This window comes from Crinia signifera, chromosome 2, assembly GCF_055691185.1.
Source record: "Crinia signifera chromosome 2, ASM5569118v1, whole genome shotgun sequence".
Taxonomy (NCBI): Eukaryota; Metazoa; Chordata; class Amphibia; order Anura; family Myobatrachidae; genus Crinia; species Crinia signifera.
Window position 1 is genome coordinate 325,286,655 of NC_139218.1, and position 144,179 is coordinate 325,430,833.

General features: G+C 44.3%; 1 protein-coding gene across 1 annotated transcript; it reads right to left on the reverse strand.

Annotated features, from left to right (window-relative positions):
• Positions 1-9,288: 9,288 nt before the first annotated feature.
• Positions 9,289-64,935, reverse strand: TAC3 (tachykinin precursor 3). Its single transcript, XM_083169338.1, has 7 exons — positions 64,786-64,935; positions 49,541-49,677; positions 21,946-22,048; positions 19,992-20,024; positions 16,749-16,802; positions 14,958-15,024; positions 9,289-9,893 (listed from the first exon to the last, which is right to left on the reverse strand). The coding sequence occupies exons 2-7, from the start codon at positions 49,649-49,651 to the stop codon at positions 9,875-9,877; spliced, it is 387 nt and encodes a 128-aa protein (XP_083025464.1). The 5' UTR covers positions 49,652-49,677; positions 64,786-64,935; the 3' UTR covers positions 9,289-9,874.
• Positions 64,936-144,179: the final 79,244 nt, after the last annotated feature.

Sequence of the window (144,179 nt, forward strand, 5' to 3'; positions counted from 1 at the left end):
GGACCCGATTTGGCCATAGAAATCAATGTTAAATGGGCCACAGAGCCCATTAACCCTTAAATGTCCCCCCCAATTTTTAACGCCACCCCACGATCCACGCGAACCCGAAGCGTGGCGAGCGCAGCGAGCCCGCGAGGGGCGGCGGTACGCGTCCTCCGACCTTTTCATGCCCTACTATCCACTAGGGCGTGGAGTGAGAATATAATAGTGTGGCGAGCGCAGCGAGCCACCGAGCCCGAAGCGTGGCGAGCGCAGCGAGCCCCGCGAGGGGACGCGGATACCTTCACAGTTATACGCGTCCCCTCGCGGGCTTCACAGGTGTCCGTGGCGAAGCCGACACCTGTGAAGCCCGCGAGGGGACGCGTCTACCTGTGAAGGTATCCGCGTCCCCTTGCGGGGCTCGCTGCGCTCGCCACGCTTCGGGCTCGGTGGCTCGCTGCGCTCGCCACACTATTATATTCTCACTCCACGCCCTAGTGGATAGTAGGGCATGAAAAGGTCGGAGGACGCGTACCGCCGCCCCTCGCGGGCTCGCTGCGCTCGCCACGCTTCGGGTTCGCGTGGATCGTGGGGTGGCGTTAAAAATTGGGGGGGACATTTAAGGGTTAATTGTGCTTATTTGGGCTCTGTGGCCCATTTAACATTAATTCCTAGGGCCAAATCGGGTCCATTGAGGCATTTAACAGTCAAATCGCGGTCAATCAGCCTTTTTAACATTGTTCCCTATGGGAAAATCGCGGGCATCGCGGCCATCCCGATTTACCCGCGATGCCCGCGATGACCGCGATGACCGCGATTTTTACCCCCGACGACCGCGATTTCAATCGCTGGCGCCCTTCTAGGTAAAGAGTACCCAATTCTTTAGTCCAACAAAGCAACTAGTTGGATGGATGGATGAAAGTTGGTCTAGTGTATGGCCAGCATTAGAGACTGCCATGGGGAACAATTCTCACTCCTGGGTACTTTTTCACAAATAGTAAATACTGGCTGCTTTTTACACTGCAATTTAGATTTCTGTTTAAACACCCCCCACCCAAATCTCTGCACATGTTAGATTTGCCTCAACTGCAGTGCACATGGTTTTATCCATTAGAGATAGATTTTGCAATCCATGGTGAATCAGGCCCTTTGTTAGGATTATTTTAGAAGATTTTAACTCTGCATTCAGTAGTGTTATTCCCATGTTACTGATATACTGTACAGCGCTGCATACCACTTGTGGCGCCTTATAAATAAAAATGTAATAATAATAATAATACAGGGCCATCTTAATACATGGGCTCACTGGGCAGCTGCCCTAGGGGCCTTTTAACAGGGGTTTGCTTGTGCCTCCAGAGTTTCTTGTGAGGCTACTGTAGGTAAGATTGCTCCCTGGCTGCTTTGGTTTTGAACTACACAAAATCAGAGCTGCTAGAGAACATTCTGTACTGTCATGCAGCCTCACAGTTACTGGCTTTAAGCATGCTAATTGCTGGGTGGCAGATAGTAGGTGGAGAGACACCGCAGGAAGTTGTGATTTTTTTAACTTAAGTTGGGGCCCCGGGGCATTGCTTTGCCTAGGGCCCACACGGAGTTCTCCACCACAGGCAGACTTCCTTCTTAATAAACTATACAGAAGTTCATGGACAACAGCAGTGAAAGCTCTTTTAGCTGCAAAAGGGGACCTACCCAATATTAAAGTAAAGGGCCGGTGCTAGGGTATTCGTGGCCCCCTTTAGTAAATTATAAATTTGCACCCTCCCACCCATGCTGTACAACAGGGGTGAGGTCTTACAAAGAAAGGGTATGGCCTTACAACAGTACCCCCATTTCACAATCTTATTTCATACCTCCCAACTTGTAGGGAGACGGAGGAGGGACACTGAGAAGCGCTCCGGAGGCGCGCCGTAAATTTCTGGGGGGGGTGGCCTAATACAAGAGGGCGTGGTCTATACATGCAGCTCTCCCATGAGGCCACGCCCCATTTTGACGTTATGGGGGCATGACCCAGAGGCTCTGTGAGCCTCTAGCTATGCCCCCAGCCCCCTGCTCAGCAGCCGACAGGGGGACTCCCAACAGCCCCCTCCCCGCCACGGGACACTGCCAGCCGCGGGAGGGACGTGGGAATGTACCCGAAAACCAGGACGTTCCCGTAATCTTTACTGTTGGGAGGTATGTTATTTACATCACACTGCATTCAACCCCCAATTTTTATTACACCATATGGTAGTGCTACTGATTTATGTTAATCAACACACAAATACTCAACAGAGGTGCATCATTTACACATTACATCACACAGCAGTACCCCTTTATACATGTTATGCCACAGTTGTGTTGTGATTTTTTTTTCAAACTTAACTAGGGGCCCCAGTGCATTGCTTTGCCTAGGGCCCACAATGCCCCTAAGACTGCTGTTATCCAGTGGGAGATGTGGGGGGAAATATACTAAGATGTGTGTTCTACTTCACATGTGATGTTGCTATGGGCAACCAATCAGATCCTGTCTACTATCTTCTAGAGGTGCTTAATAAATAAGAAGTAGATTCTGATTGGTTGCCCATAGCAACATCACTTGCATACCCTCCAACATGACCCATTCCATTAGGTACAAAATGCTCTGTTCCTGGACTTCCCTGCCAGTGGCAGTTACAGAGGTTGGACTCCAGCACAGTCCAATATTCAAAGAGGGGGGGGGGGGTCACATCAACTGTCTGATTCCAGGTCAGTGATGTTTGGGGTGGCATTATATGTCGCTTCCCTTTTTGAATATTGGACTGTGCTGCAGCCCCCCCCCCCCCCCCCCCTCTGCAACTGCCACTGGTAAGGAAGTCCAGAAACAGAACATTTTGTACCTAATGGAATGGGTCATGTTGGAGGGTATGCACTTGTGAAGTAGAACACACATCTTAGTAAATCTCCCCCATAATAGGGTGCAATTTTTTAGCTGTCTATATATGCAACTGTAATAAGAAGTAATAATGTCCATCATATTTCTGTACATCACTCCAAGTACATGCAATAAATGTACAATAATTTGCCTACTAGGTGACTGAATGCACCTAATTTAACTTTAGATCATGAATGACAAGAAATCTAAATTCTAGATGAATATGCTTGAAGAAAAAAATGTATGGGGGGAAATTTATTAAGATGGGAGTTTTATTTCACATGGGATGTTGCTATTGGCAACCAATCAGAATCTACTGTTCTTGATATTTATAGCACCTTCTAGAATATAATAGATAGATTGGTTGCCTATAGCAACATCCCATGTGAAATACAACTTCCATCTTAGTAAATGTCCCCCGTACTGTAGTATTCAATAACATGGGTAAATATAGAATGGTAATAAAGAGTTTGTGATAATATTGTTTCTAAGGATTGAATCAACTTCATGTTATGGTAAGTAGATCAATTCCCTGCGAGTGCGCACAGACGTCAGTTTAATATACAGTGTAGGAGTTTGGAAGTGTGGAGATAATTGTCTCGCTCAGTGTGCTTTTTATTCAATGCTAGTTTGTGGAAATTGCTAAGCAGTTCAACCCATTAGTTCAGAAAGTGAAGAATGAAACTACCTCAATTTTGTTTGTGGCTGAAGAATGTGAGGTAAATTGGTTCATTGTCTTTCTTATGTTGTATAACAATATTGTTTTCACGGCTTGTGCGCATCATGATTGAGAGGAATTCTGATTTTAGCCTTTGAGTCAGACATCATTTTCTCTGGATGAACCTATTTTCTAAATATAGTTGAATGGTAGTGTATGCTAAAAATGGAATACAAGCTTAAATAGAAGTAGCAAGTATCATGTGTAAAATCATTTATTTTAGATATACATAATAATTAACTTCAGTTTGAGACTGACCCAGCAGGCTAACATGTCTGAAAGAACTGCCCTGTACCTAAGTGCACTGGGCAAGGACTGGTCACCATGGCTGTATTATATACCCCTCAACTGTCCCGCTTCCCACGCAAACATCCCAGTTTTTGGGGAGGTTCCTGCGTTCCGCCCGGTACCAGCATTGTCCCGCGGTGGGGGGGACAGGGAGGCGGGGGGTATAATCGGGAGTCCCTCCCTCTCATCTTGTGAATAGATGCTGCACACAGCGTCTATTCCCGCAGCAGAGAGGCTGGTGATAAAGTACTGTACCAGGCACGTTATCACTTCTCCGCCCTTATCACTGCTTCATACATCTACCCCACAAGGTGTGTCTTGTTCACTGGTTTTGACATGGCATGCAAAGCAACTCCCTGCCTCTTAAATTCCTTATGTCATGCTTAAGGGAGGTGAGTTTCTCTGTCCGCCGCATACAGTGCAACCGTATCTCGAGGAACGCAACATTTTATTTATTTTTCAATTGTGGTCACTTGTTTCTCCCTACTTTTTAGAGTCTCACCGATTTCGGTACTTGTTTCCTAGCACAGCGCCCATCGCATCATATACCATTACACTAAATAAGGTATATGATGGTATGCGATGCAATATTGTACAACAAAATATCGCATCGCATCGTATGCCATACGTATACGATTTTTGATTGTACAAGCACCCCGATGGGTCCTTACAATGTTAAATGGCCCCCCCATAGTCAACGCCACCCCCAGGATCAATGCGAACCCGAAGCGTGGCGAGCGGCGGCGGTACACGTCCTCTGACCTTTTCATACCCCCACTATCCACGTCGGTGTGGAGATAATCTTAGAAAGTGTGGCTAGCGCAGCGTGGCGAGCTCAGTGATCCCCGCGAGGGGACGCGGAATACGAGCCTGAAGCGTGCCGAGCGAAGCGAGCCCCGCGAGGGGACGCGCAATACATGTAAGTAATCCGTGTCCCCTTGCAGGAATCACTGCGCTAGCCACGATTCGGGCTCGGTGGCTCGCTGCTCTCGCCACACTCTCTAAAATCATCTCCACGCCGACGTGGATAGTGGGGGCCACACTATCTAAAATCATCTCCACGCCGACGTGGATAGTAGGGGGAGGACGCGTACTGCCGCCCCTCACGGGCTCGCTGCGCTCACCACGTTTCGGGTTGGCATTGATAGTGGGGGTGGCGTTGGCAATGGGGGTGCATTTAACATTAAAAGCACCCATCAGGGTGCTTGTACAATTAAAAATCAGATCGGATTACATTGCATTGCATGCACCGCATGCTGCTATATTGCATGTGATGCGATTGTATAAGATGTAATACAATCAAAATCGGGGGCGCCATGCTAGGAAACAAGTACCCTGATTTTTAAGGGCTGTCCCAATCGCCTGTCCCAATCCAGGCTTCATGGATTGGTAGTCTACTTGAGTGGCAGGTTTATGTGATATATAATTAGATGTATATGGAATAGTAGAAGGACAACTTTATTACTGTAAGTCACATACAGTATTTCTAGGATGCTGTTGTCTAAGCAGGGCACATCATTATGCTAAATTAATTATTTATTGTTATTGGTTTCTTCATTTCAGGGTTAAGGTGCCCATACACGTTACAATTATTGTATACAATATTGTATACAATATCGCATCTCATTGCATATAGGTTTTGCGATGAGATCAGACGAGATGAGATCTAGTACAAAAAGTATGTGCTGCACATACTTTTTGTACTAGATCTCATCTTATCGCAAAACCGAGATTCGATGAGATGCGATATTGTATACAATATTGTATACAATAATTGTAACGTGTATGGGCACCTTTAGGTCGCAAAACGTCCACCTGCCATTTGCAATGTATAACCATTGTACTCTGGAAAATGTGGCTGTTGGTAACTTACCCTGTGTACCTGGTATAGCTCACAGACAATGCCCAGGTCGACAGTCATTAGGTTGACCCCAAAAGGTCAACATGCCCAAAGTCAACACTTGAAGAAGGTGAACACAAACAAAAGATCAACACAGAAAAGTTTGACACGTGAAAAGGTCAACATGAGTTTTGTACATTATTTTTGTGTCAATGTCAAAACCTGAGCATGTGGACCATTAGTGTACGCATCCTCTCTCATGGTTCCTTCAATCATCATGCTTTGGACTAGGTGCCTCACTCCACTACCTCTGCACTCGGCACATTTTATCATTCCAATTGGGTGTCCACGTAGATGATAATGTATGGGAAAATATGAAAACAATCATAAAAAACTTCAACCTTTTCATGTGTCAACCATTGCTACTTTGACCATGTCGATCATATGGTGTCAACTTATTGGGGGAAATATACTAAGATGTTCTATTTCAGAGAGATGTTGCAATGAGCAACCAATCAGATACTATCTATTATCTTCTAGAAGGTGCTACATAAATAAGAAGTAGATTCTGATTGGTTGCCCATAGCAATATCCCATTTGAAATAGAACTCCAATCTTCATTGACTGTTGACCTAGACATTGACTGTCTGCCATCGGGATACTGGGCCTTATTCTGGTTGGAGCGGCCAAACGTGCGTACGTTCGCTATTAACGTACGCTAGCCGCACGCGGCCGTTGGGGTTAAGTCCACCCACAACTCAGCCGCATACGTACGGGCAGAAATAACGTAGAAGGGGAGTGGCGTACAAATGAGCGTACGCCAACGTACACGGACGGGCCAGCCCTTACACTCCGTCAACTGGCGTACAACTGAGCGTACGCCGCCGTTTACGGACGTCTCTCATCCGTCTTCCCACCGCCTTCTTGCGGAGATCTGAGCGTACGCCAGCTTGCACGGACGGGTCCCTATTGTTTTCAATAGAAAAGTCAGCTTATGTCACCGCTTGTGAGAGTGAGCGTACGTCCGTGTACGCTGACATACCCTTCATATATATGGACCTGCAAATCTTGCCTTTCAACTATAATTATGAAAATTAATTAATTGATTGAATTAATTAATGTGCAAAATAGTGGTCATGGGCTTAAAACATTGCTGAAACATCCTTTGTAGGTGTTAGATGTGGTTTATGTTATTGTATCCTAAATACAAAACCTATGTTTGTATTAGAGTGAACACGTTGACACATGTCGACTTGTGTAGATTGAGTGTGCTACTGTGTAAAGTCTATGAAAGCACGTAGTGAATGTGTCTAACTGTTTAGCAAATAGCTACCTTAGCATATATAAGCAGGTCTTCAAAAGATTCTTACCTTAAATTAAACAAACCTTTAAATGTCGAGAAGTATAGAAAGATAAGCTTCCAATGTGTTTGAGTGCTGTGTGTGGCTTGCAGGTAGTGAAATCATGGTTTGGACTTAATAGACTGCAGCATTGCTTATTACATTCAGGTGTATGTGTTTGAGTAGGAATCAGCGTTAATTAGCAAACCCAGGCGCACGCTGGCATGCGGTATCTGTAGGGGTGGTTTGAGATGGCGGTTGGCAGCCGCCTGTTTTGTGTCCGAAATGAACGGTGCCTTAGTCGATCGTGCGGTAGTAGCACCGCTCATTTTTGGTGCACACCCCCGTGTACGCCCATATTTACGCCCATTTTCCCTCATTATTTCGGCCGCTCCCCTCTTCACGCCCCTATGCCGCCCCCGATACCCGTACACTCGCGTACAGGTTTTTTCGCACGTAGAGACCTGTCCGTAAGCGTTGGTGAGTGGTCGCGCCTGCGCATTAGCGAATGTACGCATGCGCAGATTGTAAAAAAACCCGGGACGTACGCGTACGGCCCGGCCGCTCCAACCAGAATAAGGCCCACTGTGTACCTGCTTGGTGGCTTGGAAACTGTGACAGCTATACCCTTTTACACCAAAACTGCTGGGTCCCACCCGGGTTTTTGGACCCGGATGCAACCCGGCAGTTGTTCCCTTTTACACCGGCGTCCTCTGGCATTATGCCAAGTAGGGGACGCCGGTGAAGTCGGGCCCTGACCCAGCACTTGGAGATGACATCGTCTCCAAGTGCCGGGAAACCCGCCGACCGACACCCCCTGCAATGCCGACCGACACCAGGTAAGCTGCTGGGCTGCCCCTAGCCTCTGTCCAAGAGGTGAACGGATGCCGCACACAGGCATCCATTCACCTCTGCTGCTGTCTGCATCGTACCGCAGACAGCAGCGGAGGCTGTAGACAGCCCCTGCCCAACCTCCGTACTGACCTCAGGGCACTGCGGTCCAGAGATTGGGGCTCCCTGATTGGTATAAATGGGTCCTGTGTCTGACCCTGAACATTTGACGGGTCAGACACCTGGGTTATTTTATTTTTTTACACCAAGCCCTGGCACGGACTGGAGCGGCAATAACCTGGGTCGCGGCTCTGGTGTAAAAGGGGTATTATTTGCAGCCACCCACTAATCAATTCATTTTTGAAAATTAACTCCTAAGGGGGTGAAAAGGGGTCAAATGTTCTGTCCAGAGCTATATTAGTTTTATCTAACCAAGCACTAAGAATACTGTTAGATATTTTGGGATGGCATCAGGTGCCCTGGTAGGGTCATGTAGTACACTCATTTGGGGTGTGCAGTACACTTATTGAAGGTCCATATGCTCCAATGACACAAAAAGTCAAAAACACATGTCAACCTTGTCATGTGCTGACCATTTCCATGTCAACCTTTTGCTTGTGTCTACCTTTTCCCCATATCAACCTTGTGCACGTCGACTTTTTGTTGTCAACTTGTCGACCTGTTTACTGTTGACCCTATGATCCACACTTGTAGCAACAAGATGGCATCTTTAAAAGGAAATACACACGATTAAGGCTAGTGACACACCGTCACTTTCAGCATTTCTGTATACCTGCCCTTGGAAACTTTTCACCTACACAGCAATGGCACAATGGCAGCCATTATTACATCAGCATTTTCTGTACATACTTCTCAACTATGTAAGTGTGAGGATTAGTACAGGGAGTGTGCGTGGACACCATTGCATTGCTCAGACGTCCAGTGATGCCGGCGATATCTTCTTGATGTATGCGCCACTGCGGATTAGTGATAAAAGTCACGGCTACTAATGCGAAGCAACCACCTCGGATTCATGCCCTCAAAGATTATCAGCCACAAGTCAGCAGATCAGTCTGATTTTTACACAGATTTTTGTCTGGCTTGGCAATACAAATGAATGTAGGAATGGCTTATCATGGATTGTCAGTGTGTTCTCATTTTGCCAACAGTTGTAATTAAAATTTGATAAGTAGATTAGAATAAAAAATAACCTTAATAAATCTAAATAAATCTAAATAATGATGAAATTTTATGGTGAAGAACACCAAAGAATTTCCTACTCATGAGCAAATGTATATCACAAAACAGTTAATCCACTTTAATTGTGCTTTTATGCTTTACTATTACCGTGTATTACAAATAGTACATTATGCTAGCAGAAAAAGACTCAAAACACAGGATATCATATGTAAAAATATTATTATTATTGAATGTGATCATTTAATCTTTACGCTACATTGTATCTGTAAGCATGGCTGGTAATGTGATAGGCACAGCATTATGAGTGGTGGCATAGAACACAAGAGACTTTCCCTCATACATGTCAAAACAAAATCCGAGCCTTTCCTCTTCTGTACCGTTTGTATCTCCCACCTGCAAGCCGCCCATCTTCACGCATGGTTGAATTCCGTCAATACAGCCGACAAGCCAACAAATGAAAGTACACAAGTACTGAAACATGTTTGTCTCTCATTGTTCACTAAAAATGATCGGTCAATATTCAAATGCTATTTACAAAAATTAGGAAAAAAAATCAAACCTCATGACACAAAGTAACAGCAGAGAAACAGACAAATATGACAGCATATGGGATTTGATATATGATGGTGTACTGAATCAGCATGATGGAGACACAACCGAACACAAAGGAGGATGAAGATATATTGAAACAGATGTGGGGCTTATCATCTGTGGTACAAAAGAAATCCAGTGTGTTTGGCATTGGACCGAGAATGTATATGTTCCAGAGACCATCTGTACTGTACATTTTAAACTGAACGTCTGAACCTGTAGATAAAGAAAATACAGGTCACTTGAATGCACATGGCTTATACAACTATTACATGAGATTAATAGTATTACTTTGCCTGGGTTTGAACAAAGCCTAGGAACCAGTGACCCAAAGGCCTAAATATGAGGCGGCAGCTCAAAGAGCAAGAACTGTAATCCCGTGTAGACACTAAGCGATATGTGTATCCGTCGACAGAGCCCGCAGTGGAAACCCTGCAGGGTGTCAGCATCGGCAAGTGCCGATGCTGGCAAGTTGCCAATGTCAACAAGTGGGATATTTGGCAGTGGGGGCAGCTGTAGCATGACCCTCGTCAGCAAGTTCCTTCCTCCTCTGTATTGAACAGATGGTGGAGGGGGTCGTTAACGTAATGCACACACTAGACAAGAAAGTAATAGATATAGTTTAGGCCCTTCTTAATAGTATATTTTACTTTTTGTCTAGTGTCTATAGGGCTTAAGTGTGTATCTTATTAAAACCATGTTGCACAGCAAGTGGGACAGATCCAGGGCCAGATGATAAACCACAACCAATCAGCTCCTATCTGTCATTTTTCAAACACAGTCTGTGACATGGCAGTTGGAAGGTGATTGGCTGGCACTTTATCACTCTCCATTTTATCACTTTTCAAGCTTAGTGCATCTGGCCCTGAATATGTGCAGAGATTTAGATTTGAGAGGGATGTGTCCAAACACAAGTGTCAGTGTACAAATAAAGCTTTTGAGCATTTCTGGGCTGCCGTACATGCAAAAGCAGATTTAAATGCAGGCTCGAAGTCGACCAGCCACAGAACTTTCATGTTTGTCCCGGTATGGTAAGCCTATTTAATAATGGTTCATACCTTTTCGGGGTTATCTGTACTGATGTATAGAAAACCGAGGGCTGTTTTAAGTAGTCGGTGTCATAAACCACCGAAGGTACCTGAGCTGCTGGCACTTTAAGTACCAAGTTGTTAGGATCTGACTTTGTAGGGATTAGCCAATCAGGGAGTAGGGTGGAGCTGTCTATGCTTAAGGCAGAAGGAAGTTAGGGTGAACTTCCTTTATGATCCAGCTTTCCCCTCCCATCCCTATTTTTTTCTTAACAGGCGGCGGTAAAGAACGTATACAAGATTGGGTGTGAGTCCGCAATTAATCAGAGGGTACTTACAGATGGAGCTGGCCTTATTATTGCTGGCGGAGCGCCAGGACCGTGTCCCTGGCGATCCGCCAGCAATCTGGCGCTCTGGCTGAATGAGACGCTCGTGCGTCTCCCACGCACGAGCGTCTCAATAGCCGGGCGGCGAGGCGGCGCGGCGGGTGCAGTCCTGCCCGTCTCCAGCTTCAGGGAGACGGGCAGGGCTGCGGGGGGCTGCGGGGTGGCGGTGTGGACCGGCGGGGACCCGGGGAAGCCGGCGGGGACCCGGGGAAAGGCACCGTCGGAACGGGACGCGCGTGCACCTCGTGCACGCGCGTCCCCTTCCGACATACAGATGGCGAGGGGCGGGGGATGGCGGGTGGCGAGTCCTCCGCCATCCCCAGCAACGACAAGCCCGGCGCTATCTGTATGTAGTATCTGGGCTGCCGATTTTTTGATTGTATGCCTTAAGTTAAGGCATACAATCAGATGCGATGCGATGCGATATCGCATCGCATACGATGCGATGCGATGCGATGCGATGACCCGATTTTTCCATAGGATTCAATGTTAAAATGGACTGAGTCCATTTTAACATGGAATTCAATGGGAAAAAGGGGTCCTTTTCATACCCCTACTATCCAAGTGGGCATGGAGTTGGATATAAACCTGTGGCGAGCGTAGCGAGCCACCGAGCCCGAAGCGTGGCGAGCGAAGCGAGCCCCGCGAGGGGACGGTATTCTGTGTCCCCTCGCGGGGCTCGCTACGCTCGCCACGCTTCGGGCTCGGTGGCTCGCTACGCTCGCCACAGGTTTATATCCAACTCCATGCCCACTTGGATAGTAGGGGTATGAAAAGGACCCCTTTTTCCCATTGAATTCCATGTTAAAATGGACTCAGTCCATTTTAACATTGAATCCTATGGAAAAATCGGGTCCATCGCATCGCATCGCATCGCATGCGATTTGGTCGGGTGCGATGCGATGCGATGGACCCGATTTCAAAATCGGCAGCCCAGTTACTACATAAGTACCAATCAGAGGAATTGGTCTCAGATCATTTCATATAAATCAACATAACATTCATTAGGGACATAAATGGTGTCAATCGCAGGGTTGGTGGTGCTCCCAGAATAAGTTCAGGAAAACTCTATTTTGGGGGGATTCCTGCACCTGGGTGCAGGGAAGAAAAAAAGACTGACTATGTCTTTTCTGAGGCACTCTTTATTGTTTAATTGTTGTTAATTGTTATTAGTTAAAAAGTAACTTTTATTAGTTACTGTATGCCTTAAAACGAGTTGTGCTTTTTTATATAGAAAAGTTCACCAATAAGTATGTGTTTAGTTATCCAAGAAATAATAAGTAAATACATATAAATAGCACGTTTGAAAAATAATAAGTAAACACATGTAAATAACAAGTTTGGATACTTTGATTATTGGTACACAATATTAGACAAAGGGTTTTGTACAATCTCCCCTTTGTGTTCCCAGATTGTTTATCCAGTTAGGGAAAATATTACTTGAAGGTAACAAATACTATTATAACCCCTATTCCAATACTTGGGGTAAATTTCTGGTTTCTAATCCCAACACGTCCTCCCTTCCTTTCTTATTTCTAAGATACAAAAAGAGGTCTAGTTCACATACAATTTCCAAGCAGAACCTGTAAGCTATTTGGAATTCTGTCACTATTGCTACTGTTTCTGCAAACATAAACGGTTTGCATCTCAATGTGCTATGTAATTAAGAAACAGTAGCAATAGTGACAGAATTCCACATACTGTAGCTTACAGGTTCTGCTTGGAAATTGTATGTGAACTAGACCTCTTTTTGTATCTTAGAAATAAGAAAGGAAGGGAGGACGTGTTGGGATTAGAAACCAGAAATTTACCCCAAGTATTGGAATAGGGGTTATAATAGTATTTGTTACCTTCAAGTAATATTTTCGCTAACTGGATAAACAATCTGGGAACACAAAGGGGAGATTGTACAAAACCCTTTGTCTAATATTGTGTACCAATAATCAAAGTATCCAAACTTGTTATTTACATGTGTTTACTTATTATTTTTCAAACGTGCTATTTATATGTATTTACTTATTATTTCTTGGATAACTAAACACATACTTATTGGTGCACTTTTCTATATAAAAAAGCACAACTCGTTTTAAGGGGATGCGGTCATTTGGTCTACTGCATTATGGTCGACAGTCATTAGGTCGAATCCATTAGGTCGACATGCTAAAAGGTCGACATGACTCTAGGTCGACATGGGAAAAGGTCGACATGATTCTAGTTCGAAAGGTCATTAGTTCGACAGGTCATTAGTTCGACAAGGTCATTAGTTCGACATTGTCTATGTCGACATTCACAAGGTCGACATGGAGTTTTTCACTGTTTTTTGAGCCAACATGTGCCGACAGGCGGTATTTCATGCCCTACCATCCGCTAGGGCGTGGTGGGAGAATAAAATAGTGTGCCGAGCGTAGCGAGGCACCGTGCCCGACGCATAGCGAGCGCAGCGAGCGATGCGAGGGGATGCAGTGCACTTTAAACTGTGTCCATGTCGACTGTGTTGACATTCAGGTAAAAAAACAGTGAAAACCCCCATGTCGACCTTGTGAATGTCGACATAGACAATGTCGAACTAATGACCTTTTCGAACTAATGACCTGTCGAACTAATGACCTTTCGACCTAGAATCATGTCGACCTTTTCCCATGTCGACCTAGAGTCATGTCGACCTTTTAGCATGTCGACCTAATGGATTCGACCTAATGACTTTCGACTATAATGCAATAGACCAAATGATCCCAACCATACCTAATAAAAGTTACTTTTTAACTAATAACAATTAACAACAATTAAACAATAAAGAGTGCCCCAGAAAAGACATAGTCAGTCTTTTTTTCTTCCCTGCACCCAGGTGCAGGAATCCCCCCAAAATGGCGGTAAAGAACGGTCTTGTATATTTGAAATCATCTGAGGATAGTGGGGTGCGCTCTCCCGGCATTTGATATGTCGTCAGCACATGCCCCTTGGACAGGGGATGGCTGCACCATCCGGACGGGTGGGTGTGTTTGGGAGAGTTTGAACACCAGCGATGTTTGAGAGGTGTGTGTGATCTTTACCCCCTCCTTTCTATGACCGTTCTTTAGGGCCGCCTACCACTTAATAGTCAGAGATATTTAAATGTCAATTAATAAATTTGACAATATATTTTAAACGCCAGCACTTGTGTCTGTCTCGTTAATTTTAGTGTTAAGTTTAGTTATAAGTTAAATAAGTTTTGTTAAAGTGTGCGGCAAAAAAGGTTGCCGATGGTGAGTTTAATGGATCTACTCCATACATGGCTCTTTCTTACTCCTACATTTAATGGCTCCTAAGCTCTGTATTATTTTGTACATTCCTGAGTTAGTTAGCATTCCAAGGAAAACCTTTCTGTTACTTGACAATTAACAAAAATCTCAACACTTTCCACTTGACATTTTAAATAATGAGAAGACATACAGTATATAAAGGAGCTCTCATCCTAAAACACCACTCAATGGTCCTTGCTCACTGTCTCTCTCCTCTGTGTCATTTCTGCCTGTCTCACTCTCTCACTTAGCAGAATATCGAAATTACAAATGTCGACTTTGACATAATGTTGACTTTGCAATAATGTTGTCTGTGAAAGTCGACATCTGGTGTGTAAACAATTGCGTAAGGGAATAAAAAAAACTCACAAAACAATAACAATAGTTTTAGATGCAGGTTAAGGATTTCTTTTTGATATTATTATTTAACTTAGATTCTTTTTTGCAAATAAAATTTATTTAAATGTATATTTGTGCCATTCTATATTTCTATATGTGCAGGTGATGACAGGTTTACACAGCATGCATGAAGTCATACAAATCTGGGTGAACGTAAGAGTGATTGCATGGAGTCCCAAATCAACTTACTTCATTCTGCATTTTGTTGAGTACCTGGAATTAGAATCGTCTTCTTTTTCTTCGTTGGCTGGATTCCCTAGAAGTAGGCAGCAGCTCAGTGGTTAGTATGCCAATAGTCATATGTCATATTGGATTTGCCATTTCTACATGGATTTTTTCTTTGGCCAGCAAATCATAATTGGGGGCATTTAACACTGGATGGAGCACGATCGTTCTGCACACATCTTGGGACATCCGCAATGCACCCAGCTATGCTGTGTGCTGAGCGACCATGTTGAGTGGGGCTTTGCTATTTTTAATAGGCAAAGCCCCGCAATCTAGCAGGAAAGCCAGAGCAACCACTGGCTTTCCCTGTGGGCGATAGTGATCTAGTCAGATCGCTTAGAAATGGGGCTGAAATCAACCCATGTGTATGCCCCTTAAGTCCCCGGGAGCAGCTTGGAGAGGACATGTAGGTAGGCTGAGATAGGGCTGGGAGCGGACATACCCTTCACGGTAATATGCCACAATTCCTTCAAATTTAAATAGAGGTGGGACTAAAATGATACAATTATCAAATTATTGTATCATTAAGTCCTGCCCCCTTCCCAGGGACTATAAATTCCAAATATTATTCTCATGATTCTGCACCTTTGCACTCTTTCAGGGGCGTAAGGGGCTACCTGATAAATTGTGTGTCTTCTGCAAGAAGCAGGAGAGTAGATAAGTATGATACTATGGATGTATGCATTTATTTTTCCAAGCACCTTTAGTATTGTTTTGTTTTGTTTTTATTAATTTTTATGTTATTGAAGGCTCAACTGCTATGTAACTCACTTGGGTTGGATGTAAGATAAGTCCTGGGGCCACTATTATAGTTTTGAGAAGATTAGAATTCCTATGATGATTACCAATAACAACATGAATGCATCAGCAGGTAAATATGAACTGATGCTGAGATATTGCATATAATCATTCAATTTCGACCACATCTGGCCGATAAGTCGAATTATTGTATGTATTTTTAAGGGGCCATTTGGCACTATGCGCGGGCATGCCATTGAATGCTAAGCAATCACATTTGGGTTTTAACCACATGCGATCGCTCGAATGCAAGCTGCGGGTGAAGGTGGGGTGTGGAGGGGACGCTTTTGGAGGAGTGGGTTTTGGGAGAGGGGGCCAGAGGGACCACAAGTGGCGTGGAGGAGGACACAGCGGGGGAGTGGGAGGACATATTCACATGTGCTTAGCCATCTCGGCCTCAGTCCCCGTCCAGGTCAGGTCCCGGATGCAGCCGCTACTTAAGTGAAGAGGGTGGGTGGTGGGGGTGAGCGGTGGCGGAAGAATTGTATGAAACACTGGGCTGTCCTCTGATCAGAGGGCAGCCCAGTGTTTCAAACAATTCTCCCACCACCACTGACCCCCACCTATACTCCGCCACTCCCTGCCCATCCTGATCGCATAAGTGTATGGGCACCATAAGATGTAGAATGTCTGGCCATATTACATACATAAGTCTCATAAACTCAACTATATCAAATGTTTTTGTTCACATATATATAATGCCAAAAGTAATACTGTGCAGGTTATTAGGGTAATTTGCTATCCAATTAGGGGAATTTACCATCCAATGGTTTAGATTATTATTATTTTTTAAAAATCTGTTCACATTTGTTAGTAGAGTTGAAAACCATAATGTTCTGGACTTCAGCAGAGAGATGGGGAATTGTTTTATATTTTCATTTTCTTTTGATTCATTCAAATTCAATTTACTCTGAAGAGATGTAGAAATGATTTATCAAAGCATTGGTAATGACATACCTGTCTGCAAATTCCTCTTCCCCATTAAGCCAACAAAGAAATCATGCATGTCTCCTGTCAGGCATCAATAAGAGAATATTATTTTAGAGAATAATGTACAAAATTCAAACCTTCTACAGATTTTCAATTAGGCCTGCCAAATTAAATTACAACAACCTGGCTCAACTTTCCTTTATTTCTTCCATCCAATATTTCAGATCTCTAATTCATCTATCATCAGGGAAATACAAACCTGATGACTGATTAAAAATCCGAAATGTTGGATATAGGGACTATGCATGATCTATGATCAAGTTGTGCACCAAGGCAACTAGACACTTTACTCCTACAGAAATATATATATATATATATATATATATATATATATATATATATGTGTGTGTGTATATATCTCCATATCTGGTGTCTGCAGAGAATATTTAATCTTGCCAAATGACTGTATTTTATATAATTTACTAGGTAGGCTAGTACCTTTTGCAGCAGAAATGATTTGATCACTAAGCTCATTCTTACTATATATCCAGGCACCAGGCAGCACCATTAGCATATGGGAATGCCCAGCATTTCATGGACGTTCCCATAAGAATGCTGGGCATCATATAGGTGTCTCTGAAATGCAAGCGCTGGAGAAATCATTCGATGGTCGCTGACCATCGAATGATTTCTCCCCGCCTGCGAATGGATGATTATGTAAATTATCCATTTGCAGGCGTGTGGGGGGGATGCGCTTGCGTGGGGGGCAGCTGGCACTGTGGGCGGCGGGCAGCGAGTGATGGACCCTGGGGGAGTGGGGACCCCCCCAATAAAGGGGCCCCCCCCTCCAGGACTTACCTGACCAGCCTGAAGCCTGGTGCTGTCCCTAGTGACCCTGTGCGGTGGTCACTGGGCTGATCTTTGTGTAAAAGAAGGAATAAACTATTGACTTATACTGTGGAACTATGAGTCCCAGCAAGCCTCCCCGCAAGCTGGGACTTGGAGAACCACAAATCCCAGCATGCGGGGCATTAAAGGGCCCACTGGCACTTGTAGTTCCACAGTATGAAAAATAGTCAAATAAACACACACACTGACACAAGAAAAATAAAACTTTAATACATCCAAAGCCCACACATACTTATACTTACCTATCTTGAGCCCTTCGGTAGGTCCCTGGGTCCGGGGCTCCAGGGTCCAGGGTCCGGTGCCTTGGTTCCTGGGTCCGGGGCTGCAGAGTCTGGGGTCCGGGCCTTGGTTCCGGGGCTGGTCCGGGGCTCCAGGGTCCGGTGCCTTGGTTCCTGGGTCCGGGGCTGCAGAGTCCGGGGTCCGGGCCTTGGTTCTGGGGCTGGTCTGGGGTCCGGGGCTCCAGGGCTGAAGAGTCCGAGGTCCAGGATCCGAAGAAATCCATATCGGGACCTGTGGAAGGAAATCCTACTCACCAGGTCCTCTGGCGAAGATCCCGTCTTCTTTTCTCCGCCGTAGTCCAAGTTGCGCATCACCCGGCCGGTACCCGCTTGGACTGAGGAGAGAAGCAGAGATGTTTCATCTTCCGCGCCTCTCCTGCGAATGATTCTATTGGCCGCCTAGCGGCCAATCAGGAGCTGACTTTCTCTATTTTTTCTATTTTTTTAACACTGAAGCCTGCACGGATCTGACTGATCCGTGCAGGCTAAAGCCAAATATGACTGGAAAATAAAGCGTATTTTCCTGCTGTATTTGGCCCGCCATTCGCGGGCGTTTTATACTATCTAGCGGCCGTATTTTGAAAACGGCCGCTTAGTAAATCAGGAACCACCATTCTTTTGAATGGTGATTTCTGTCGTATTCTATCGATGGTGTAATCATTCGTATTTGTAAATACAAATACGAAATGTCCCATCAATACGAATACGAAAATTCGTATTTTTGGCATAGTAAATGCCAAAAATACATATACGCCCCAAAAAATCATACTTTCGTATGAAAATACGTGTTTTTTTCCACAAATTTTTCTTAGTAAATTCCCCCCCTTATGTCTATCACATACACACACCCCTCACCCCACAACAATTACACCCATCTCATATGAGTTATGATCGCTATTAACCTACTTTTGGGCTGGAAGCTGTCCCTTCAGGATGTGAAGCTCTCGGCTGGCAGACAGAGACTCCTGCTCTCCTCTCTGTATGCTGAACCTTCTCTTATCCCTATGTGCAGGGGCAGGACGCTGAGCTAGCAATGACCCGGCAGATGAGCGAAAGCTACTGTTAGCCTTGGCCCAATAATCACAACATGTGAAGGGAGGAGGTGTGCTTCCTAACTGTGGAGAAGGGAAAGGAGCATGATGCTGCCCGGGCGGGTTCCATCTTTAGACCAAGATAGCAGTGCAGTGAGCACACTCCAGGCCTGGAGGAGAAGTGGTGGCATGAAGGAATACACTGCGCCTGAGATCTGTGCCGCCACAGCTGCACAGGAGCACAGTAAGTGCATGGGCGGGGTTTGGGCGGCCAATGGGTGCTGAACATTTTATGTGGGTGATTGGTCCGGGTGCGCCCATGGAATTAGCATCTATGCACACCACTGAAACCTGGGCCCCTTTGTCTGTCCGGGCCCGGGACTCCGGTCCCACAGCCCCTCCCCCCTGATGGCGGCCCTGACAAAGTATGTCTTTTTAGTAATGACATTGGAAGCAGACTGACACAAAGTCAGGGATTGAATGCGAGTCCATGCTGTGGGATTGGCAGACACCCTGAACAGAGGAGAAGACTCTAATGTGCTGGTGGTATTCACCAGGAAATCTAGCATGTAGATTTGGACATAGCCACACCATACACAATGGTCATAAACCTTCTGCCTTGAATCTCAGGCAAAGAGGGTGGCATGCACTGGAGCAGACCCTGGAACAGCATATTGTAGTGCATCCGATTGATAGGGACATGGATTGTTGCACAGGAAGGTATATACTAGAAACCGAACGAGGATTCAATGCTCTGTGATAGAGACAGAGCAAAGTTAACAACAGTAAGTTTGCCCGATAGTCTATTGGTTCATACATGTATGGTTTGACGTGATTTTCATTTGTATTTGAGCAACCTTTGCCTGATGTTTGTGTTTAGTACAGAGTTTTTGTAAAAAAACCTGCAATCCTGAATGGATGCAAAATGAACAGGAATAATATAAATTTTACCCCAAAGTCTCTTTTGAGACTGAAGGAAATGGCGCACTATAACATCAAAAACAGTTATTCTAATTTCTATTTAATTATCAATTTTGTGAATCTTCACTTACGTTTTAAGGGCAACGAGGGAAATTCCTTAGAGTCTAGAAAACAGAAAAGTAAGCCAGAGTTACAGATAATCATGGTGCTAATTGTTGGTCATTATTAGTCCAGTATGTCAGTGGAAAGTTTATCACCCTGTGTTTCGATCGCACCTGCTGCTCACATCTGCTTCCTGCCTGACTGCTCTTTATACAAGCTACATACTGCAATCTATTATGTATAAATGTTACTTGTACATCATTTCCATGCCCCAGTGCCCTGCTCTGCTATCTCCCCTGACATGCTATAAATAAAATATAAGGAATTATATTAATAACTGTATGCAGTTTATTTGCCAGGGCAGTCATTCTAACAGTGCGCCAGTGTACAGGTATGTGATTTTGATTAATAATACCTTTAGATCTGTTTCAGTGTTAAAATATAACAAAAATATAAGTGTCAAAAATATAACATTTGAAATAGCAGGTCTTATTTTCCTAAGTAAATTCCATACTCTGCCACTTGATGTATACTGTATGCAGGGGCATTTTACCAAAGGAGGGGGTCCATGTGTAGATTGAGGGTGTACCCCTCCTCTCCACGTTTCAATAGGCTCTGGCATTGTTCCAGAGTCTACCTTGCATGTGCAGGTCTCAGAAAACATGGTGGCCGCCTAGTTCCAGAGACTAATTTTAATACTGCGCATGAGTGGCAGACATTTTGGCTGAAATTTTTGCCACGGCTGCAGCACCCGCTGCGGGACTCTGGAAAGGCAATTTTAAAAAGAATATTGGTGCCATTGCACCTATAATAGAAAATCCTATGACTATAAATCGATTTTCTTCAAAGTTCTGGCTCATTAATACTAAACTGCTACTGGTGTACAAGGTATTTTACCACCCCAGCCACCAGCCGCTTCGGTTAATATTTTTTTATTTTTAGCTCTTTTTCCTTAATGGGCTGTGAGAGGAAGACATTGGCCCTTATTCTGATTGATGCGTACTTTTCCGAATACTTTCGGATAGCGTCTTTACGGCGTCTGCGCATGCGTGGGGAACGCAAGGCGCATGTGCCAAGCATTGACTCCGTACCTGTTCGTGCAAATCCCGTACAAAACGGTGCACCGCAATCAGTCTGGAAATATGGGCGTATTATGGGCGTCATGCGGAATGACACATGGGCGTAGTTTCAAAGTGGGCAAAACTGGGTGGAAACATGGGCGGACACGGGGGAGTACACTTATGTTGGGGGGCGTGCATTCGGATAGCACTCCGAATGCACGCAAACAAAACCGATAGAAATGTGCGGTGTCCATAAGGCAAGTATTGCTTTGCGGAAACCACTCGGTCCTGCGGTAGGCGAACGGAACGCCTAATGACTACAAGCATTAACAGCTGAACCCAATACAATCGACTCCTTTACTCATTACTCACTAATGGCACGCTTGTCAGTGCTTTAATTGAAACCATTGCTGCTTCAATTGATGTAAGGGTTAATGTGTGCAATGGATGTGTTAGGCATGGTTGTAAGGATATATTGCCATGTAATTGATTCCAATTACAAAAAGTTTTTTTATGAGGATAGGTAATTGAATAAGTGGGTCATGTGATGTATTGCAGAATAGACATAATAGTGGGTAGTTTTGCGTAAATACTCCGCTTCCGTGCGGACGCCCCGCTTGCCATCCATTCGGATGCGGTATCACCGTGCATACTCTGTAATACCGTGCAGAATCTGAGTGTGTCCACCGCACACGCATGGTTTGTATGTCGTCCGTAAACACGCCCTGTTCTTACAGAGTGATTCCGTCCGAATGCGGAGGACACGTGGGCGTTTCTACGGACGATGGCCGCACGCTGCCGCACAGCGTGGCGTGCGGACCGCACCGTAAGAATTCGGGAATATCCGCACCGATCAGAATAAGGGCCATAATTTTGATTTTAATTAATTTTAGCGATTTCTATTATTAAAGTTCAATATTACCTGAATTTCTCCTGCCCATAAGCCCAACAAAACCGTCATAGGAATCGTCATCATAGTATCTCTTCAGAAGGGTTGCTGGAAGTTTGTAGATATCTGAAGTTTTCTGTTTTGGAACACAAAAACACAAATCCATATTGACTTACATAGGTGAGCTAATCATTTATTTCTTGCCGAAGATCTTTGTTCTGTTGAGTACAGTAATTGTTATTTTACAAAGATATGTTTTTTCCATTTTAAATATGAATTTTATTTGTAAAATTTCCAATTCCTTAGGATGCCTTTTGTAGTTCACGTACACAGATGGCAAGTCTTTTGCACATGCTTCCTTAAGTTATGGATCTTTGCAATGTCATCTTATTCTGAATCAGATGCAATTTAGCCGGATCTATCTTTTGATGAAATGGGGTATTTCCGTACATTAAGTGGGTAGTGACAATATGATTGCGTGTATCAACCCTGGCTGGGAGTGTCATGGGTGTGTATCAATACCTTCATTCTTTTCTGAGTTGCACATATCTTTTGAACCTAGCAAAATTAAATGCTAATGATGACAGTTGCAGCGGCTGGCATAAAATCAATCGGTGGCACAAGAAACTCTGCATGATATGATTGGCTACTTTGATTAGCATGAGGTACAACGTGAGACTACAGAGTCTGCCCACCACTACAGCTACTTTGTATGCAGCTCAGAATAAGTCTCTTTGGGCAGATACAATTAAGTCCAGGGTTTACCATGCAGCTAATTGAATGCGTTGCCTGAATTATTTAGTTGCGGGAACCCACGAGCTAAGCCCCAGTGGAGGGATTTGTCCTAGGAAGCTCTGGAGCTGTAAGGAAACATCTGCAATGAAATTCATTCAGCATTTAACATGTGGGGAAACCCAAAGATTACATCTCCTCGACTCACAGTACATTGTTACTGTTTCTATGTAAATCCCCATCTCCTTATCTAAGATATATTTATGAAATGACAGCGTATTATAACTGATTATTTAGTCAATGATTATATACACGTTTAAGTCACAATAAAATCATTTTAAGTATATGTGGCATATGGTATCAGTTGCTTTAGTAATTGTTTCGGTTATGTATATGCACAGTATATGAAAAGTTACTTATAACTTAGCATGCAGGTTAAGATGTTACAATTTTATAAGTGAGAATTTACAAAACAATAAATATATGAAAATTAACATTTCAGTTCTTGTACAAATTATAATTTTGTGTGGACTTTTCCATTAACATATATCCTTGCAGAAAAGAAAAGTATTTATGTAAAGTGTTACAAAAGGCCCATACACACTAGGTGATTTACAGCTGAAAATTGCTCATTTTGGCCATTTTTAACAATTTACAGCTGAAAATCTTCTGTATCATCACTAGAGAGGTCCCCTATTGGCTGGTTATACCAGCACATCTAGCGATGATGGATGATTTTTCATACATCATAGTTGTGTGTGTGTACGGCAGCCCGGTGGACCACAACTCTCCCTCCCTCTGCTCCACACAATGTCCAGTCACACAGCCTGGCTGACTGCTCCCTCCCCGTGCTCTGCTTTGTCAGTCTGCATGGAGCAGGGGAGAAGAAACATCACGTCCCCTCCGCCTGCCCGCAACAGTAGCTCCACTAATAATAAAAAAATATAAAAACACAAAGTGAGTAGCCACTGCCAACACTGAAAGGACTTTGGCTGTCCACAATCTATACATTGCTAGCACAGGCCCCCAATGTTTACTAATAAAATATGAGGCAATAGCGTATGGCCAGCAATGTATACGCTACCACTGCCACTGCCCACCGGTGTATACTATGTTATGGCGGTAACATATACATTGCTGGCGCAGATGAATGGATTTCTTCCTACGTGCACGGCTGCAAATTATATTGTAGCTGTGCACATGGGCGGGATTTTGCCTGTGCGTGGCTTTGTTTACCTAATCTCTGGTCTCCGAATATACGCAGCCCTGCGATCAGTTCTGAATCAGGCCAGAAATGCACTGAAATAAAATGGCCCCTGCTCCCACCCTTGGGATTCAAATAGCCTTATGTAAAGTCTTTCGCCTCCTGAAAATCTCTTGCTCTTTTGGGAAAATAGCTCAGTGTGTATGCACCACTTTGGTGAAAGATATATCTTTTAGAGATTTTGAAATGAAAATCTCCTAGTGCAGTAGTACTCAAACTGTGGGTCCTGACCCCAAAGTGGGTCGCGACCATCTCTGCATAGGGTCGCTATTCCATGTTGCCGACCATCAGGCTGATTACTTCTCTAGTCTCTCAGCCAGTGATAAAAGGAGTTTGAAAAATCAGTTGAATTGTCTGTTACTTCAGACTCCTTGCATCACTTTGTGCCTCGACAATACTGCCATGCATGTGCGGTCTGCTGACTACACATGTGTGGTGACTGTTCCGGCTTCACTGCGTGCGCCCACCTGCTCCCGGATTCAGAATGCTTGACCAGCTCCACCGCCCACCCTCCAGACCGCACCGCACATGTAAGTAAATATGCGGGGCAGCCGGGGCGGGTTTTCTATTATTAGGGAAGCCAATCCCGGTAATCCCAGGATTGGATATTTTTCATTCCCAAATTCCGGGATTTAAAAAAAAACGGCCTGGGATTGGCATCCCTATTCAACGCACACCATTCACTGCTTCCGCGTACACACTGGGCGGCTTTCAAGCTGAAAGCCTTGAAACCACTTTTCTTACAGACCTTCACAACAGCATCTAATGTATTTTATTATAAAACTATACACTTACATAGCAGCATACTGTATGTCAAACAGTTATTTGTGTGAATTAGCAAATGAATCAATATAACATAGCAAGTCCCATTTACTGTAAATGTGGACTGTGTATACATATATTTTTATTCTCTTAAAAAGTATTACTTTGTATTTATCTACAGTGAATCTATTTTGCCTCTTACTATTTCTGTGTGCATCGTTTTACACGTGTTACAAGCAGTATCTTACTCTGTATACTATTATTATTTATAATAAAGGGCAACTGTCCATGATTCATCACTGTTACAGCTGCTGTGCATGAGGCGAAACTGAGTAATCTTGGGCACAATTACAAGAAAACATTCACTGAGTGCAATAAACAACATTATACTGTACGTGCATCTTATAGTGGCTAGACAGGGATGCTCCGCAATCTTGCAATCATTTAGTAACCACTGTACTAGAGACCCCAGGACAAGCATTGTCTTTTTGGCCATTGTGGTGACCGTCAAAACCTACTGTACATGTAATGCAATTATTTACTGAGAGCTCCCATCCTTGCCCCCCCCCCCCCCCATAGAAGAGGCACTCTGGCGTGCAGTGAGAAGCTGACCCCCGTGTTTGACCTCGTGTTTTAGGTGGCGGCAGTGACCCGGCGAAGGACGGTGACCCGATGGCTACCCGCCTGGAGATGGGTGGCCAGCAGGATCCCGGCCAGCAATCCAGCTCCAGCCCCACCTATATCTCGCAGTTTAATTCTATTTATCACGTATTTTGGGGTACTTATGTAATATCTGGGCTCCCGTTTTTTTAATGAGACCGCGTCCCCTCGCCACGCTTCGGGCACGGTGGCTCGCTGCGCTCGCCACACTATATAAAATCAGCACCATGCGTAGTTGGATAGTAGGGGTATGAAAAAATGGGGTGCATTTAACATGGGAGCCCAGATAATACATAAGTACCTTTTTTGGTGTTACACTATTCTGCTTATTATGTTCTTCTGAGACATTCCTGCTTTTACGATTATTCGTTGGAGCCTCTCTTAGATCTTAAATACCTTTAAGGCTACCAGTCCTACAAAGATTTCACAGGTACTGAGACTCTCACCCCTACTTATTCAATGCCAAACAGGCGAGCAATGCCTATTGCTCTCTGTCATAGCCCACCCTCAGTATTCAACCCAACTCTCTGCACTCACCGTTTCAGCGGGCTCACTGCATTGACGACGATCCTCGCCGGAACATAAAATAGGGCGAGCGGCCGGGGCGGGGGTTAAACGGCGAGAATGGCTCACCGAAAAAAAGCCATCCTCACAATAAAATCCCCTCGCCGGCCACATTAAATATACCCCATAATAATGCATCATCCGGGATAATATAACCTATAGCTTTTAATTCATTCCTCCTTGTCTTATGTGCATTAAAAACTCCCGTCTCTCACATCCAGCGGCTGCACATTATATTGCAATGGCGCATGAATCCACAACAGAGGAACTGTTTTTATGATACTTTTTCCTGCTTCATACAGTATATGACCCCCACAGAGTTCACATAATAGGCAGCATCCAGCCTGGGTGCATAACTAAGCCTGACTTTTAAAGTACTTTGGTTCAAAGCTAGTCTAAGAAAATTGTCAGGAAAATTTCTCCCCATTATATCTAAATAGCATAAACAGAAAATAAATTACTTCACAAGAACAATTTAAATATGTTTTAAGAAGACAGAGATAGGGAAACTGGGTGAATCATATCTCACTCTCTTGTTTTACCAGATACAGGGAAAATAATAAAAATAAGCCCAATAAATGTAGTGTGATGTATCAGTGCCGCTCAGGGGCGTAACTAGAACTCTGTGGGCCCCATAGCAAAATCTTGATTAGGGCCCCCCCACACACACACATAAGATGTCAAAGAGGGGGGCACGTAAGTGCAGGTCAGAGAGGGGGTGCAGGTAAGTGTAGGTCAGAGAGGGGTGCAGGTAAGTGCAGGCTGTCACTTGTGGGGAGGGGTCGGCAGGCATGTGCAGTTCAGGGGGGGGGGGGCAGGGTGACACCTGTGGGGGTGGGTTGGCAGAGATGTGCAGGTGGCAAAGAAGGGAGAAAGGGGGTTGGCAGGCACATGCTGGTGGTGAGGGCAATACATGTAATGCACAGGAATGGGTGGGGTATCACTGGTAAAAAATGTATAACGCAGTCGCCTACTGCGCCTCCTATCTATGAACCTACAGGAAGTTAGTTAAAGTGTCAGCACCCCGCCACACTTTTTTGGGGAGGTAAAACAAAATATTCAAAAGGGTGCAGAGTGGTCCCAAGTGGCTGGGCCCCATAGCAGTTTAATCCCCTGCACCCGCCACTGCTACCGCTGTTTCACAATTGACAAATCTAGAAGAAGTGAACTGTTTTAAGTTTTTAATCAAAGGAACTCTATGTTAACTTATACTTATTACTTTCCCAATGTATTCTTTCACTTATTGGTACCCTATGATAGATCATATATAAGAACATATTAATTCACTTATTGCAACTTTGAATAATTGTTATTGTGAAGTGTGGAGGCGACAGTTAGTGGCAGTACCACTTTTCTCTATATCTGACACGGAAGTGGCAGAACGGAGATGGTTTGTCTTATGGGCGTGTTATTGTACTCCATATTGTAGGTGTGACACTGTAAGTGGTTACTTACGGAGACACAACTGCTCCCATACCATAGGGCTAGTGCAAGAGAACTTGCCATAGAGTTAGTGTAAGTTTCAATGGTGCAATTGATGGTGCACGTAATGATGCACTAATCAATATTTCAGCATATAAGGACACTGACCACAGGCATCTCAGTCATTGCACATTTGTTCACATGTACATTATGTGCACCAGGAAAGAGCTTTTGCAGCATTTGCATATAATCCTATTTCTTATTTCTTCTCTTTGGCATTTCCGCATCAGGGAGCTATATGTATCCTGTATGTAGTAGTTATCGCAGCTCCTAATTCCAATTAAATAATGCAGGTTACTGTTGTCCCAGGTTTTGGGGAGAGTCCACTGCTACCAATGGTAAACTGACCTTATTGAGGAGGGCAATGGCAGAGACAAAGGTTTATGCAGGGCATAAAGAGGTCATGCAGAGGTGGGGGGACTCATTTCTCTATGCCACCTAATTACACCCACTCTTCTTCCCCCATTAGGCAGAGACAGGACAGTGGTAGGGTTTTTGGCATCTCCTTGCAAACTACAATGTTATTCTGGGAAAATGACTGTGCAGGGCCAATGTGGAGGTTAAAATGTTCCACCTCACCAATAGAGGTGGTGGAACTCAGTTCCTCCCCATTCCCCGTTACTTTAACCCCTGGGTTTATGTATGGCAAACTGAATATATGAGAACATTTGCAACACTGAGGGCGAAATGTAATAGGGTGCGATTTTTAGACATGTGCGATTTTTGGTCAAAAACGGCCGAAATCGCACATTTTCCGAAAATCGCACATTTAATAGGTTAAAAATCGCGGTAAAAAAATCACACTTTTTTACCGCGAAATCGCACTTTTAGAAGTGCGATTTTTAGTCACATTTCAAATCGCATCCAGATGTTTTCCCATTATAAAGTATACAACTCGCAAATGTAATAGGGTGAGATTTTTGGTAAATGTTACCAAAAATCGCAAAAAAAATAGACCAGGTTCTGACAGGCGAATTTGACAGAACCATGCACAGATCATTGAGATCTGTGCATGGTCCTGTTAATAAAAATGTGTAAAAGTGTTTTTATAAAAAAAAAACGGCGTGGGGTCCCCCCTCCTAAGCATAACCAGCCCCGGGCTCATTGAGCCGGACCTGGTTCCAAAAATACGGGGGACAAAAAGCATAGGGGTCCCCCGTATTTCTGAAACCAGCCCCAGACTCTTGGACCGGTCCTGGTTCCAAAAATACGGGGGACAAAAAATCTGGGGGTCCCCCGTATTTTGAAACCAGCACCGGGCTCCAACAGCCCGCGGTGTCATGCCACAGCCGGGGGACACTTTTTATACAAGGTCCCCCGGCCAAAACATGAGCACCGTGGCTGGTCAGCCTTGGACGGGGTACCTGGAGGAGTGGGGACCCCCCCAATAAAGGGGTCCCCCCCCCAGGCTTCACCCGTCCAGGGCTGAAGCCCGGGGCTGTCACCGGCGTCCGTGGCCAGTGGACGCCGGCCTGATAGGGTTAAATCGATCATGCGTTACATTGCTTTATACCGGAGAACTACAAGTGCCAGCAGACCTCCCCCGCATGCTGGGACTTGGAGAACCACAAGTCCCAGCATGCGGGGCATTAATGGGCCCACTGGGACTTGTAGTCCACCTGTAAAAAGAATGTTTATAAAAAACACACACACAGAGAAGTAAAAGTTTATTACACACACACACACCTCACTTTTACACCAGCGTTACTTACCATTCCTGGATCCAGCGCTGGTCTGGCTGCTTCACAGCCGGCTCCCCCCGAACTGACAGGCAGCGGGGAGAACCGGCTTTCCAGTTGCCTCTAACAGCTTCTGTAGCGCTGTTCCAGCGCTACAGAGGCTGAGAGCGCGATTGGCCGATACGTCTCCATGGAGACGCATAGCTCAGCCAATCAGGACTGAGCTATGCGTCTCCATGGAGACGTATCGGCCAATCGCGCTCTCAGCCCCTGTAGCGCTGGAACAGCGCTACAGAAGCTGTTAGAGGCAACGGAGAAAGCCGGTTCTCCCCGCTGCCTGTCAGTTCGGGGGGAGCCGGCTGTGAAGCAGCCAGACCAGCGCTGGATCCAGGAATGGTAAGTAACGCTGGTGTAAAAGTGAGGTGTGTGTGTGTAATAAACTTTTACTTCTCTGTGTGTGTGTTTTTTATAAACATTCTTTTTACAGGTGGACTACAAGTCCCAGTGGGCCCATTAATGCCCCGCATGCTGGGACTTGTGGTTCTCCAAGTCCCAGCACGCGGGGGAGGTCTGCTGGCACTTGTAGTTCTCCGGTATAAAGCAATGTAACGTATGATCGATTTAACCCTATCAGGCCGGCGTCCACTGGCCACGGACGCCGGTGACAGCCCCGGGCTTCAGCCCTGGACGGGTGAAGCCTGGGGGGGGGGGACCCCTTTATTGGGGGGGTCCCCACTCCTCCAGGTACCCCGTCCAAGGCTGACCAGCCACGGTGCTCATGTTTTGGCCGGGGGACCTTGTATAAAAAGTGTCCCCCGGCTGTGGCATGACACCGCGGGCTGTTGGAGCCCGGTGCTGGTTTCAAAATACGGGGGACCCCCAGATTTTTTGTCCCCCGTATTTTTGGAACCAGGACCGGCTCAATGAGCCCGGGGCTGGTTATGCTTAGGAGGGGGGACCCCACGCCGTTTTTTTTTAAACTTTTTTTTTTTTGCACAAAATCGCATTTATGAAAATGCGCACATTTTCATGACTGAAAATGCGCACATTTTCATGACTAAAAATCGCCCGAAATCGCGGCAAATTGCATTTTTTGCCGCTAATTCGCATCTCATTACATATGCGAATTCGCGGCAAAAAACGCGATTTTTAAAGGTGCGATTTCTGGCGAGTTTGGAACTCGTCCAAAAATCACACCCTATTACATTTCGCCCTGAGACACAGGGCAGAATCCATCACATGCATATACATGTCTATTTGTGAAAAATGGAGCTAAAAAAAGCACAAATATCAGGTTTGGCAGGTGGGGACTGATCATTTTCAGATGCATTCAAATTTATTTAACATTTTACAACTTTATATTTTGCACCTTTCGGATGTACTGCATTTTCACATGTAGGGGGAAATTTACTAAAGGAAATTTGTAAAAAATAGGTGTATTTGTATCCAGAAATACTTATTTTTGACATTTACTATCCCAAAAATACGGCAAATTCGTATTTTGGGATAGTAAATGCCAAAAATAAGTGTATTTCTGGATACAAATACTATTTTTTACAAATTTCCTTTAGTAAATTTCCCCCGTAATGTGCTTAATATAAACATGTATGTTTTATAGATGGAGCTTTCCTTAACTAACCTTCTCTGATGAGCCATGGCTCACCATGGTTTATTATACTCTATTGTTCTCAGCTGTAATACAATACATAGAACAATACATAAAGGGATTAGCAGAGGATTAAAGTCCGACAGCTCTTGCTCACTTAATCCTATTAAAGGGACAGATGAGGATGGCTCCATCTGTATACAGTATGTACTGGAAATGGCTGTGAATTCCATATTAAATGTGGTGACTTTATTACCTTTCCTCCTAATACCCCAATAATATGAATAGATGACATTAAAAACACTGTGGAAAACTTGGTGGGTGGCAAGAGCATCATTTTGAACTTCGCCACCCAAGTCGCTCCTATTCTGTCCTGGTAGATGAACTGGGGCTGAATCAGACCTGATCACTGCTGAGCGAATGTACAGCAGCGAACAAACACGTATATGCCGCAACGCTGTAGTGAAATCCCACCATGAGAATTATTGTGCACGCTGTGCGAATGGATGTGTACGGCTAGCGAAGAACTCGCAGCCCAGTGCAAATGTTCCAATCCCGTTGCAAGCCACTCATCATCTAATGATTTTTCCACTGGGCACCAGTCATTGCAAACTAGGAGTAGCCAGGGACTTACTCTGCAGCTGCAATAAATTCAGGCAGAGGCGGATTTTCCCCAAGTCAACCTAAGGGCCTTCCTAGGGCCCAGCAGGTCCAAAGGGGCCCCAAAAAGATATCCTGGCTATCAAAACCACTCCCAGAGGTTCATTGCGTGGCTACCACTTCATTTCATGACATCACATGGCCACACTCCCAAAGTCCTATTGATGTATTGAGGATAAAAATATTTGGACACACAAAACTTTAAATGTGACACAGGGTATTAAGCCTCCTTCCTAAAGACCTCTAGGGCCTTATTCTGGTTCACTCGCAGAGGCAACTTCCTTCTCAAAGAAGGAATTTGCCTCTGCGAATGAACTAGAATAAGGGCCCAAGAGCCTAATTCAGATTTGTACACAATGCTGATGTTTACGCACAGAAGCATTTATCGGTAGACTGCGCACGCGCCATGGTACTCTATTGATGCCATCTGCAATTAGCAGCAAAAATATAGTGCTATTTTCTTCCATACTGTACATAATTGATCTGCCCCTTAACCCCTTCCCGACATTTGACGTATATATACGTCATGGCCGGGATGTACTTCCCGACACATGACGTATATATACGTCATGACTTTAAACTGTCACCGCGTCTAGGGACGCGGTGACAGAGGGATGATGTCTGCTGTCCCTGACAGCAGACATGTCCCAGCATGCCCGGGGGGGGCAGCGATGCCTCCCCCCCGTCGGCGATCGCTGCGATTGGCTGTTCAATGTGAATAGCCAATCGCAGCGTTTTCCTGTGTTACCGGCGAATCAGACGCTCGGTAACACAGGAATCAATCACCGCCGGGTGTGAGGGGGCGTGAGGGGGTCACCGGTGATGACCACACCTCACCCCACCTCACCCCACCTGCCCCCAAGGCTGTGATTGGTCCGTCGGACCGACGGACCAATCACAGCCATGGCGCGTGATTTAAACTAACGGTGACTGCGCTGCAGATGCCATTCCGGTCTGGAATTGCGTGCAGAGCGGTCACCGTGCCAATCTGTCGTGATATACTGACCTGATCCTTGCCTGATACTTACCTGATCACCGCTGGTAGCGTGCTGCCAGCAGCTGGATGCTTCCTGGATCTTGTGACTTTCTGTGTGCTGCTGCTGCAGTGTCATAGAGTGACAGATAGTGAGAGATAGTGAGAGATAGTGACAGAGAGTGATAGAGAGTGCTATATTTTGTGTCTGCTGCCCCCCCTTTTGTGCTGATCAGTATATCTGTGCTGATCAGCAACTTTTTGGGGGTGCAGGGTTTTTTTTTTTTATATATATACCTGTCAGTTGCACCAAAGGTTGTGCTGCCTGTGCAACTGACTGCTGCCCCCACTGCTGCCCCCCCTCTTGTGCTGATCAGTATAAATTAACTGATCAGCAACTTTTTGGGGGTGCAGGTTTTTTTTTATATATATATATACCCTGTCAGGTTATTATTATTATAATTTTATTTATAAGGCGCCACAAGTGTTTCGCAGCACCCACAGTTGTGTGCCTGCTGCCCCTCACTGCTAATCAGTGTTGCATCACTGCATAACTGATCTGCAGTTTTTTTTTTTTGGAGAGTGCAGTGGGGTTTTGTTTTTACACCCACGTTGCTTTTGTGGGTGTCCTGTGGCCGCTGAGCGCTGATCAGTGACGTACATCACTGAACAGCATTTTTGGCACAGGGTTGATATAATTTTTTTTCTGCAGTTTTTTTAAATTGTTTTTTTTTTTTGGAGAGTGCTGTGGTTTATTTTTTTTAAATTGTTTTTACACCCACGTTGCTTTTGTGGGTGTCCTGTGGCCGCTGAGCGCTGATCAGTGACGTACATCACTGAACAGCATTTTTGGCACAGGGTTGATATAATTTTTTTTCTGCAGTTTTTTTAAATTGTTTTTTTTTTGGAGAGTGCTGTGGTTTATTTTTTTTAAATTGTTTTTACACCCACGTTGCTTTTGTGGGTGTCCTGTGGCCGCTGAGCGCTGATCAGTGACGTACATCACTGAACAGCATTTTTGGCACAGGGTTGATATCATTTTTTTTCTGCAGTTTTTTTAAATTGTTTTTTTTTGGAGAGTGCTGTGGTTTATTTTTTTTAAATTGTTTTTACACCCACGTTGCTTTTGTGGGTGTCCTGTGGCTGCTGAGCGCTGATCAGTGACGTACATCACTGATCAGCATTTTCGGCACAGGGTTGATCTATTTTTTTTTTTTTTATTGGGATCAAATTCCTGTATAAAGTATTTTTTTTTCTGCACTACATACACACTACACACTACATACCCCCCGTGTTGAAATAAAGTTTGTACCCCCCCTACACTATACACGTGTTGAAACATTACACTTACAGAAACACAAAAATAAAAATGGCATCCCAAATGTCATCCCAAATGTCATCCCAGTCATCCAGAAGAATGTATTCAGCGGAGGAGGCATTTGCCATGCTTGTCTCTGACTCTGACACAGCCAGTGATGCAAGCGGGGAATTTGAAGGATTCGTCTTAACCTCATCTTCCTCCTCTAGTGATGAGGGACCCCCTCAAAGACGCCCCCGTAGAGCAGCTGAGACCCCCCCCCAAATGATTGATCCCGTATGGACCCCACCACCAGACAATTTTGAGCCCCAGGTTCCTGAGTTTTTGGCCATCCCAGGAATCCAATTTGATTCAACAGGTCTCAGAGAAATTGACTTTTTCAAATTATTTTTCTCTGATGATTTTATAAATTTAATGGTGGACCAAAGTAATTTATATGCCCAGCAGTTTATTGCTCAAAACTCCACGTCATCATTTGCTAGGTGGACCCCTGTAGATGCAGTAGAGATGATGACGTTTTGGGGTCTGGTGTTACATATGGGCATAGTAAAAAAGCCAGAAATTAGGCAATATTGGAGTACAGATGTTCTGTACAGCACCCCACTTTACCGTATGGCCATGGCTCGGACTCGTTTTGAGACAATCCTTAAATTTTTACATTACAACGATAATGCACAGTGCCCACCCAGAGATGATCCCACCTTTGACCGGCTATTCAAAGTCAGGACGGTCATTGATCATTTCAGTGCCAAATTTGCAGAGATGTACATCCCTGAAAAATTTATTTGTATCGACGAGTCCCTTATACATTTTAAAGGAAGGGTTAAATTCCGCCAGTACCTTCCCAGTAAGAGGGCAAGGTATGGCATAAAAATGTATAAACTGTGTGAAAGCACCTCAGGGTACACCCACAGGTTTAGGGTATATGAAGGGAAGGATTCAAGAATTGAACTGCCAGAATGCCCCCCCTCCCTCGTAGGTGTTAGTGGAAAAATTGTCTGGGATTTAGTGCACCCCTTCCTGGATAAAGGTTATCACCTCTATGTGGATAACTTTTACACTAGCATCCCCCTGTTTAAGGCCCTTGGTTCAAGAGGTACAGCAGCTTGCGGTACTGTGCGCAAGAACCAAAGAGGCCTCCCAAAAACGTACATTGCCCAAGTACTGAGAAAGGGTGAAAGCAGGGGAATATGCACCGAAAATATGTTGTTGGTCAAATATAAAGACAAGAGGGATGTCCTTATACTGACAACAATTCACGGAGACAGTACCACCTCCGTCCCTGTACGAGGTACCATTACCCACACCTCAAAACCTATTTGTATCCTTGATTATAATAAGTACATGGGCGGAGTGGATCTTTCAGATCAGGTACTGAAGCCGTACAGTGCCCTGCGGAAAACAAAAATCTGGTACAAGAAGCTGGCCGTGTATATCATCCAGATGGCACTGTATAACGCTTACGTGCTATTCCGTTCTACCAGCCAGAGGGGGACATTTATGCACTTTCAAGAGGAAGTCATAAAGGGCCTAATATTTGGGAACCAGCAGACAGAGGGCCCCAGTACTTCTAGTACTGGCCCCCGTATTGTACCAGGGCAGCATTTTCCTAACGAAATCCCCTCCACTGCAAAAAAGGGCAGGACACAAAAAAGGTGCAAAGTTTGCTATAAAAAGGGAATAAGAAAGGATACTATTTTCCAGTGTGAAACTTGCCCCGACAAACCCGGCCTATGTATAAAGGAGTGTTTTAAAATATACCACACATCTATGGATTATTAGGTTCATCATTTCACCGTGCTTCGGGGGTCTTGCTAATGCCACATAGCACCCACCATTCATTCCACCAGAATCTGAGCTGCAAAATCCAAAAATCACTCCTTCCCTTCTGAGTCCTGCCATGCACCCAACTGGTATTTTTTGGTCACATATGAGGCATTGCCATACTCGGGAGAAATTGGGGCACAGATTTTGGGGTGCTTTTTCTCCTTCATACCTTATGAAAATGAAAAATTTTGAGCCAGAACTGCATTTTTGTGTAAAAAAATGTAATTTTTCATTTGCACAGCCCAGTTGTATCAAAATTGGTGAAACCCCTGGGGGTTTGAAATGTACACTATACCCCTAGATGAATTCCCTGAGGGGTGTAGTTTGCAAAATGGGGTCACTTGTGGGGGGCTTCCACTGTATTGGTGCTTTGGGGGTCTTGCTAATGCGACATAGCACCCACCAACATTCCACCAGAATCTGTGCTGCAAAATCCAAATATCACTCCTTCCCTTCTGAGTCCTGCCATTTTTTGGTCACACATGAGGCATTGCCGTACTCGGGAGAAATTGGGGCACAGATTTTGGGGTGCTTTGTCTCCTTCATCCCTTGTGAAAATGAAAAATTTTGAGCCAGAACTGCATTTTTGTGTAAAAAATTTAATTTTTCATTTTCACTGCCCAGTTGTACCACAATTGGTGAAACCCCTGGGGGTTTGAAATGTACACTATACCCCTAGTTGAATTCCCTGAGGGGTGTAGTTTGCAAAATGGGGTCACTTGTGGGGGGGGGTTCCACTGTATTGGTGCTTCGGGGGTCTTGCTAATGCGACATAGCACCCACCAACATTCCACCAGAATCTGTGCTGCAAAATCCAAATATCACTCCTTCCCTTCTGAGTCCTGCCATGCACCCAAATGGTATTTTTTGGTCACATGTGAGGCATTGCCGTACTCGGGAGAAATTGGGGCACAGATTTTGGGGTGCTTTTTCTCCTTCATTCCTTGTGAAAATGAAAAATTTTGAGCCAGAACTGCATTTTTGTGTAAAAAATTTAATTTTTTATTTTCACTGCCCAGTTGTACCACAATTGGTGAAACCCCTGGGGGTTTGAAATGTACACTATACCCCTAGTTGAATTCCCTGAGGGGTGTAGTTTGCAAAATGGGGTCACTTGTGGGGGGTTCCACTGTATTGGTGCTTCGGGGGTCTTGCTAATGCGACATAGCACCCACCAACATTCCACCAGAATCTGTGCTGCAAAATCCAAATATCACTCCTTCCCTTCTGAGTCCTGCCATGCACCCAAATGGTATTTTTTGGTCACATGTGAGGCATTGCCATACTCGGGAGAAATTGGGGCACAGATTTTGGGGGTGCTTTGTCTCCTTCATTCCTTGTGAAAATGAAAAATGTTGACCCAGAACTGCATTTTTGTGTAAAAAATTGAATTTTTCATTTTCACTGCCCAGTTGTACCACAATTGGTGAAACCCCTGGGGGTTTGAAATGTACACTATACCCCTAGTTGAATTCCCTGAGGGGTGTAGTTTGCAAAATGGGGTCACTTGTGGGGGGGTTCCACTGTATTGGTGCTTCGGGGGTCTTGCTAATGCGACATAGCACCCACCAACATTCCACCAGAATCTGTGCTGCAAAATCCAAATATCACTCCTTCCCTTCTGAGTCCTGCCATGCACCCAAATGGTATTTTTTGGTCACATGTGAGGCAGTGCCGTACTCGGGAGAAATTGGGGCACAGATTTTGGGGTGCTTTTTCTCCTTCATTCCTTGTGAAAATGAAAAATTTTGACCCAGAACTGCATTTTTGTGTAAAAAATTTAATTTTTCATTTTTACTGCCCAGTTGTACCACAATTGGTGAAACCCCTGGGGGTTTGAAATGTACACTATACCCCTAGTTGAATTCCCTGAGGGGTGTAGTTTGCAAAATGGGGTCACTTGTGGGGGGTTCCACTGTATTGGTGCTTCGGGGGTCTTGCTAATGCGACATAGCACCCACCAACATTCCACCAGAATCTGTGCTGCAAAATCTAAATATCACTCCTTCCCTTCTGAGTCCTGCCATGCACCCAAATGGTATTTTTTGGTCACATGTGAGGCATTGCCGTACTCGGGAGAAATTGGGGCACAGATTTTGGGGTGCTTTGTCTCCTTCATTCCTTGTGAAAATGAAAAATGTTGACCCAGAACTGCATTTTTGTGTAAAAAATTTAATTTTTCATTTTCACTGCCCAGTTGTACCACAATTGGTGAAACCCCTGGGGGTTTGAAATGTACACTATACCCCTAGTTGAATTCCCTGAGGGGTGTAGTTTGCAAAATGGGGTCACTTGTGGGGGGGTTCCACTGTATTGGTGCTTTGGGGGTCTTGCTAGAGCGACATAGCACCCACCAACATTCCACCAGAATCTGTGCTGCAAAATCCAAATATCACTCCTTCCCTTCTGAGTCCTGCCATGCACCCAAATGGTATTTTTTGGTCACATGTGAGGCATTGCCGTACTCGGGAGAAATTGGGACACAGATTTTGGGGTGCTTTGTCTCCTTCATTCCTTGTAAAAATGAAAAATTTTGAGCCAGAACTGCATTTTTGTGTAAAAAAATTATTTTTTCATTTTCACTGCCCAGTTGTACCACAATTGGTGAAACCCCTGGGGGTTTGAAATGTACACTATACCCCTAGATGAATTCCCTGAGGGGTGTAGTTTGCAAAATGGGGTCACTTGTGGGGGGGTTCCACTGTATTGGTGCTTCGGGGGTCTTGCTAATGCGACATAGCACCCACCAACATTCCACCAGAATCTGTGCTGCAAAATCCAAATATCACTCCTTCCCTTCTGAGTCCTGCCATGCACCCAAATGGTATTTTTTGGTCACATGTGAGGCATTGCCGTACTCGGGAGAAATTGGGGCACAGATTTTGGGGTGCTTTGTCTCCTTCATTCCTTGTGAAAATGAAAAATTTTGAGCCAGAACTGCATTTTTGTGTAAAAAATGTAATTTTTCATTTTCACAGCCCAGTTGTACCACAATTGGTGAAACCCCTGGGGGTTTGAAATGTACACTATACCCCTAGATGAATTCCCTGAGGGGTGTAGTTTGCAAAATGGGGTCACTTGTGGGGGGGTTCCTAACTTTTAGCATCTTATGGTGCCTAGAAACCTACATGGTGCCTAAAAAATAATCTCATAAAAAGGAGGCTCCAAAATCAAGTAGGTGCTCCTTCTATTATGAAGCCTGTGGTTTGGTCAACGTGCACACTAGGGCCACATATAGGATATTTATGAAAACAAAAGAATTGGGGGAATCAATTTTTAGTCACATTTCTCTAGTAAAATCTACTGTGTTCCTTAGAAAAATGTATTAAAATTGAAAATCTGCAAAAAAAATGAAATTTTGAAATTTCACCTACACTTTGTTTTAATTCCTGTGAAACACCTAAAGGGTTAACAAACTTCCAAAATGCTGTTTTGAATACTGTGAGGGGTGCAGTTTTTGAAATGGCATCATTTATGGGGGTGTCTCACATACAAGTCCCTCAAAGTCACATCAGAACTGAACTGGTCCCTAAAAAAATCAGTGTTTGAAATTTTCTTGAAAATTTGAGAATTTGCTATTCATATTTTAAGCCTCCTAGTGTCCAAAAAAATTAAAAGGAGGTTGAAATAATGATGGAAACATAAAGTATACATATGGTCTATGTTAGTTATTAACTATTTTGAGTGGTATGATTATTTGTCTCACAAGCAGAAAATTTAACATTTTGAAAATTGCTAAATTTTCAATTTTTTTACGACATTTTGGTATTTTTCACAAAAAAACACAGACTGTATCGACCCAAATTTACCACTAACTTGAAGTACAATGTGTCACGAGAAAACAATCTCAAAATCACTGGGATAAGTAAAAGCAAAAAAAAGTTATCCCCACTTAAGTGATACCTGTCAGATTTGAAAAAAAGGGCTCTGTCAGGAAGGCAAAAACAGGCTGCGGCGGGAAGGGGTTAATTCCCTTAGGTTGGTTCCATTGGTAATCTCAGTGGAGTATGATGCTAGTGGAGATACTTGAACATCTGCATGAGACTGAGCCTCTCTGTAAAAAAGAACTCCAATGCCAGCAGCTGTCGCTTTTACTCATGCCAAGCTTGAGGTGGCAAGAGGACATCCAAGGTGAAAAGGGAAAGATAGTCAGGAGCATGGGCCAACACATTTAGTGAAAGATCTGGAGAGGATATGTAAATTTGGGTATCTTCTAATTGGTTTTCCAGAATATTTGGTCTAAGGGCAGAGGAACTAGAACTGAGTCCTGCCACTGCTTGGAGAAGCCAGCTTGCAGGGAGCACAGCTTGCAGGGAGCTGGGATACCACAGATCGAATCTTTCTTACTGATCTGTTCTGCGCTCCAAGCTCCCCGCTGTCCAGACTGACAGGGCAGCAGGCACAATCAGAGTCCGGAAAGCTGCAGCAATTTATCCGTGACTGTCCACCCGCCCCAGCAGCGGCAGCGGCAGCACTGGAAGTGAAAAAGATGCCTCCCGGCTCGGCTGCTCAGTTGACGACTAGTCGAGTCTGACAGACAGTCTGTGAGAGCCGAGCCGAGGATGGTGACATGCAGCGCACTTTGTTGCCTGGGGATTTGAGAATCATCCTGTGGCTGCGCTGTGACTGTGAGCAGCACAGTAGAGTAAACTGCAGTGTAAATTCACAGTAGGTGCCCGGGTCAGCTCTTTCTGCCAGTTCTAGTGCACACCCATTACTGCTGCCCTAAATTGACACCCCCCCCCCCCTGGCTTCTACTGCCATGACAGGGCATGCTGAGATTGACACCACATAGGATTACCACCCTTCCTGGATTACTCCGGACAGTCCGGTAATTAAGCCCGTGTCCAGAGTCCGGGTGGTGTTCCCAGACTATACATTGTCCAGGAACAGAAACCCAGAGTTCCGCCGGGAGAGCTAGCATAACCGGTCCGAAGATGAAGCTCTGTGTCTATTTCAAATCTTGTGCAAGCTGCAGAGCTTACTGTCCAGCAGCCAATGAAGAGTGGCAGTGGTAGCTCCTGATTGGCTGCCGGACCACAATCTGTTGTGATATTTGAAATAGTGCAGGTCTGCTCTGATGGAGCCGGGCTGTGCAACGTCCTCGCCCAGCTACCTGCTGCTGTCACCATCATCGCTCTTAAACTCTCCCTTGGCAATGAGCATGGAAACCCTGGCAAAGCATGCAACCCCTGGCAAAAAGCATGCAAACCCTTGCAAAGAACATGCAACCTCTGGAATTGAGCATGAAACTCCTGGCATCGAGCATGAAACCCCTTGCATCAAGCAAGAAACCTGTACCAACGAACATGTAGGTAAGCATTACTTATGTGGCATATATGTGGCGTAATAAGTACAGATGGGTCTTTTCCCATCTTGGCAGGGGATGGCGCTGGCGTCGCCAGCCGCCATCCCCCGCCAGCGCCATGGCGATCGTGAGAAGGGGACGCGCGCGCACGAGAGGCGCGCGCGTCCCCTTCTGACGACGCTTCCATACGTTTCCCCGGGTCCCCGCCGGCTTGCCGGCGGTAACCCGGGGTCCCCGCCGACTGCCCGCACCCCCCCTAACCCCCCCCCTAACCCTGTCCGTCTCCCTGAGGCGGAGACGGACAGGGTTTCCGTCGCGCTAGCGACGGAGACTGAGACGCGCGTGCGTGTGAGACGCACGCGCGTCTCAGTCTCCTCGCTGGCGTGGCTGCTGGCGGGTCGCCAGCGCAGACGCCATGGCGACCCGCCAGCAAGGATGGGACAAGACCCATCTGTAATAGGCATTACGGTGTTTGGTATAATGTGTAATGGGCATAACGGCGTGTGATGTCATAGGTATTATGGTGTGTGGCATAATGTGAAATGGGCATTATGGCATGTGTTATAATATGTAAAGGGTGTGTGATGTGTAATAGGCATTACGGTGTAAATTTTTGTTGTGCGTCAAAGTAAATATTTTACACTTTCATCCTGGCTCCTAGATTAAAAAAACGGGCATCACGGTGTGTGGCGTATAGTGTAATGGCCATCACGTTGTGTGTGGGGGGGAGGGGGCTCCAGAGACTTTTTTTGTGCTGGGGGGTGCAAAATTTCAAGTTACGCCACTGCCTGTGGTACTCTCATTTTTAAAAGAAGAGAGCAAATGGATCCAGGGAAACAAACACTAAGGTCCTGAGTCGCACACAAATCACATGAACATTGCATAGTGCTCCTGTCTGGCATATTTAAACACAGTCTGTGACATGGCAGGTAGGAGCTGATTGGCTGGCTGTTTATCACTCTCCATTTTCTCACTTTTGAAGCTTAGTGCATCTAGCCCAGGGCCTGGTAAGTAGTATGATAATAACAAGGATAGAACAATGTTCGGTACTCTTTACCTAGAACGGCGCCCACGATTGAAATCGTGGTCATCGCGGGTAAAAATCGCGGTGATCGCGGTAATCGCGGGCATCGCGGGTAAAATTGGATGGTCGCGATGCCCGCGATGACCGCGATCACCGCGATTTTCCCATAGGGAACAATGTTAAAAAAGGCTGATTGACCGCGATTTCACTGTTAAATGGCTCAATTGACCCGATTTGGCCATATTAACCCTGAATTAGGCCCAATTAACCCTTAAATGTCCCCAACAATTTTTAACGCCACCCCACGATCCACGCCAACCCGAAGCGTGGCGAGGGGCGGCGGTACGCGTCCTCCGACCTTTTCATGCCCTACTATCCACGTCGGCGTGGTGTGGGAATATAATAGTGTGGCGAGCGCAGCGAGCCACCGAGCCCGAAGCGTGGCGAGCGCAGCGAGCCCCGCGAGGGGACGCGGATACCTTCACAGGTAGACGCGTCCCCTCGCGGGCTTCACAGGTGTCCGGGTCGCCACGGACACCTGTGAAGCCCGCGAGGGGACGCGTATAACTGTGAAGGTATCCGCGTCCCCTCGCGGGGCTCGCTGCGCTCGCCACGCTTCGGGCTCGGTGGCTCGCTGCGCTCGCCACACTATTATATTCTCACACCACGCCGACGTGGATAGTAGGGCATGAAAAGGTCGTAGGACGCGTACCGCCGCCCCTCGCGGGCTCGCTGCGCTCGCCACGCTTCGGGTTCGCGTGGATCGTGGGGTGGCGTTAAAAATTTTTGGGGACATTTAAGGGTTAATGGGCTCTGTGGCCCATTTAACATTGATTCCTATGGCAAAATCGGGTTGATTGAGCCATTTAACACTAAAATCGGGTCCATCGCGACTTTTAACATTGTTCCCTATGGGAAATCGTGAGCATCGCGTCGCGGGCATCGCGGGTACGTTTATGGCCGGCCGCGACGCGACCGACGCGATTTTTCAGGTTTAACATGGTTTTCAATGGGAAAATCGCGGGCATCGCGTCGGTCGCGTCGCGGGCAGGCATAAATGTACCCGCGATGCCCGCGACGGGCGCCGTTCTAGGTAAAGAGTACCCAATGTTCAAAAGGCTTGAAGAATGTAGAATTTGTTTGAGGAGTGAGCAATCCACAGTGTCAAATGCAGCAGAGATATCCAAGACTACAATTCAGCAATGGCCTTTTGAATTTGTAACGATCAAATCTTTGTTAAGGGCCATAGGCATTGCTATAATGGGTGCAATGTGTGCAGTGCTCATGGGCCCCTTGTCCCAGAGTGGCCACACTGCACCCATGTTTTGTTACACCTTCCTGGGAGTCTGCGATGAAGCTGCCATTGTGCCAAAAAAATCACAGAGAAAATAGACAGAATTTTGTGTTGGAACGCGGTGGGCACCATGTTTCTGGAGACCAGCTGCGCATGCACTGTAGGCTCTGGCATGATGCTACACATGGGCACCCTCCTCTGATAAAATGATAAAATGGTCAGGACAATTGAATGTTGGCAATGACAGCCTGATTGCAGAGAATCAATTAGGTTGTGTGTGGAAAAAAGCAAGTGTAGGCAACTCATTGAAGAAAATTGGACGGGTAAGGAAACAGATACAACAGTAAATGAGAGCGAATCATGGTCAAAATTTAGGGTACTTGTTTCCTAGCACGGCGCCCATCGCATTGCATACCATAATGCATACGATGGTATGCGATGCAATGCAATGCGGTGGCAGCCGATGTTATACAATTTTAAATTGTATACCATCGCATTGTATGCGATATACAATGGTATACGATTTAAAATTGTATAAGCACCCTAATGGGTGTTTTCAATGTTAAATGTGCCCTCTATAAGATATATAATTGTATAAGCACCGTAATGGGTGCTTACAATGTTAAAAGCACCCCCATGCCACCCCCACTATCAACGTCAACCCGAATCGTGGCGAGCGCAGCGACCCCGCGAGGGGCGGCGGTACGCGTCCTCCAACCTTTTCATACCCTCACTATCCACGTCGGCGTGGAGTTGATTTTATATAGTGTGGCGAGCGCAGCGAGCCACCGAGCCCGAAGCGTGGTGAGACCAGCGAGGGGACGCAGAATAAATGTAAAGTAATACGTGGCTGCTCGCCACGCTTCGGGCTCGGTGCCTCGCTGCGCTCCCCACAATATATAAAATCAACTCCACGCCGGCATGGATAGTGGGGGTATAAAACTGTTGAGGGACGCGTACCGCCATGCTCACCATGCTTCGGGTTGGCGTTGATAGGGGGGGTGGCATGGGGGTGCATTTAACATTTGTAAGCACCCATTAGGGTGCTTATACAATTAAACATCGTATAGGGGCTTATAAAATTTAAAATCGTATCGCATTGCATGCGGGCATATGGCATGCGATGCGATGTCATACAACTTAATATCGTGGGCGCCGTGCTAGGAAACAAGTACCAAATTTAGTTTTTGTCAGAATTGTATTAATCACTGTGTGATTGAAAAATGATGCTAAAATAGGGGTAAGGAGAGGAGATAGGGATCAGCAAATCTGTAAAAGGTCAAAAAGGTAGGTAGAAGAGTAGTAAATGATTAGAGAATATTACAAATAATTAATAATTTGTGAGATAAATGAAGAGAATGGACCTGATGGTTCAGGGAAGAAATAGAGAAGACATCTACCAAAGGGAGAAGATGCTTGTTTGATATTATCAATTTTGTCCAAAGGAGGCAGATGAGGCAGGGTCTGATTGGGTGAACCATGTTCCTGCTATTACCAGAAAATGAAGGCTGTTAGAGAGGATGAGGTCATGGATGGAGGTTAGTTTGTTGCACAGAAATCGTACATTCCATACGGCACATGTTAAGGTTTTACAGACTGATGGGAGATAGATAATGTCTTTGATGTCTGCTGGATTTTATGCTGTCGTGAATCATATGTGTATGTATTGACATATGTGAAAGGCCGCAATTTGGCGATATAACACCAGCTATTAGAAGCAGGAGGATATATATATATATATATATATATATATATATATATATATATATATATAAAGAAGATGGTATGATGTGAGAGCTTTTGCATACATGAAGCACATTGCAGATTCACGTGAGAGGCCAGTTTAGATTATTTTATTTATATGATTTATTTTTAAAAAATTTACTTAATATTTTGATTAAATATTTTTTTTTTGATGTGCTGAATCTGGGTGAGTACTTGCCTTATATTTTAAAAATAACTATGTAATATAGAACAGATCTTTGTGAAAAGTAACTTTGTATTATACATAGTGAACAATGCACTTGTTAATTACACTCACTCACCAGGGGCACCAATCTAGAGGTGGCCGCCGCGCATCAGTTTTAACAACTTGTAGTCTAGCAAAGGAAGGCTCCAAAGCAGGAATAGGGGGGTGGGTACAGTGGGCAAGTTAGCCTGGAATCCCACTGATCCTTTAAGCACAGCTGTAATCCAGAGTAGGACTTTACTGTAAACTGGAGAAGGAGGGGGAGGGGCTACTCATGAGACTGCACTGTAGTTAGTACCAGTGATGAGGGGAAAGGAAGAAATTAGATCTGACTATCCAGAAGCCAGCCTCTATGGTAATAGGTGGGTCACTCCCCCAGCCTAGCAGCTGGGGATCTGAGACTTGATATGAGGTGTGATGTGTGGTCATTAGGGTTACCACCTCATCCCAATTCTGGACACATATTAATTACACAGGTACTGTGGCTGGCTGACTTCAAGACTCCATTTCCCCTGGTTTTAATCAGCCACAGAACCTGGGTAATTAATATGTTTCCAGAATTAAAGGGGCGAGGTGGTAACCCTAGTGGTCATACCCCCTTTTCTTGTGCAGTGTTGCTGACTTTTTGGTTGCCAGCTCCAGGAAGTATGGGGTGAGGCCAGCAGATGTGCCACGACAGGTGGCAGAGCTGACCAAAGCAGCATGAGTGTGGGGCGTGGCCACAGGCATTGCACAGTGGGGGGTGGGACCACAATGATTTGATTCACATCATCTGGTCGCAAGTGTGGGGGGGGGTGGGAGGCTGGCACCATTGCGGAGGACTTGTCCACCTTTCTGGGGGGCAGGGAGATGGACCTGATTTTCGAAACCCTCTCAATGATTCCGGGAGGGTAGGCAAGTATGGCTTAAGGCTTGCACACAAGTACCTGATCCGAGTCCCGAATGTTGCTCCTAAACCCCCCAAAGGAGTAATTAAGCTCTGGAAGGCTCTCCCAAAATTATCCCAGCATTTTGGTTGGTTGAAGCTACTGGCTCTTTTCTCCATTACAAAGCCTCCCTAAGTTTGCGGTCGAGTAGTGCAGCACTCCAATGTTATGATGTTGTAATTTAGCTGTGCCATACTAACTACTTTAAAGGTCTCTTCTTTGGAAAAAGTCCAGAGAGGAGACATTGCTGGCCCCTTCAGGGAAGGGAGGGGCAGGGTAAGCTATCACATCATTAGGCCCCACCCCTATTATAGCAAAATGCCTCTATTGGTGGGTTCACAGGGAAGGGGCATGGCTAAATTATGTAATTTTGCAATTTTCAGGATAATCTCATTCTGTCCACTTCACTAGGAAGAGGGTGGGATGCAGATGATCTGTGGGTGCAGGGGATAAAATAGTGAGTCTCCTGCAACTTGTGGGTGAGTAGCTAAGTATAAGTGGTGCATGTCCTTCACTTTACCAGGGACACCCAGACCCTTATATACAGTACAGGGTGCCAGTCTGGCCAACACTGTACATCATTATAGACCACACATCAGCTGCAAGATCAGACCCACTAAACTGCCTGTTTGGTGAGCTAAAGTACAAATTCTGTACAGTAATTAGCTCTCTTGTAATTATTAGAAGCAGTGAAATTTAGTTGTGAGGTGCCAATACCTCTGTGAAACAAAAACAAAGGACATGGGGCAATTCGTTCTTCTATACCAAGACAGACCCATGTTAAGTGAAACAATGGAATCAAATTCATATGAATAAGATAAGTCATTTAAAATGAATTCCTGTGTAACCTATGTTTTTGTATAAATATGAGCACCTATCTTTTTTCACGGACATATCAGGGTTAAAGCAGGGGTAAACCACGTCTCTCACTGATGTAGCTACTGCTCTAATGAATTCAGAGCTTGGCTTGCTAAGCAAACTAATCAATATGGTAATTAAGCCCTGATATTAAACTGCACATTTGGGACCCTAAGTAGCTGGAACAATGAAATGCATTTTCTGTGCACTGTGTCTGAATAGCTGATGAGTTGTATAATAATAGTAAGTCACCCACATAAAGAAAACAACACACATGCAGCAGGTGGCACTCAGTATACCAGCATATGAACTATTATACTGTGAGTGCTGCCTGTTGTATGTTTGCTGGATTATCCATTAAGGAATGCACCTTATCATACCACCCAACATGACCCTCTCCAGGAGGGACAGAACGCTCTATTCCTGGACTTTCCATTTTAATCCATGATTGCCATCATCTGTGGTGAAACGCTTTTCTTATCAATTAACCTGTTTCAAACAGGCGATGGCAATCATTCATTATGTAGTAAGTCCAAAAACATAGCATTGTGTCCCTCCTGGAATGGGTCATGTTGGGAGGTATGCCTTATGGTGTATGCGGGTGTGGTGTAGCACACCGACAGACGGGATTCCACCAGCCCTCGCAATAATGAGAGGTGCTCCATCTGTACATGGTAAATAAAGATGGTTGCATCAGGGGACAGAGAACACTAAAGTAATTTTTGGTGTGGCAGAGATCTAGGGTTAGGTGAATGGAGTAAGTAGTAAAAAAGATATATAATATATACAGTATATCTGCAACCAACATCCCAATCTTGGATCCAGTATCACCCCATTGATTGGCCATTGACTGAAGTTGGGGCTGCAAGGTCAAGGAAGGAAGGCCAGGAAGTCTGTATGTTGACTTGCAGACCTTCTGCTCTCCCCTTGACATGCACCCATTTCTAGAAACACATGGCTATTAGGAGATGATTGGCTGTTACTTTATCTCTGTCCACTTTTTCTCTCTCCAAGGCTTAGTACATAGACCCCTAATTGAGTTGAATAGTATAGTTTTTCTCTAAAAAATTATTAACACAACTGTTGCTTAAGAGCTGTCCTTTGCATTGTGGCCGGTGATGTGCAGTAGATCCCCCCTCCCTCCCTAGACCCTTACCCGGTTGCTGCTGCTCGTCCAGGGCTCTGTCTCCTCCTCCCTGCACCCGGAAGAGGTGCAGGTCACTGGTTCGGGCAGCACAGCAGGAGGCTTCCTGGAACCAGGTGAGGGGGGGGCGGCTTGGATCAGCGGAGGTCGCGCAGGGTGGCGGGGGATACGAAGGGAAGCCCATAGGCTTCTATAGGGTACCACCATCTAGAACTGGCATAACCCCCCGCAGCAAAGCTGCATATTAAAATGCTGTAAAAACCCAGAAAACAGGGTTTTTACAGATTTTTTTGTTTGGTGCATCTCGTCCACTGTCAGAAGGTGAGCAGTTGTTTGTGATTTGATCAATGGTGTCCAATCACATTAGTGGGATTTTATCTTATTGCTTGATTACTACAGTAAGTGCCTTTAAAAAAAACTGATTTTCCAGTCGTATTTTAATATATTTATGACACCTGAAAGTCGCTCTATTCCCCTACTCTGATTATCCATTTGTTTACAAAGGCGATTACCACTGGTGACCATTAGGGGGGAGCTGGCACCCATCAAGAACTGAGGACTTACAAAGTTTATGTGTAAGATAGACTAGACTCTGTGGGGCTACTTACTTCTTCTATACAGATATACTCTGTGTGTGTGTGTGTGTGTGTGTGTGTGTGTGCAGTACTTGGCCTCACCACACCTGGAAATGGGTGGTGAGGCCAAGTACTGCACACACCATTATCCCAAACACCATCCGTCTCCAGCCCTGTCTCTCCCCGTGAATGCCGCTGCCTAACAGTCATGCAGAGGCATTTGCATTATAGCTATGCAATCGTATACTTAGAATGGGTCCTGCATTTGTGCAGCTTTCCATCAGGCAAACTGCGCAGGGAATTGCTTATGAATTACCCCCTATAGTTGGTAACCATGTTTCTTGCAATAGAGCATGTTACCATCATTATTACATTTTCAAACAATCTGCACCCTCATGGGGCCGGATTAAGCCTTCGGGGGGCCCGGGTTACTGTAGACAGGGGGCCCCTTCCACTAAACTTAACTGGCCACAAACTGCCTGGGAGAATATTACACTGTCAAAACACAGAGTAGCCTGTGTTTGTCCGTTTGTACATTATTCTGTAGGAGACCTCACAGGCTCAGCGCTGCCTCTGAATAAAAACCCTCCTATGACGAGGCCACTGCTGCTGCTGTCCTCCATGGGCCTGCACAGTATGTGATGAGCTCCACAAATCAGAGCTCAGCACAAACCTCTCAGCCTTTGACCTCTTGTGCAGTCTCATGGGATTTAGTCAACTTCCAGTAATGCACTGCACACTTGTGCAGTCAGTGTGCCTTGGCTCCCAGTGTTCAGCATCATTAATCATTATCAAAATGACAGATAGGTGATGCTGCAGCACTACCCCACTCCCATACACAAAACCTAAAAAAAAAAGTTAAAAAAAAAATGCATGCCGACCAGAGGGGGGCGCTAGATAGAGGGGGGCCCAGGGGTACTGAGCCCCACATACCCCTGGGCCCCCCTGAGCCCACCATGCACCCTCATGATAACATTTGTCAGTCTCCTTATGTCCTACGTACCTTGAACTGAGAACCTGAATCCTGAGTGTCCTGTGGCTCCCCGCAGCTTCCTTGACATGTTCTCACTGCCATCAGGAACAGAATTGCAAGACCAACTGCGGAATTCCTCATCTTATCGATGGCACAGGGTTATACACCTTTTGGACAGCAGAACAGCATTATTAATTTCAAAACAAATAGAATGTTAAAAGTGTCTTTCGTGTTTAACATATAGAATTGCTTTACTGGCTGAGGCACAGCAATCATACGTCCATTTCAGTGATCTGTACGAGGCTATTTTGGACATGCAATTTTAATAAGGCAAAGCACGATATAGAAAAGGTAAACTTCTGAAGTTGCAATCCAGACATTAACAATAGTGGAGATAATATGACAAACGTACGCTCTTCATTTGTTAGGAATAGAACGAACTTATTAGAGCACAGACATGAGTATTATAATAACAATTGATACAACTAATGTGTAGTACTGGCATCCATTACACCTTTATCTTTAACATTTAGGGGTATATTTAACAAGTAAAAAGTCATTTCTTTATAGTTTCTGCATAATTTAAGTATAATCTATATAGGAAAGGGTTAACAGAGAAAATAATGCAAATATCTTCTTCGTTAATGTCCGACGTCAGCACCGATAATGGTTTCTGCTATGAGGCAAGCATACAAACATTAAGCCAAACTGTAAATGCTCACCTTATATAAAGCCATCGCCTTATAACAAGGGGGCCAGGACTAAGGTGGGGAGGGGGCATCTAAACACAACCAAAACAGATGCTTATGTCCCTGTATGAAGGCAAATGACCTGTAGGTGCTCAACCTGGGTGTAAAATACTAAATGATGATGATGATGATGTTTGATGGCCATGTCTGATTGGCTGAATATGTCTAAATACCTCTCCCAGTTATGCTAATATTATTGTAATGCTGCTGTTGTGATTTCCTTCTAACATTTGCTTGGGAAACGGTGTATTGTTTTGTATTTAATAAACACTTTTATTTTTGGTATTTGTGCCTTGTACTATTTCATACTTGCCTACTCCCCCGGAAGTTTTAGGAGTGTATCGATTTTTGGGGGATCCCCAGCTTTCCAGCACCAGAAGTGCAAGCTTACCCCAACATCCTGCCTGCATACAGGCATGGTGGAGATCACAATACCGGCAATATCAGCGGCTCAAATATTGCATCATTTTAGCCCTACCCCCTCTCTGCAGAAGCACAAATCAAGCTGCTTAATTTTTGTCAGAGTCTCTCCCTACCCTCTTTTAAGTGTACATCAGCAACTCCTCTCCGCACTCCTCCTGTCTTCTCTGGGCTTGACTCAGGTACAGAATTAAGTATGTCACTGGGCACGGATTAACCAGTTGTTTACATACCCTCCAACATTTGAAGGGCAGAAATCGGTACACATTTAGGGAGGGGCGTGGCCATGGGTAAAGTGGGTGTGGCCTTGGGTAAAGTGGGCGTTGTCACATCCCCAGGCACCCTGCCCCCTGGCCCAGCAATTGCTGCAGCTCATGTCACATGGTGGCTTGGTGGACTGCTAGCATATTAAATAAGTATATTTAATACTTAATAGATAAGTATATTAAATATACTTAATTAATATGCTAGCAGTCCACCAAGCCACCATGTGACATGAGCTGCAGCAGGTGCACATGTCACATGATGGACAGAGTACAGTATAACAGAGTCAAGTGAGGAGATTTTATTATTCAGTCAGTGCAGCCTGAGCCACAGAATTGACAGCTGGGCAGAGAGAGCTGTTTGTGCGCTGCCCGGCTGGATGGGTATAGTCTCCTGCGTGCTCTCTCCCCACTGTGCCCTCCTTTCACTGTATACCCGCCATCTTTATACTCCCAAGTTCTCCAGAACGGAAGACACCCGTGGTGGTCTCCCGCATAGCCGTCCGTTACCTTGCAGTGACATGTGTACACATGCGCCCCGTGCACCCAGGCTGATGTTGGCGCCGGGATCCCAAGGGACTCGGAGGAGATCGGAGTGCGGTCGCCGCAGGGGGGGTGCAGTAAGATGGCTGAGTAGCGGCAGCAGCCTGGTCTATTTTCAATTATCCCACTGGACGGCCGCGAGCCAATAGGAGCTCCCGGTCCAGGCAGCCAATCATGAGCGGCTGCCGGACCGTGAGCGCCTATTGGCTCGCGGCCGTCCAGACTAGGGAGAGTTGATAACAGCGTCGGACCAGGCTGCTGCCGCTGCTGCTTTGACATGACTATACGGCATAAAGTAAAAAACTAGATCCAGCCGGGCAGCGCACAGACAGCTTTCTCTGCCCGGCTGTCAATTCTTTAAAAAAACGGTACATTCGGTACAAGTTTAATTTGCCGGTACAGACCGTTAAAAAACGGTACTGTACCTGCAAATTCGGTACAGTTGGAGGGTATGTGTTTATATTGTGGACTACAATTATGGAATACTAGTGTCTAAAAGGAACTGTTACAAATACATTACAGAAATTCATTACAGAGTGTAAAAAGAAGCATTATGGTGCATTGGCTACATCACAATATACTGTAACACTAAAAGACTATAAGATCTTGGGCCAGATGCACTAAGGGCCTTATTCTAGGTCACTCTTTCTGACAAAATCCTTCTTAGATGGACAAAACCATGTGCACTGCAGGTGGGGCAGGTGTAACTTGTGCACTGCAATATAGATCTCACTTTGACGTAAAACCCCACCAAAATCTCATTCTCTCTGCACAAGTTACATCTGCCTCACCTGCAGTGCACATGGTTTTGCCCATCTAAGAAGGATTTTGTCAGAAAGAGTGAACTAGAATAAGGCCCTAAGCTTCAAAAAGTGATAAAATGGATAATGATAAACAACCAATCAGCTTCTACTTGCCTTGTCACAGGCTGTGTTTGAAAAAATGTCAGGCAGGAACTGATTGGTTGGTTGTTTATCACTCTCCATTTTATCACTTTTGAGAAACGTTCAAATATATCAAAGGTTTTATCAAGGTCCAGGAGGGAAATATTCTTCAAAGGATAGGAAGTGTTAGAACATGAGGATATGCACTGAAACTGGAAACTGGAGGGATGTTCAGGGGAAACATGAGGAAAAATTACCTCACAGAAAGGGTAGTGGATAAGTAAAATAGCCTCCCATCAGAGGTGGTAGAGTCTAAGGGGTACATTTAGTAAAATGGGAGTTCTGTCAAAGATGGGATGTTGCCCTTAACAACTAATCAGAATCTAATTCTTATTTATTTAGCACCTTATAGAAGATAATAGATAGAATCAGATTGGTTGTTATATGAATCATCCCATCTTCCATAGAACTCCCATCTTAGTAAATGTACCCCTAAGACAGACAATTTGAACACACTTGGGATAGGCATAAGGATATTCTTACAAAGACCTAAGGGAGATATAGGTTTGACGTTACCAAAAGGGGTACTTATATGTTAGTTGGGCGCCCACTATAGTAAGTACGCTCATACCATGTCGGTATGGAGTTGATTTACACAAAATCATATGGAGAACCAATAAGAATATATATATATATATATATATATATATATATATATATATATATATAGATGGGGTAACGACCGGCACTTAGCACATCGTGGGCAACGGGGGGGTGCCTTCCAGACCTTAGTATAGTATGGGTATCCAGATGAATGAAGACCAGAGGCGGCACTCACAGTAGGTTGAAGAAAAGCAAAATATATTCAAATCATGTGGCAAAACATCACAATAACAACCGTGTCAGCAAAACGTGTGTCGACCGTTTCGAGGCTTGCGCCCCTTCCTCAGGACAGCTGACTGTGCAAAAAGGCTTAAACAGCAAATAGTGCAGTGCACTATTTGCTGTTTAAGCCTTTTTGCACAGTCAGCTGTCCTGAGGAAGGGGCGCAAGCCTCGAAACGGTCGACACACGTTTTGCTGACACGGTTGTTATTGTGATGTTTTGCCACATGATTTGAATATATTTTGCTTTTCTTCAACCTACTGTGAGTGCCGCCTCTGGTCTTCATTCATCTGGATACCCATACTATATATATATATAGGGAGCTTGGTTACGGCGGCACTCGTCACAACAGTAAAATAAATGCCAGGAGACTGGAAGGATTCCCAACGTTTCGAGGCGGTGTGCCTCTTTATCAAGGTGCAGAGGTGCAGTATATATATAGAGGGCAAGGAGTCGGCACTCTTCCAATCACTCGGTTCCCCCAATAAAAACTCAGAGGCAGTGGTCACATCAACGTTTCAATTCTTGTTAGCATTTTCGTCAGGATACAATAATACAAAGACAGAGGCTTACCTTTATACCTAGTTGATTAGACAGGTGCTGCTGCGTCCCGCAGTGTCCTCCGCCGCGCCATCGTCATACGTCGCTTATTTGCGGCGTCATCACGCAGCCGGCATGCCGTGATGACGTCATCGCGTCAGTGCGTCAGTTCACTCTGCGCTGACGGGGCACCAGTCGGGGCGTACGCGTCCTGCAACCATGACAACAAATATACAAAAAATTAACACCAAGAAAACAGTGCAAAAAGTATCAAAATCACAAACATGGCACGTCACATAGAATGTATCACAAGTGTAGTCTACTAACAAGATGAAAATTAATGAAAAGAGGAGCTGGTTAAGCAAATAAATGTATATATCATACCAGATGCACATACATTATAACCATATAGAAAACATGTAATAAATAACATGCTCCTCATGAAAAAAAAAATTTATATGAAAAGAATACAATACATTTTTAAACAGTTACAGTAGAAACCAGACTCAGGATAAATACTGTCAGGCATTTAGGAAAAACATGATAGGGGTACCATCTCATTAAGGCCTTTGGGATGGATCACATTTAATCGGTGTATCCATTTAGCCTCACACCTAAGGAGGGCAGCGTCCCTATCTCCACCACAACGTGATCTGACAATGTGGTCGATCATGCGATATTTGAGAGAGGAGATATTGTGTCTTGCCACCAAAAAATGGTGGGCAACAGGTTGTTCACTTTTGCCTGTGGTCAGCGCTGACTTAATGGCTGAACAATGTGCAGCCATCCTCTCTTTAAATTTCCTTGTGGTCTTCCCGATGTAGGAGAGACCACAAGGACACAAAATCTGGTAGACCACATGGCTACTTTCACAGGTAAGGTGATGTTTAATATGATAAACATGACCATCATGGGGATGGTAAAATTTATCACCTTGAATGAGAAATTTACAGGTAGTACATGAACACCTGAAACAACCCCATTGTTTTTTCAAGAGGAAGTTGGTGGATGTAGGGATACATTTACCAGAAATATCGGATTTAACCAACAAATCTCTTAAGTTCTGGGGTCTGGAGAAACAGGGCATGAGTTTAGTCTGTCCCAGGCCTAGAACAGGGTCCGTTTGTACAATGCGCCAATTCTGTTTGGCTGCTCTATTAATTCTGTCAGTATACGGGTTATACTGACAGACCCAAGGAATGATGTCAGTGGTTTTTTTAGGTAGGGTTTCCTCATTTTTAAACAAAAGATCATCTCTGGGGATGGTTAAGGCCTTGGTTTTAGTGGCTAATAGATCATGGAGATGGTAACCCCTCTCTTGAAAGCGACAAATAAGATTGTCAATTTGTGCAGTAGCTGCCTCAATATTACTGTTAATGCGCAAAATCCTAAGCATCTGAGAGTATGGGAGACTCATTTTGAATTTTTTGGGGTGAAAGCTTCTGTTATGCAAAAACGTGTTGTGATCAGTGTCCTTAGAGAACACTGTCGTGGAGATGACAGAATTCTGAATGGAGATCCTCACATCCAAGAAATCTATCTGCTCCTGATGCATGATGTAAGTAAACTTAACAGGGCTGGTACTATTGTTATGATCATACATGACCTTCTCAAATTGATCACGTGAGCCCCGCCACAACAAAAGCAAATCATCAATGTATCTAGTAAAGAACACGATGTTATCAGCAATTTCTCTTTTGGCAAAAAATACATCATCCTCGACCTCAAAAATATATATATATTGGCATATGTAGGTGCCACGGATGATCCCATGGCACAGCCCCGGGTCTGAAGAAAAAATTCGCTGTCAAACAAAAATAAATTTTTGGTAAGAATGAGTTCCAGGAGATGTACAATAATATCCGTAGATTCTGGATTAAAGCCTTCCGCAGATCGCAGTAGTCGAGGGATCACCGTGTATAGGCTAGAGACATCGGCTGTGACTAGCCAGATGTCAGATGGAAGTGTTCCAAGATCCTGGAGTTTCAATAACAACGATGTAGTGTCCAGCAAAAAATGAGGATGTGTCCTGATACTGTCTTACTAAAGAATTAAAAGAGACTCTTTTGTTGGCTAAGGACGCTCATATCATCAATGAGGAGGTCCACGACATTTTGGTCCCCCAAAATCCTCTAGTACCCCTACTCTACACTTTGCCAAAAGTGCATAAGGGCATACCACCACCTGGCCGCCCCATCATTGCAGCACGTGGCTCCCTTTTTCAACCTACCTCAGTACTGCTGGATTCCATCCTACAACCCCTTATCAGGACACATCCTCATTTTTTGCTGGACACTACATCGTTGTTATTTAAACTCCAGGATCTTGGAACACTTCTATCTGACATTTGGCTAGTCACAGCCGATGTCTCTAGCCTATACACGGTGATCCCTCATGCCGATGGCATGGCAGCAGTCCATAGACTACTGCGATCTGCGGAAGGCTTTAATCCAGAATCTACGGATATTATTGTACATCTCCTGGAACTCATTCTTACCAAAAATTTATTTTTGTTTGAGTGCAAATTTTTTCTTCAGACCCGGGGCTGTGCCATGGGATCATCTGTGGCACCTACATATGCCAATATATATATGTTTGAGGTCGAGGATGATGTATTTTTTGCCAAAAGAGAAATTGCTGATAACATCGTGTTCTTTACTAGATACATTGATGATTTGTTTTTGTTGTGGCGGTGCTCACGTGATTAATTTGAGAAGGTCATGTATGATCATAACAATAGTACCAGCCCTGTTAAGTTTACTTACATCATGCATCAGGAGCAGATAGATTTCTTGGATGTGAGGATCTCCATTCAGAATTCTGTCATCTCCACGACAGTGTTCTCTAAGGACACTGATCGCAACACGTTTTTGCATAACAGAAGCTTTCACCCCAAAAAATTCAAAATGAGCCTCCCATACTCTCAGATGCTTAGGATTTTGCGCATTAACAGTAATATTGAGGCAGCTACTACACAAATTGACAATCTTATTTGTCGCTTTCAAGAGAGGGGTTACCATCTCCATGATCTATTAGCCACTAAAACCAAGGCCTTAACCATCCCCAGAGATGATCTTTTGTTTAAAAATGAGGAAACCCTACCTAAAAAAAACACTGACATCATTCCTTGGGTCTGTCAGTATAACCCGTATACTGGCAGAATTAATAGAGCAGCCAAACAGAATTGGCGCATTGTACAAACGGACCCTGTTCTAGGCCTGGGACAGACTAAACTCATGCCCTGTTTCTCCAGACCTCAGAACTTAAGAGATTTGTTGGTTAAATCCGATATTTCTGGTAAATGTATCCCTACATCCACCAACTTCCTCTTGAAAAAACAATGGGGTTGTTTCAGATGTTCATGTACTACCTGTAAATTTCTCATTCAAGGTGATAAATTTTACCATCCCCATGATGGTCATGTTTATCATATTAAACATCACCTTACCTGTGAAAGTAGCCATGTGGTCTACCAGATTTTGTGTCCTTGTGGTCTCTCCTACATCGGGAAGACCACAAGGAAATTTAAAGAGAGGATGGCTGCACATCGTTCAGCCATTAAGTCAGCGCTGACCACAGGCAAAAGTGAACAACCTGTTGCCCGCCATTTTTTGGTGGCAAGACACAATATCTCCTCTCTCAAATATCGCATGATCGACCACATTGTCAGATCACGTCGTGGTGGAGATAGGGACGCTGCCCTCCTTAGGTGTGAGGCTAAATGGATACACCGATTAAATGTGATCCATCCCAAAGGCCTTAATGAGATGTTACCCCTATAATGTTTTTCCTAAATGCCTGACAGTATTTATCCTGAGTCTGGTTTCTACTGTAACTGTTTAAAAATTTATTGTATTCTTTTCATATAAATTTTTTTTTTCATGAGGAGCATGTTATTTATTACATGTTTTGGTACTTATGTATTATCTGGGCTCCCATGTTAAATGCACCCCATTTTTTCATACCCCTACTATCCAACTACGCATGGAGTTGATTTTATATAGTGTGGCGAGCGCAGCGAGCCACCGTGCCCAAAGCGTGGCGAGCGCAGCGAGCCCTGCGAGGGGACGCGGTCTCATAAGAAAAACGGGAGCCCAGATATTACATAAGTACCCATGTTTTCTATATGGTTATAATGTATGTGCATCTGGTATGATATATACATTTATTTACTTAACCAGCTCCTCTTTTCATTAATTTTCATCTTGTTAGTAGACTACACTTGTGATACATTCTATGTGACGTGCCATGTTTGTGATTTTGATACTTTTTGCACTGTTTTCTTGGTGTTAATTTTTTGTATATTTGTTGTCATGGTTGCAGGACGCGTACGCCCCGACTGGTGCCCCGTCAGCGCAGAGTGAACGGACGCACTGACGCGATGACGTCATCACGGCATGCCGGCTGCGTGATGACGCCGCAAATGAGCGACGTACGACGATGGCGCGGCAGAGGACGCTGCGGGACGCAACAGCACCTGTCTAATCAACTAGGTATAAAGGTAAGCCTCTGTCTTTGTATTATTGTATCCTGGCGAAAATGCTAACAAGAATTGAAACGTTGATGTGACCACTGCCTCTGAGTTTTTATTGGGGGAACGGAGTGCCACCTATTGGAATTTATATATATATATATATATATATATATATATATATATATATATATATATAGCAAAGGTTGGGGTCCGGCACTCCACCTAGATATCAATTGCCGCGGTGCCTTCCACAGGGTGGTCAAATAGCAGGTGTATGTACCAAGGTACGGGGGCGGCACTCGACGGACTTCACTGCACACTGCAGTGTGGTGTATATATATATATATATATATATATATATATATATATATATATATATATATATATATATATATATATATACACACACACACACACACAAGACTTCACAGGATGAGGATGTCCCAGTAAAAAAGCAATCATAAGATTTGAAAAAATGTGCGCAGGACTTTTTTTTTATGTTTTTCTGTTTATGTAAATTTTTTGTAGTAATTGTAACCCTATTGTAAAATGATAAATCTGCAGCAATGGTAGCTCTGTATTGATAGCATCCCTTTTCTGTATAATAAAAGTGTCATTATACTGTAAGAGGAGTTATTTTTACGGTAGTCCGGAAGTATATTAACTGTCCTTTATCTGGTCAACAACACTGAGGTAATGTTTCAGTGAGTGTGCTATCACTGGGTCTTACAGTTACATTATCAAAGCTTGAAGCACCAACCAATCAGCTCCTAATACCACATTCAATTTGAAAATCCCGGCTTTAAAACGGTATTTGAATGCCAGGACATTTTGCCGGTCCCAGTCTGACACCCCCCTTCATGCAAAAAAGCAAATTACCTTGCTAAAAATGTCTACCCGGTAATGTGCTTATTAACACGGGTATTTCTTCTGTGTGAAAACAAGGTCACCCCGGGTCAAAAATTTTGGTTCTGGACCCTGGTAAATTCCTTGGTTGGTGGCCCGGGATTTACGACCCAGGTTGACCTTTTCACACAGAAAAAGGACCCATGTTGAATAGAAAATTACTGGGTATTCAATTTTAACCTGGTAATTTGCCTTTCTGTGTAAAAGGGGTATACTGTAACTGTCATTTATGGGTGTGATTTATAAGAATGACAAGTAAAATGTTGACATTCAATAGGTCAACCACTATTGATCGACAGGCAGAAGGTCAACACATGAAAAAGGACGACATACATTAGGGCGGCATGGTGAAAAGGTCGACACAAGCAAAAGGTCGATGTGGGAAAGGTCAACATGAGTTTTTCAGGGTTTCTATGGTGTCTATGTCGACATAGGTCGTCTCTCATCCACACTCATTACTCGCTCCCATTCCCAACTGCAGGACTTTCTTCGGGCTGCACCCACTCTGTGGAATGCCCTCCCAAGCACAATAAGACTCTCCTCCAGTCTCCAAACCTATAAGCGTTCCCTAAAAACTCATCTCTTCAGGCAAGCATAACAAATTCCAGAACCAGTCATAGAACCTTGCATTCTGGTGGAATCGATGCAATAAAGAATACAGTATCTATCCTTATGTATCAATGCCTATTTCCCCTATAGATTGTAAGCTTGCGAGCAGGGCCCTCCTACATTTTGACTGTCTGTAAATACCCTGTTTGTTGTATCACTGTCTCCTTTGTAAAGCGCAACGGAATATGCTGTGCTACATAAGAAACTGTTAATAAATAAATAAATAAGTCAACATGGACACTATTTTAGTGTACTACGTTGGCTGACATGGATTTCTGCACTTAGCACACTATTACATTCTCCCTCTAAGCCGACTGGGATGGTAAAGTATGAACAAGTCCGTTTAAAAAAACTCATGAAAAACTTATGTGGACCTAATGCATGTCAACACTTTTATGTGTCAACCTTCTGCTTGTTGACCAATAGTGCTTGACTTATTGACTGTCGGCCTAAACACTGTCGACCTAATGACCACATACTATCAATTACAGTGTCTCTTTCTCCATGTTATGGTCATTAGGTCGACATGCATTGGGCACTGGTCGACTGAAGGTTGACATGGCTTAGGTCGACAAATTAAGTAGGTCGACATGGCTAAGGTTGTCAGGTTTGGAAGTTCGACACAAGTATTAAGTCGAGAATGGGAAGGTCGACAGTTTTTCCGGGCCCGAATGTCAACCTAATGACCCATACCCCCCTCTCCAAGCTTTGATAAATTACCACCAGAATCAAATGACTATTGTGATAGGAGATTAAAGTTCATTCTTTCAAACCAACATAGTTCATTTAATTACCCATGTATGTATTGCATTTAATAAACATGTGACAACTGCGACCAAGTGATTGATCTACATACACAATATAATGATTTAAGCTTGCAGGTTGTGAAGAGGTAGTAAGACATCAAACGTAGAACAGAGCACAAGGTGTGACACAACCAACAATGTATTTATCACTTCCTTAAGTAAAGAGAATTACTATGGGCAAGTGATCCTGATTACACTGGGGACATACAGTATGAACAAGCTGGATCTTGTGGCAAAGAAACTGAAGGTTTAACATTTGCATCGGATATAAATACATATATTTCTCATTTTCAGAGCAGCATAGACACAAACTTGACAGTAGGAGTAGGATGCATTGCCAATGCCAGTACGATGCAGCAAAGCATTTTAGTTGGCAACTATGTTTGTTTATGGATTAAAAAATACATGAGTTTTACAATGCATGAGTAGCCGACTGATTTGATTGAAATTGAGATATTAGTAATAAAAGGGAAATAATTCATAATACTTATATATTCAACTGCAATGTTTATGCTTGGAATGCTGCAGCATAATGATAGAGTGTAAATGTTACTGGCAAAACCATGGCTTACGTGACAAAAATCTTGCTGGCATATCGTAAGAGGAATTCCTGGCAGAATATGATTTTTAATTACCGAATCTCTACCCACCTAGCAGAGGCTGAGCCATAGGTCCCAGTGCACAGAATCAAAGATGATCACCCCCATTAGCACCTAACAGATAATTCTCCTGGCATAACAACCTCAGGGCTTGTAAATACAATCTGCTTTGTGCAGGGTTGTCAGAAAGAATCTGATTGGCCGCAGCACATCACTGTCTAATGTGTTGGGAAAGATGTGTTTTTGGGTATAGCTTCTCCTTTAGTTCTTAACAGACAACTAAAAATAAATTACATTACTCTTTATGTAGAATATATGTTATTAACATTCACAATAACATTTGCATATATTCTGGGAACTACAGTGTATGAGTGATAAGATTCCTTTGCATGACATATTATGTATGCAAGACCTAAAATGACTGAAGTTATATACAGTATGTATCTCTGACAGTGTATTGTACTACTAGTACCAAGCTACAGTATCAGAACATTTAGTTGGGTGTTTATTAATGGCACAAGATTACTTTAATCTATTTGTGTTTTTAATGACCCATTTACTTTCATATCCATAAACGTATTAAAAAAATATCCCATTGCTCCCCTAACAGCAGTTATTATGATTTTTAATTAAACTTGATTAAGAAAAAAAATCTTTATGGCAGACTATAATTAAGCATGTGGTACTTTGAGTTGAGGATACAAAACTTTTCCAAAGTACTGCACTTTTCTAGCTTTGACAACTTGTTGCTTACTAACTAGCAATTAATATTGTATACAATAATGCTTTGTGGTAAAAGTATGTATATTCTAAGAGTTGCCAATGTGTTTTTCACCAAATCATTGCCATTAATCTGGGAAAATGGTCATGTGCATTTTCACATCACATCAAGGGGTCGATCTGGTACTTATGTAGTATCTGGACGCCCGATTATCGCATCGCATCCGACCAAATCGCATGCGATGCGATGCGATGGACCCGATTTTCCATAGGATTCTATGGGAAAAAGGGTCCTTTTCATTTCCCCACTATCCAACTACGCATGGAGTTGGATATAAACCTGTGGCGAGCGTAGCGAGCCACCGAGCCCGAAGCGTGATGAGCGCAGCGAGCCCCGCGAGGGGATGCGGATTCGTTAAAAAGTATTCCGCATCCCCTCGCGGGGCTCGCTGCGCTCGCCACGCTTCGGGCTCAGTGGCTCGCTATGCTCGCCACAGGTTTATATCCAACTCCATGCGTAGTTGGATAGTGGGGAAATGAAAAGGACCTTTTTCCCATAGAATCCTATGTTAAAATGGACTCAGTCCATTTTAACATTGAATTTTATGGAAAAATCGGGTCCATCGCATCGCATCGCATGCGATGAGATGCGATGGACCCGATTTTTTAATCGGGCGTCCAGATACTACATAAGTACCGTCGATCTCATTAGCGCCAAAGGGTGGGAGGTGGCGTTCAGTTGCCGGTTAAACGCTGAAAACTGCACCCGAATTAAGGCAGTCTCGCACCCTTTGTTGGGCCAAATTTGCTTAAAATTGCTCACCCTTTACAGCAGACTGACTCTGCCGTACAGTGTGCCCGGTGCCATGATGATTTGCGACTGAGAATGATTGGCACCTAATAGGATCGACCCCATAGTACAGTATGTCTAACACATGAATCTTAATTATTTGAATGTATTTAAAATGCACAATTCTATTCACCACCTCTAGGTGTTCTGAGAGCAATGCAGTAGTCAGCTGACAACAAATCTATTTGTTTTCCTCACACTTACAGTACATCTATTGTACCTCACAGTTCATGTAATGCACTGCTGATGTATGTGGTCTACATTACACTCAATGATATGCTAATAATGTATAAAGCTGCAGTACTTCATTTTGATTAACATTTTATTTTTTTAATCATTCATCTATAGTTATAATTAAATGTGTCAGTATTCTCTTTAACCCTTTGAGTGCCAACATCTCTGTGCGAGATGTACAAAATATCTGCTAAACATACCAGCGTTGCTCACATTTGTAATATCAATTCAAATAAAAAATGTGTAAAAAAAATATTACATTTCCTATATAAGGTAAACATTAGAGGTCATTATGAGGAATACAAATATTTTGCTTGATATTTTTCACACCTATTTTGACAAATTCACTTAGCACTCAAAGGGTTAAGCAGAGGACGAGAAATGACCCAGGTAAAGGTTTAGCCTACAGCACACACCACCCTGTATGTCTGCATTAGGAATCTGTCATTCAGCATCACTAAATACAATGGACTTTTCCTTACAAGTTCAGTCTTTGTAACAGTAGAAACATATTTGTCAAAATATTATGTCACATTCCATTGATATGTACTGTAGTAATTCATTACTCTCTTTCTTCACTACAGTATCAACATAATACATTTCAAGAGTTAGACCAAATATGGATACCTTAATTCCATAGATCTATAAACTTCTTCTGTAAACACTAATAAATCTGGTACTGCATGGGAGCAAAAGAAAACTGACCATTTTCTGCCAAACACTAAAAATCAGCCAAAAATGGACGGTTGGATAAATCTGTTAAATCAAATGGATTTTTCCAATTTGTCTGAATGACCATTTTTGACCATTTCGGTTGATTGTCATTTGATCCCATACATTACCAGATTTCCTCCAACCAGAAAGACTGGACAGATAATCGTATAGTTTTCATCCCGTTTAAGGATTATAGACTTGGTTACAATGATATTAATAAATACCCATTAATCTGTGTTTGGAAAAATCCTCAGATATGTAAATTACTGTATAAAGTAACCTTTATTTTGCAGTTAGAATTCTGGTTTATACAGTAAGTTACTATGGACAAGTGGGAGGAATTATTTTAAATGTGAGATGCTTCTAAGGTTACCATGCCTGTAGTGCACATCTACAGTAAGGGCAGTTTATAGCCTTATTCCATACAAAATGCTAATTGGAAACAAGATATTTTTTTTAATTAGTTATAATAGGAAGGCAAGGACACAAGGGGCCAGATGTAATAGGGTGTGAGAATCAGAAAGTTAGAGATGTTGAGAGTTTTCCCATTTTTAAGCGGCAATCAATTACATGGCAAAATCAACCTGGTTTTTCAGTGTAAACAATTGCCGCTTTAAAAAAATGGAAAAACTCTCCCAAAAATCTCACTTTCGGATTCTTACAACCTATTACATCTGGCCCAAAGTTTTTCATACAAAATACATTTTTGAGTACATAATACATTTTCCAGTATCACCAAATATGCACCGAGTTAATTATTAAGCACTCTTCACTAATTTTATAATATTAAACAACAGATTCAGCTTGATATCACATTTTTGCAAATATGCTATTTACTATTTGTTTTACCTAAGCTTCTGTGTATAGTGCAGAAAAGAAAGCACATCAGTCTTTTCATAGCTTACATAAGTAAAACTAAACAACTTTCCTAATCACATTTTAGCAAATATACTGAAGATAATGTTCATCCTATTGCAAGCAAACACTACAATACTAGACTTTACATGCCTTACTAGACTTAATATCCCTAACTTGCAGTTGCTGTAGCCTGTAACCAAACATGATCGTTGTAGCTGTACCTGTGAGTTCTGATGCTCTGTGCTGGTAGAGCTGTGGATGCCTTGAGGAGTCTGAATAGCGATCTCTGCCTTTAAATACAGACACGAGTCCTCGATGATGCGATGTTCCTGTCACTCAATCCTGTTTCTCCCTCTCTTCGGTGTAACTCATCCTATTTATCTTCCTTCCTACAATCTCTGCCTTTCTCCTGCGTTCTGTCTTTTTCCAGCATTTTGCCTACATTAAATATTGTATCCGATCTCTGCAAATGTTTTCCTGTAGGAATATTTTTTTAATGATATTGATTATTATGATGTTGATATTGATGATAATTATAATTATATTATTTTGTTCACCCGTATCTTATTCTATGTGGTTATATTCAGGGCCGGTGCTAGTGTGTTCGCTGAGCCCCTACAGACTATATATTTGCGCACTCCCATACTTTACAAAGAGACAGCACGTGCAAAGAGGATGTATAATGGCAGAAGTAGTTGTGGCTCTTATACACATAATGTGTCCAGTAGCAGCAGTGCCCTAACTGGACATTTTGGTGCCCTGTGCAAAACAAGGAATTGGTGCCCCCTCACACAATAAGATTAGGAACAGTGCAACAGGGAGAGCCCTTTAGACATTTTGCGCCAAGTAGAACCCCTTGGACACACTGCACCAGGATTATGCACACTGTACTGCCCATTACACATTATGCCGCACAATGTAATGCCCATTACACATTATGCCACACATTGTAATGCGTATTATATATTATTCCATACACTGTAATGTCTATTATATGTTAAACCATACACCATAATGCCCATTATACATTATGCTGCACACCGTAATGCCTTTTACATATTCTACCACACACCATAATGCCTAAAACTTATTATGCCAAACATCATAATGCCTATTACATATTATGCCACACCATAATGCAAATTACATATTATACCACACACCATAATGCCTATTAAATATTAAATACAAGAATTACGCAGTGCTGTAATTAAAATGATTATACAGATGGGGCCCCTCCCCCCATGCCGCCAGCTCGCCATATCGCTGGAGCTGGCATATGGCAGGACAGAGACGCACGAGCGTCTCACACACTGGCTCGTCCCATTGCCAAGGATGGGACATGCGAGTGTCTTGTGGGAGCACATCCCTTTCTGACGGACGGTGGGTAGTGTGATGGGAACCGCTCTGATGAGAACGGCTACATCTGTACCAGGTGATTCTGTTATTGATATTTATGGTATTTTTAGGTAAAGCAATTTCCAACACTACACATTTAAAATTTCCACAGTCTGGTAATAGCATAAAGCCTGGACTGGATTATGAATGGTATTACCTCATATCAACAGATATATCCATCTAGTATTACCCCACAGGTAGTCTGCTGGAGGAAGGAATCTGGAAACTGTATCACAATTAGTCCAAGATGGTGATTCCTCACAATATATACGACATCTGTAACCAAGTGGGTAGAACTCATGTTTCAGTGTAGACTAATGTAGGGTACACACCAGGACGACCCGCTCACGATGCACATCGTGAGCGGGTCGTCAGTGTCTCGTCCGACCCGCTCACGGTGACGCGGGGGGGCACGACCCGCTCACGATGTGCACCGTGAGCGGGTCCGATCCGATGGCGACCCGCACCCGGCTGTATGGTCGTCATTGAGATCCTACCTGCAGCAGGTAGGATCTCAATAACGACCGACCGACCCGCGGGACCGTGCATCGGATCGGTATCGGTCCACACCAGGTCAGAAAAGGGCCCAATCAGCACACAATCTACATCCAATTGATCGGAATTGGATCTAGATTGTGGGGATCGGGCCCTAGTCGTCCTGGTGTGTACCCAGCATTAGGGGTCCAGTTGTTTAATTTAGATGTTGATAAGGGTAGGTCCAGTGAGTGGGCATGTAAACAGGTCCAGGAAAGTGGTATCCAAGGCACACTTGGTATAATAATTTTTATTACAGCGATGCTTAATTTTTGTATTTTGCATGGTTGCTTTTGGAAACTGACTATTCCCATTTCTTAGCAGCTGCTACTCAGAAACCAGTTTTATAAAGTGCCGGACATTTAAACTAGGTTAACTTTGTTCTTTGTACCCTATTACATATTATGCCAAATAAGTGCTGCTTACTTACATGCACATTGCCAGGAGTTAAATGCTTGTTCCTAGGAGTTACATGATTGTTGCCAGGGGTTTCTCGCTTGTTGCGTTGCATGCATTGGTAGGGGTTACATGCTCATTGCAAGGGGGAGTTACATGCTCATTGCCCAATAAGGATAACATGTTTGTTGCCATGGGGGAGTTACATACTCATTGCCACATAGGTATACATGCTGCAGACGCACAGCATGCCAGCGCTCCTGGAATCTGCACTTACAGGCGGTCGGGGATCTAGCTGGGAAAAGCCGGTGGAAGGGAGTGCCTATATGACTTGGTACACCCCAACGAGTTTACCCCACTTACAAAATTGCTAAATTGTGATCCACATCTAGCAATAAAGACAAAACATCCTGTAGTGTACCCTGGAGAAAGCTCTCCAGGAACCTTAGATCTTTTGGTCAAACTGCCCCAGTCATTGTGGACTGTAGACTGCTCACATACTTATCTTTAGCTACCACAGACTTATCTTTGACTACCACCAAAGATCTGAATACATCCGTAAGACCCCAGATGACTGCCAGATATTGAGCTATGCTACCAGTATGTAATGAGCTGTGTTCTAAATCCAAGTTATCATAGCGTAATCAATTCATAAAGCCTCTGACTTTCTCCAGGGCCACAGCTAGGGGCTTGGCGGGACTGGGGGGGCATGTGCTCCAGGTGCTGGATTTGGGGGGCACTGAGAGATTTGGGGGGCAGACCAGAGCAGCAGCTGTAATACAAGTGGAGCTGGGAGCTGTGCGGCAGTGAGAGGCAGACCCTGGGAATAGCTGGGACACAGACACTGGCCTCCTCACTGGTGAAGCCATGCCTTTTGAATATGAGTCTATCACTCATCCTGGAAGCTCTGCTGGTCCACTGTCCCCAGCGGACTGCTCCTTCAGAGCCAGCTCTCAGTCAGCAACAAGTGGTCTGACCAGGGATAGGAGGGAGTCCAGCACCAGTGTGTCAGTGAGTGTGGCCAATCTCTGCTGTGCCTGCATCTTCTGCAAGTTATTTGTTGTATGTGGTGAATGGCCCCTTCTCAAGGACCAGCTAAAGGTCTGCCTCGCTCCAGGTGATGAAGATCGTGGTTTTGGCCCAGCTTTCTGACTCACAAATAAGATTCAGGCCTTGCCTTGTAAAACATTAGAATATATGGTTTGGCTCTGAGCTCCTGAAGATCTACTATCACCACAGTGTATCTTTCTTCAGCCTTCAATTATTCCAGATCCAGCTTCTTCCATAGTTATTATTGTCTTCAGTCCAGTCCGGTCCAGTGTCCTGGTGAATAATTCTGGATCCAACTTCTTCTACAATTATTATTGTCTTCATTCCGCTCCAGTGTCCTGGTGAATTATTCTGGATCTAGCTTCTTCTTCAAGTTATACTATCTACAGCTCACTCCTTGCAAGCTTCTTCAGAACTGTTACGTTACATATGCCTCTACCTCAGAGTCCTGGGTGTCGAACTCCGCAATCATCTGGTCCTGGCCTAAGTCTCCTATGTGCAAGACTATCCATCCCCCTACATTCTTATCACCTGCTTCTAGAGAACTGCAAACCAAAGGCCCACAGTCGGATTCACAAAATACACAGATCCTGACGCCATAGAATAATTTTTCTGCCGTTCTGTAATAAACATCAGTCTAGAATATTGACATTTATTCCAGATGCTATCCGCCAAATTCGAGATGGGCACTAATGTCATGTTACGTCAGCCGCCTGCCCAGAGCAGGCATCACCATGCCTGCACTATCAAGGGAAAGCCCAACATTTTTATGGGGGCACCTTGCCTGCCCCGGGTTTCCCTTCCTAGAGTGAATGGCTTAGCGAGTGTGAAACTCGACCGAGCCATTTGCTCCAGGGGTTTGTGCATGCGCAACCCCCGAACATCGGGATTAATTTGGCCTTTTCTCTCATCCATATCTACCAACTCGAATTTTATTCCAACTTAAAAAAAAATAGCATTCCTTTTAGCATTATCATTTGGTGCCATAGGATTAGAACTCATCTTAATATTAGAACTCTGTTTGTTTTTCCATGTTTCCCAGCAGTGTGTTTCCTTGCCACCAGGGATAGCCAGGGCTCGTGTTTTACTCCACGGTCACAGGCTGGAGAGGGAAGATCTAGTATTCAAGACAAAACCAGTTCTCCCAGTGCAACCATCAGGTATGTTGTAATCTGACCACAAGACGTTGTAAGTCACCTAGCAAGAGCACCCCATCCATCCTATCCTGTAACACTTTCTGTTAATGAGTCTTCTAATCATCTCTAAATGCCTTACTGTTGCACTCTAAGGCTGTGTAAATAGGAGGACAATGTGTTTCAGCCTACGGCAAGACCAATGCTGTGATACAGTATATTGCATCATCACACACAGTGCATTATGCGGTGGATGACAGCACAATACAGTATATTGTTACCCATCACATGTACCTGCATTTATTGTTCCAATCCAAGCTGGCACGATATATCGGTTGACATACAGTATTGCCTAAGCCCTAATGTGTACCCGAGGTATCATTCAGGACCTACAAGATTCCATAAGAAGAATATAAGTCAACTGTAGAGAGAATAAAAAATAGATTTTAACTTCTTAAAACTTCAAACTTGGGAGAGTTACAAAAGTTTTTGATTAGAAGTGATTTGCAACTTCAAACAACAGGGGACTCTTTGTAGTCAACAGGTATAGTTTGTTGAATTATTGAAATTGATTCTCCAACTTGCTACTTATTTGTTGTTTAGTTGTTCATGATACATCTACTTACATTCTTTATAATGAAGCCGGGCTCACCACCGCCATTTTTTGTTTAACAGCGGCTAAGTGTGACATCACCCAGCTACTGCGCCCCAACCCCAATGATCTTTAGAAAGCCTCCCTCCAGAGACCCTGCATTTTTCAGTGGTTTCCGCCCAACATGCATACAACAGTTACCTTACTGCATAAATAATCCTTGTTTTTAATAATAGGTAACATGGGTATGGTATGGTAATAATTATATATAACACAGAGCTATGTATAGTATGATGAATAATGGGTGTAATTGATAAAGTATACAAAGAAACCCTCCAAATGGCACTGAATTAATGAATCAACCGCAGCTGGAGGAGGTGTGGATCCTCCTAGTAAGGATCTCCATGGAGAGCTCAAAAGCAAACAAGCAATATTCCACAGCACTGGGAATATGAATTAAATAGTACACAATAACATTTTACAAGAAACAGAGACTTGTGGATAGTAAAAAATGGACACAGTTTATTATCTATGATAATTGTATAAATAGCAGGATGGAAAGTAACAAACCACTTACTGTATACTGCCCGCTAAGGATGAAAACAGGCGGAATTCTTATTTACCAGCAGCTTGCATTCTCTGATATTTTATTGTGTATAATTTAATTCATATTCTCAGCGCTGTGAAATATATTTTCAGCTTAATTTTATTATTGTCATAAGTAAAATCACATACAGGTACATGTCATAAATCTTTAGAATCAGAACCCAAAACTTCACCTACAACATCTGCTTTTACCTTAGCTCTAGTTCTGCCTTCCGTTACTGATATGCAACCAAAACCTCAGTACAGTAAGGATTTATCACAGATTGATAGGGTAAATAGGACACTGATTAGGTCCATTATAATAATACCCAATACATTCAACATAACAAGATATATGCACATTGTGATGGACAACATGCAGAATATTTCTCCAAAAGTGTAAAAATGTGTAATACTGTCTATCTGAAACTGTTCCAGATAGAACTCACTGGAAGGTGGTACTACACAATAGAGTAAATGAAGTGGACTACAAGCAATTGTACATAATATAACATCGGGATGGGTATGAAATACCGGTGATCTGGATCCCAATATGCAGAGTATTCTAGACAGGCATTAAAGTGGGGGGGAACTGGGTGTAACTAAGGACCTTAGTCTAATCCATACGCTTCCCTGCGCGTTCGCACAGGGGAGCGATGGTTTGCGACTGTGTATGAGCATACACATGTATGCACATGTGCAGTCTCTTGGTGCAAACGGGCATGGCGAATTGGGCATTGAGCCCATGGGAACTCCCAGCAGTTCATGGGCATTCCCTTGAAAAAGCTGGGCTTTTCTGATGTAATTGTGCCAGTGACACGGGTGAGGTGGGCGGGCATCTGACGTCAGCGGATTTCAGCTGCCCACCTGCTTCCCGTACAGGAAGCCACAGATCTAAGGCACCAGAGAGGCGTCTTAGATATGCAGCGCTGGCAAAATCATTTGATGGGGCTAAACATCCATTCGCATGCGTGCTGAGATATTCAGCATGTGAGCAGGGGCGGGCGTTCGTGCAGGCGGCGCATATATGACATGCAAAGCTGCGAATTTCGTCACTGCTGCTGAAGTGTAGAGGAGCCAGTAGAAGGAGCAAGCTCTGTGCATGCTGAAGACAAGATGAGAGGGGACTGGAGGGACATAGAGAGTAGGGGAAGCTGCTTGAGGGACACAAGGCATGGAGTTGCTGGAGGGACATGGGTGGTAAGTTGCTGGAGTGACAGAAACAGATGTGTGTATAAGAGGCACTACTATGGGCATTATCTGTATTGGTAATCAGTAATTTTATATACAAATTCATGAACACATATCACAGAAATGCATTTAAACATTCTTTCCAATTATGCCTCACTTATTAGTATGCCGCAATGATGGTGAATTTTTCTATTCCACCTGTAATGGCCTGGGGGAGGGATGCTGCAATTGCAAGTTGTTTAACAACTATACAAAACATCTGCAGAATACAATGGTGGCTTTATTCTTTGGATATTGAAGTTTAGCATATTATTGCAGCAGGTCACTACCAAATTGCACTTACATTACAAGCAAAGAGTAAATGTTGCTGGTTTTAAATTAACCAATTTTTTTTCCATAACATTCTTTCAGAGAAGGAACAAGCCACATTAGCAATTAGTGATACATTGAGATGTTTTCCAGTGTTGGTCTGGGGCAAGAAGGTCCCACCAGGGCAATGCAATCACACCCACTAAAGGCCTTGGTTAGTTGATGGAAAGGAGTGAACCAGCCATTATAGGAGTGCTACAGTATATTATAGTATAGTATAATATAAAATAAAAAAGGTTCCATTCAAGAAAGGCCAGTTTCACATTTATCATTGATCCTCATCCTACACATTTTATCACAGTATTGCCTTCTACAGGTTAGAGGGCCACTCAAGGTTGGCTATATATCTGCCTTAGTAGATGGTCCTACAATTAACCAGGCAAATACTGTATACTGTACTGTAGTGTTTTCTCCTGGCTTCAATCTAGCACATAGGGGGGTTATTCTGGTTGATTTGCAAGCCTTGTGAGTTCACCAAACCCTGCCTGGCAAATGAACGCCCAACCGCCTCCCCCTCGAAGTACGGGTTCGTCTGCACAGGCTGCAAATGGATGTTTTGCATAAACATCCATTCGTATGCCTCGGGTAACCCCCACATCTTCGATGGTTGGCGACCATCGAAAGATGTGGTTCGTGCACGCATATATAAGTGACTTTTAAGTCACTTACATATGCGTGCACGCTGGCAAGGATATGGGTGGGCAGCTGACATCCAGTGATGTCAGATGCCCGCCCCCCACACCAGCATCACCACCTCATTATCATGAGGGATTCAGTATGAAATCCCGGCGGTCGGGATCCCGGCGTTCAAAATCCCGACGCCAGAATCCCGACTGCCGAAATCCCGACAAGGGGGGGACGTGGAACCCCCCCTTGCGAGCTCGCTGCGCTCGCCACGCAGCGGGCCTGGTGCCTCGCTACGCTCGGCACGCTAATTTATTCTCCCTCCAGGGGTGTCGTGGACACCCACGGGGGGAGAAAGTATCGGGATTTCGGCAGTCGGGATTCCGGCGTCGGGATTCTGAACGCCGGGATCCCGCCCGCCGGGATTTTAACTGCATCCCATCATGAGAATGCCCAGCGTTCTCATGGGAATGCCCATTGAACGCTGGGCGTTCCAATATGGTAATGGGGCATCCCGGCGCCCCGTCATGGGTGCGTGTACCATGTGCAGATGCGTAACATCGGTCCTCCGTGTGAATGTACGGAGGACCAAACGAATGTGAATAACCCCCATAATGTATACTGTACTGAATGTACTCTTTTTATTGGAGGATGAGGGTTAGATACACATTTGCTTTTGGGATCAGTGGTGAAAGGAACAGAAAACCGTATTGTCTATTCCAGTGATTTTCAACTGACGGCACACCACACAAGATTAAAAAATTACTCAGGAACGCCATCATGCGAAAAAAGCACACACACCTTGAACAAACCAGGGAAAGAAAACACCTATGCCTCCACAGGAAGAAAATAAGACACACTGGCCTTTACAGTAACCCCCCCCCCAAAAAAAACATAATGACCTTTACCGGGGAAAAAAACAGCCCCCATATAAAAAAAAAAAAACATATTAGCCCCCACAGAAAAAAAAATAAACGAAACACAGATAAATTATTCACCCCCCCCAAAAAAAGAAAGTCTTCTTACTGACCTGCTGATGGTATAGAAAGGTGAGGGGCTCCCAGTCCATCCTTGTACACTGTATTTACAAGAAGCCTTTGCAAAGACACAATATCACTGCTATGAGTCTGCGCTGCTGCTACCAATCGGAGTAGCATGTAGTGAGCCCCCACAAGCAGAGTTTTTACCCGTTTGCATAATTAGTTTCATGGTATTTAGCCAGTAGTAAGGGGCCCCAGTATCTGTTGGTCCCATTAACCGACTTTGGGCCTGCAGTTGCCAGGTCAGTCAAAACAGCCTTGATTGCTGCACTGCAGACTGCGTCCTACAATCAGTGACAATGACAGTAACAGGCTCCATCCTCCCACAATAGAGGGCATATGTACAAAGCAGTGGGACCTCTGGGAATCTCCCTTACCCTGTGTTTATATTTTACAAACTGTAACCATGCTTGTTTACTCTCCAGGAATGTTCAGGAGACTCATATATTTGAGGTGTTGTTCCAGGCTCCAAAGACAGTAAATAACCCTTCCAGATCTCCTCCACCCTGCCTTGAGAAAAGCAGGATGTCACACCTGTTTACTCTTTTCATGGACTCCCCCATCTTGTTTCCCCTGGAGAGCACAATTAAACAGAAGGTAAGTATAACTGGATTCAGTATGAAATCCCGGCGGTCGGGATCCCGGCGTTCAAAATCCCGACGCTGGAATCCCGACCGACGAAATCCCGACAAGGGGGGGACGTGGATCGCCCCCCCCTTGCGGGCTCACTGCGCTCGCCACGCAGCGGGCCCGGTGCCTCTCTACACTCGGCACGCTAATTTATTCTCCCTCCAGGGGTGTCGTGGACACCCACGGAGGGAGAAAGTGTCGGGATTTCGGCGGTCGGGATTCCAGCGTCTGGATTCTGAACGCCGGGATTTAAACTGCATCCCGTATAACTCTGGCATTATAAAGGTCTATATCAGTGTTAGCTGTAGACAATACTAAGGTTTACATTTACAATTAATCTGTGAATGCATATCTTTGCTAGTGACATATTCTCATTGGCTACATCTTACTACTACCCACCTTCAGGGAAAATATTCTACTTCAAGCATTGCTTCCATTATGCTGGTACCTCTAGTAATACCACCTCAGCCCAGTGAATTGAGACCCTGATGTCAGATAAGCACCAAAGTTGCCCAGAGGTCATATCCTATTAAACTGTTTGTCTTCAATTAAAAGGAACAGTACTTTACATGGAAACCTTGTAACAAGTGACACACTTCAAACAGAGCAAAAACAAACCTATCCTTAAGAAATATTTAATTATAGAAGCTTTGTAGAGACAATCATAATTACACTCCAAAGAAGATTGTTAATACACAACCACCAGGCAATCATGTGTTACAAAATATTTGGTTTATTAGTTATCAATTAGAAGTGAAGCGGGCTATGTATGAATAAAGCATTGGCTTACATAACATTTGCATAATTACAATAAACGCATCAAAAAACTGTTAAAATAAATAAATAAGCTCAATTAATAGATTTTATTCCATGAATTCTAATTAGAAAATGGAGCCAAAAATATAACTGAAATATGATTTCAAGCTCTAACACTGAAGATCTGATCTGTATGTTCTATACATATAACCTCTCTGCGAGTCTTTCTACTACACTAAACTTTGTTAATGGTTGTCAAAGTTCCACCACCAATCTTATAATAAGACAGCCTTATCTGAACCTGAATAAGTGAAGGAAAAACCACACGGAACCAGTGTCAGACTGGTGCATGTAGGGCTCACCATGATAATGCAGTAGTAGGGGCCCTTTAATAGGGGTGTGGCCAGTCTCTGGGTTGTGGCCTGCTGACTTCTCGGTCTGTCTAACCACAAGAAATAACTTTGGTTGGGCCCCTTGATATATACAAATATAGTAAGCACTATTAGTGTATGAATGTACCAGATAAATAACAGCAATGCACTTTAGACAATATATAGTCCTGTGCAATATAATGTAACATATGTACAATAATTCAAGTGGAAGAGCCCCCCCCCCCCCCCCCACAGGCAGCGGGGCCCACAGAGGGTTTCCCCTGTTCCTCTGTGGGCTAGCCTACTCTAACCCTGCACAGAACTCAGAGTGGCATAGTACTGCACCTGTACTATTCCTTTTACGTACCACCAGTAAGAGAGTGAGGAGATCCTGGGACCTATCCCTGCAACACTAGCAGGGAACACAGAATGGAGGTAAAGACCCAGATCTGGATGAGGACACATAACCCTCATGACATCTGCACTGCATCCAAGAGGTCCCGAGAAATGGAAACCGACCAGCCCTGAAATCAGGTAGCAGAAGAAAGAACAGCCCTTCTTGACTGACGTGAGGTCCGAAGAAATGGAAACACTGCAGCCCTGGAATCAGGTAGAAACATACTTGCCTACTTTTGAAAACTAGTTTCAGGGAGATTATAGTTGGTAATATAATTTTGCAAAATGTAGATAAGCCCCAAAGCAATTAATAAGAGTTACTATACTTGGTAAAGTGCTGGGAAATGGTGCTGATGATTCAATGTAAATGTATCTATCTATCATTCCTTGGTTCCACAAAAATGTAACAGTGTAAAGTGGACTAAGTGAAATGAGGGAGATTGCTCGACTAATGAGGGAGAGAGGGAGATTGCTGCTATTTCAGGGAGTCTCCTGCAGAATGCAGGAGGGTAGGCAGCTATGGGTAGAAAGAAGAAGCAGGGACAGGCCTTCATGGGAATCTGAGGCAGACAAATCAACCTAAACACCAGCCTGTGGTAAAACTAAAGACAGGACAACATATAACCATCACATGTGACACACAAATTGCAGTTCCTGAGTAGATGACACACGCAGTCGCAGAGGCCACTTAGAAGGTGGCACTGTATGTATAGAATTGCTCGATAAAATAGACATACAGGGTAATGCTGACCTTGATCTCTTAAGATTGGTGTATGGGAATGACAAAGAAGAAAAATACAGATACACGCACTAGAAACAATGTATAAAAAAATATTTTTCGCAATTTATTAAACACATATTTCTCACTGGCCAGTGATACTAATAAATATAAAAAAACCAATATGCATATATTATTAGTAGCTAGACATTAATAAAAATTGGCCGATGGTTTGTTAGTGTGTGGCCTCCGTAGGGTGAATTATATCCAGATATTGTTGGATACGTCCTGTCGACAGTGTGTCGGTCGAATATTTTTTTTTTACCCCCCTAACCCTCTTTTCATACTTACCAAGTCCCAGGGTGTCCACAGCAGGCCTCTGGCATCTTCTCCAGGGCCTCCAGCGGTCCCAGGAATGCATTGCGTGAGTGTGCGCGCGCGCCGGTGACATCACCGATGCGCGCGCACACCCGCACAATGCATTCCTGGGACCGCTGGAGACCCAGAGAAGATGCCGGAGGCCTGCTGTGGACCCCTGGGGACTGCGTGGATGCCGAGGGACCACCGGACACCATCAGGGGACAGGTAAGCAAGCCTAAAAAAAATATTCTAAAAACCATAAAAAATCCCCTATCCGGAATGCTTGTGGTCCCGAGCATTTCGGATAAGGGATACTCAACCTGTATCACTGGCCAGTGAGAAATATGTGTTTTAATAAATTGTGAAAAATATTTTTTTTATACATTGTTTCTAGCGTGTGTATCTGTATTTTTCTTCTTTGTTATAACACCGGGAATTGGCATTTCCCTCCCACGCTGCCGGAACCCTATACGCATGGGAGAAATTTTCTAGACTGATTATCTTTTTTTTTTTAATTATATGCGTATATTGATATATATATATTAATTCACCACTAATTTGTGGAGTCAATAGTATTTTGGGTTAACAGGAACAAGCGGCGGTCCCCACCATACACTGGTGTATGGGAATGACACTGAGGAAATGCTAGCGGGTGTAGGATATGCGGATATACTGTATGCAGACACCTGCTGCAGAAGGATATCTTGATTTACTGGAGATGTTGGCAAATGCAGGATTTGCAGCTATACTAGAGATGCTTGCGTTTGCAGTCAATCAGGATAACTGGAGAAAGCTCCTATATAGGACACAGAGTAGCAGGAGACCGCACTAAAACCAGGGAATATGGAAATGCAGAAGACATTGCTCAACACGGCACATGGATTCTCTTGAATTAGCATTGAAGCAGGGCACATGGAAGCTGAAGGCAGGAACACTCTGACACTGGAAATGATCAGTGATATAGCACTTGCAACATTCAGGTACTGTAACACAGATGTGTGATCAGGAGCTACTCTATCCCAGAGGGAACGCACAAAGTTTGTAAGGATTCCCTGATTTAAATAGTAACAGGATGGGATCCATTGGCGAATGAAGTCAGATATACACACAACATAGTACTGTAAGTACAACTTTAATAAAACCTAAATGCGTACTCAAAGACATACTCACACATACTTACCTACCGGTACATTTCCCATTAAAATAAACCTGCCACACCGACCCACCAATATGTATGTACGTGTGATCACTTCTACTGTGTGAATGGCTGGACGCCAGGTGACTCCTGTCACCAGGAAACCCATGAGCCAATAAGCTTGCAGCTCCTGAGTAGCTCCATGATGATAGGCTGTGTGGGTTGGGCTGTCACTCAAAGTACTTGTCGTAGGCTATAATGGGGAGAAATTGGAATTGTAGCCAATGTGGCTTACCACAATTGTAACCGCTACAATGTGTCCCACCTACAAACTTGTCCCACCTACAGTGCAACATGATTTTTTCTAATAGAGAAAAAAATGCATCCTAGAAAATGATAGACATAATCTGATTGGTTGCTATTGGCAAATCAGCTCTTTTTATTTTTTAGAAGCTTTAGTAAATGTAACCCTTAATAACCAGTGACTTCTTTTTATATAACTGAAGTGATGTCTTTTAACATGATTGAAGGAACATTACAAGATAACTAGAGATGTGCGCTGAACCCTGTGTTTTGGTTTTGGATCTGTATTTTGTTTAAAAAATAGATAGAAAAAACATATGCCGTTATTAATAATGCGGTAGCCGGCAAATGGGGGGCGAACAGGGCTGCAGATGTTACAACATCCCGCCCATAATGTTGGCCCAGTTTTGTTCCCACAATACATTCATTTACAGTTATTTGACCTCATCACAACTCACAATACACAATGTATTTATCCAGTTTAGGGCTGCAGTGAGCTGGGTGATTATTAACCCAGTTGTGACACAAACACACAGTAGTTTATAGCAAATCTATAAATCATGGGACATGTTGGAATTCACCCAGCTATAATGCTTTCACATTATCTGTGGTGTTATCAGATATCACACATCCTGAGGAGAGTACAGGTGGGGTAAGCCATTTTGCTATGACATGCCTTCATTTTTAGAAGAGGTTGTCAGCGGTATGCTTTTTGAAGTCGGTGATACCGCTGGCAACCTCTTACAAAAAATTCCTCTGAACGACCTGGTGTTGCTAGATTCTGTTGCTGCTCCTGCTGCTGAAGGCGATTCACCCACCCAGTGGGCTGCCACAGTCATGTAATCTTTAGTTTGCTCAGTTCTGCTTGTAAACATTTGTGGTTAGGTAGACAGTGGGTACAAAGGCATTTTGTGGGCCAATAATCATGCATGCACTGTCTATCCCTGCGGGCAACGCACCGCCATTGCTATACCCTACACACACGGAGCGATCCTTGCTTACTTTCTAAGCAATCTAGTCAGATCGATTAGAAAATAGCCCCAAATTGTCCTGTGGGCCTTTATTCTGAATTGCAGGACTACCTCAGATCACTAGTGAGCAGATTTATGATGAAGGTACTTTGGTGATGATGGCAGCCGGTGATGATATCTAGCTGAGAGAATGGCGCTATCTGGTGCTGGACGGCTTGTGCTATATATTTAGCATACAGATAGCTAGACAGACAAGTGTTGTCAGGATTGGGTTAAAATAATTCCACACATAAGAGGTGGATTTTTTGGTCATATCCAGGCATTAAAATGGATTGATCTGAGCATGGTTAAGCACTGTTGTTACTGGTGCTTAACTTACACAGACAGCATCCTTATTCTCATCATTAACATCCTGATGTGCTGGTGTCAGCTACACAAATTTCCCAATCATCCTGTTCCACTTGAATAGAGGCAACCTCCATTTCTATGTCACCAACTATACTTCTGCTGCTCATCCCACACTTGCAGAGGGTGCAGAAATGGTTAAAGGAGGCTTTTCTATGAGAACAGTATCACAAAGGTTGACCTCACACAGACACGTGCACACATTTAGGATTACATTTTCTAAAGCTTCTAATGTAAGGAGGTGATGTTCCCCATAACAACCAGATTCTGATGATCTATTATTATTGCATCCTAGAAAATGATAGACAGAATATGGATGGTTGCTATAGGTAACATCACCACTTTTCATTTTTAGCATTTTTAGTATATTTACCCTTTAGACCAGGCATGCCCAAACTGTGCCTTGCCATACTTTTAGCATTCCCTAATAGAAAAAGTGTGGCAAGGCATGATGGGACTTGCAGTTTCACAAAAGCTGGAGGGCCATAGTTTGGACATGCCTGCTTTAGACTCTCCTCAGAAATGTCCGACAATTCTGAACACACAGTTTGTTCTACTGCCTCAGGGCTCGATGATTTAACAATGCAAAATATATCCCACCAATTGTTGGAAGGATACTAATCACAAATGCACTACCATATACGATTAGTACAAAGCTGCCAGCGCCAAATGGGATGGTCCCTCTATGTCTTCCTTGCCTGCTATGCCCAGGAGCCTCTTGCCACAAATGGCTGCAGTGACTCTTGATAGTGAGGGGGGCCGGTGCAGGCAGTGCGGGGCAGCAGTGGTATGCAGGCTGAAGCCCATAGGCTTCTATAAAGTAACACCAGAAAAATCTGGCATTACCCTCTGCATTGGACAGTTGGCAGTCACTGCTTGATACATATAAAAATGCATTTAAAACCCTGAGAACAGGTTTTTTTACTGCAGTTTTAATTATATACATCCCATCCTTAGTGTTTGGGGGTTTTTTTTGCACTGATTTTCTTTTTTTATATTTTTACACCTCTTCTTCACTCTCAGTGAGGAAGAAGAAGATGCCTCACTGAGATTTGCTAAATTACAATCACCACCCCAAACCCTGAGCCTTTCCTTGCCACTGGGTGTGGTGAATATAACATTCACTACACCCAGTGCCAAATGTTATGTTTTTAAGCAGAACACTTTCAATATAATAGACATATCTCTTTAAAATGTCTTTTTAAAACATTTATTGTTTGGTTTCTGATGCTCTGACATAAATCCCTCTATTCCCTTGGGAATCGGCTTTAGTTGATGACATTGAAGGACTAAAGTAGGCATAAATGGTGGAAGCAGCTGCAGTTCTAATATTTAATTGCTGCTCCTGCTCTTCTCTTGACTAATCTTCATGAACATAAATTGTACAAAAACATCTACAGTTTAATAGTATTATTTATTTACATGAACTCATTTAAAAAAAAATCAACACTCACTGTACTGGGGTGAATGCGCACTGGACAGATATGTCAGCAGCACTCCTACTTGATAGAGCAGGCAACCAAATATGACTCAAGTCGCTTTACAGGAGCCATGAACACAATGCAGAAATGAGGCAGCTATATTGGGTCAGTGGTTCCAGGGACTATTTATCCTTTCCACAAGGTAACATTTTCACATTTATACTGTATATGTGAGTTTTTAATATATCTTTGGACACTTTACACAACCCAAGAGAGCTTGTCTGACTGTCTTACAAATTGCAGTATATAAACCCTTTAAGGCAGTGGTTCCCAAACTGTGTGCCGTGGCTCCCTGGGGTGCCATGGGACACTTGCAGGGGTGCCACGGGTTGGTGGTCCTGGACCAATTCAAATATTTATGGTCAATTATTTATGGACAAAACCAGTGCTGGTGGCTGCCAATCATAGAATATGTGTACACACAGAAGAAAATAGTCCCCTTTACTACATAAATTAACCTAAGGATCACATATAAACACAATCTACTTCATTGTGTAATTTCTTTTTTTGGCCTCGGGGTGCCATGAAAAACTTCTGATACTCTAGGGTGCCGTGATTCAAAAAAGTTTGGGAACCCCTGCTTTAAGGGAACCAGGGAGTTTTGGAATGATGCACAATGTAACAAGTGCCACAATATCACTTTAATTGTACAAACAAAACAAAATCGCGGCATCTGAGATGTGGGGATTGCTAGAGTGCTTTCAGCACAGGCTGGGATTTTTCTTTTGGATGCAAGGAGTAAATATTTTGCAGTATGTTAACATTACCACTACTTTGTGTCTGATTGCATCATAAAAACCACCAGGGCCGTTCCTAAACAATTTGGCTCCCAGTGTAAACAGGTTAAAAACCCATAGACATTGGACAAATTAAGCGTAAACTCACAAAAGGGGGCATAATCTCACTTCAATGGGAGTGGCCTCACTGCAGTGGGCATGACCTCCCAGGAAAAGACTACCTTACACCCCTGTTTTCCCTCCTGGTACAATGCTCTCTCTTGTAATCGGCTCTGCTCCCCTGTCCTGCCTCCCATACCCAGATAGTATTATACTCTGCCTTGCCCACCTTTCTGGTTTTATACTCTGCCTTTACCCCCATGTGCCTACATTATACTCTGCCACTCCATGCTCCCCACTTGCATACCTCCCAACATGACCCTCTCCAGAATTCGGTATTAAATACCGACGGTCAAAATCCCGACAATGTCAAAATCCCGACATGGTCAAAATCCCGACATTTAACATCCCCACAAGGTCAAAATCCCGACATATAGAATGTAGACAGGTGAAAAAGTCAACCTGACTTTTGGTCGACATGTTGTCGTGATTTTAAATGTCAGTATTTTGACCTTGTCGTGATTTTAAATGTCAGTATTTTGACCTTGTCGGGATTTCAAATGTCGGGATTTTGACCTTATCGGGATTTTGACCGTCAGTCAATGGTTGTCGGTATTTTGACCGTTGGGATTTTGACTGCATCCCCCTTTCCAGGGGGACAGAACGCTCTATTCCTGACTTCCCTCTTAATGTATGATTGCCATCACCTGTGGTAAAACACCTTTCTTATCAATTATCCTGTTTAAAACAGTCATAAATGAAGAGGGAAGTCCAGGAATAGTGCACACTGTATGCACTTGTGTTATATGCTCTGCTTCCCTTAACACACAGTCTATGAGTGAACAGCTGAAGATACCGTGCTGCGTTGGCCGTCTGTCATCTTCTGGAGTAGGGCTAGCTCTCTCTGTCTGAGTCACTAGGTATGGATCATTAGGTCACCAGCAAGTAGGTCGACAAGCACACTACACTCGGCACACTATTGTATTCTACCACCACGCCCTAGTGGATGGCAGGGCATTAAATACCATTGTTGCCACATGTTGGCTCAAAAAACAATGAAAAACCCCATGTCGACCTAACGACCCAGTCGACCTTAACTCATGTTGACTTTCCTGCATGTCGACCTAAAGGTGTCGACCAACTTGCTGGTAACCCAATGACCGTATCCCGAGCCACTGGTCCCTGTTCGCCTCACTGCTGATCTGCTGTAATAGTGCCTGGCTTCTTCTCTGTGGCATCCTTTAATATTAACACACGCTACTAACGCTATTGCATTATTTTGCGAAACTCTGCCTGATGGGCAAGGGGATATGGGTGGGAGAGGGATGTTATGCAGGGACATAACAGCGCAAGCAGTTGCCAGCTAGGGTTTGTGGCGGGTACCCTCTGGAATTGCACAACTCACCTGCTGGATAAACAATCTTGAATGCTAACTACAATGCATACATTTCTGGATGTGCAGTGCATAGGTAGTGTATAAACAATCTGACTGCCTGGTTGTTATCTGTAATTTGTGACTTGTTTTGTGAAATGTCATGGCTCAGAACCATATACTGTATGAGTTTATTGAAGAGCCATAATCTTAAACAAAATTGATCTGCAACAGCTGGAGAGTTTTGACTGACTGTTAGCTGCTTTTGGGGATAAAGCAACATCCTGATCAACTGTGTTTGAGGGGTTTGCAGAATTTTGCCATGTTAGAAAGTCCCTGGAAGATGACACTGGGCATGCGCCAGACTCGGGAACCTGATTAAGCCTCTAGGGGCTGCTGCCCATGTGCCAATTGTGTAACCTTGCACCATTCGCGAGCATAAAATCGCTTGTGAGCATGGTTCAAAATCAAGGCGTGCTGTGGGTGTCTCCCTGGGCGTGGCCTCGAAGCACTGGGAAAATGGGCAGAAACGGGGGGGGAAACAAGGGGAGTTCACCCAAAGTGGTGGGTTGTGTCTTTGCAAAACTGCAGTTACACTAGCAGTGGTGGAAACAAAAAAACGGTACTTTTGTAGTTTCACAGCACCGATATATCATATGCGATATCGGACGATGTATCAGATGCGATATCGGCCGATATATCGAATGCGATCCGAAGCTATTTTTGACCTGTTCATAACCCCACTATCCACTACGCATGGAGTTGATTTTATATAGTGTGGTGAGCGCAGTAATCCGCATCCCCTCACCAAGCTTCGGGCTCGTTGGTTCGCTGCGCTCGCCACACTATATAACATCAACTACATGCGTAGTTGATAGTGGGGTTATGAACAGGTCAAAAATAGATTCGGATCGCATCGATATATCGGCCGATATCGCATCCGATATATCGGGTGCCGTGAAACTACACAAGTACCAAAAAACATTTGCAAATCTAAAGGTGCCAATATACAGTATTATTGCTGGGGGCGATGAGATGCGCGCTTCAGTCACACATCTCATCGCACAGCTCAAAAAGTATGTGCTGCACATACTTTTTGTACTACTGTAGATCTCTTTTTATCTCATCTCATTGCATTGCTGTTCCTCTGCAATGCGATGTGATGCAATCTAGTCCAAATAATATAAAATAATTGTACTGTGTATGGGTACCTTAAGTGATTCTCAGGACTCGCCTAGCTGCAACTAAGAGTACCAGCGCTCGCACCTCCAATCAACACGCTCAACTGCAAAAACACATGCACCTGCACACAATAGTCAGCCATGCTCCATACAAGATTCTACCATTAACCACAGGAATGGCCTGGAGGGTCCCGGAAATCTGAGCCCCCTCCCGGCCTCCCGAAAAGGGGGGCAAGCCTCCCGGATTTGCACCTGACTCCCACCTGACTCCCACACCCCTCCCATCGGCGGGTGTTGTGGGACCAAATTACTTGGAAAACAGATAAAGGAAGAAAGCAAAAAAGTGACCCCACACAGTCCCACCTTAGGCAGACTCTTTCTTTTTTACAATAGTAAATAAAAGGAGGTGTGCTAGCGCTGGCTGATCCAATAATAGAATAAGACGGTTCTCAAAAAGTATGACAATCTATTAACATATAAAACATGATAAAATGACTGATGGTTATGAAGCCACGTGGGGTGAATCATAGAACAAAAAGTCAATGATGGTGATAAAAAATATATATATAAATCTCACAGGGATATTGTATCCGTTTTTTTTTTTCATTGAGTTAATAGGCTGACAAAGTGATCATATTACCATCCATGGTAGATGTTGTGTCCAATTGAGACGACTCGAGAGTCCTTTGTAATTTGCCCTATGATTGCAAGGGCTCAAGCCTCCCACTGGGACGATTTCCTCCTTCACTGGATGTTGATTAGAAACAATGCAGATATCCCATAGATGGTAGATCCAGGTGGGGTAACGTTGGTGGGAAATGGACTGGTCATTTAATTGACTGGATGGTGTCAGCAAGATATGGAGTATATAAAGCTCAACGCGTTTCCCCGGATGGTAGAACTCTTGCTCCTGAGGAAGCGGGAGTTCTACCAGCCGGGGAAATGCGTTTCACAATCCCTGTGCATGTATGTTTAACACAATACATTGCAGTTAACGGATTGCATATTACAATGCTGTCTAACACACTAAAGTGACAAAGTAAATAAATACAAGATCAAGGCCATTCATGCATCAGGAGTTTACATTTATTTGAGGAACAATTCACAATACACAACCATTAAAACATGCCAGTATACACCAGAAAGCACACTTATATTTCATATTATAGACGCACTCATGAGTTTTTCACATTGATATTCAACACATTTGTAGGAGACATATATTTAAATGTAGTTGTGGAAGTAATACATTAAAAATACATTAATCATCTATGTAAAAAAGCTTCCTTGCTAATTATTAATGGCCAGTAATTTAGTAAATTACTTGCAATAAACACAATGAAATTAACCAAATCATGTAATTAACCATAGTACTCAATATGGGTTGGCTGCGTGCGTATGGTTAGAGTTGCAAATGAAATCACCCACAGAGGCTGTTCGCACGCATGCACAGTGCATGATCTTGTGGGCACGGCAATGTGACTAGGAGCACGTAAGTGTGCGGGTACTTTCAAGCTGGTTTTACATTGCAAAAACCTGCTTTCAACCCGTTTTTGTAAACGTGTCTTAAAACGGGTCAAAAGCCAGTTAAACCCCTTTCATGTTGCATGTTGTAAAGGTATATTGCAGTTTCAATACCATTTTTGTACCTTCAGATTCAACCTGTTTCACCCATAGAAAGCCATACAATGTAATTTTAAATGTTTTTTTTTTCCTGCTTGTGGGCAGGGATCAGGTGTGGTTATCATTTGTATCAAATACCGTTTCTGAGCTGTTCAGACTGTAGTGAAAACCTGTCTGAAACGTGTAGGATCCTGCTTTTAACATGTTTCAAAAATACCGGTATTTTGTAACCGGTAAATTGATTGTGGAGCTTTCACATTGCAGCTGGTACCGTTTCAAAGCAGTTAAAAATCGGCAATATGCCGTGTTAAAACTGCAATGTGAAAGGGGCTTCAGTTCACTCCCCTTTGGGTACCGTTTGCATAGGGTATGAGCGTCATTTCGCATGACTGCGTGCATGCGACTAAATGTGCGTGTGAACGAATCAACCAGAATTACCCCCTTAGCTAGATATGGGCTCTCATTTCTATGAAAGAACCTGGTTTACAGATCTACAGTGTCTAGATAGACAGCCAATAGGTCTACCCCAAAAGGATGACATGCAATAGGTCGAGAGGGTCAAAATGTTGACAGGGTCAAAATATCTACATGAAAAGGGTAGACACATAAAAAGGTTGATATGAGTTTTTCATGTTTTTTTGAAAATCAGCTTGATTTTACTTTGCCATCTATGTCGCTGTCGGCATGGAGGGAGATTATAATAGTGTGCCAAGCACAGTGAGGGCCCGAGCACATTACACTAATTTAGAGTCCAGGTCAACAGGTGTTGACATTGACACCCAAAAAAATGAGAAAAACTCATGTCAGCCTTTTTATGTGTCTACCTCTTCCATGTGGACAGTTTGTCCCTGTCATCATTTTAAATCTGTTGATCTTTTGCCCATATCGACTGTTCCAATGTCAACATTTTGACCATGTCGACGTTTTGAACCTGTCGACATGTTGCATGTCGACCTTTAGGGGTAGAACTATTGACTGACCACTGTATCTAGACACTGTCTATCTAATAATCTACATACAAAAGAACCTATCATATAATGCTATCGCTTTTATTTTGATTTCAGAAAAATTTTAAGCACCAAAAATACTTCTGCCTTTTTGAAGATTGATGCAAGAAAAGGAATCAAGTATAAAAGTAAAGCTCTTGAAATTGAATGTGATGAGTTTTTCTTCAGTAATTGAAGACATTCCTAGGGGGTTTCCCTTTTCTCATTCTGTACCACTATTTTCTACAGAGATGATAACATATTTTTTTAATGTTTTAGATGTTTTGATGGGGTTGGGATCATTTGGTCTATTGCATTATGGTCGAAAGTCATTAGGTCGAAGCCATTAGGTCGACATGCTAAAAGGTCGACATGACTCTAGGTCGACATGGGAAAAGGTCGACATGATTGTAGGTCGAAAGGTCATTAGTTCGACAGGTCATTAGTTCGACAAGGTCATTAGTTCGACATTGTCTATGTCGACATTCACAAGGTCGACATGGGGTTTTTCACTGTTTTTTTACCTGAATGTCAACACAGTCGACATGGACACAGTTTAAAGTGCACTGCATCCCCTCGCATCGCTCGCTGCGCTCGCGATGCGTCGGGCACGGTGCCTCGCTACGCTCGGCACACTATTTTATTCTCCCACCACGCCCTAGTGGATGGTAGGGCATGAAATACCGCCTGTCGGCACATGTTGGCTCAAAAAACAGTGAAAAACTCCATGTCGACCTTGTGAATGTCGACATAGACAATGTCGAACTAATGACCTTGTCGAACTAATGACCTGTCGAACTAATGACCTTTCGACCTACAATCATGTCGACCTTTTCCCATGTCGACCAGCAATCTCCCTCATTTCACCTAACCCACATTATGCAGCTGTTACAATTTTTGAAATCAGAGAAATACAGTCAAATAGAATCATCAGTGTAATTTCCCTGCATTGGTAAAGAACAATGATCCCTATTGTTCTAAAGCTAAATTGTCCATAAAGCTACATGCTTTTCAAATAAGGTTTCTTGTGTCCACTTACAGTATATGGAACAAGCCCTGACACACATTAACAAGTGCAGTAGATATTACTAACTGCTTTGGGGCTCGTCTACATACATCCCAACTTTCAGGGAGCCAGTGGAGGGACAGCATGTTGCGCGCCGTAAATTTTCAGGGGCGTGGCCTAATTTCGGGGGCGTGGTCTATACTCCTGGCTCTCCCATGAGGCCACGCCCCGTTTTCCGCTATGGGGGCATGACCCAGAGGCTCTGTAAACCTCTAGCCACGCCCCCAGCCCCCTGGCTGTGGGAGCAGATGCTGTGCGCATGCTGAGCAGCCGACAGGGGGGACTCCCAACAGGACATGGGGAGTCCTCACCGCGGGACACTGCCGGCCACGGGAGGGACCATGGGAGGGACGCGGGAATGTCCCCGAAAAACATTCACGCGGTTTTCGGGACTGTTGGGAGGTATGCATCTTTATCTGGGTGTAATCCATGCCTCTCAGATACAGCAGTACACATCCACACTTCTAGGTGCCACCTTCACACACATATACTAAACACATATACTAGGTATACTAGATAAACATTCTTAACACATATACTAGATACATAAACAAAACACAAATACAGTACTAAATATAATATAGTAATAATAATAATAATAATAATAACAGGCACAGATTCCTGTTCCACAGATCTCCAGTTCCTATTAAATTAATACTGGGAACAAAATCCCCAATGCTCTGACTTTGATTTGCGAGCACTACAGAAATAATTCAATGGTCGGTGACCATGGAATGATTTCGGGGCAGCACGCAGGCCTGAGAATGGATGTTTATGCAAAACATCCATTTGCAGTGTTACAGGGAAATTCGGCGAGTAGCAGGGGGCGGGAGTTCATATGGATGGCGTTACATGGCTCGCAAAGCAGCAAACAAACACTGCTTTGCGAGCCAATTCCGGCTCCACCCATGTAGAATTGAAGCGGTTTCCAATTGGACGCATAAGGTTTGTCTTAAAACACATTCATTAGAGATGTTTAAAATCACTAGTTATCTATGACAATTTACATGTTAACCTTCCAAATAACACTGCTACGTAATACAGGTTGAGTATCCCTTATCTGAAATACTTGGGACCACAAGCATTTTTGATAAGGGATTTTTGCAGATTTTGGAATATTTTTTTCATAATTCCCTGTTTTTTTTTTATAATTACCTGGTCCCTGGTGCCCACGCTGGCCTTTGGAATCCTCTTCAGCAGCATCTCCGGCCTCAGGGGTTCATTGCGTGAGTGCATGGGTGCGTCGGAGATGTCACCAGCGTGCCTGCGCATTGCCTCCTTTGGACTGGGGATGCCACTGAAGATGATTGCAATGGCCGCCAAGGACATCGGGGGACGAGGTAAGTATGAAAAAAGAGGTGGGGGATAAAAAAAACAAATATTCCGAAAAACCACGGTATTCGGAATATATCAGTTTTCGGAATGTACGGATAAGGGAGACTCGACCTGTATGTGTAGTGGTTTGGAAAGGCAGAATCTCTCTGTGTAAAGCAAATTGAATTGCAATTTGTCCAGAACATAAGCATTTCAGAAATTCTCATCATTGTGGTCAATCTGATTATAATTGAATAAGCCCCAAGAAGGTGCACTAACTATATGGCATTTTTATAGCATGAATACCTCCCACAGTGTTTTACAGAGCAAATCACTCGTTAGGATAGAAGAGATAATGCATGCCACATTAAAGGATATGGGTCACTGAAGAAACTGAAACTGAAATAACAATAGCAAACAATGGGGCAGATGTATTAAGCTTTAACAAGAGATAAATGCATGGGTGATAATGGGCCTTATTCTGGTCGATGCGTAAATTTCCGAATTCTTTCGGATGGCATTTTTTAGCCGTCTGCGCATGCGTGGGCAATGCTATGCGCATGTGCCACGCATGGTCTCCGTACTTGTTCTCACTAATACCGTACAGAAATGTGCACCGCAATCACTCGTGAAATATGGGCGTATTATGGGCGTCATTCGGAAATACACAGGGGCGTAGTTTCAAAGTGGGCTAAACTGGGCGTAAACATGGGCGGACACGAGGGAGTGCACTCATTCTGGTAGGCGTGCATTCGGACAGCACACCGAATGCACAAGAACCAAAAGGCTTCAAATATGCGGTGTCCATAAGCAAGTATTTCTTTGCAGACACCACTCGGTCATTCGCTAGGCAATCGGAACGCCCAATCACTACGGGCGCACCTCAACCAATGTCAGCTGAACACAATACAATCCACTCCTTTACTCATTAATTACACGCTTCTCATTGCTTCAATTGGAACCATTGCAGCTTAAATGGACCATTACTAAACACACATATATGCTGCAGTTTGGACACACATTTACACTGCAACCAATGGACAGAAGTTACTATCACTAATAGAAATAGACATGTCACTTCTACATGTAACAATTAAACCACACATTTGGGGATAAAAATATAAATTTATTACAATAACTTACAAAATAAAATGGAAAGCATGTTATTTCTCACATGCAACAAATTAAAAGGTACCATGGCAGGAATGTACATAAATAATAATAAAAAAAAATTTGTGACATACATAGCCACAGCAGAATCATTAGGAACACATCAGGTGGCTTCACAACAAAAGTATAGCAACAACACTTCAAGTACAGCAGACAGTAATGGTAGCCGAAAGAGGCCAAAAGGGGAACCAAACAAGACATTCGAATCGAGGGCAAATGTGGGTACCCTCTGCACGGGATTGGACACAGGAAGCTGACACACACAGCTCAATGAAAGATTTGGGAAGACATAAGGGTGGAGATTAATGCGGACACAAGTTCATTTGCGGGCACGTTTGGCCCTGGTAGGCTCCTTGCCACGTGCAGCAGCTCTTCGGCCACGGCCACGTTGGGATGGTGGCCCAGGTGGAGCAGATGCTGGTGAGGGGGGATGGTGGGTACTTGTTTCCTATCTGGGCGCCCGCTAAGTTAATTGCGCACCATGCTATTCTCCGTAGAGAAATCTGATCGCATCGCATCGTACACATACACGATATTGAACGATGCGATGCGATGCGATTCGATTTCCCATAGGAAACAATGTGAAATGGCTCAATTTAGCCAAATTATCATAGGAACAATAGTAAATGGGCCAAAAACACCCCTGAACATAGAAATGTCCCCCCAAAAGTAGTTGACGCCACCCCGCCATCAACGTGAACCCGAAGCGTGGCGAGCGCAGCGAGCCGGCGAGGGGCGGCGGTACGCGTCCTCCGACCTTTTCATGCCCTACTATCCACTAGGGCGTGGAGTGAGAATAGAATAGTGTGGCGAGCGCAGCGAGCCACCGAGCCCGAAGCGTGGCGAGAGCGCAGCGAGCCCCGCGAGGGGACGCGGATACCTTCACAGGTAAACGCGTCCCTTTGCGGGCTTCCCAGGTGTCCGCGTCGCCATGGACACCTGGGAAGCCCGCGAGGGGACGCGTATAACTGTGAAGGTATCCGCGTCCCCTCGCGGGGCTCGCTGCGCTCGCCACGCTTCGGGCTCGGTGGCTCGCTGCGCTCGCCACACTATTCTATTCTCACTCCACGCCCTAGTGGATAGTAGGGCATGAAAAGGTCGGAGGACGCGTACCGTCGCCCCTCGCGGGCTCGCTGCGCTCGCCACGCTTCGGGTTCACGTTGATGGCGGGGTGGCGTCAACTACTTTTGGGGGGACATTTCAATGTTCAGGGGTGTTTTTGGCCCATTTACTATTGTTCCTATGATAATTTGGCTAAATTGAGCCATTTCACATTGTTTCCTATGGGAAATCGAATCGGATCGCATCGCATCGCATCGTTCAATATCGTGTATGTGTACGATGCGATGCGATCCGATTTCATTACGGTGCCGTACGTAGAAAACCTGGGCGCCCAGATAGGAAACAAGTACCGGATGGTGTTCCCCCTCTGCCAGCAGGGAGTCCTGCTGGTGGAAATGCACCAGAAACGGATGACAATAGGGCCCTATTGCTGGAAACTAGCTCCACCATAAGCTCATTATGGTGGAGGAGGAGGTCATTTTGGCGCAGGGCTTGATCTGCCAGCACCTGCAGGCTTGCAGCTATTGACTGCTGGCTGGCAGCCATGGCCTGCTGGGCCTGAGCCATAGCCTGCAGGCTCCCAGCTATTGTCTGCTGGGTGCTGACCAAACCCTGCATGACCTCCTCGGTCCTACGCATCCGCTCTGATGCTAAGTCTCCCTGCTGGTGAATCTGCCCAAGCACCTGCACCCACCTGTCGTATTCCGGTCGGCCAGTGGCTGCTGCTGCACATGCCTGCCACTGGTGGCAGGTGGCACAGACTCCGCCACCTCCTCAAGAGATTCTTGACCAAGCAGTGGGGATGCTGGTGAAAGAGAAAATTACAATTACAACACATTCCAAGCAAATTAGTACCAACTACTTATGCCATGGCAAATAATGACCTTCAACAAAAGCAGCAAAGACTTCCGCTGGGGCCTCGCTATCCATGTTGCTCACCCCCCGGACCTCCTCTACTGCAATGCAGCACTCGGCCATCTCCTCCAGGGGGGGTGAGCTTCAGGCGGCCTGGCATGGGGCCAGCCCCAGAGGTGTGGCTGTGTTCCCACCGTTTGGACAATTTCTTCTTGAGGTTGGTTTTGAAGTCGTGCCACCTGCAATCAAAGTTTACATATTACTACATGTCACTCCTGATGTCTGCTGTAGCAACCATTGCAATATGCAACATATTACAACATGTGCTTCATTACACACAACTTACATTCTATTAAAATATCAAAAATACCCTTAGAAGATACATTCACACCCACCCCACAATAACTATCGATTAAATGACATTGCAATCATGTCTGTGGCTCCAAGCAACGTGACTGGCCATTTACCAACTCCATCTAACATCTAATTTAAACATTACTGGTCTTGTACTGCTCAAATGTAACACACATTAACTTGCCTCTTCTTAACGTGCTCCGCCTCACGAACTTGTGCAGCTACCGCATTAATCTCCGCAGTTATGTCCTCCCAAATCTTCCATCTCCTTGTGTTTGTCAACCTGTCCTGTGGACACTCGATCCAATCCCGTGCGCGGGGTACCAGGATGGCAAGCTCCTGCGCTTCGAATGCCATGTTCCTGCTGCTTGGTTCCTCTGTTGGCATCTTTCGGCCACGCCCACGGCCACCTGTCGCTGTACTTGAAGTGCTGGCCAGGCTGCTCTGTTGGGAAGCCACCTGTTGTGTTCCCAATGATTCTGTTGAGGCAGAAGATGGGCCAGCTGCAGATTGGGCTGATGTGTATGGCCCAGCAGCCTGCTCTTCTCCCACTGGCTGGTCTGTGTTGAGGGGCACATAGGAGGTGCTGGAGTCCAGGCGTTCAAAAAGTTCCTGGCACTCCTGGTCTCCCTCAGATTGAGATCCAGCCATGTTTGCAACAACATTTTGGTTTTCTAGCACACCTTTATATACTATTTCTGTAATTGGCGTACATCAGCGACACCCTGCGTTCCGTGCGGCAGCGTTCCGTACGGCAGCGTAGACCGTGCGGCGCATAGGCCACGCCCATACCAGCAAAAAAAACAAAAACAAATCCAGGCATACTTGCTAAGTCTGATTTAGTAGTTAATGGCAGATTTGAACACCAATAAACACCTCAAACTGTGGCCAGACATGAAATGTATATGTGAATGTACATTTGTACTGTACACTTGTTTGGTATGTACTACAAATGACACTAACCCATTCCATATGTAAATCCAGTCCACCACTCAGGCAATAGTAATCAGTGCTTGCATCCAAATCACATGGGAAAGGTCTCCAAATACTGGCTTGATGCTAGGTACATTTCCAGTGGCGTAACTATAAAATTTGCTCCCCCCTGCCAATTTTGTTTATGGCGCCCCCCCAAAAAAAGAGAAAATGTCCACGTACCATACACTCCAAACCTGCTCCCCACACACTCCCTCCACCCCACACACATTATATGCAGCTACCTTTGCAAGGTGGGGGGGGGGGGGTCAGGGAAGCGACACAGAAAATGGCAGGCAGGAGGGGACATAGGAGCCCTGTAACAATGGGGTCACTATCACTGATGCCGAGCCATGCATGGTGGATTGGGGCCACAGATGCCGGGCTGTGAGGCTGTGAGGGCACAAATGACGGGCGTAGTGCTGGAGCAGCCAGACATCGGCGGGAGTGTGGGAGCACAAGGGGGGATGGGGGCCACAAATGCCGGCTGCACGGGTTGGAGTGCGGGGGGGGAGACACTTGTTGATGCTGGGGCAGACAGACTTTATAGAGCTTCTCACCTGTCTCCTTCATCACTCTACACAGTGTCTGACTGTCACGCTGATGTCAGGATCCTGCCTCCTTCTGCTCCGTCACCTGCTTGCCCAGCCATTCACTGTGCTGCAGGGCAGGCTGCTGTGTGATGATTGGACAGCTGAGCCGTCGCTCAGCTGTCCTGTTTTTCTATACAGTCGGGCCGGCGTCTGTCAATCCCGGCAGCAGGGAACTGGGGGTGCCGGTGGAGCGGGCGCAGCACTGTGACCCGTCCCCGCACAGCAGCCAGCAACTTGGCGGCGCTCCCCGCAGACCCCGGCGGTGCTGGCTCCCCAAAGCCAACGAGGGGTATGCGGCAGTACTGCCCCTAGCTCCCCCCTGTCACGGCACTGGCGGCAAGCGGCACACCTTGTCAGCGTCCCAGGCGGGTGCCAGCGCCCATGCAGCCCCCGCTGCCGCTCGCTCCCCCAAGCAGTGGCGGGGGCTGCCTTACACTAGATACGCCACTGTACATTTCATTCCACATCTCTAGTGTGGGACGGTAGAAGGTAAGTGTTCACATGGCACCATGGCCTAATATTGGGAAAAGGTCTAGTTTAGTACCTTGTAGAGTTAGGTGTAACTGGCTAGTGATGCACACTATTTCACCTGTTGTTTTCACCCATGTTTGGTGAATGTAATAGATTATATATAATGGGTTGCAAACTTCTTTCACCCTGTCTGTTTTGGAGATACTAAGTAATGGCATGGTCTGCTCAACTATGCAAAGCTACAGCAAGTGTTGTTTTGCGATGCAATGGTTTAGCCGTCTGTTGTGGCGCATACACGCTGTTAATGACAAAATGAACAATAAAGTTAATACCAAATATCACTCTGAACAACCAATTACAGGACATGATTGCTTGAATTGTGCCATTGCTAAGATGGCGGCCTATGGGAGAGCAGCCCCATTCTCTCCTGCGGAGCTGAGGGCACTGGTCTCCGTTATGGAGACCAGGCTGGGGCGTGCGGGCCCTTTTATTACAAACCGGCAGAAGCGCCATGCCTATGCCGCGGCCCGCAGGTGCATATTCGTGCGCACCCAGGTGCGCAGGACCATCGCACAGCTGGAGCGGCGATGGTCTGATCTGAGGCACAGACAGCCGGAATTGCTCCAGGAAATCAGGGCCAGCATTGCACGATGTGAGTGTTTACACATTAAATGGCCAATTGTACATTATTACTTCCATGACCTTTATTTTGCCAATAAGGTAACCTGGCTGATCACGAGTTAAACATGGCATACACTATATGTGTGGTACTTCCTGTTTGACATGCTGTAATGTGGGTCTAATATGTCATTCTTTTTGCTGCATTATGAATGAACAAATCATGTGCCTGCATTTTTAATTTTCTTACAGCACGTGACCGTGCAAGACAGGCCCATGAGCAGGGCCAGGAGGAGCAGGGCCAGGAGGTGGTGGCCCAGGAGGAGCTGGCCGAAGAGGAGCAGGGCCAGGAGGTGGTGGCCCAGGAGGAGCTGGCTGAAGAGGAGCAGGGCCAGGAGGTGGTGGCCCAGGAGGAGCTGGCCGAAGAGGTCATGGGCCAGGAGGAGCTGGCCGAGGAGGTCATGGGCCAGGAGGAGATGGCAGAGGAGGTCATGGGCCAGGAGGAGCTGGCCGAGGAGGTCATGGGCCAGGAGGAGCTGGCCGAAGAGGTCGTGGGCGAGGAGGAGGCGTGTGAGGTGGTTGAGGTTGAAGAAAGTGGTAGGTAAACATAAGGCATCTTTAATAATTGGTGGTACTACTATTTGTTAGGTACCACTGCTGAATCTAGTGTGTTTTACTCTATTATTAATTAATAAACAAAAGTGGGTTACAACAGACACACTTAGGGGTTATAGGGCCAAGCTGAAAACGTTGAATCTGGAGGCTCACGTAGGTGATGAGTGTTTATTTATGGAGGGCCTTTCTATACAAGCACAAATAAAACATCAATGGAGTATGGTCAGGCCTGATTTATAATGGAGTCACAAGTGGCCAGTTCCCCTGGGCCCCCCTCTAGCCAGTTGGCCGGTGTTGTTGCCATGCATTTTTGAAGCTATTTTGTAGGATGGATTGACTTTAGAAATTGTTTTGTGTATGGAAGCGGATTAGTGCTGCACTTTCACCTATCTGGCAATGTGACAATGATTCAGGAAGTAAGGGGTAGAGGGACTAGGCTAGCCTTTAAATGTGGTATCTATCTATCCATCCATCCATCCATCCATCCATCCATCCACCCATCCATCTATCTATGTATCCATCTATGTATCTATCTATCATGCAGTTTAGCTATTAAGCAGTGACATGCAGGTATATATGTATGGCAAAATGTGGCATGTTGTAGTGGATGTAGCTTTCTAGTAGATTGGTGAGTGTTAAGGCAGGAGAAGTGTGAGTGAGGCTCAAGTGTTGTTATGATTTTGATACATACATTGCCAATTTTATCAGTCACATATTCTGTAGTGTAACCCACTGTGTGTGTGTGGCACCATCTTGTTTTTTTCCATTAGAAACAGTATTGCCTATGTAATTGTTTGTATGTATGATTTATCATGCTGTAGGTACTTAGGATTGACTGTACAAGGTCTACCTGAATAGCATAATTAATGTTGAACCCCCTTTTAACATGCCCACAGATGACCAGAGGGAAGAAGGCGAGGGAGTGAGAGGGGCCCTCCTCAGGCTGCGGCAGCCCCTGGTCGTGATGGCTGCAGAGGTGCAGGACCTGTGCGACCTCCTGCTCTGATTTTTTTTTTTATGTTTATTTTGGATGTTTAATAGATTTTTGTGTTAAAAGTTAGAAGTGGTCTGTGTGTTATTGTATTATTTTACAGTATAAGTATATAAGTATAAATAGTGCTGTTTATTGAAGGAAGGTGCAAAAGGTATATACAGTATATAGGGTTAATCTAAAGTGGTAGTAAAGTGTTTAATTATCAATTAGATAAATAATAGATGACCAATACAAACAATCCCTTTTTAATGAGGTTGCCTAATTGCATAAGTGGGTCATGTTACAGATTTGGGTGTTCTGATAATAGTGGTGATTTGTGCGTAAATACACCGCATCAGTGCATACGGCCAGGTTCCCGTCCGTTCTGACGCGGTAAGACCGTGCTTACGCTGTAAGACCGTGCAGAATCTGTGTGTGTCCACCGCACATGCAAGGTTTGTATGTCGCCCGTAAACACACCCTCTTCTTAAACAGTGAGTCCGTCCGAATGCGGAGGCTCGGTGGGCGTTTCTACGGACGGTGTCCGCACAGCGTGGCGTGCGGCCCGCTACGTAAGAATTCGGGAAAGTACGCACCGATCAGAATAAGGGCCAATGAGAGATAAACGTCCAGCCAATCAGCTCCTTACTGACTTTTTTCAAACACAGCCTGTGACATGGCAGTTGGCAGGTGATTGGCTGGACGTTTATCTCTCTTTATCACCCTTGCATTTATCTCGTTAAGGCTTAATACATCTGCTCCAATGAATCTCAATTTAAAACAAAACAAAAAAAGTTTAGTACCTAAATTCTATCAAAAAGACAAGAAAAACTGTTTTGATGAAGGCATTTGATTGTAAATCATTTGTATGCAAATAATCAACCTGAAAACTGGAAATCAAAACACTTTTAAAACAGTTTTGCACAAGAAAATGAGTTGAATGTTCAGTAAGTCAACCAATAAGTAGAAATGAAATACAGAAGGTAAGCACATACTTGCCGACTTCTCTTGTGCCCTTTCCGGGAGAGGGCAGCAAGTTACAAAAAGTAGGGGGCATCGATCATGCCGTAAATGGGGCGGGGCCAAGGGTGGAGCTAATGAAATTACATTTCTATTCAAATTTTAAATCCTTCCTCTTCGCTTACTCCCTCCACACTGCTGCAGCTTTATAAAAATAATTGTTTCCTTTTCTCGTGCACCCTCATTATTGTTCCTCTTCCCCCTCCCTATTGCTTCATAAATATGATATAAAGCAGTGGGGAGAGGAACAATTTTGATGAAGCTGCGCTGCTGCAGCAGCGTGGAGGTCGGAACAATTTTGATTAAGCTGCGCTGCTGCAGCAGCGTGGAGGTCTGAAGGGGGAGGGAGACAGAGCCTGAGGAACACTAGTAAAGAAAACAGCGGGGATGCCTGGGAGCTGAGTGAGAGAAGCAGAAGGCAAGCAGCGTAGCAGCCAGCCTCTAGCTTACTCACCACCTCTTCTGCGGTACTGCTCCTCCGCTCTCTTTCCACAGCTCCCGTTCCCAAGGCTGCCCTGTGCTGTGCTGCGGCCAGCGATACCACAGAACCCTCGCCGGCATTACTAGGACAGCCGCGGCGCGATGTCACTGACTCATCCTCTACACTTGTGACTTGCGCATGCGCAGTCACTGTTTGTCGCCAGGCAGGGGGAAAAAATGGGAGGATCCTATTTATTCCTGGGAGACCGGGAGAAAGGATCAAAAAACGGGAAACTGGATAACTGCTTTATAGGCTTTTAAGTAAGGTATTATTTAAATTGTGAAAACAACACAACTAATAGAGGTGATGCTATTGAGAGCAGCAGTCCTAGGTGGCAATGGAGATTACTCTAGTTCACACAGAAGTTATGAACCAGGAGTATGGTTATTTGGTATACAGGATAATGTAGCACATATGTCATGTATAGATTAGATATGTAACATGTACTGTAGCAGGTATATATCGGATGTTATAAATACAGCAGATATATGACAATAAGTCTGCTTGTGTTTGTATAAAGAACAGCTGTCCAAACAGTAGTACACAATGCAGGAGAGCAATTTACAATGGTATAGGTTAGGTCGACAGCACTAAGGTCGACATGCATTGCGTCGACCACTATACAGTAGGTCGACATGCATCAAGGTCGACATGTCTGAAGGTCGACATGGGGTTAGGGTGACAGGGTCATTAGGTCAACACAAGCATTAGGTCAACATGGGCTAGGTCAACAGTCAAAAGGTCGACATCGGGTTTTTATCCTTTTTTTTTAGCCGACGATGTAACGACAGGCGGTATTTCATGCCCTACCATTCACTAGGCCATGGTGGGAGAATAAAATATGCATGGCGAGGTGATGCGGTCAGTGTACAAGTCGACTGGGTCGACATTCGGGATAAAAAGTGAAAAACACCATGTTGCCCTTTTGACTGTTGACCTTGCTCATGTCTACCTAGGCGCATGGGGACACCCAGCTTTTCCAAGGTGTGCCCACAAAAACAGTGGGTGCGCCTAGGAAAACGCTGGGCGTCTCTATGCTAACGCAGGTCTGCCGAAGATAAAAGGAAGTGTGCCAGCGCTGGCTGTTTTAAGAAATTTACAATACACGGTTCTCAAATATATAACAATTTATTAATAACAACAAGTGATAAAAATAAATAAAATGGGTTTAAAAGGTAAATCACTCTAGATGGTGTAGTTCATAACACACAATTTTGCATAGCTATCACGGGGGGTAAACAGATCTTGATTTGTAGCTTGGAATTGAATGGTGAAATTGGAATAATAAAGCCCAAAAGATTTATAAATCCAGGTATTTTGAGGGTCATCGGTGGGGTTGGTGGACACGTCACTGGCAGGTAGGTGGATGGCGGATAAACAGCAATTTTCACTGGTGCTCAACGCGTTTCCCCGGTATCACCGGCTTCATCAGGAGCAAGTACATACCACCAACCCCACAGATGACCCTCAAAATTCCTGGATTTACAAATCTTTTGGGATAGCTGCTTGATCCCTTATTCGTCCAGACGAACCTAAGAGGACATTCTACTGGGAAACCCTGAGTCCTTGAAAACATAGGACAAACTACAGGACACCGTGTCACAGACCTTGGCTAAAAAGCAACCAGGCACAATGGGATGGTAATATACAGCTTTATTATTCCAATTTCACCATTCAATTCCAAGCTACAAATCAAGATCTGATTATCCCCGTGATAGCTATGCAAAATTGTGTGTTATGAACTACACCATCTAGAGTGATTTACCTTTTAAACCCATTTTATTTATTTTTATCACTTGTTGTTATTAATAAATTGTTATATATTTGAGAACCGTGTATTGTAAATTTCTAAAAACAGCCAGCGCTGCCACACTTCCTTTTATCTTTACCATATATTTGGGCCTGACAAACCCAGTGCCAGCAGCTGCTGATAGCGCACCACACACCACCATTTCTGCAGGTCTGCCGAAGCCTGCTCGGGGCGGGTGGATGACATCATATGAAGTTAGCAACGCACCCAGTTTGCATCCAGGCGCTCACAAAATAGGAATTTGGTACTCACCGATAATTCCCTTTCTCCGAATCCGTAGGGGACACTGAAGTACTACGCTGGGGATAGTGTGGTGTTATGGAGGAGTTGGCACTTTAAGAACTTGAAGTGTGGTGTGGCTCCTCCCCCTCTATCCCCCCCTCAGACTCCAGTCTTAGTTACTGTGCCCGAGAGGAGAAAAGAGACCAGGAAACCTCTGACAGAGAGAGAGAGAATGAAAACAAGACACCGAAACAAACATAAGTCAAAAGAACTCACATACAGACCATCGCATGCAACACATCCTGGCCACATGCGACCTGTAAAAACCCCTCCCTTACCAGAAGACCAGTGCCGGGAGGGCGTTCAGTATCCCCTACGGATTCGGAGAAAGGGAATTATCGGTGAGTACCAAATTCCTATTTTCTCCTTCATCCTACGGGGACACTGAAGTACTACGCTGGGGACGTCCCAAAGCCATCCCCACGGGCGGGAAGGCGCTGGGCATCCTGAAGCACCGCGCGGCCAAACCTAGTAGAGGAGGCCGCGAAGGTGTCAAACCTATAAAACTTAATAAAGGTATTGGGCCCAGACCAAGTGGCTGCCCTACATACCTGAGAAAGAGACACCCCTCTGGCCGCCGCCCAAGAAGGTCCCACCGAACGGGTGGAATGAGCCGAAACTCTAGCAGGCGGAGGCCGGGAGGCCTGAACATAAGCTTGTTTAATGGTCAGGCAAATCCACCTGGCCAAAGTTTGCTTGGTAGCCGGCCAACCACGCTTTGCAGAACAGTATAGGACAAACAGAGAATCCGACTTCCTGAGATCCCTGGTTCTGTCCACATAAACCTGCAAAGTTCGGACCACATCCAATGAAGCGAACTCTCCTGTCAAGGCCGGAACCACGATTGGCTGGTTAAGATGATAAGCAGTCACCCCCTTTGGCAGGTAATCTAACCGAGTCCGGAGTTCCGCCCTATCTGCGTGGAAAACCAAATACGGTGAACGACATGAGAGAGCACTGAGGTCAGACACTCGTCGAGCCGATGCCAAGGCCAGCAGGAGCACCGTCTTCCAGGTGAGCAAACGTAAATCAATAGATTCTAAAGGTTCAAACACCTCAGACCTGAGATAATCCAGCACCAAGGGAAGATCCCAAGGTTCCTCCGGAGATCTTACCGGAGGCTGCAGCCTGAGAACCCCATTCAAGAAGGTTTGAATTTCCGGCATCAAAGCTAGGCGCCGATGAAAAAATACCGACAAGGCGGACACCTGAACCTTAAGGGACCCTAAACGAAGGCCCGCCTCAAAACCTGATTGCAGAAACCTCAACAATCGGGACAAACAAAAAACAGCTGTAGGGCACTTGTGTCGTTCGCACCACGACACATAAGCCTTCCAAATTCTGTAATAATGCCGGGAAGTAACCTCCTTCCTGGCTCTCATCATTGTGGGAATGACCTCCTTAGGTACCCCACGTCTACTCAGCAGCTCAGCCTCAACAGCCACGCCGTCAAACGCAGCTGCCGTAACCCTTGGTAGACGAATGGTCCCTGTTGAAACAGATCTTCTCTTTGAGGCAGTTGCAAGGGTTGATCTATCAGGAGCCCCTGAAGATCGGCAAACCAAGGCCGACGAGGCCAATTTGGAGCTATGAAAATCACTGTGGCCTTCTCGCGCTTGATCCGTTTGAGTACCAACTGAATCAAGGTTAACGGGGGGAACACATAGATTAGCTGGTAATTCCACTCTGCGGTCAGAGCATCCGTCGCCACCGCCTCCGGATCCCGTGACCTGGAACAATACTGAGCCACTTTGCAATTCCGCTTGGATGCCATCATGTCTATTTGGGGTAACCCCCAACGAAGGACAATCTGGCCAAACACATCCGGATGCAGGGCCCACTCTCCTGGGTGCACATCCTGGCGACTTAAGTAGTCCGCTTCCCAATTGTCCACCCCTGGAATGAACACCGCCGAGAAAGCCAGAGAATTCCTCTCCGCCCACTGTAGGATCGGGCGTACCTCCTGCATAGCCGCCCGACTGCGCGTTCCACCCTGTCTGTTGATATATGCCACAGCGGTGGCATTGTCCGACTGAATTCGGATCGGCTTCCCTCTGATGAACAAGTCCGCATTGAGTAGCGCCAAGCGGATCGCTCGAATTTCCAGAATATTTATTGGAAGACTTGATTCCTGCGGGGACCAACGGCCCTGAAAGTGACGTCCCATCACAACCGCCCCCCAGCCCCTTAGGCTGGCATCCGTCGTGATGATAGTCCACTCCCAGACTCCGAACCGACGCCCCTCCAAAAGATTGGTAGTCTGGAGCCACCAGTGAAGAGACAGACGACTGCAGGGTGATAGAATTACCGTCCTGTGCATGTGGACATGCGAACCCGACCACTGCCTCAGCAGATCGAGTTGAAAAGTCCTGGAGTGGAACCGTCCGAAAGGCAGAGCCTCGAAGGAGGCGACCATCTTGCCTAACAGCCGAATGCAAAGGTGCACTGACACCCTCCGAGGACGAAGAACCTGCCTCACCAAGTCCTGAAGCGAGGAAATTTTCTCCAAGGGAAGGAACACCCTCTGTACTTCTGTGTCCAGAATCAATCCAAGAAATAAAATCCTTTGGGAAGGAACCATCTGGGATTTCCCATAATTTAGAATCCAGCCATGTTGAAGCAAGGTTTGACAAGTCACGTGAAGCCCCTGTTCCAGCTGACTTTTGGAACAGGCTTTGATCAATAGATCGTCCAGGTACGGAACAATCTTGACTCCTAGTGTGTGGAGAAAAGCAACCATGACCGCCATTACTTTGGTGAACAGGCGAGGCGCCGATGACAGGCCAAAGGGCAGTGCCCGAAATTGAAAATGCTGGTCTTTGATTGCGAACCGAAGGAACCTCTGGTGCAAGCCGTAAATGGGAACATGCAGATAGGCATCCTTGATGTCCAAGGATGCCAAATATTCCCCCGGTTCCAGACCTGCCACTACCGAGCGTAGCGACTCCATTTTGAACCTGTGGTACATAATGTACTCGTTCAACTTCTTTAAATTTAAGATCGGCCTTACCGACCCGTCTGGTTTTGGAACCAGGAAAAGAGGGGAATAAAACCCTTCCTTGCGTTGATCGGTCGGGACGGGCATTACCACCCCGGCTGATAGCAACCGCTGAACTGCTTGAAGCAGCAACTGGGAGTCTTTTTCCGCATGCGGAAGACCCATCGTGAAGAACTGTTGAGGAGGAGAACCGGCAAATTCTAGTTTGTATCCCCGAGATACCACTGAGAGAACCCACTTGTCCTTGCAGGACTTTTCCCAGGCCTGCCGGAAATCCAGAAGCCGCGCTCCTACTCTGGGATCCCCCAGGTAGGAGGGAAGGGCGTCATGCCGCTGGCTTTTCTGGCTGCTTGGCGTCTGCACGACGGGAGCCAGGGTTTGCGGAGGAGGTGGCGCCGCCAAAGCCCCTACCTCTACCACGGGACGAGGTAAAGGAACCTCTAGATTTACCCCTAAATTTTGGCGAAAGGAGCGAAAAGCCGGTCCCTGGTAAGGTTTTTTAGGAGGAGGTGCCGAAGAGGGGAGGAAGGTAGATTTCCCCCCTGTCGCCTGAGCAATTAACCTATCCAGCTCTGGCCCAAAGAGAACATCCCCCGTAAAGGGAAGAGCCTCTACTGCTTTCTTTATATCCGCCTCCGCCTGCCAGGACTTGAGCCACAAAGACCGTCTGGCTGTAATTGACAAAGCCGAAATTCTCGCAACCAGCGAAGCCGAATCCCTGGCAGCCTCTCCTATGTAGGCCGCGGATTCCCGCATTTGATCAGCCAACTGAGCTAACTCTTTAGGAGGCCTCTGCTCCTCCAAGCCCTTGGACAAATCCTCTGCCCATTTCTCCATGGCCCTACTGACCCAGGAGATAACAAAAATAGGACGCAAAGAGACACCTGCCGTTGAAAATATATGCTTAAGCCCCGCCTCCAAACGCCTATCTGGAGCCTCCTTCAGGGCCACCGCTCCCGGGATGGGAAGAGCTGCTTTCTTTGAAAGCTTAGAGACGGAGGCGTCCGCTAACGGCGGGTTCTCCCATTTCGCCCTGGCTTCAGGAGCAAAGGGATAAGACGCCTTAAAGCGCCTGGATAACTGAAACTTTTTCTCCGGTGCTTTCCAAATATCCAACAGAGGCTTCTCCAACTCTATGGACTCAGGAAAAGTTACCGCAGCCTTAACTGGACGGCCAAAAATAGAAACCGGAGCAGGTGATTCTTGCTCAGCAACATTAAGGGTCACCTTAATAGCCTGAATCAAGGCCTCTAAGCCTTGAGTCTCATCCTGAACCCCTTGCTCCTCATCCACAGGAGCAAAGGTATCATCCAGTGCCTGACACTCCCCCTCCTCTAAAGGATTAACCTCTTCCTCATCTGAAGTGTCAATCCTCAAAAGCAAAGGGGCACCCCTTTTTTTAGGTGGAGGAGGAACGCTGGCCTGTGGAGGCATAACGGTGGATTGTACCAGCGAATCCACTGACCTAATCAAATATCTGGCCCATGAAGGCTCAGCAGAAGACATAGTAGACAGATGAGAGTGTAAAATCTCCCTGTCCCTACGGGACGCTGCCAGCTCAGAAGCTAAGGTAGCTAACACACTTGTAACCCCTTCAGCATTAAAGAGAGCAGCTGGCTGCTGAACAGCCCCTCCTTTATAGCAATCCTTACACAGTGACACACCTTTCACATGCTGTGTAAATTGCTGGTTACACTGAGTGCAAGTGAACAGCTTCTGAGAAGCCTTAGAGGTAGAAGCTTTTGCTGCCATAATGTCAAACAGTACAACACTTCCCACTCAGCACACGCTAACACACCCACACAGATAGCAGTGTAAACTCAGCAGGCAAAAAGGAGAAATACAATAGGGGGAGAGGAGCTCACCTTCCCCGAATTAGGCCCACCTGAACACTCCAAGTGGGGACTCCTAAAAGGAGAACCACTTCACTCACACAGCGCAGTGACACAGTCTGTCCAGTCTGGGTTGATGAATATGGAACAGAAAGGGGGTTTCGGGGTAACTGCGCTGTGGACCTTTATGCAAGTGGGTGGGCTGCGGGGTGGTGGAGGTATACTACAAGATACCTGTTGGAGGTAATGGATATGGATTTTACACCCTAGGGTGTCACCCTGCGCTCGGTTACACTTGCTTCTTAGTAGGTGTAGGATCTGGTTCAATTGATTAATGGATCACATACATAAAGAACAAGTTTTCTTGAATAATAAAATGTAATTTATTTAGTAATAATACATTTAGTTTATGGTACAATGAATATATGTAAAAGTTCACAAATAATTATATGAGTTTAAAATATTTCTTATAAAATGGTTTTTATGGGTACAATAAAAGTTAATGCATTTATAAATATATATTGGTATAAATACACAGCTAAACTAGTACCGGTACGACAAACCACATGGGGAAGGATGGGGTAGGGATAACAAACTGAGACTAACACAGTCCTTCTGGTACCGGTTTTTTGGATAATAAGCAATCGCTGGTATAAAAGTTTCAAAGTGTGGGCTGAATAAAATCTGCAATAATTGCAGTGTTGGTGTGTTCCAATGATTCCTTTACCTTTTTCTTATGGTCAGGCTGGGATGAGTGTCTGCCGGCAGACTCTCGCTGGTGCTGCTCCTGTAAGTGCAGTGCTGGGCGAGTCCAGGTAAATCACCTATCTGGATAGGTGATTTACCTGGACTCGCCCAGCACTGCACTTACAGGAGCAGCACCAGCGAGAGTCTGCCGGCAGACACTCATCCCAGCCTGACCATAAGAAAAAGGTAAAGGAATCATTGGAACACACCAACACTGCAATTATTGCAGATTTTATTCAGCCCACACTTTGAAACTTTTATACCAGCGATTGCTTATTATCCAAAAAACCGGTACCAGAAGGACTGTGTTAGTCTCAGTTTGTTATCCCTACCCCATCCTTCCCCATGTGGTTTGTCGTACCGGTACTAGTTTAGCTGTGTATTTATACCAATATATATTTATAAATGCATTAACTTTTATTGTACCCATAAAAACCATTTTATAAGAAATATTTTAAACTCATATAATTATTTGTGAACTTTTACATATATTCATTGTACCATAAACTAAATGTATTATTACTAAATAAATTACATTTTATTATTCAAGAAAACTTGTTCTTTATGTATGTGATCCATTAATCAATTGAACCAGATCCTACACCTACTAAGAAGCAAGTGTAACCGAGCGCAGGGTGACACCCTAGGGTGTAAAATCCATATCCATTATGTCCAGTCTGGGTGAAGCGCCTTGCAGTCCTGTAGCAGAAGAGTCCGATGAGGCACAGCAAGTAGAGGAAGGCAGCGTGGGCAGAGAGGCAGCGTTTGCCGCGCTGAGGAACTTTAAGCTGGAGGAGACGCCCATGACACGCCTCCTCCTTCCTCCGTCGCAGTGCGCGCTGAGGACAGCGGCGCTGAGACACAATCTGCCCCTCAGCTGGACCAGCGCGCGACTCTGGTCCAGCAGTCACCCGGCGCACAGCGCCCCTGTCCTGACCTCTCCGGCGGGTGACTTAGCCATCGGAGCAGTAACACAAGCCGCGAGCGGCTGTGGCTGCTCCCCTACACCTAATATGCAGGCGGCTGAGGTCAGCAGCGTGCGCCGCACGCAGTGCCGCTCTGACCTCCCGGAGAGCCTGTACACACTGCAGGCAGCCAGTCTAACACTCAGGCTGCCTGCACACTTCATTATAAAAAATAAAAAATAAAAAACAGGCAACCAGAGACCCCTGCGGGAGCCTCTTGCCCAGGGATCCTACTCCTCCGGTCACTAAACTAAGACTGGAGTCTGAGGGGGGGATAGAGGGGGAGGATCCACACCACACTTCAAGTTCTTAAAGTGCCAACTCCTCCATAACACCACACTATCCCCAGCGTAGTACTTCAGTGTCCCCATAGGATGAAGGAGAAATATAAGTTAGTCTAGGCTGACTTAAATTTGCAAACGGGTGGCACAACCGTTCAATGGTCGGCAACCATCAAATGATTGTTCACCCATACCCTCGCATGCGAATGGATTGTGTACAGATCAATTTGCATGCAAATATGGCCAATCATATGGGAAAGTGGGCATAAATATGTATGGCTGTCGGGCGGCGTTTGACCACTCGGTAAGCTGCAAATGTATGCAATTTACCGAGTCTCACTGAATCAGGCCCAAAATAAAATAATTTTACACTTTATTTAATTAGTTCTATAGTATAATCTATGGCTGCCTGCTGTAAACCTAGAGAATTACCACAACAGTACCGCACATGCTTTAAAAAATAAATATACCGTATATACTCGAGTATAAGTCGACCCGAATATAAGCCGAGGCACCTAATTTTACAACAAAAAACTGGGAAAACTCATTGACTCAAGTAGGACCCTCACTCGAGTATAAGCCGAGGGGGGCTTTTTCCAGCATAAAAAATGTTCTGAAAAGGTAGGCTTATACTCGAGTATATATATATATATATATATATATATATATATATATATATATATAGTGACAGTCAAAGAACAAACAGAGGCACTCCAGGGGTCTTGAAAAAATTCAAACTTTAGTGTCCCAACGTTTCGGGGTTAGCAAACCCCTTTGTCAAGGTGTACCTTGACAAAGGGGTTTGCTAACCCCGAAACGTTGGGACACTAAAGTTTGATTTTTTTCAAGACCCCTGGAGTGCCTCTGTTTGTTCTTTGACTGTCACTATACCATTTACGTGAGAGGGCACCGGGGCAGCTGAACCCCTGTAGAGGAGTAGAGGAGTGCCAGGCTGATCCGTGCATATATATATATAATTTGCACAAAATAGATGTCACTCCAGGCACAGGTCTGTTATTGTCCTGATGACGGGCCCCGGCCCGAAACGCCATTGACAAACAGTAAAAACTGTACTTTAAGAAGCGCCTGGAGTGACATCTATTTTGTGCAAATTATTTATTTACCGACTAATTTTTTTGATAAGATAACAATCTAGAACTGGAAATAAAATGTTTTTTTTTTTATAAAAATATAAGTTATACGTTAAATAGTATAAAAAATGGAACTATTTATTTATACACAAAAAGAAATATAGAAACTTTCTTTAAAAAAAAAACAAAAAACTTTTTTTTACATAAGATGTGAAAAAAAAGATTTTGATATTAAAACAATTTGGACAGTAGAAGGAACAAAAAATAGTATTAAAGTGCTTATCTCAGAGATATGGTTGGAGGCTAGGATCATGGGTGATCCTAGCCTCCAACCATATCTCTGAGATAAGCACTTTAATACTATTTTTTGTTCCTTCTACTGTCCAAATTGTTTTAATATCGGTGATCCTAGCCTCCAACCATATCTCTGAGATAAGCACTTTAATACTATTTTTTGTTCCTTATACTGTCCAAATTGTTTTAATATCAAAATCTTTTTTTTTCACATCTTATGTAAAAAAAAGTTTTTTGTTTTTTAAAGAAAGTTTGGTACTTATGTAATATCTGGGCTCCCGTTTTTCTTATGAGACCGCGTCCCCTCGCGGGGCTCACTGCGCTCACCACGCTTCGGGCACGGTGGCTCGCTGCGCTCGCCACACTATATAAAATCAACTCCATGCGTAGTTGGATAGTAGGGGTATGAAAAAATGGGGTGCATTTAACATAAGAGCCCAGATAATACATAAGTACCGAAAGGTTTTATATTTCTTTTTGTGTATAAATAAATATTTCCATTTTTTATACTATTTAAAGTATAACTTATATTTTTATAAAAAAAAAATTTTATTTCCAGTTCTAGATTGCTATCTTATCAAAAACAATTAGTCGCCGCTACTTTATACACTGTTCACATTTCTTTTTGAGTATCCTACCACTACTCGTTTACTTAAAGACAATATTGTTTTGTTTAACATTATCCAATCAGGACAAACAGGGGGCGTCCCTCATCCAATCTTGCCTTCCCCAGTTGGAGAAAGACATCAGAGTGAGAGATATTGATGCCAGTGGTTTTGTTCTGAAGAGTGATCACCACATCATTTCCATTGGTCCCATTTGGAATAGAACTACGGGGGAGGATAAGCAGTCCCTAATTCTTTATTGGTATTGCATCGACATATGATCGAATGCACATCGACTACTACACAAAATAATTCACTACACACGATATTGGATCACCTCCTAATAAACAATAGGAGACATCAACCTTTTGTCCAGAAGCATCTGGCATACACAATTTACCCATTGAAGACTTTTACATTGTTTCCCCTGATGAAGTCTTGATTGCCGAAATGCGTTATTATGTATAACATGTTTCCAGTGACAACTTGAAGATTAATAAACAAGTTCTGGATGAATACACGTTGTTGGCTTCACTTGACATTGGATCTAAATATTTATGGACTGTTTTCCATTTTTAATAGGCGCCATACCATAAGTGGGTGTTGTTTTATATATATATATATATATATATATATATAAAACAACTGTTCAAAAGTTTGGGGTCACTTAGAAATGTCCTTGTATTTGACAGAAATGCACTAGTTATTTCAATAAAGATAATATTAAATTAATCAGAAATACACTCTAAACATTGTTAATGTGGTAACTGACTATTCTAGCTGCAAACATCGGAATATCTACATACTGTAGGTGTATAGAGGACCATTTCCAGCAACCATCATACCAGTGTTCTAATGGTACACTTGGTTTGCTAATCACATTAAAAAACTAATGGATTATTTAAAAACACTTGAAAACCCTTGTGCAATTAACATGGTTAGAAGGGGAAACAAGAGGGACAGGAGGGACAGGAACGACATCTCGGATCTATCACACCCGAACAAATTTGCCCGGTTGGACGAAGTTTCGGGGGAGGATGGAGACGAAATGACGGAGCTGGAGGAGACGGCTCCCTCTAGCAACCAGAGGAGCGGTCCCTCTAGCTCAAACGGGATGACAGTTAGTGAGGTACCAAGGCAGATAGTGGTGGTAGGGGATTCCATCATTAGGAGAACAGACAGGGCAATCTGCTATCGGGACCGCGATCGCCGCACGGTCTGTTGCCTCCCGGGTGCTCGGGTACGGCACATCGCGGACCGAGTCGACAGATTGTTGGGAGGGGCTGGGAGCAACCCGGCGGTCTTGGTGCACATCGGCACCAACGACAAAGTCAATGGTAGGTGGGATGTCCTCAAGAAAGAGTATAGGGAATTAGGTAAGAAATTAAAGGCGAGGACATCTAGGGTAATTTTCTCGGAAATATTACCAGTGCCACGCGCTAGCTCAGGGAGGCAGAGGGAGATCAGGGAGGTAAATGTGTGGCTTAAGGATTGGTTAAGGAAAGAGGGATTCGTGTTCATGGAACACTGGGCGGACTTCTCGGTCAGGCGCCATCTTTTTTGCCGTGATGGATTGCACCTGAACGAGGAGGGGGCTGCGGTGCTGGGGGGAAGGATGGTTAGAGGGTTGGAGGAGATTTTAAACTAGGCGACGGGGGGGTGGGGGCAGCAAGACATTATGGGACCATCAGGGAGAGAAGCCGGACTGGGATCAGGAATCATATGGGGGAAGGAGATGGGGGGGGGGACGGAGACATAATAAAAGCCCTGGGACATAACAAGGGTATAATCGGGGGTAACTCTCAGGGTGCATCAGGAATGTCATGTAATAAAATGTTATGTTGTAACAGTCACGTTACCCCAATACAGTTCTTAGGTACAGATGATCTTAGTATACGGGAAGGAGGGAATGACAGAGGAAGAATTCCCGGAACTATGGAGAGGGCAGGCAGTGTGCATGGTGGGGAGGCCTGTAGAGAGTCTATTGAAGGGGAGAGGGGAAAGAGGAAGCTAGTAAAGAACTCAAATGGGTCCTGGGGTGAAACTAATCACAATATTAGAGCCATATCTAAAAAAAAACATAAATTAAAATGCTTACTGGCTAATGCAAGAAGCTTAGTGAGTAAAATCGGGGAGCTTGAAACGGTGATCAGTAGGGATGACTACGACATCATTGGTATTACAGAAACATGGTGTAATGAGTCGCATGACTGGGCATTAAACATGGAGGGATATACACTCTACAGGAAAGACAGGGAAAATAGAAGGGGCGGGGGTGTGTGCCTATATGTAAATAATAACTTAACATCATGTGAGAAAAATATGAGCACAGACCTGGAAGACGACAACTCGGAGACAGTGTGGGCAGAGATAACCGACAATAATAAGAAACCAAAAAACAAATTTATAATAGGGGTATGCTATAGACCACCAAATATAAATGAAAGGGAAGAGTCTCTTCTTTTAAACCAAATCAAACAAGCATCAAATCAGGGTCAGGTATTAATTATGGGGGATTTTAATTTACCCGACATTGATTGGGAAAACGAAACAGGTAAATCAGCAAGAAGCAATGGGTTCTTAAGCTTACTTAAAGACCAGTTTATTACACAAACGGTAGAAACTCCAACTCGTGATGAGGCGCTCTTGGACTTAGTATTAACAAATAACACAGACTTAGTTTCAAACACAAAAGTAATTGAACAATTAGGGAATAGTGATCACAATATGGTTTCACTGGAAATCAACTTCAGTAAATTACATCAAAAAGGATCTGCAAAAATACTAAACTTCAGAAAAGCGAACTTTGAATTATTCAGGGAAGCCCTTACAGGAATTGGGTGGAAAACGGTTATGGAGGGAAAAAATGCAGAGGAAATGTGGGATACTCTAAAAAAGGTGCTTGATTCACTAACTATTGAATACATTCCTAAAGTAATTAAAGGTAAATTCAACAAAAAAAAGCCACCATGGTTGGACAAAGAACTAAGGTCAGCTATCAACAACAAAACCAGAGCCTTTAAATTCTATAAAAATAACTTGAATGAGGAGGCGTTCGCAAAATACAAAGAATCAAACAAAACTTGTAAAGGGGTAATCAAAGCAGCTAAAATATTATATGAAGAGTGCATAGCCACTGAAAGCAAAACCAACCCAAAGAAGTTTTTTAAATACATAAATAGTAAACGTTTAATTAAGGAAAACATAGGCCCACTAACTGATACTAGTGGAAAAAGTGTTACTGAGGACAAGGGAAAAGCAAAACTGTTAAATGAGTTCTTCTCATCAGTATTTACTAAGGGAGAGCAGACTGTGGAACGAACATTTACCACAAACGGGACAAATAAGCCAGATCTCATTGTGGATTTCACGCCGAAGGAAATAATACTGAGGCTAAGCAAACTCAAAACAAATAAGTCACCAGGGCCAGATGGGATTCATCCGAGGGTATTAATGGAATTAAGGGATGAACTAGCTACCCCCCTACATTATATTTTTAGCAAGTCACTATCGTCAGGTATAGCACCAAAAGATTGGAGAATAGCAGAGGTAGTGCCAATATTCAAAAAAGGAAAAAAGGAAGATCCCGCTAATTACAGACCCGTTAGTTTAACATCAATTGTGGGTAAACTATTTGAAGGATTTTTAAGGGATGTATCCAGGAATATTTAGATAATCACCGTCTACTCAGTACTAACCAACATGGGTTCGTGAAAAATCGTTCATGCCAAACTAATCTACTAGGGTTCTATGAAGAGGTTAGCAAAAACCTCGATAATGGAAATGCTGTAGATGTGATTTTCCTAGATTTCGCTAAAGCATTTGATACTGTCCCACACAAGAGATTGATTAATAAAATGGAGAACCTAGGATTGGGTGAAAATATCTGCAGATGGGTAGGGAATTGGCTATGTAATAGAGAACAAAGAGTGGTTGTGAATGGTGCCGTATCAGATATGATACCGGTACTAAGTGGAGTGCCCCAGGGCTCGGTTTTGGGGCCCATTTTGTTTAACATTTTTATTAACGATATTGGGATAGGGTTACTCAGCAATGTATCCATCTTTGCGGACGATACAAAACTTAGCAAAGTCATCAAATCACCAGAAGATGTCACCATGCTTCAAAATGATCTTGCAATTCTAGATGAGTGGGCTAAAAAATGGAAGATGAGGTTCAATGTAGATAAATGTAAGGTTATGCACCTTGGGAGACACAACCAGTGTGCAAGTTACAACCTTAGCGGAGAGGAACTGGGTAATTCCATACTTGAAAAGGATCTAGGAGTCCAAATAGTCAGCAATCTAGGATGTAGTGCCCATTGTAATGTAGCTACAAAAAAGGCCAACAAAATTCTGGCATGTATTAAGAGGGGAATGGAAACTAGGGACTCAAGGGTGATTATGCCACTATATAAAGCATTGGTGCGACCTCACCTAGAGTACGGAGTACAGTTCTGGGCCCCACACTATAAAAAGGACATCTTAGAATTGGAAAAAGTCCAAAGGCGAGCAACAAAGCTTATTAGGGGAATGGAGAATTTAAGCTACGGGGAGAGATTAAGCAATTTGGGACTATTTACATTAGAAAAGAGACGTTTAAGGGGGGACATGCTCAACATGTACAAGTATATCAAGGGCCAATATAAGGAACTGTCACACACCCTATTTTCTACTAGAAAGGAATCTAGGACGCGAGGGCATGAGTATAGATTAGAAGAAAAAAGATTTCATTCAGCTAGTAGAAAGAATTTCTTTACGGTCAGAACAGTCAAACTCTGGAACTCTCTTCCCAGAGAGGTGGTAATGGCTGGCTCATTAAATGCGTTCAAGGCAAAGTTGGACAAACATTTACTGGAGAAAAACATCCATGGGTACAAATAAGAAATATAATTTGTCTGTAAAATAGCAGAACCTACCAAATCAGCAATGGATATCTATACCAGGTTGAACTAGATGGACGCAAGTCTTTTTTCAGCCTTACCTACTATGTAACTATGTAACTATGTAAAAGTATACTCAGGATTTGGGCGCTTTCCTTACGGACTTAAAGGGCGAAATGTAATAGGGTGCGATTTTTGGACGAGTTCCAAACTCGCCAGAAATCGCACCTTTAAAAATCGCGTTTTTTGCCGCGAATTCGCATATGTAATGAGATGCGAATTAGCGGCAAAAAATGCGATTTGCCGCGATTTTTAGTCATGAAAATGTGCGCATTTTCATAAATGCGATTTTGTGAAAAAAAAAAAAGTTAAAAAAAAAACGGCGTGGGGTCCCCCCTCCTAAGCATAACCAGCCCCGGGCTCATTGAGCCGGACCTGGTTCCAAAAATACGGGGGGACAAAAAGCATAGGGGTCCCCCGTATTTCTGAAACCAGCCCCGGACTCTTGGACCGGTCCTGGTTCCAAAAATACGGGGGACAAAAAATCTGGGGGTCCCCCGTATTTTGAAACCAGCACCGGGCTCCAACAGCCCGCGGTGTCATGCCACAGCCGGGGGACACTTTTTATACAAGGTCCCCCGGCCAAAACATGAGCACCGTGGCTGGTCAGCCTTGGACAGGGTACCTGGAGGAGTGGGGACCCCCCCAATAAAGGGGTCCCCCCCCCCAGGCTTCACCCGTCCAGGGCTGAAGCCCGGGGCTGTCACCGGCGTCCGTGGCCAGTGGACGCCGGCCTGATAGGGTTAAATCCATCATACATATCATTACATTGCTTTTTACCGGCGAACTACAAGTGCCAGCAGACCTCCCCCGCATGCTGGGACTTGGAGAACCACAAGTCCCAGCATGCGGGGCATTAATGGGCCCGCTGGGACTTGTAGTCCACCTGTAAAAAGAATGTTTATAAAAAACACACACACAGAGAAGTAAAAGTTTATTACACACACACACCTCACTTTTACACCAGCGTTACTTACCATTCCTGGATCCAGCGCTGGTCTGGCTGCTTTACAGCCGGCTCCCCCCGAACTGACAGGCAGCGGGGAGAACCGGCTTTCTCCGTTGCTTCTAACAGCTTCTGTAGCGCTGTCCGAGTGCTACAGAGGCTGAGAGCGTGATTGGCTGAGCTACAGTATGCGTCTCCATGGATACTGTAGCTCAGCCAATCACGCTCTCAGCCTCTGTAGCACTCGGACAGCGCTACAGAAGCTGTTAGAAGCAACGGAGAAAGCCGGTTCTCCCCGCTGCCTGTCAGTTCGGGGGGAGCCGGCTGTAAAGCAGCCAGACCAGTGCTGGATCCAGGAATGGTAAGTAACGCTGGTGTAAAAGTGAGGTGTGTGTGTGTAATAATTTTTACTTCTCTGTGTGTGTGTTTTTTATAAACATTCTTTTTACAGGTGGACTACAAGTCCCAGCGGGCCCATTAATGCCCCGCATGCTGGGACTTGTGGTTCTCCAAGTCCCAGCATGCGGGGGAGGTCTGCTGGCACTTGTAGTTCGCCGGTAAAAAGCAATGTAATGATATGTATGATGGATTTAACCCTATCAGGCCGGCGTCCACTGGCCACGGACGCCGGTGACAGCCCCGGGCTTCAGCCCTGGACGGGTGAAGCCTGGGGGGGGGGACCCCTTTATTGGGGGGGTCCCCACTCCTCCAGGTACCCTGTCCAAGGCTGACCAGCCACGGTGCTCATGTTTTGGCCGGGGGACCTTGTATAAAAAGTGTCCCCCGGCTGTGGCATGACACCGCGGGCTGTTGGAGCCCGGTGCTGGTTTCAAAATACGGGGGACCCCCAGATTTTTTGTCCCCCGTATTTTTGGAACCAGGACCGGTCCAAGAGTCCGGGGCTGGTTTCAGAAATACGGGGGACCCCTATGCTTTTTGTCCCCCCGTATTTTTGGAACCAGGTCCGGCTCAATGAGCCCGGGGCTGGTTATGCTTAGGAGGGGGGACCCCACGCCGTTTTTTTTTTGATAAAAACACTTTTACACATTTTTATTAACAGAACCATGCACAGATCTCAATGATCTGTGCATGGTTCTGTCAAATTCGCCTGTCAGAACCTGGTCTATTTTTTTTGCGATTTTTGGTAACATTTACCAAAAATCGCACCCTATTACATTTGCGAGTTGTATACTTTATAATGGGAAAACATCTGGATGCGAATTGAAATGTGACTAAAAATCGCACTTCTAAAAGTGCGATTTCGCGGTAAAAAGTGCGATTTTTTTACCGCGATTTTCAACCTATTAAATGTGCGATTTTCGGAAAATGTGCGATTTCGGCCGTTTTTGACCAAAAATCGCACATGTCTAAAAAATCGCACCCTATTACATTTCGCCCAAAGAGTTTCTACTCCAAATTTTTTATATAAATTGACAGGTAAGTATAAAGTGATCATATACTACCCTTCCGAGTCCTTTCTCTGTTTTCTCCTTTATATGGCTCCTCAGTTGATATATAAAATGGGAGACAAAAACACATACACCATCCAATGTGTAGATTTGTTTACACAAATATGAAGAAATTCAATAGTGTTTTTTCAGAAGTGGGTTTAGACAAATGCGTACCCAACTCACTTAAAAAAACAGCTTTACACACATATCATGGTATCTTTTGGTTTAGGGTAGCATACCCATACTCACGATGAGGTTAGCTGTACAACACAACAAAAGGTATCTTTCTCCAGGGAACTTGGATCAAACAATATTTATTCCACAATACAGCTCATTCAAAAAACAATATTGATAAAAACCAGGGTGCAGGCAGTGTCAATACCGGAGACAACACTCAGGTACCCAAGGGTCCGGACCTGGGACCTGTGTGGGTCTCCAATCTTACACTTACCTGCTTCTCTGGTAATAAAACACTAGTCCAGGATCAACATGTTTCGAGACATAAGTCTCTTCTTCAGGTTTCTGGCTAGTGTACTGCTCATACTCCATATTTATACCCTGTCTCCTCAGGGTTTCCGGTTCCGGATCTCTGAAACCGGAAGTGCATCTTCCGTGTGTTATAAATTTCCCCAAAAACTTCTCATAGTGCTCCAGATAGCTCTGCTACCTCCATTAGTGGTGAATTTCACAAAACCGCTTGTCTCCTTGTGCAATTATGTTAGCACAGCTTAAAATGAGTTTGCTCATTAAACTGGCCTTCCTTTGAGCTAGTTGAGTATCTGGAGCATCATATTTGTGTGTTCGATTATACTCTCAAAATGGCCAGGAAAAAAAACACTTTCATGTAAAGCTCAGCAGTTTATTCTTGTTCTTCGAAATGAAGGCTATTCCATACATTAAATTGCCAAGAAACTGAACATTTACTACACAACAGTGTGTACAACTCCCGTCAGAGAACAGCACAAACAGGTTCTAAGTAGAGTAGGTACAACAAGGAAAAAAGGTAGCAGCGCTAGGAAAATAAAAAATCAATCAATTGGATGATCTTTACATATAATAGTATTTTACTTGAAAAATGTAATACAACATACAATTAAAACAGCACATCTAGGTGTGCATAAATATAAAACACAATTGCAAGGCGTAGGGAACCCCAATACCACAATAAGGGGAATAGTGTGAAGAGTCCGGTCCTAGTATGCCCAGAGTTGGAAAAATATTTGGATAGTTACCGCTCCAGTCAGAAATTGCGATGGATCAATTAGTAGGTGGAGAATGTCCAAATGTCCTTGTATCCTGGTGGTCGGCCCAAGTTGGCACAAATAACCATACCACTGGAGATGGTTGAAGGACAATTATATGGTCACCTTTTATTTGAAGAAATGGGGAAATGATCCTGGAGTAGGTAAACGTCTCGGTGGTGTGGTAGTAGGGAAGAGAGTTGAATCTTCCACTGGGCTGGTTCGGACTCCAATTCACAGATCAAGGTGGCAAATGGGGTTAGGAGCACTTCCTCTCTAAGTAGAGTAGAAAGAGAGACAGAGAAGTGGGAAGCCCCAATGCACAACTGAGCAAGAAGAGAGGTACATTAGAGTCTCTAGTTTAAAAAAAAGATGCCTCAAAGGTTCTCAACTGGCAACTTCATTAAAGGGTACCCACAAAATGCCAGTTAAGAGGCAACTCCGGGATACTGGCCTCCTAAAAAGCCATATCTGAGTCTCGCCAATAAAAGGAAAAGATTAATATGGGCAAAAGAACACAGACATTTGACAGAGGAAGATTTAAAAAAAAGTGTTATGGGCAGATGAATCAAAGTTTGAGGTGTTTGGATCACACAGAGGAATATTTGTGAGATGCAGAACAAGTTAAAAGATGCTGCAATGGTCTGGGGCTGCTTTGGTGCTGGTAAAATGGGAGATTTACAGATGTAGCTGGATTCATCTCTGCAGGTGATGGCGATGGCGTCGCCATCGCCATCCCCTGCCCCGCCGCCATCTGTATGCTGGAAGGGGACACGCGCGCACGAGGTGCGCACGCGTCCCCTTCCGATGGTGCTGCCCTCGGTCGCCCGGTGCCCACACCGGGCGACCGCACCCCCCGCAGCCTCCTCGGGTCCCCCCCAGCACTATCGAGCAGGAGGCGGACAGTATTGCGCCGTGTTGCTGGCGGATCGCCAGCAGCATGCTGCTGGCGGTTCGCCAGCAAAGATAAAACCGGCCCCATCTGTATACAAGGTTAAAGGGATTGTGAATAATGAAGGCTATCACTCCATTTTGCAATGCAATGCCATACCCTGTGGCCAGTGTCTATTGGCGCCAATGACCCAAAGCACACCTCAAAATTATGCAAGAACTATTTAGGGAAGAAGCAGGCAGCTGGCATTCTGGACGTTAAACGAGTGGCCAGCAGTCATCAGATCTCAACCCAATTGAGCTGCTGTGGGAGCCCATCAAGCCAATTTATCTTATGGGAGGTGCTTCAGGAAGTGTGGGGTGAAATTGGTTCAGGTTACCTCAAAAAATTAGCAGCTAGATTGCCAAAGGTCTGCAATGCTGTAATTACTGCAAAAGGAGCATTTTTTGATATATGATATCATATATGATTGACTGTGCTGGATTTCTATGCTCCCACTGAGTTATTTATCTACTTTATGATTTTATATTAGTGCTGCTAATATTGATTAAAGTTACCATTTATGTATATGGTCCTTCTGTATATACCACTTTGGGACTTTTTGAGAATAACCAGTAATCCCTTTACTCTAACGTCTATACCTTTATGAAATCTGGGATTTTTTCAAACAAGGTCTGAGGTGTCCAAACTACATGAAGCAGCCCTTTTGTACTACCAATCATGCACCTATCTCTGAATGACCCCTGATGATGTCTCCCTGTAGACAAAACGCGTTGGGTTCTTCTCTACATTGATGTAATTTCATCTATTTCTACAACTGTGAAAAAAAAATACACAAAAGGATCTGCAATGTTTAAAATTTTATCCATTTTATATGTAGCCAAGACTTTTTAAAGAAAATAAATACATACATACGGACTTCTTGACTGCATTTACAATATTGGTAGAGTCTATAAATTGTCCAACATTGAGATTGTAATTTAGGACGCAATTGTTTCTCTGCTTCTCCTATGTTTCCCCACCAACAGGAAATTGTGTGGGATAGGCACAGCTGAGGTGCACGGCGTTGCCCGGATTTGGTTGTACAATTAGAATTATTTGAACTTTATCTTTTTGTTTTAAGGTTAACAGCTCACCATTCCCATGTTGTGACCGGCATACACATGTCTGTGGGGTGTCCCCTGCAGCTTCACAATGTGCATCAAACAGTTAACTAATATAATGAATGAAATATTTTAAAAATTCAAAATCAGAACATGGAGTAGAAAAAGAAACAAGCATGTCAGATTTTCCATATTCCTTTTACCCATGCTTACACCAATTTACTGTAATATGGCTACATAATAGCTGCATTATTTGTATTTCAGCAAGAACAACAGGAGTGGAGATCTGGCTCTAACGCAGGTTTTTGTGATATTGTAACAAAATGTTATTTGTGCTTAGAAAATAGTGTACAGGGACCTGTATATAAATGAACACATTTAACATAATGGAACAGCAAATTTCACAGTTTCGGGTTTGTGCTTCCACTCACTGACTGTGTGGATACAGTATCTGTATATTTTGGCTGCACAATGGGTGATATCAATGGCAGGCTGCAAATGTTTTAGCAAATTAGATATTAATCAGAAAGTTTATTTGGTAATGTAGACACTGCATATATATGTTGTCTACTATACTTTTTTTTAAAACACTGTTTATTGTATAAAACAATAAATAAGATACAGACATGTCAGTATACAGTTATCCATAGAGAGCAGATAAATGTTCAAATAGAAAATAGACTTGATAAATGGCTGAGACCACAGTCAAAACGGTCACAACAAAAATGAATGAGTATGCTTGTATGCAAAAAATGGAACAAATAACAAGAAAAAGCCAAGAGATATAAAGAAACAAATAGACACACTAGGGAAGTGCATGCAGGGAAAGAAAAGACAAGGCAGCAGTCCCCCCCCCCCCCCGGACAGAGGCAGGTCCTCCCCCCTGGACAGAGGCAGGTGGTACATGGGCAGCTTAGGGTCCAGGCAGCGGGGATAGCGCTGGGGAGGCAGCAGCGGGGATAGCGCTGGGGAGGCAGGTGGTACCTGGGCAGCTTAGGGTCCAGGCAGCGGGGATAGCGCTGGGGAGGCAGCAGCGGGGATAGCGCTGGGGAGGCAGCAGGGTCCCTGCAGTGGATGGGCAGTCAGTGGCGGGGTCCCTGAAGCAGATGGGAACTAGAAGTGCTACTAGTTCCCGTCTGCCGCACGGGACCGCACCGCTGACTACCCATCCACCGCAGGCACCCCGCCGCTAACTTCCCATCTGCCACAGGGACCCAGCCACTGACTTCCCATTTGCCGCAGGGACCTCCTTCCCGCCGCGTGCTGCCCGACCCCACTGCCTGCCAACCAACCGCCGCAGCAGTGCCATTGTAGGGGCCCCTGATGTGTGGGGGCCCCGGGGCGACTACCCCTGTCGCCCCGTGGATAATCCAGTCCTGTGTAAAGTGATGTTTTGCATTGCTTTAAGATCAGACTCAAGGGCTGATTTATCAATGGGTTTTATTTTACACAACAATGAGTTTTGTTGTGTTTGATAAATGGCTGTCTAGCCAATCAGCACCTAACTGTAATTTTTCAAACACATGAAAAGCCCTTATTGCCTGGAGCTCCATTTATTACTGTATTATTAGTTTTAAAACTTGTAGCGTATGATAAAACGAATTGAAAAATGAGATTGTCAAATTGGTAGAGATCGGAAACAGAACGTGACCCACTAATGTTTATTTATATCAACTACATAAATCCTTAAACACATGAAAAATGAAACACTGATGAAATTATTAAATATGGAAAAAGAGGGGGATTTAGGTCAAACAGAACCCTTTGCATTTTGATGGATGCTGTACTTCAATAATATGTTTGAATTTCAATACTCTAGTATGGATTAAGATATGTAAATTTTCCTAATTAGTGAAAAGCAGAAAATGTTTAATAAGAAGTTATAGCTGCAGGTTAGGTTCTGGCACCAGCTGGAATTCAGACCGTCATTGCTGACAGTAAGTGTTAAATTGTGTGACAGGACCTGGAGGTCTTATTGGGATATCTGATAACAGAAGCTAATTGTTATAATATGTCTCCCCATGTCGTTGCATAAAAACAAGCCATAGATGAAAAGAAAACAAATAAATACAATTACACATAAGAAATGTATTTACATTAGTGTTATTAGCATACAGTAGTTACTTGGGCATTTTACGGGCACACCTGTATCAGGTCAGTATCCGGACATTGGGTCACCAGCAAGTAGGTCAACAATTATTAGGTCAACACCATTAGGTCGACATGCATTTTAGAGCCAACATGTGCCAACAGGTAGTATTTCATGCCCTACCATCCACTAGGGTGTGGTGGAAGAATAAAATAGTGTGCCGAGCATAGCGAGGCACCATGTCCGAAACATGGCGAGCGTAGCAAGCCATGCAAGGGGATGCGGTGCTAAGTTTCAGTGTCCATGTTGACTGTGTTGACATTTTGGGGGGAAAAATTTAGAAAAACCCAATGCCAACCTTTTGACTGTCGACCTTCCCCATGTCCACCTAATGCTTGTGTTGATCTAATGACCCTGTCGACCTCCCTGCATGTCGACCTTAATGCATATCAACCTAAATGCATGTCAACCTTAGTGCATGTCGACCTTATGGTGTCGTCCTACTTTCTGTCTACCCAATGTCCCATACCCATCAGGTCAACACCATCAACTTATGCTGCTGTATGAAACGTCCCATTTAAACTAATGTTCCGAATAAATGAGAAGAGCAATATGCGACTGATGGCCATTGTGAAGTGGTAATCCAGTGCCATAATAATAAAGAGGTTAGACCCTGCATGGCATTATGGCATTACAACTTCCAGCGTTGTATCAGGGTGACAGTGTTCTCCATGCTGCCACTTCCCCTAAACCTATAGCATCATGACATCACAGACAGGAGGGCGGGACCCTGTCTCTAGGAATTAGAGAATTAACAAGAGCATCCACAGCTCCACAGGCTGCCATCAAGGAGCTTCCCATATAACATGCTCCCTCATGACCGTAGATACCTGAAAAACTAGTTTTGGTCTCTGCACCAACCACTGTGCAGACAAGAGAGAGAATGAATGAGGAATAGTGGGAAAAGTGGGGAGAGGAGAAGGAAGGAGAGGGAATGGGAGGAATGGATATTTGGGTGAATCACTGCAATAAGATGCAGAACTGAAACATAGGGATGGCACATGGCACACTTCTCTTCTCAGAGCTGCTCAGTCCGACTGGCCATCTCGCACTGCATGGTATATGGATTCTAGGTACAGAATATGAGGACATACAGTATCTGTATAAAATTAATGACATTGTTAAGGAAATTAAGAAATTAAGAAAATAACTTGTTTACTAAATCAGTACAATTATGCTGACTTGGGTCCCACCACTCACATGAGATGGCTACAGATGGTAACCGATAAGAAGAACTGTCCAGAACTGTCTACGTGCACAAGTCTCTGATTGGTTCAAGCCACAGGTGGAGCGGAGTTCTGCAATGCGCATATTGACATCATTGTTAAATCATTTGAGTGCAGCAGCAGCGCTGAGTGAGCTTTATTGTCACTTTATTGCAATGTTGTTTCTGCCATTTCAAAACTTTGAATTTGAAAGCAGGGGATAATCTTCAACAACATTATCCCCTAATATATGAACCCTGTTAGAAGTGAAAGCTCTAGTTAAGGGTTATTGTATTTGGTATCATCTAAAGCTGGGTACAGTGTATCCAGATACACCACGGTTGACGGATCCTGCAGTTGGATGTGGCATTGGTAAGTGCATACACACTTGACAATGCCAGCAGTAATGAAGCTCCGGTAACAGCCCAGTAGCATAACCCTCATTAGCGATGTTTTCAGTCGTTAATGACACGCGGCAGTACGCATCATCAGTGACAGCCGGTATATTCTGCCCAAATTTGGTGGAGCGACAGTAAGGTGCAACCATTTTGCTGTACAGTAGTGCCAATGGACCTAATATGGGCTCTCACCCCATTAAACTGCCTTATGTCCTGCTAACACACTCTTCCCAAAGTATTCAAGTACACACAAACATATAGGTGACACAATTCACTACCTCTTGGTATCTCATTGCTCTTGTTTTTAAGGAAATAACTTAACCCTCTTTTTGTCCTTACCATCAATAATAAAGTTTGGCAGATTTATATATTTGATCATATTACTAATGTCCTTCGTGTTTACCCCAAGCAATTTACATGTACCTGGAAAGTTTGGATCGCACATTTTGATTCCACCATCCCCACCACAATACATATTTCGGTACTTGTGTAGTTTCATGGCGCCAGCATGGCGCCGTGCGTCTGAGTCCCCTTGCGGGGCTCGCTTCGCTCGCCCATGCTCCGGGCTCGGTGGCTCGCTACGCTCGCCACGCTATTTAAAATCAACTCCATGCCAACATGGATAGTGGGGGTATGAACTATCCATGTTGGCATGGAGTTAAGTTACTTTTTTTAACATAGTTTGTGGCGAGCGTAGAACCCGGAAGTAGCTGGCGCCGTGAAACTACACAAGTACCCATATTTCTTGTTCTTAGAATAAAGAAATTATTTACCAAATAAATATTCCATTGGTTAGTCAATCGGCCCATATATCTGCAATGGATTGTGGAAGTTTGCTGTTCTCCCAACATCTGGTTTCAGGGATCAGTAGAATCCAACATTTTGGAAATTTCCAATCTCTAAACAATATATACCGTGTTTCCCCGATAATAAGACACTGTCTTATTTTTTTTTTCAGTCCAAAAACACCAAAGGGCTTATTTTTGGGGTAGGGCTTATTTTAGCTCCTCAGTCCTTTTAGCTACATCATGCCCCTCAATCTCCCTATACTTTAAGCACACCTGCCGATTTCCTTTCCTTCTGCATTTTTCAGCCACTCAGCCTTTCCTCCGCCACCGCTCAGTCACTCCCCTCCCGTCTGTGAACAGACGCCACTCAGTCCTTGAGGTGCGCAGTGACGTCACATGCACAATGCATCCCTGGGACCGCTGATGCGAGCAGAGGCTTCAGCGGTACCAGGGCTGCTACCGTAGCAGCAGCATCCATTTCATGCGGGTGGGTGGGGGGTTTAGCGGAGCTGGGGGTTTAGCACAGGGACTGGGCAAAATGGGGATTAAGCTAGGGCTTATTTTCGGGGTAGGGCTTATTTTGGACCGTTGTCCAGAAATAAGGGTAGGTCTTATTATCAGGGAAACAGGGTAATTGCAATTGGCCAGTCAGGGTTTTTAAATGTTATTTTCCATGATTCCCTAACAAATTGCCAATTATCGATAATCAATTGGCAGATTGAGTCGCTCATAGGTGGATTGGTTCAGCAGATCAATGCTTGATGGTTGGCATAAGGTATTATTTGTTGACAATTCTGGTGAACTTAGAACGCATTTTAGGAATCAGATTAACCAGTTGTGGGAAATTACTGCTTTCTATGCAGGGAATGTATTATACATCATACCAGGGCTGCCTACCTGACCCTCTCCTTCAGGGAGAAAATGCTCTGTTCCTGCACTTCTCTGGTAATGTATGATTGCCATCACCTGTGGTGAGCTAGGTAATGGATAAGAAAGGTGTTTCCCCACAGGTGATGGCAATCATACATTACCAGGGAAGTCCAGGAACAGAGCATTTTCTCCCTGAAGGAGAGGGTCAGGTAGGTAACCCTGGTCTAGTGATTTCCACTGTATGACCTCGGCTATTCTACTGTCGGCTCCCTGTGTACTGCATCCGTAATATCCTGTGTATGACCGTGGCTTGTTCTGTGCCCATTCTCCTGCCTACTCCCTGTGTACTGCATCCTGTGACTCCCAATATATGAACTGGGCAGTACTTGGACTCTTGCTTAAGCCTGCTCCTTCATTACCTGTATCTGTCTGTAAGTTCCTGACCTGGCTAGTCTGACCATGAGCATTCCAGAGCTTACCCTGCCTTACGCCCAGTGTTTACCAGCACCATGTGGGAAACCTGATCAGGGGACCGTGTGCAGCAAAGCCCAAATCCCGCTTGGAGGGGTCACTGGCAAAAACCACCAGTACGGTTAGACTCCGCATCCCTGAGTCAGGTCAAGCAAATTCCCAGTCTGGTATTCACCATTCCGAGTCTAAAACCGTGACAGGTTATGTGAATCTGAGATTCATGTAAATGTATCTCATGTAATTGCATGGTTGTTTATTGGAGATTTTCGGTCAATAATGTAGCTGGACATTTCAGTCAAGGCTTTAGCAGAGAATATAAAATCAGAAGTTATTGTTTTATTGTAGGAAATCTAGCTCATAATTAGTTTCACTTTCATTATTGAGCTGTGGGCTACTAATGAGTTCCAACCCACCAGGCCCAACGTCGCCAGCCCTTCCCCAGGTACACAGGGAGCAGAAAAAGAGCATTGTTACGATTATCATATAATTCTACCCATCAATCAATGTATCTCCATTCACCATTCAGAGACCTGACATACATAATACACATCTCAATACTGATATTGCTCATCTATCTTGTGTCACGATTCAATTTGATCTAGAATGTATATTTATATTTCTTTTTTAGATTTGATAAAAGTGCCACGATTTCAGCATTCATATTTGTATTGTAAATAAGTCATCTTGAGTTTTTTATGTTCTGTAAAAGAGAAATGACTATATTTGAAATGGAGACAGCCGTGCCATTGAATGAGTAAGCAAGTTGCCTCATTAGGATTAGGGGCATCTTGACATTCCAGTAGAAATGTCTGAATAAACTGCAAATCAAATCATTTACAGAAAATCCCCTTTGAAATCGGAAAGTGTTACTCCTATTTTACGTAATTTTTCATAAAGATTTTAAGTTGACATTTGGGGCTCAAATCATGGTGATTGCTTTCAAATTAAAAATGCAGAAATGAGTGTCACCAGCTTTTGCTGACGTTACCCTACAGAAGCCTAAAAGCTTCTTTCTGAAATGTACTTTGAGAGGGATCCAATTAGATCCCTTCCAGCAACCCCCATATACGTCGCACCACTCTCATAAACCCAGAATTCCGGTGATAGCAAAGGACAGCTCTTATTGGTTATGGCTTATTGTCCATTGCGGTACTAATTGCATACAGCATGTTAGTATATATGCGACTAGGGTGTATTTGTACATCTTAGCTTTTTGTTCCTGCATGTCTGCCCACTTATTTAATACAGATTTATTGAGTGATTTATCAGCATTGTAATTCTGGGACATACTCTGTAGCATTAGAGAATTCGATTGCATTAGCATTAGATTAGCATTAGATTGCTGCCATTTATACATGGTGCCATCCATCCTATTGAACTAGGGATGAAGTTTTGCCAGGGCTTGTTTTCACAGAGACAGGCCAGTTGGGATTGCATAGTATAATCTTGCCTTTGTGGAGGTTTAAGGTTGTCAGATTATCTTGTCTCCATGATGAAGGGGTTAATGAGATGATCTGGCCTCATGGGGAAGATGTAGTCACATGGTCTTACCTTGGGGTGCTAAGGCTGAAGGTCTACCGGTGACTTCAAGGAATGTCTACAGGGCAGAGCCATCTTAACACATAGGCCCAGTGGGCAGATACCCAGGATCCCGCCATTCCGACCCCTTTGACCAGGGGTGGACTTTTCCTCTAAAGCTTCTTGGGAGGCAGATAGGGAATACTGCCTGCCTGCTCTGATTGTGGATTTCTCCCAGTTAGAGCAGCCAGGTAGAATGCTTTGCCTGCCTCCCAGGTATTTTATTATTATTAAAAAAATATTTTGAACAGATTTACAAATATTATGTTAACTTTTTAGAATAATTTTAATTAAATTACATTTTGATGAAAGACACACCAACAATAGTTATGACTAATGAATTCGCTAGATACAATTTTACAATTTTATTGTAAAATATGTTTATTTTCTGACTGGAAATAGTATGTTTTAAGATTGTAACCATAATACTGACATACTGTAGAGCCTGCTTTACACCTGAGCGCAGTGTATGTTCTGACTGTGGGTGACGATGACTCAAAGGGGCGGAGACATGGGTGGCAAAAGAGTGGTGATACTCCATGGGGGGGGGGGGGGGGGTTTGCAGTGTTTTCTGTGAGCATCCTATAAAAAGCAGGTGTACCCAGGCCACACTATAGGTGGGCCGCAGAGGCTGCATGTGATGTCACAAACCTGCTGGTGCCCTCCCCCTGGAGCGGTCCGGACACACCTACGTTTTCCAAAGAATGACCGGACTGTGTCTAACTTTACTATACAGCGAAGCATTTGCACTTTAGCAACGTGCTCACAATTTTTTGCAGGTGAATCCCGAGAAAGAACCCAATGAGCCATGCAGCCATGCCCTGTGCTGGGTGGCCGCCCCAAAGACTACCGTCGCTAGATGTACTTTTGTGAAATTTTACAAAAGTACAACTGGGTCTTAATCAGGCCCATAGACATAAAGTATAGTTATACTGCTCTCTGGCAGGCTTTCACCTTGCTTTTGGAACACTGGTTGGAACCTGGTCCCAGCTCAGTGTCCTCATTTAGAGATGGAATTCCCTTGACAAGCATTTAGACCCTGGAATTTACTGGGGCAAGTTGGTTTAACCCAGGTACTTTCTCTGTGTGAACAGGTCAACTCTAAGCAACTTTGGGCCAGATGCACTAAGCTTCAAAAGTGATAAACTGGAGAGTGATAAACAGCCAGCCAATCAGCTCCTACCTGCCATGTCACAGACTGTGTTTGAAAAATGTCAGTCAGGAGCTGATTGGCTGGCTGTTTATCACTCTCTATTTTATCACTTATAAAGCTTAGTGCATCTGGCCCTTTATCTCCAATCTAACATCACATTCTACATACGTATTTTAGAATAACCTTAGTATTTTCTGCATCTTTCCTCTCGGGTAAATTAGATAATGTTAAGTTAAATATAAACTTGTTATGTAATGTTTGCAAAGGCAGTGTTGGTATGTATTTGTTCTTTCTGTTAAAATTATCACATAGTCCATATCTGTATTCTATCTTCATTTATACTGGGCATCCCACAGTTTTCAGTATACGCATGATGAATATACATCTGACTGCAGCTCATGCCGACAATCCTGGAATAGATTGTGTGTTGTGGGACTGAATTCTAAATGAAGATGCTCTCCACAATTCATTCCATTTGCTATAATGTTCTGCTGTGCTCTCTCAAATGTTATAGTCTTCTTTTTCACCCACACATAGGGCCAGATGTATCAAGCTTCAAAAAGTGATAAAGTGGAGAGTGATAAACAACCAGCCAGTCAGCCCCTAACTGCCATGTTGCAGACTGGTTTAAAAAAAATGACAGGTAGGAGGTGATTGGCTGGTTGTTTATCACTCTCCACTTTATCACTTTTTGAAGCTTGATACATCTGGTCCATAGTTACTATTGTGCGTTTTATGCACCTTGCTATCATTGCTGCCTGTACTCACTCTACTCAACCTGCACAACACTTTACAGTGCTAATCAGAACTCTCAGAGTAGTTCTATATTATTGACAAAAAAGGAGGGACGGTGAACCGAATCAAAGCGCTGGAGTTCTGCAGGTGGATATGGAATGCGTGTGGTAACCCCGTACCACGAGAACAGAGTTTTCAAAGGGTAATGTGTACTGGACACATATGTTGCATTCCAAAAGACCTCCTGCGAGCTTCAGAATAGATGTATGGATGAAAAGCAACGTCCCTATCTTACAAGGAGCGTTCCTCTTCTCCGCCTCAGGAAAGTTTATTCACCACTGTGTATCCTTATCCCATAAATATAGAGAAAGGTGTATAACCCTACACCACACTTCAGAGTAGTGGAAGAGGTACCATACGTCCCTTGTGAGGGATTGGCGTCTCCTCTTCTCCGAATGATAATATATTTCACCAAATACTGGATTACATAGGTATCCTCCCTTTCTCCATATAATTATCCGTGTGTCGGGAAACCATATAGGAGCAAAATAGAACCAGATATAGTGTAATACAATCTTTTTTATTTGGGTCACAATGTATTTTAAAAGACAAGTAAAAAAATGTTCTATGACAAGATGGTAAATAAGCCGTGTATGGGGATTCAATCAATTACCAGAAACGGTGGAGAACTCGGTGGAAAAGTTCTCAAACGAGCATAGAAGGTGGAAGTCCCGGAAACTTCCTACTTCAGGCAAGTAGACACCATTGAAGTCCTGGCAAAAAGGTCCCCAGATCGGCAGGTAACAGCTCGGATCCAACGCGTTTCAACCGCCTGCTGCGGTCTTTATCAAGGATGTACTGACGTGCTGTCTGTTTCCCTATTTAAGGGAGTGAATAGCAATACAATATGAATAAACAGATAAAAAATATGCGATAGAGACATTTAAAATAGGGGGGACATAAAAAGCATTTGTTTTAAAAAAAAAACTATAAAAACCATTTAATCTCAAAATCTTTGTTAAGACCATTGGGATGTAATGTGTTGAGATTAAAAATGCATTTCATTTCCTCTTTTGCCAGTTGCGATGCCTTATTCTTTTTTCTTGGGTCATCCTTAATCTCTTTGATGCCCAGAAATCTGACAATGTGGTTTGGATTTGAGTTGTGAAAAGTTTTAAAATGTAGGGACAGGCTGTGTGTATCAAGACCTTTCTTTATATTATTCAGATGTTCTGTTATTCGGGTCTTGAACATCTGAATAATATAAAGAAAGGTCTTGATACACACAGCCTGTCCCAACATTTTAAAACCGCATTTTTAATCTCAACACATTACATCCCAATGGTCTTAACAAAGATTTTGAGATTAAATGTTTTTTATAGTTTAAAAAAAAAAAAAAACGCTTTTTATGTCCCCCCTATTTTAAATGTCTCTATCGCATATTTTTTATCTGTTTATTCATATTGTATTTATTCAATTCTAATTATGTCCCCCCCTTCTTTCTATTTCTCATAAATTATTTGCTGGAGGAAATATTCTGCACGTTCTGCACTTTATATATAATACTTTGATGCCATGAACCTTCATGTTTATCTACACTTCGATATTGGCACAACGTAAAGTGGAAGGGAAAGGATCTATCAGAAGTCTTCTGCCATTCCCGAGCGTCTAAAACGAAACCGGAAGTGTGGCACGGACATATCGTCCTGAGGAGACGGAAGTGGGGCACGAATAACAATGACGACTTCCGGTATACGCGCCGGAGAACTTTTGGCGCGAGAAAACGCACCGTTTCGATTGGCTATTCACTCCCTTAAATAGGGAAACAGACAGCACGTTAGTACATCCTTGATAAAGACCGCAGCAGGCGGTTGAAAAGCGTTGGATCTGAGCTGTTACCTGCCGATCTGGGGACCTTTTTGCCAGGACTTCAATGGTGTCTACTTGCCTGAAGTAGGAAGTTTCCGGGACTTCCACCTTCTATGCTCGTTTGAGAACTTTTCCACCGAGTTCTCCACCGTTTCTGGTAATTGATTGAATCCCCATACACGGCTTATTTACCATCTTGTCATAGAACATTTTTTTAATTGTCTTTTAAAATACATTGTGACCCAAATAAAAAAGATTGTATTACACTATATCTGGTTCTATTTTGCTCCTATATGGTTTCCCGACACACGGATAATTATATGGAGAAAGGGAGGATACCTATGTAATCCAGTATTTGGTGAAATATATTATCATTCGGAGAAGAGGAGATGCCAATCCCTCACAAGGGACGTATGGTACCTCTTCCACTACTCTGAATTGTGGTGTAGGGTTATACACCTTTCTCTATATTTATGGGCTAAGGATACACAGTGGTGAATAAACTTTCCTGAGGCGGAGAAGAGGAACGCTCCTTGTAAGATAGGGACGTTGCTTTTCATCCATACATCTATTCTGAAGCTCGCAGGAGGTCTTTTGGAATGCAACATATGTGTCCAGTACACATTACCCTTTGAAAGTTCTATATTATTTCTTATACATATTTAATTTTATTATATACTATAGAATTCTGAATTAATTCTACTATGAACTTTTTTAATCACTATACTTTATTAATTGTACATATATCTATCAACTCATAGGGAGTATCCTATTATTCCAAGATTTATCGGGGATTAATGTCACATGTCACGCAAAGCAAGCATCTGGAATAACAACCACGTTTTTCTGTGAGAACACATGGGTCCGGATGTTATTACCAGATTCTAGGTGTAATACTAATCGCCCAAAAACTGGATTTTTTTTTGGTGATAAAAGAAGGCCCAATGAAGGGGTCCCGTCCTCCAGAATTTACCTGCCCAGGCTAAATCCTGGGGCTGTCCCCGGTACCCCTGGGCGGTGTGCATCGGGCTGATGTTTGGTAAAAAAATAGATTAAACTATTGTGGGTTGCTGTGGAACTATGAGTCCCAGCAAGCCTGCACCACATGCAGGGACTTGGAGGAACCACAAGTCCCAGCATGTGTGGCTTTAATAGGCCCGCTGGAACTTGTTTCCCCACAACAGTACAAATAGTTAAAGCCTAGGCAGGTAATATACTAGGTGCAATGTGATCTAGTACAAACCACATGCAGTACAAAATGTACTGTGTGTGGGCACCTTTAACACATGTAACTGCTGATGTGCATATCATTCAGAATCTGATAACTAATAACATTGGAAATCTCACAGTCCCCTATCACAGGCGTTTAGATGAGACTGTTTCTCCTGCAGCATGTGCTCCAAGATGTATGCATCTGGCCATGAATGACAAACAGATAGTGGAGTTAAACTGCATGACAACATTTGATATAATTGTTCTAGTGGTATAAGCATAGGTGTGCGCACACTGAGCATACCTCCCAACTGTCCCGCTTATCGCGGGAACGTCCCAATATTTTGGGACATTCCCGCATCCCTCCTGCCAGCAGTGTCCCGCGGCGGGGGGGGGCAGTTGGGAGTCCCCCGCTGTAGTCCGTGAATAGACGCTGTGCGAATGCGCACAGCGTCTATTCTTGCAGGCAGAGGGGCTGGGGGCTGGCCAGCAGCTCACAGAGCCGCGGCGGAAAACAGGGGCGTGGCCTCGCGGCAGCATCGCAATTATAGGCCACGTCCCCTTTTCGATGGGCCACACCCCCCAAAATTCACCGCGCACCTTCGGCGCGCACACCATCCCGCCTTCGCAGAAGTTGGGAGGTATGCACTGAGTGTTACGGGTGCACAGGCACCCCCTAATGCTGTGTCCCCCCACCACCCTTATTGCTGCTAGCAATACCAGTAATACCTTTTACCAAAGACTTTCGCTTTTTAGAACGGTTTTCCATTAAAATAAGCACCCATCAATCATGTGTGTTTTGCATTATTAATTGTATTACACCATTGCCATAGCACTACATACCTGCATCATCCATATATGGTTTTGACTTTATTTGCATGTTCTGTTACACTGAGTAATTTGAAGATTAAGGGGGGGGTGTTCTGACATCTGCAACCCAGCTCCGCCCCCTATCGCCGCCCATCGCATTCATAATTATCGCATATGCACTAACATATGCGATAATTATGGCAAAGGAGAGCTCTTGCGTTAAGAGCTGTCCTTTGCGTTGAGTCAGCGGGTCCCATCGGGCGGCTCCCCCCTCCCTACCTTACCCGGCTGCTGGCTGCTTAGGCGGGGGGGCTGGCTCTCCTCTTCCCTGCACCCGGAAGTGGATCAGTGCAGGAAGGAGGAGGTCACAGGTCCGGGCAGCACAGCTCTGTGTTGCCTGGACACAGGTGAGGGGGGGCGATGCGGGGTGGCGGGGGTCCGTGAGGGCCGGCGGTGGGTCGGTGCAGGGCAGCGGGGGGGGGAAGATCGCGTTAGAAGCCCATAGGCTTCTATGGGGCATCGCCAGATTTTTCTGGCAATGCTCCCTGCCGCAGTAACCTGGCGGGGGATGCGTAATGCATCCCAAAATGCAGTAAAAACCAGATAACAGGGTTTTTGACGCATTTTTAGCTTAGAGAATCTCCACCTGAAATAGGCAGGAGAATTATGGTGTGGCTGAGAGACGTTTTATATTGTAGTGAGTGCACGCCTGATTGGCGGTGTTAGACATGCCCAACAGGTGGTGCTAGACACACTGCTTTGACAGTGCATCCCCTAATAAAATGTGCTGGACACGCCTATGGGTATAAGTAAGGTGTTCTCATCCTCAGTCCTCAAGGACCCCAAACAGTTCCTGTTTTCCAGGTCACCAGCCAGGTGCACAGGTGTACACATTATTTTACTGACACATTTTAAAAGATCCACACTTGGAGCTAATTATTTCACTTGCAATTCTGCGTGGAGATCTGGAAAACAAGAACTGTTATATAAGCAACCCTTCGTGTGTCGGCCATGATTGCTACAGTAAAAAGATGTTTCAGTGAGCATTTGCATAAAGCTCTATTGCAGGGCTGCCGACCCTCCCGGAATTCCTGGGAGTCTCCCGAAAATCGGATCCCCCTCCCAGCCCCCCGAAAGGGTGGGCAACCCTCCCGGAATCTGGTAAATCATGTAAATGCCACAATCCGCGGGTCTCAGAGGAGGGGGTAGAGCTAAAATGGCACAATCGTGTCATTTTAGCCCCGCCCCCTCCATGGAGATCAGTCATTTAGCCTATTTCCCGTAATGGGGGCGGGGCTTAATGATGTCACAGTCAAGCCCCGCCCCCCGATCGGGTAAGGAAAGTCTCCTCTCCGGGCTCCTTCTGGAGAGGAGCATTTAAAAGTCGGAAACCCTGCTCTATTGAGACTGCATTACCTACTAAAATAATTAGCTCCACTTGTGGATCTTTTAAAATGTGTCAGTCAGTAATGAGTGCACCTGTCGGGTGACCTGGAAACCGTGAACTGTGTGGGTTTCTGAGGACCGAGTTTGAGAACCACTGCCCTACAGCATGTGCTCTGGCATGAGGTATCCCAATGTTCAAGGGATAACTTTGTAAAATCATTGTCCTTGTGAGGGCATTCTCGTTTTGGTAGAACATGGCATGTTGGCTGTGTGCCGCTGGAAAAATGTAAGGGAAATTTCACTTGTGAGGAGCAGAAAGGATTTGTGCTAGAGAGATGCTGAGCAGTGGCGCTGATGAGGAATAGGGGCATTGCGCTGGAGGGATGCATGAGGAATGACATTGGTGAGACATGGGAAATGGCTAGTGAGGAGCAGGAGGGATGGTGCTAGAGAGATGTAGGTTGAATGGCACTGGTGAGAAGTAAGGAGGCGAGGCTGGTGAGATACTGAATAATAATAATAATAATAATAATAATAATAATAATAATAATAATGTTATTTATATAGCACTTTTCTCCCAATAGGACTCAAAGTGCTTTACATTTGCCTTTACAGCAGGAAAAACAAAACAAGCTGAACGGTAGATATTAGTGAAATTCTTGAAAGAACGGGAAAGTCTTGAGTCTATTTTTGAAGGAACCCTGAATGTGACATGTGGGGAGGATGCTGCTGGTGAGGTGCAGGGGGATCGGCAATAGTGGGATTCTGGCGAAATGGTGCTAGTGAGGCACAGGTGGGATGGCACTGGTAAGACCTGGGAGGAATGGCACTGATGGAAGCAGGAAAGATGGCACTGGAGAGAATGACAAGAACCTGCCTGTCCTGTCTACTGGGTGTACTACCCAGTAGAGTCCAATAAACTACTCTGTGTAAACTTATTTTTCTATCTCTCAGTAGGCACATGTAAGAGGGGGCCCAAACTGGCCCCGCTACTCACTAGTTCAGCCACTGGAGAGGTATATTTACTTATAATCGGCAAGGAAAATAATATGAAATGCAATCCCAGGAGTGTTTTGCATTTAATATTATTTCCCTTTTAAAGCCTGCATCACCGAAAAGTGTCAGCTTTGAAAATCCTCTGCTTAGTATACATACCCCTAATTTTATATATTATGTAAAGTTAGATGCATACCTTCCAACTGTCCCAATTGTCACGTAACAACCCTGATTTTGGGACTGTCCTGCTGTGTCTCACATGATGGACAGTTCAGAGAGCCTCTTTCACTGCAATGCTCTGTTCATCCCAAGAGAAGAACAAGTGATAAGCCAGATCCCTATTTTCTGTACCTAAAAGCTGAAAAGTATTTAGACATAAACCAAAATAATGAAAGGAACAAATAATAATAATAATAATTTTGGTACTTGTGTATTATCCGGGCACCCGATTTTTTCATCGCACGTTAAAAAATCGCGTTGCATCGCATACAATCATATCGCATGCGATGCGACGCGATTGGACCATGATTTTTTAATCGCACAGGCACCCAGATGCCTGATTCTTATGTTAAATGCCCCCCCAGACCTGATTTTTGATTGTACACCCACCTCATGGGTGATTACTATGTTAAATGGCCCCCATTGTTAACGCCACCCCAGTATCAATGCGAACCCAAAGCGTGGCGAGTGCAGCGAGCCCGTGAGGGGCGGCGGTACGTGTCCTCCGACCTTTTCATACCCCCACTATCCACGTCGGCGTGGAGTTGATTATATATCGTGTGGTGAGCGCAGCGAGCCACCGAGCCCGAAGCGTGGCGAGCGGCCGCGGAATACATGTGAAGTAATACGCGTCCCCTCGCGGGGCTCGCCGCGCTTCGGGCTCGGTGGCTCACTGCGTTTGCCACACGATAAAAAATCAACTCCACGCCGACGTGGATAGTGAGGGTATGAAAAGGTCGGAGGACGCGTACCGCCGCCCCTTGCGGGCTCACCAGGCTTTGGGTTGGCGTTGATACTGGGGTGGCGCTAACAACTGGGGGGGGGGGCATTTACGCTTGAGTAAATAGGAAAGTCTTGAGTCTGTTTTTGAAGCATTCTAGAGTGGGTCTCTTTTGAACTGTGCGGGGAAGTGAGTTCCATAAAGTCATAGCTGAATTGCTAAAAGCTCGACCCCCAGATGAATTATGGCAGATCCTAGGTACTGCTAAAAGTCCTTCATCTACAGATCGCAGTAATCTGGTGGGACAAATGCTGTGTGTATCGCCAATGCATAAGGGTTTTATTTGCCAGCCTATTAACAATATCCAAAAAGAAAAATCTGTGCCAGTTAGTGATCAGTGCAACCTGGTTATTTGCTGCTTTTAAATGAGAGACTAACCAAGCCACGTGTAATAAACAAAAAAAAAATACATCAGTTCCACTAGACATGATAAAATCAGCAAGTCAAATCATGCATGTGCGGACCTCCTGGTGCTGCAAAATCCGTATGAAAGTGCCAGACTTGTAAGTAGAAATTTTGGTGCCTTTTGCCAGAAAGAGAAATGGTGCCCCCACACCTCTACACGTATATAAAATGGGAGAAAACCTTGAGCAAAATGATTAAAGCTATCCTGCACAAATAACCGGTGTAATTCTCATCTCTAATGAATTGCCCCCTTAGATTGGGTGATTCAGAGGTGTGCGCAATTATGCTAAAACAGTGGCTGAGGGGAGTCCCACTGAGACATCCGCAGACTGTGGCACATTGTGGCACAAATGGATCTTCAAGCGATTTCGATCAGCCTCTCCCAGCATTAAACACTGAGATGCAAGCACAGAGGTAAAACTGTACGCATGCTCCTAATGCTTTACCTGTGTCCGCTTCAGAATTATCCCATCAGAGTCCTATATCTATAGGCTTTTCATATCCTTTTTCTCTCACTTTGGTGTGAAGTTGCATTCGTTTGAGTGGATCCTTTATACAGCAAGCTGCTTCAGAATCAGGAAATAATAGGAAGCCAACATCTGTGATTCCAGAGCATTAATTACAGTCAGAGGTGCCAGTGAGAAGAGAGTGGTAATTAAGGAAATAATATTTCTCACCTAGTTGTTGAAGGACAATGCCTGCTGACTTCACCCTATGCATAAATACATTCACTCTCAGTCTACGCAGATGTCTCAGGTGTCAACCTAAACACATTCAGTACAGCTAAACAATCATTGCCTTATCAGCCCAAGCAGGATCACAAATACAGGTACATTTTCTGACATACTTTAGTGTAAAATGATTGATGTATTCTCTAAGTTACTGTATCTGTGCTCAGGCATGGATTGGATATCCATAAAAGCTGGACAAATGAAGTGTCTTAGTGACCAAATATGGGTAAGAAAGCTGTTAGAATGGATTGTACAACAGCAGCCTAAGCAGGCCGGACCCTCAAGTCCCAATGCCCTTAAGCAACTGACTAAGAAGGGTATTCAATCCCCGCCTCTATTTCCGACGGGTGGAAATAGCGGTTGGTGCATATTAAATGCTGTCTTGCCCGACAGTATTGAATAGGCAGATCGACAGAACGGGCCCAACTTTAAAAGCTGTCGGGCCCGTTTTGCCGATAATAGCTGTGAATTGTTGCGATCACGGCCAAATCTTGAGAATCCACAGCTCTTTACATGGGCACGCCCCCTTTTCGCCGATTGGCAGGTGGGACATTGAATTCAGCCTGGCGATGTGCTGTTGAGCAAAATGAAAATGGGCCAGGGTCACGGATGACGGGACTGATTGACAGTTGTGACCCGGGATTGAATACCCCCTAAAACTACCTAATGGAAGTGCCAGCCCTGATCACAGCACAACTCTCCAGCACCTCTACATTACAGCGCTATCACCTCAAAGTGCAGGATGGCTAAACCATACTGTGCATGTAATAAGGTGGTTGGTACCTGATGGTGGCCCAGCCACCAGGAAGAAAGAAGATGTTGGTTCAGCTACTAAAGACAGGAAGTGCTTGGATTAGCATCAGACCCTGAATACAAATGTTCTAAATAGGACTTTCATTTTAACAATGAAAGACTGGGAGACAGGGTGTTCAGGGCAAAGGCAGGAAGCAAATGAACATAATTCTGAAAAAAAATGTCCACCACTCCATTTCTGGTGTTCCCAGTCCTGGCACACAGAGGGCTTAAGTTCTAATTTTCATGTTTGGCCTAATTCATAATGTAGTTATATCACTACAAATATGCTACTGCAACTTTACATAATTCTTCATGTGTACACATCGCCTCATTGTGTTCTGTCTGCCAGTGCTGCTGTCATAACTTACTCTTACCCTACACTAGAAACAGATACATCTCAATAGGTATCCCCTCTCTGCAGATACTTGAATTCCATGCGTACACCCAGTTGCCATCCGCTGACACCTTGATACACTGGTTTCACATATGGGGTGAGATGTACTAAGCCTTGAAAAGTGAAATGGAGAGTAATAAACCACTAACCGCCAACCACTAATCAGCTCCTGTCGTTTTTCAAGCACAGTGTTTGACATGGCAATTGGGAGTTGATTGGCAGGTTGCTTATCACTCTCCACTGTATAACTTTTCAAGCTTAGTACATCTGGCCCATTTAGAGAAACAGCCATGATCCCTCTGATTAAAATGTGTGTGTTGCTAAAATTAGATAGCTGCAGTCACATATTGACCTGTTCAATGGAAAAAGTGAGTAGAGCACCGTAGCGCTACCTATGAGGATCTGCCTAGTGGGTCCCTGGAGGTGTGTCCTAAATTTCACCTCAATAAGTTACAATAATACAATGGGTTTAGTGATCCACTGTTGGGCGCTCCCCTTGGTTTGGACAGAGATGATTGAAAGGAAAGGTAGAAGGGGAGTGTGGTACTTTCCTTTGTCTCCTGTGTTGTATTCTTTCCTTTCCTCTACTTTCCAATCCTTCGTTTCTCAAGTTTGGTAGTTGATATCTTGAGGTAATTATACTGTATGTAAGAAATGAGAAGAATGGAAAGAATCCACAATGTGAAGTATTTTACGGATTGTGATGTCCATTGTTCAATATCACTGGGAGATTGGTGGCGTACCAAACTCATTTATATTGACAGAATTCTAAGTACATCAAGGTATCTTTAAGTAGTTAAACATGGTAACATTCCCGTACTCACGTAATGAGGCGATAATTGAATCTCATCAAGGTTTCTTTTCATGCGTTTATTTGTACATAAAACATACTTTTGGGGAATAAAAACATCATGGGGAAATTAAGAAAGGCTGAGAGTGGAAGGAGGAGTGCCTTACCACGTGGTATTAGGTGAAGTCAAACCGGATAACACTCGCCAATATACTCACAGGTTGGCTCCGCTCCTCTTACACACTTCTTAGCCTTGTTAAGTACACTGAGTCTGGGTCAACATGTTTTGAGATTCAAGCTCTCTTCCTCAGGATCCAGGATTGACCTGTGCATACCCTCTGACCGTCCGACTGTACCATTTTTAGCCAGTACAGTATTGTTTTTTGATGGTCTTTATAGGCCAAAACAGGGACTGTCCTGGAGCAGTGTCTCCTGATTGCTATAGATTTCTATAGCAGAACTGCAATAACACACCCCTTTCCCCATGACCACGCCCCTTTCCTCTTCTCTAGTGGTTTTCATCTTAGCGATGTTGGAGGGTAAGCCTGTGTGTAATTCAGGCCGGAGGCAGCATTGATTGGCCTTGTATCATACCAGGGCCGTAACTAGGGGGGGCTAGGGGGTCACGCACACCGGGCGCTGGAGGGTGGGGGCGCTAGTTTGGTGTCCCGGCAGCGTGGTCCCTGGGATGAGCAGCGGGGGTCCGGGGACTGGTGGGTTAACGCCAGGTCCTAGCGGGGTCCCGGGGACTAGTGGGTTAACTCCGGCTCCTAGCGCTGCCGGACGGTGGGCGGGAGGCAGGTTTTGAAAAGACTTGCCGGACGCTGATTGGCTGAATTCAGCCAATCAGCGTCCGGCAAGTCTTTTCAAAGTCATCAGCGCTTCCCGCCGCCAGGCAGATAGCGCTAGGAGACGGAGTAAGTGAAGGCTGCCGCTACACCAGTCCCTGGACCCCTGGACGCTACACACAGGTAGGGGGTCCAGGGACTGGTGTAGCGGCAGCTTTCACATACACAGCCGCTCACTATTTGCCTGGCTGCGGGAAGCGCTGATGATTTTGAAAAGACTTGCCGGACACTGATTGGCTGAATTCAATATAAAGGAAAATTTTCCTTGGTATGCAAAATAATATTTTTCAGGGCTTTGTATTGTAAACCAATATATTGGGTTATATCCATATGTTAATTCAGTATGTTTTTCTGTAACATGCTACAATAATACCAAGGGAAAATAGCCATTATAGTTTCCCCCTTGCTCTATCCACTTCCTAGGGCAGAATGCATTATTGCATTACTGTTTGTTTTGTCTCAAGAGATCTATGATATATGGGGATCATTTAAAACTCACTTATATTTTTCTAACGCTTCTTGCCGAGGAAAACAGTAACCTTATTTTAAACAAAAACTCTATAGACATTACTGTATAATATTTATTGCATTGCAATATGTAATACTGAAAATAATAATATACAGTTTAGGTAAAGCTGTATGACTTTAAATTGTATTTGTAACAAAATAATTGTGTAAAGTGCCAACCTCCCTGAGAGAGATGTTCAAAATATATACTAAAAATGCCAGTGTCGGGGGGGGGATGGGCAGCAATCTGGATTCGCCGCAACAATAAGGGAGATGGGCTTGAGAGATGTCTGGAGAGAGAGCCATCCGGAGGGGCAGGAGTTCTCCTGCTTTTCGGGAACGTACGGAGTATTCTCAAGAATCGATATGGCCCTCGCCAATGAGAGATGCTTAGTTAAAGTCCGGGGGGCAGTCTACAAGGCGAGGGGCATATCGGATCACTCCCCTCTGGAGGTCACTCTGGTTTTGGGGGAACAAAGGGGGTTTACATATTGGAGGCTAAATGCATACTGGCTGTCCAAACTAGAGCCGGGTTCCGGGTTAGAGGAGAATTGGGAAGAATTTCTGGCATTGAATAAAGGGTCAGCGTCGATAGCCATTGTGTGGGATGCCTTTAAGGCCAATGTGAGGGGTCAATTAATAAAGAAAATCTCCCTGTTGAAAACAAACTATAGACAAGATGAACTTAGGCTGGAGGGGAAGTGCAAAAATCTTGAAAAAGAGTATATTCGGGCTAATACCGATCAAAATAAAGGGGCATGGATAGAAGCACAAAAGGCCTGGGAAGATAAGTTACAAGAAAAAGCCATGATGAAAGAGGTATTTAATGCCCACCGTAGATATATATCTGGGGACAGGCCAGGAAGTTTTATGGCCCACCTAATTAAAGCAGAACAACCATCTAACATTGTCCTGGAGATACGGGATGGGGAAGGAGGAGTACTTAATCAAACACCGGATATAGTCCAGAGTTTTGTGCAGTTCTATCAGGAGCTTTACGAATCTAAAATACATAACCCTCCAGCAGAAATAGAGGAATATTTAGCCCAAATATCAGCCCCCAAATTAACATCAGACATGAGAAACATGTTAGATGCCCCCCTTACTTTGGCTGAGGTGGAGGAGGCTATTAGGAATATATCAAGCGGGAAGGCCCCAGGTACAGATGGGCTCCCCCAGGAACTGTATAAAAAATACATCAAATTCTTCGCGCCAAGACTACTGGAGTTATATGATAATTTACATGAGCAGCAGGGAATTCCAGAATCAATGTCAGAGGCGTTAATAATTAATATATTAAAAAAGGACAAGGATCCCTCGCAGAGAGAATCATACAGACCCATCTCCTTGCTAACAAACGATATCAAAGTACTGGCCAAGCTCCTTGCCACTCGATTAAACAGAGTCTTAGACAGTGTAATCCATAAAGATCAAACTGGGTTTATCCCAGGAAGATCCCCCGCATCTAACTTAAGAAGACTCTACAGTCATATGCAAGTAGATCATCAAGGAGATGCGGCGCCGGCGGTGGTCACATTAGACGCCGCCAAGGCGTTCGATACAATCGAGTGGGATTTTCTCTGGAAGACACTAGAGTGGATAGGAGTCGGGCCAGTATTTATACAGTGGGTGAAGTTACTGTACTCGAACCCCCAAGCGAGGGTTATGATAAATAATTATATATCACCCAGTTTCCCTATAAAGAGAGGTACCCGTCAAGGCTGCCCGCTGTCTCCGGCTCTTTTCGCTATTGCGATGGAGCCGTTGGCATGCAAAATAAGATCCTCCTTAGAGATTCAGGGACTTAGGATGGGAGAGCGAGAGGACCGAATAGCATTATATGCCGACGATGTCCTATTGTTCTTGCAAGATTATGATAGAGATATCCCGGAAGTACTAAATGTAGTAAATCAGTTTGGGAGTATGTCCGGGTTGAAGATAAATTGGAGCAAATCTTTTACCCTGCTGCTAAGGGAAGCTGACTTAAGCAGATTTGAGATAAATGAGCCTCTTAAAAGGGTTACAAAGTTGCAATATCTTGGTATTAACATCTCCAATAACCCAGAGGATTATATAGCCCTTAATATCGATCCTATAATAAAAGATATAAAAGGGAAAATAAAACCTTGGTCGCGACTACCCCTAACTACCACGGGGAGAGTAAATTTGGTGAAAATGGTAATACAACCAAAAATCCTTTATGTACTACAGTATGCTCCGATTTATCTTCCCCGTAGAATATTTCAAACAATTGAAGGACTTATCTCCTCGCTGATATGGAATAAAAAAAGGGTCCGTATCAAGCAGAGTACGCTCACCAGACCAAGAGATAGGGGGGGGCTGGCATTGCCAGATTTTAGAATTTATTATCTGGCATCACAGCTGGCCTTTCTGAGATCCTGGCTAGTGGGCGGTTACGACTCAGAGTTAATTCAGGCTCTTATAGGGATAATCTCACCGGGGTACACTCCCCTACATCTCCTCCTATCTGGGAATAGATGTCGGAAGTGGCCCCCAGTGGTGAAACAAGCAATCTTAGTATGGAATCAGGTGGAGAGTATCCTGGGCAGCCAGGGAATGGACCCAGAGACGCCGTTAGCTAAGGCCGATAAGCTGAAAGAGTTGGGTAAATTGCAGATGAACAAAGTATGGGGTGCAAAAGGACTCACTGTAATAGGTCAATTATATGGATTAGATGGCATGAGAACCTTTATGTCCCTCAAGGAGGAGTTTAATATACCCAATGATTACCGATATTGCTACTTTCAGTTGAGGCATGCACTAAAGGCCCAATTTAGATCTGGGAATCCCTTGCTGAAGGAGTCCCTAACTAAACAATTTTTAAAAAAGATGAGACCCAGACACCTGATAGGCCAGTCTTATAAATTTTTGCTGGAGGAATATAGAGATGATAATTTAGAAATCTTAAAAAACAAGTGGGAAATGGACCTGGGTCAGATAGCTGAAGATGAGTGGAGAGAGGCTCTGGTAAATATACCTAAAGCTACGGGACAGATAAAATTTCAGCAGATACGTTATTTTATT

What these genes read in the sequence shown, in the direction of transcription:
- TAC3 (XM_083169338.1), bottom strand. Translation starts at nt 49,651, where the DNA reads ATGAGGAATTCCGCAGTTGGTCTTGCAATTCTGTTCCTGATGGCAGTG. An exon ending in TATGGGCAGGAGAAATTCAG is followed by an intron (nt 20,025 to 21,945) that starts GTAATATTGAAC and finishes TCTGTTTTCTAG; the next exon opens with ACTCTAAGGAATTTCCCTCG. An exon ending in TCCCTCGTTGCCCTTAAAAC is followed by an intron (nt 16,803 to 19,991) that starts GTAAGTGAAGAT and finishes GATGCCTGACAG; the next exon opens with GAGACATGCATGATTTCTTT.